We start from the raw sequence: 144,179 nt of genomic DNA, 5'->3' as shown, positions 1-144,179 counted from the left end.
TCAGCCAGTTTGCAATCCACAAAAGGACATCGCCACCTATCCCATGACTTTTTACTTTTCCTAGAAGCCTCTCATGAGGAACTTTGTCAAATGCCTTCTGAAAATCCAAGTATACTATATCTACCGGTTCACCTTTATCCACATGTTTATTAACTCCTTCAAAAAAGTGAAGCAGATTTGTGAGGCAAGACTTGCCCTGGGTAAAGCCATGCTGACTTTGTTCCATTAAACCATGTCTTTCTATATGTTCTGTGATTTTGATGTTTAGAACACTTTCCACTATTTTTCCTGGCACTGAAGTCAGGCTAACCGGTCTGTAGTTTCATTTACTATCCTCCAGTCTTCAGGTACAATGGATGATTTTAATGATAAGTTACAAATTTTTACTAATAGGTCTGAAATTTCATTTTTTAGTTCCTTCAGAACTCTGGGGTATATACCATCCGGTCCAGGTGATTTACTACTCTTCAGTTTGTCAATCAGGCCTACCACATCTTCTAGGTTCACCGTGATTTGATTCAGTCCATCTGAATTATTACCCATGAAAACCTTCTCCATTAGGGGTACCTCCCCAACATCCTCTTCAGTAAACACCGAAGCAAAGAAATCATGTAATCTTTCCGCGATGGCCTTATCTTCTCTAAGTGCCCCTTTAACCCCTCGATCATCTAACGGTCCAACTGACTCCCTCACAGGCTTTCTGCTTCGGATATATTTTAAAAAGTTTTTACTGTGAGTTTTTGCCTCTACAGCCAACTTCTTTTCAAATTCTCTCTTAGCCTGTCTTATCAATGTCTTACATTTAACTTGCCAATGTTTATGCTTTATCCTATTTTCTTCTGTTGGATCCTTCTTCCAATTTTTGAATGAAGATCTTTTGGCTAAAATAGCTTCTTTCACCTCCCCTTTTAACCATGCCGGTAATCGTTTTGCCTTCTTTCCACCTTTCTTAATGTGTGGAATACATCTGGACTGTGCTTCTAGAATGGTATTTTTTAACAATGACCACGCCTCTTGTACATTTTTTACTTTTGTAGCTGCTCCTTTCAGTTTTTTTCTAACAATTTTTCTCATTTTATCAAAGTTTCCCTTTTGAAAGTTTAGCACGAGAGCCTTGGATTTGCACACTGTTCCTTTTCCAGTCATTAAATCAAATTTGATCATATTATGATCACTATTGCCAAGCGGCCCCACCACCGTTACCTCTCTCACCAAGTCCTGTGCTCCACTGAGAATTAGATCTAAAATTGCTCCCTCTCTCGTCGGTTCCTGAACCAATTGCTCCATAAAGCTATCATTTATTCCATCCAGAAACGTTATCTCTCTAGCGTGACCCGATGATACATTTACCCAGTCTATATTGGGGTAATTGAAGTCTCCCATTATTACTGCACTACCAATTTGGTTAGCTTCCCTAATTTCTCTTAGCATTTCACTGTCCATCTCACCATCTTGACCAGGTGGACGGTAGTATACCCCTATCACTGTAGTCTTCCCTGACACACAAGGGATTTCTACCCATAAAGATTCGATTTTGTATTTAGTCTCATGCAGGATGTTTATCCTGTTGGACTCTATGCCATCCCGGACATAAAGCGCCACACCTCCTCCCGAGTGCTCCTCTCTGTCATTGCGATATAATTTGTACCCCGGTATAGCACTGTCCCATTGGTTATCCTCTTTCCACCATGTCTCTGAGATGCCAATTAAGTCTATGTCATCATTTACTGCTATACATTCTAATTCTCCCATCTTACTTCTTAGACTTCTGGCATTAGCATACAAACATTTCAAAGTTTGTTTTTTGTTTGTATTTTTATTCTGCTTTTTAATTGAAAGGGATAAGTTAGAATTTTTTAGGTCAGGTGAGTTTTTAGTTACAGGCACTTGGACTACTTTTCTAATTATTGGAACCTCACTGTTGGGATGCCCTAATTCTAATGCATCATTAGTATCCTTTAAAGATACCTCTCTCCAAACCATGCGCTGCTGAGTTATTGATATTTTATCTGCAATTCAAAATCTCTAAAAAAAACAGCCCCAAAAACCCAAAACAAAACCTGTATATTCCATTGAGAGTTTGAAGCCACTACTTTGGGGTAAATGATGGAGACTTATAGTATAACATTATGAATAATTGCTTGAAGCTCTGATACCCTGACATTAGACATTTATCAATGTCCAACTGATGAAAGCTTGCCCTATTTGTTTCTCTTAAGTTGAGTAACTATGTTATTACTAAAAACATCTGTTTTCCTTTCAACTCATCCAAGGAAGTTGTAGGAGTTAAGTGGTGTGTTTTGCTTAAATACAATGAATTCCCAAACATGACCTTCTTGTTGCCTTTTTCTTTTTGTATATCAATAACCAAGGCATTTTCTGACAGTCTGCTCTTACTTATCACTGGTACATGAATAAGTGAAAAATTAGTGTACAGTGGACCTCATCAGTAATGAGATCCAAGTGCAAGTGAACTATGCCCCTTCTCCTGCAGTGAATTATCTGCATCTATAATAAGGAACAAAGTAATTTTGGACATGGTATGACCAGTAAAGGATTATTTCTTCAAGAGGAAAGGCAAGAGATAAAGTTTGAAAGTTAAGTTTTATTCTATGACTACTTTTATAAAACTTCATAAAATAGGCCTAGTTTAGTTTATTTAGTCTTGATTTACTGCAAAACCATTTAGCACATCAATTCAGTTTACAATATAAATTCATAATGTACACTATTATAAATAACATTATTCTAAACTAAGTGAAAGCTGTTTACAGCATATAATCATATGGTACATAAACAATAAAGATTCTAAATTAAATAATACCTCCCTACTAAGACAATTAAATAATACTTCCCTACTAAGACAAATTAAATAATACTTCCCTACAAATTAAATAATACTTCCCTACTAAGACAAAAAAGGAATCAAGACATGGCTCTTTAAACAGGCATACCCCAATTCCTCCCGATCCTAGTCATTTTCCTCCTTGAACCTCCTCAGCTCCCGCTCAGCCTATCTACCTTCTCCCTGACCTCCCCTATACCTTCCCTGTACCCCCTTCCTCCCTCCCCCTAGCGCCCCTCATCCTCCTCCTACCCCGCCCTTCACCCCCTAGCAATCTCTCCCTGAAAGTACCCTTGCTCAATTGTACCCCTGTTCCCTCCACCCCCCCTGCTCCCTTTCCCTTCTCCTTTCCCTTCCCGCTCCCTCCCTCATTTCCTCCCCCCTGCACCAGCATTTATCTGTACATACGTGCACTTGCCTCCTTTATACTGTAAATAAGTTCCATATGCTAAGTTCTTAAGTGCACATGCTTCCTTAACATTGTTTATAGTTCACTTGCATATCTAACCCTAGCATGAATGCAAAAGTGGTAACTCTGCTCGTTGACTCTCTTCATCTGTACTTTTGTATATTATCCAGTTAGCCCTCTTTACTCGTTCATTGTAATTTCCTTTCTCAGTTACTTGTAAACCGACATGATGTGTCCTACGAATGCCGGTATAAAAAAAGGTGTTAAATAAATAAATAAATAAATAAATAAATAAATAAATAAAGACTAAACTAATAAATCAATGTTGAGACCAATATTCGAAAGCCATTTGGATGGATAACTGAAAAATTACCCGTCTAAGGGGGTTGTTTTTTAAATCCTTATCGCGTGCGTTAGGGCCCTAACGCACGCGATAAAGCCATATTGCATGCAATATGATGCAAATTAGGGGGAGGGGAGGAGTTGGGGCAGGGAGGGGCAGAGTCGGCGGTGTTTTCGCTGCCGGCGATAATGTTACTAACATTATCGCTGGCAGTAGCGCGCCGAATAACTATGCCTTTTATGGTATCGCTATTCGTTGCGAAAGCCTGCAGCTGGCGCACCGCAGTGGTGTGAAGGCTGCGGGCTTTTGCAGGCCCACCCCCCCTTCACCCCCCGTCCCCCGTTTTCGTAGGATTCACCATTCTGCGAAAGAATGGTAAATCCAGGCCTAATTGTCTTAGCCATGTTATTAAAAGACTTACTGGGCTATATTCTAGCCGGATAACTAAAAGTCTGATTGCTATAACAGATTGAGAAGAAAAGAGAATCCATAAACAGAGAAGTGTATTAAACAGAGGGAATATGTTAGAATAACTTCTCCCTTATTCCCTGATCGGTCTCCCAAATGAAAATTATATAGTAGGGAGATGAATTATCTTATTGTTTTGGGTCAATCTAGGAAAAGTTCACTAATTCTTCTTGGACACGCACTAGGATGTAAGTGGGAGAATGGGGCTGACGAGCAAAATGCTGGGATTACATTTTTAAATTCCTGCATGTGCTTTATGGTGTTGACTTTGTATTTGCTACTGGTAGGTGCCCCGGTCGCCAGAGGTCGTGACCAGTTCCCCTCACCTTGATGGGCAGGAGGCCCATTCCGGCTTCCTCCTTCTCTGCTTCCTGCTGTCGGTGCTGCCCGCTGCCACTGCAGCCTGATGCACTCAATGGCCCTCCCTAGGTGCGCACGTGCGCCGCTCACCCGGATTTAGACGGCCAGCGGTGAGAAAGTTCCTGTGGCCCAGGAAGATGATGTCAGGCAAGGCAGGTATAAATACCCTGCCTCACCACTTCCTCCTCACCTCAGAAATGGTCCTGCACATCTTGAGTGTGAGTTGTCTGCATCCTGGCTCCTGCCTTAGCTCCTGCATTCCTAATTCCTGCTCCTGCTCCAGTTCCTGACTCCTGACCCTGGTTCGTCTGATCCCCTCTCCAGCTCCTCCCCTGCTTCTCAGCTTCCTTGGATTGCTCTGCTGGCGCTGACACTGCTTGTTCCTGGATTCCACCTGACCTCTATCTGCCCTGATCTTCTGCCTGGTTCATTGATTCTGCTTGTCCGCTGCCTGCCCTGACCTTCCACCTGTTTCCAAACTCCTCTTGACTGCCACCTGCCTCGATGCTTGGTACATCCAATGTGTCTTCAGCCTGCTGTCTTCTGGTTTGTCACCTTGAGAGACCCGCGCCTAAGTTCTGCCGGCCCTCGTACTTAAGGGCTCAACCTGCAGGGAACATGGGCTGGTATAGGTGAAGGTCCTGTGGGGTCTTCTCTCTCTGAACCACCTCCCGATGATGAGGACCGACAGGGGCCTCCCTTTGGCGATAGCAACAACCTCGTCTCGGCTCATGGGTCCACCTCCTTAACACACAGTACACTGAGCCAGTATTTCACACTGAACCATACCAGGAAGTCAGTGGTTGAGAGGCTGTCACCATGCTCGAAAAGATAGTTCCTCCCTGGGTTTTGACTGCAACCCAATCTGGTAAAAGCGCCTGTCTGGTAAACAGGAAATCCTGGGTTTGAGAAAGTTCTTTTTCACTCAACACACAATTGGACTCTGAAGTTTGTTGCCGGGGGATGTGGTTGGTGCAGTTAGTGTAGGGGAGGTTTCGATAAGTTCTTGGAGGGGTTCATTGCCTGCTATTAATTAAGTTGTCTTAGAAAATAGCCACTGCTATTACTAGCAACGGTAACATGGAATAGACTTAGTTGTTGGGTTCTTGCCAGGTGCTTGTAGCCTGGATTGGCCACTGATGGAAACAGGATGCTGGGCCTGATGGACCCTTGGTCTGACCCAGTATGGCAATTTCTTATGTTGTTAGACTTTGTTTATCTACTTTTGTTGCAACGTTTCGAATAAGAAAATTTATACCATAAAGACCTGTTGTCAGGACGTGTTTAGTATAACTTTTGAAGAGAATCTTTATTCTTCTGATTCTGATTCATCTGATTTCCCTTTCCTTTTATCCCTGCTCTTCCTCCCTACCTCTGTGAGATTAGACTGGGCCCCAACATGCTAAACCCAGTAGGACAGGAGGATTCTAGGAGTGTCCTCTGCAACCTCCATTGAGACCCTCTATTTCTTTTCCCATTCCACCAGCCTTGGACACCACAGTGGGAGAAGCTCCCCTTACAGGGCAATTTATACCCACAATTCAGTCTGAGTAGGAGATGGATTGTTGCAAAAAAAAAAAAAAGGGGCTCAGTATACTGGAGCTGAAACTTGGATATGAAGCTGGAAGTTAAAGCTGGAGCTAGAGTTAGAAGCTAGAGCTGGAACCAGAACTTGGAGTTGAAGCTGAAGCTGAAGCATGAAGCTGAAGTTGGTTGGAAGTGGAAACTAAAACTGGAGCTGGAACTGGATCTTGCAGCTGATGCTGGAACTTGAAGTTGGAGCTGAAGCCATGAATAAGAACAGAGCTTTGCCACTGTAAGAGAGCATTCACCTCACTAGAGAGCTTGGGTAGCTTTCTGGTTGCTGTCTACAACGTCATAATTGCCAACAGCTCCTTTAAAGATGGTTTTGGTCAAGCTGGTTGACAGAGGGGAGAGAGGTGACCATTTTCCTTCTTGGTGTCCTATGGTTCCTCGGCCCTGCTTGCCTCCAGCTCGCTGATTAAGCCCTGATGCTAAAGCTTTGGCCTTTCTTCTCTCACCTGTTGATGGGTCCAACCCTGCCAGTGCCTTCCCTGATGGTTCTAGATTCCTGATTTAGCATGCCAGACTAGAGAATTAAGGGCAGGAATAAGCTTGAATTTAGGCATACTCAACTGCCATGAGCACCAAATTTTGAAGGCACCAAATAGCTGGGTTGAAAAAGATCTTTCTCCCACTTACTTTAGGGCAGTGCTCCAATGTCACTTCAAAGAGGCACCCACTATGGACTTTGGCTTAATGCTCCCTTCTCCCACTTTCCAGTCCCCAGGGATGAACCTCCCATTCTCTGAACTCTGAGGGGGAACCCCTTGCCCCTATTCTCTGGTCTTGCCTATGGTCACCAAAATCTTGAATCTGGTCCTGGACAGAGATCTTACATTTGCGGGTTTGTCAGCCTTTTCCAGAGCAGCCAGTGGCATCTGCATTTGGTCCAGCTAGTCTGGTTCTTCCATCTTTCCCGGTAAGAACGAAGACTCAGAAAGCTTCATGTGTTTTTGCATTGTGAGAGATTTGTAGGGTTCCCGGCCGTATTTCGTGCCATGACCATGTTCTCCTTTTGATTCTGAGAAAGTACAAAAGTGTAAGCCATCAAACAAATTGGAACAAAAAAGAAAGAGGATTCTGCGCCAGATCAAACACCGAAGCAGAAGCAACAGAAGCAAGAAGAAGGCAAGTGAATATTGCGGAGAACCTTTTGCTAATGCTGCTGTTTTATTTAACTTTCAGTCACTTACACTGTTTCAACTGACTCAAAATCCTAACATTACATGAGGAGGAGGTACTGTTGCTCAAACAACTGCAAGCTTGAGATGTTTTCATGTTTCCCTCCAAAAAAAAAGCACCATGTGGTTGTTCCTTCCAGCCAGGTGGCTGGATGAAATGGACAAGCCTCATGCAGAGATAGGATCTGATGCTGGCTGGCACATTTTATTTTGGTAAACTTAAAGGACGGCCACACTAGCCCTTTAGTAAAACAACATAGCCCTCAAGCCCTGTATTAGGGTCCATGGTTCTGAGCCCTAACTCTATGCCTACCTGGAGTAAGTGCGCTGTACAGCTGGGACCAGGGAATTATGCTGGCTGCCCTCTCCTTTCTTACTGACTAATCCTTCCATCCTCAACCTCAGGCCATGGCAGCAGGTAAATGAAACCCCAAAGACCAAGCTTTTTCATTTGTATCTGAAAATTGGAGGAACAAGCTCTGTCTTCACCAAGAAATAATTCTCTCTCTATTTTGGGGCCTGGAGAAGGCTTGACCTCCAGTTAGATGTCCATCTCTCGACAGTCTTGTCTCTCTTTCCCATTCCCCCTTTTCCCTGAGACCTCTTGGCTTTGATCTGTTCCTCCAAACCCAGCCAGGGCCGGGGCTGCCAAACCAGGCAGTCTCCTAGAGTGCCAAGGTTTTTTTTTTTGGGGGGGGGGGGGGGCACCAAAATCCTGCAGCAGAAGGCCTAGAGGGGTGCAGTGCCAAAGCTAATACCACCAAAAAAGGGAGAACCATTCTGGAGCCACTGCTGTCAGTAAGAGGGAGCACTGTGCTAGAAGTAAGTTGGGGGCGGGCAGGACCGGTGCTAGCTTTTTTGCTGCCCTGTGTGAACAATTACTGTGTGCCCCCCCCCCCCCCCCCACCGATTCATTCTGTCCTGGGACCACCCAAAAAACACCCAGCTCCCTTCAGTGATACAAACTTTAAAAACTGATGTGTCCCCCCCCCCCCCCCCCCCCCCATACACACACACACACACCCCGAACCATTGCTGATGCAAGGGCAAACCTTATAGATTTGCACAACACCTCCCGCTCCATTCCACACACACAGTTAAGAGTTATGCATTTATATTTTACATGAAAGATATCAAAGGACAGTATTCTGAGGTAAAACTATCACTTACATTATATTTACATGCACTGCTGTGATGCCAACCAGAAATCCCTACAAAAAAAGACACTTGGAACCCATATGGTATTAGGTCTATTGTGATGTGTGTTGGGTATGGGCTTGACCTTCCAAAAGCCCTAAAGCACTAATACACTTCCTATTAGGAAAATGTCTCACCTCAGTCACACATGCAGAACATAAACAGACCCTCATAAAATACAGAATAGAGCAATCATAAAGTAGAAATACAAACAGGCAGACAAAAACTGAACTAGAAACCACAAGAAGCCAAGAAGCCAGACATTCTATGCAGTGCAACAATGAAAAAAAGAACCATTACCATTCCTCAAACATAAAACAATAAAATCAAGAAATAAAATAAATACATAATCATAATACCAAAAACATACTAATAATATTATTTCAAAAAAAGCTGCGGAATAAAAGATCAAATAATTAAAAACTCATCCACAAGTTTTTTTTAAATGACCCAAACACCAATAAAATATTTCAAAACAGCAGACACATAAAATAACACTTAAAAAATAAAACTAAAAAGGATTTAAAAAATGTATGCTCTCCATACCTGGGAACTTTTGATTTCTAGTCACCCTGAGATTGTCATGGATTAGTGGGCGTGGGATGTGCAAACTTTCTCCTCTTTTTCTTATATGTACACACACACACACAAGTTCATACATAGGTATGTTCCCTCTCAGATAAACCCGCAGGCATCTCCAGCTCTTCTTTGGTTGGGATCTACCAGTAGCCTTAGGCCTTCACCTTCATTTCAGCTGCTGGCAGGTTGGAATCCATCTGCAGTACCCATTCTCTCTTTCTCTCTCTCTCTCTCTCTCTCTCTCACACACACACACACACACACAACCTAGGCAGCTCCCATTCTTTCTCTCTCTCACACACACACACACACACCCACATACACATACACAACCCAGACAGGTTCCCATTCTCTCTCTCACACACACACACACCCAGACAAACTCCCATTTACACTCACACCCCCCAGGCAGGCTCCCATTCACATCCACTCAAATCCCAGTCAGGCTCCCATTCTCACAAAAACACTCCCTGCACATCCCAGGCAGGCTCCCATTCAAACTCTCACCCATCCCAGGCAGGCTCCCATTCACACACCCATCCCAGGTAGCCTCCCATTCACACAACCCACACCCATCCCAGACAGCCTCCCATTCACACACACACACACACACACCCATCACAGGCAGGCTCCCATTCACACACTCATCTCAGGCAGCCTCCCATTCATACACACACATCCATCACAGGCAGCCTCCCATTCACACACACACACACACATATGCAACCAGACAGGCTTCCATTCTCACACTCACCTATCCCAGGCAGGTTCCCATTCACACACACCCACACATCCATCACAGGCAGGCTCCCATTCACACACTCATCCCAGGCAGCCTCCCATTCATACACACACATCCATCACAGGCAGCCTCCCATTCACACACACACACACACACATATGCAACCAGACAGGCTTCCATTCTCACACACACCTATCCCAGGCAGGCTCCCATTCACACACCCATCCCAGGCTGCCTCCCATTCAAAAACACACACCCATCCCAGGCACCTTCCCACTCACAAACACCCATCCCAGGCAGCTTCCCACTCACACACCCACTCATCCCAGGCAGCCTTCCATTCACACACATACACCCCCCCTCCCCCAATCACAGGCAGCCTCCCATTCACTCACACACACATGCAACCCAGGCAGTCAGGGTGCATGGGTCATTCCTCCTCTGCTGCTGCTGCTGCCAGCCTGTACATTCTTCTTTGTGGAGAGCAGCTGTTCTCAGATTTCCTCTTCATGTGCTGACCCCTAGGTAATTCAACACTCCCAGTACTAGTACTTCCTGTATCCTATCTCATGCATCATGAGATGAGAATACAGGAAGTGCTAGCACTGCACGTGTTTTGAATAACGTGGGGCCATCACATGAGGAGAAGTTGCTAGATGGGCTTCCTCTTCACCTGTGGCCTCCTACTTTTTCTGCCGCCAGTGGAATCAAGTCTATCGCAGCACCAATGGCCTCCTGTTTTTCCATCACCAGTGGAATCAGGTCCACCGGCGGAACCACAAGCCTCCTGCTTCTTCTACCACTGGTGGGATCAAGTCCACCAGTGGCACCACAGGTCTCCTGCTTCTTCTGCTGCTGCTGGTCCCGAGATCCCACCGGCAGCACCAAGGACCTCCACATCTTCCGCCGCCGGTAGGATCAAGTCCACTGGTGGCAACACTGGCCTCTCCCTGCTCCGAATGCCACCCCACTGGGTGTGCCGCCCTGTGCAATTGCACAGTTTGCACACCTGGTGGTGCCAGGCCTGGGGGAGGGGGAGTGCATGACCGAACGTTTGCCTAAGATGAGAGCTTGGGTGAAGCTCTGTTCCTCCCTCTCCCCATAACCCTATCTCTGGGGACCTGTTGCTGTGGGTTTTCTCCCTCCCCCCCCCCCCCCCCCAATTGTTTTTGCTTTTTCTCCAACAACTTTTTTTCCCCTGGGGCTTATTTGCAATGTTTTGTGTATTCCTGTCTTGTGATTTGAAATCAGTAGAAGTTTAAGGAACGATAAACACAAACTCCAGAGCAATGGGATTTTAAAATAAATTTACTGACCACCTAATGCAACTTCAATTGGTTTCCTTCTGCAGAGTGGAAAGGATAAAATGATGCCTGCTCAGGCTGAAAGAAGCATATCAGGTACTGGAGGATTTAATGATCCCCATTTTCTTGCTTCATAAAATTCTAATTCAACTAAAACTAGCTAAAGCCACTGAAGAGTACACAGGCTTGTTCCTCATCCTAGTCTCTCACTGACAGCTTAATGTTCCCCTACCGAGTCCAATCTCAGGACATCTTGGAAATAAAGCAAAGGGCATCTGCTCTGATAGGTGCTTTTTGCACTATCACGGAAAGAAAATCCCAAAGGACAAAGATATTCTAGGCTGGCAAGCAGGAGATACAGACTATAATGGTTTTTCCCATATCTCCATGCACAAGGATCCAAAAGCTTTTCTTTTATGATCACATAAGATAAAACTGTATTGTTTTAAAAAGGAGCAACAGAGTGGAAACATAAACAGCACCAAGCTTTAAGGTGAATATTAAAACAGCTTGTTGCAGGATATCATTAATCAGTGTTGGTGGATTACCCCAGAATTCCTGATTTCTGTACATGCATACATACATACATACAAACCCAGCTATGCTCGGGGTGGGGTTCTCTTCCTCCTTTCCCCATAATAAAAAAGTGCATGAAACTCTTTGGCTCATCATCCTGACTAGGAAAGATGGAGCTACAAGCCTGACCAAACCCAACACACGCTCTGTCAAACCAGCACAAATAAGAAAGAACTCTCCAGCAACTCCTGCCCTTAATTGTCCAGTCAACATTTGCAGAGTGCTAGGTTAATAACTAGGTCTAAGGTTAGCGAACATATCACTCTTGTTTTTAAAGGAGCTCCACTGGCTACCAGTGAAGTCTCGATTACAATTCCAGATCTTATCATTCACCTTTAGATGCCTACATTTGGTTACTCCAATATATCTGGCAAATCAGGCACATTATGTTGCTGGGATTAGTTTTATGTCATCAGAGCAGGCATTCTTGCTACTTCCTTTCTATTTCCAGACTGACTGTTACAAGATAGAGGGCCCTATGAAATTAGGCTAGAAACAAATTATTTGATATTCCGCAAAAAGGTCACAGCATGGCAAAATAATCAACTGTTTGATTAGCAAATATGTGGAGATATATATATATATATATATTTTCTAAATAGAGTTTACATTGAAGGCATCCATGCCTCCTGGCAGAGTGGCAGAGCCCCCCCCCCCCCCCCCCTTGATTGGCTGGCACTCAAGCAGGAGAAATGAAGGAATGGCTGACAGCCTTGGGGAGACCTTCCCTTTGCATCCCGTGGCCCCTGGGGGGAGGGCCAAGAATGAGCGCTGACGCAGCTCACCCAGCAGCTGCAATAGAGAGGAGGAGGTGCTGGCAGCCACGGAGTGGCTTTCTCCCTTCCACAGTCCCTCATTGCTGCTGGGGGGAGGGGGGGTGTCATCTGGAGCAAAATCATGCTGCCGCCATGGCTCCTATCCCAGCCACAGCAGATAGGAGGCCCCCAGCTGCTGCTCAGAAAAAGTGCAGGGCCAAGCAGGAGAAACAGCACTAGCAGCAAGCAGTAGTGGGGAAGCTCCCACCAAGAAGATTAGGCTACAGCTGGGCCTGTAGGCCCATCAGTTTGATGTCCTCACCCAGCACCCTCTTAAATGGGTCAGGTGTCAAAGGCACCCTAGGGGAAAGGAAATAAAAGAAAGAAATGGAAAGGGCATAAAATAAATGAGAGACATAATCAAGTGGTGGGGGCCCTTGGCAAGCCCTCCCATCACAGTGATAAGACCCCCCAGCTATAATGTCATGCATTGGGGCACAGCACAGTGACATGGGGAACAGCAAGGGGCCTGAGAGAAAGAAAACCCAGGATGCAAGTTTATGCAGCCCCCAGGGAAAATGGTTTAAAATTGAGTGGGCCAGGATTGTTGGTGGGGTGCCCTGTATTAGCTCTCATCACCTGGGCAAGGATGCTTTAGCAGGTTTTTGTAGTCAGAAAAAGCTCTTATGCTGGTGGGACTCTATTTTAAGCAGGAATCCAGTCCAGGTTTTGCCTGCAGCTCACTGAATGCCTCACTCAGAAGCACGAGGGCTAGCCTTGTGATTTTGGTCAGTGAGAGGCCCAGCATAGGGACACTAAAAGTAAGGTGACCAGCTCTGAGAACCATGGTATGGATAGCACAACTATTTAAAATACTATGGAAATTAAATGAAGGCTGCTGGCTCCTGTGTCCTGTTATTAGGAAGGCACTACTTCAGATGACATCAGCGGAACAAGGATCTGCTCTCTGAAGAAAAAGGTTCTGCATGTGGGGAATAGAGCAGAAGGCAGGAGATTTTTGGAGGAGGTAGAACTGTTGGTCACTAGCTCAGCCAGACTCTAAAGAATTTATGGTGGAGCTGGCCTGCACTGGAGGGGAACAGCCACAGGAACCAGTAACACTTCTGTTACTTTGTCCCTGAGTAGACTGAAAGAGAAAAAGAAGAGAAAATTGTGAAGGTTAATTCCAAAGTAACTTCTGTGCCCTGGAAGGTAAAAGAAAGGACAGGTTAGTTAATAATAGAAGTGAATAGGAGTAATTTTGCCTGTTTTAATTAGAGGGGAGGGTGAAGTTTAAGAATATTGTGAAAAGAAAATGCTTTGAAAAAAAAAAAAGACGGAATTATTGCTTATCCTTTGTTTTTCTTTAGTTTCATCAATCTGCTGGACACCCTCACTCAAAAGACTCTTAGCTAGAGAAAGATACTAAGGAGGCAGTCTTTGTTGTTGATTTGACATAGCCAGGTAGTAGGCACCACCCTGGAGGCAGACGCTGAAGAAGGAAGGCTTGACGCCAGAGACCTCAGGGTCCATCTCCAGAGGAAACATGACTGCACCCAAGACCATGACATCAGAGCTTGCATCACAATGGACTAGGCTTGGACAAAGAGCCAGGGACCACAGGTGTGCAAACCTATACCAACTCACACCCTAGGACTGGCCAGATTAGCAGTCAAGCACAAATACTGAGTTCAGTACGAAAGAAACGCCTAAGACATATGAGACCAAACAATACAGGAAAAGTAAACTCATACAGTGAAGAGGAAAAAAAACGATACCTCTCATAAAAGGAGCTCTCTATTTTAGAGCAGCCTGAAAAAAGAGGAAATATTACAAAGACTCAATTTCTTCAGGTGTAGATTTGAAAGGTTGGACACAGACAGAGTAAAATAAAGACAAAGTTCTGGAAAAAAGAAAAAAAATGTTAAAATTGTTTGCAAAGTATTTCTATGCTGAGAAAAACTGAATACAGACAAATTTCAAATTGTTGTCTTATATATATATATATATATATATATATATATATATATATATATATATATATATATATATATATATATATATAATACTTGTCGTATTGTCTATTGCAATTCTTAATTTTTTTCTTTTTAATAAAAATAAAATGTTTAAAACTGTTACTAAGGAATTGGTTATTTCACAGGTTCTCCAGATAATATCCTCACTCAGGATAATATCCTCACTCATATTTATCCCGGCTTCCCCTGCCTACACCTGGGAGATATTGCTGGCTGGGTTCTGGACCTCATTACTGTAAAGGAGATGCAGTTGGGAAGAAGACACCAAACAGCACGCCCTGTGAGGTTCCATCTAGAGGCCTTGCAATATAGAAACAGCAGGAGATCTATGCCACAAGGAGGCATTGCTAGAAATGCCAGGCTTGACTGCAACTGCCCTAGGTCCCAGGGACTGGTTTTTAGCCATGGGCGAGTTTTCACCCAGTAGTTTGTTGGGGTGTCTTAAGATATTTGGTGGTTCAAAAGTTGTACTGTTTTATAGGGATGTGCAGACCAAAAGTTTATGTTCATAAGTCCATAAGTCGAAAGGGGGGGGGGGGTCAATTTCGGTCAATATGGACATATGGAGAATTCCATAAGTTGAGTCTATGTCCATACGCCGCGTCACTTCGACGTGACGCCGACGTCACGTGCTCCTCGCAAAGGAGTTCAGAAATGGCGTCCTGACTCCCTGCTGGACCACCAGGGAGTTTTGGTAAGTCTTAGGGGGGGGGGGGGATTAAGGAGGGTGAGGGGTTTAAATTTTTATTTAGGATCAACAATCGCGATTTCCAACTTATTCAACATAGCTATGTTGAATAAGTTGGAAATCCGATCGTTTTCGCCTCATCACTTTTTTAAGTTAAAGAAAAAAAAGAGTTGCGTTTTACATTTAAGTTCAAAACGAATGCACACCCCTACTGTTTTATGCTAGTAACTATTTGTATTTACATTTTACAATGTATGTACTGTATTTAAGTGGAACTCTCTTTGATGCCTTGGTGAAAAGGCAAGATATCAAATACCAATAAATAAACAAACCCACACTCCAGAAACAATCTTCCTTAGCCATGCATGATCTCTTTATTGTTTCTACTGCACTGCTTCCTGGATCATTGTAATGTGATTGTATATTGTAAGTGGCAAGTGCCAAACCATCTTCCACAGGACAGATTTTTTTTTAACAGGATTTGTGATCTACAATTGTGATTTTATATCCCATCTCTAAATTGTAAATAGTGTTTCTTGATGCCATTCTAGCAATATATGGCTTTCATAGTTATCCTAGAGCATGGATGAAAACCTTGAACATCTGTCAGCAGCGTTCAGCCTTCTTCAAACTCTTCATATGCAGACACTCGGACAGTCATTTGTTTGCAATTATCAGGGGAAGGATACAGAAACCTGCAGAATGTCAACCATTTTCATTTACCGTTTAAGAAAATATGAAAGCTGCTATACCGCCAAATCGAAGTAGTAGAGCCCAAAAAAGGGCAAACAAAGGAATGCTTCTATGTTTTTGTCTGCATTCTGGAAAAAAGATATTTGGAGTCCTGTGGGATGAAATTATTCCTGCTGACTGTAGAGGTACCTGCTATGCAAAGAAACGAAGGAATTGTGTCCCATGTTTGGTAAAGTTAAAGCTATTTCCTATTCCCACCTCACAATGTAAACATTTCTGCAGACCTAAAATATGTTAATGCATTTATTTTAAAATATGCTTTTAGTGCTAAGAGAGATCTGATAAGGAGAAAGAGTTGCTTTATATCCATAAACATTGTTTTTTGTTTTGTTTTGTTTAGTTTAATGAGATGATTTCAAATGTTCTTATTCTTTTAGGCAATACATCAGCGAAAGCTTTCTATTCCCAAGACTGCTGTACTACTAAACATTCTTATAAGTAAACCTGTCTGGATTAAAAGTTAGTGCTATTATTCTCAGATCATCATTTTCTTACCTGGCAAATCGCCAACTTACTCCATTAGGATGCTTCTAGTGGACTTCTATTACTTTATCATTTCACAACTAGGCAACCAAACTGTGCATCCTCAAAAGGAAAACGGTTTTGTCTTTACTCAGCAGGAAACAGACATTTTAAATGGGCACATGCAATACAAAAGAAAATGCAATCCTACTTTTACCTTCAGCCTTCTTAAGTGTAGCCAGCTTAACCTGCCATCATACTTGGGGAATGTTTGATTTCCAGTCACCCTGAGATTGCCCTGGAGAGGAGCATTGCACACATACTTTTTCCTTTCTCAAACACACTCTTTCTTAACATACTTCCATGTTATCTAGTAACATAGTAAAATGATGGCAGAAAAAGACCCAAATGGTCCATCCAGTCTGCCCAGCAAGCTTTTTTTTTTTCTCTTTTAGCTTAGTAATTGCCACTTCATACAGGTTATTGATTGATTGATTAAAAAAGATTTATTTCCCATACTCTCCAACGTTTGAGGCAGGGTACAGCTGAACAATCATAAAATATGTGACATAAATAACTAAAAAAATAAACCATAACAACACCAAGGTATTATCCAAGAACAACGATCACTTTTTTAAGTTAAATGCTTCCTTAAAAAAGAAAGGTCTTAAGGCTCTTTTTAAACATGTGCGATAGAGTGGATCACTGCAAGCGGGCATAAGAGGCCAGGGCCAGAGGGATCAGGGAGAGAGACAAAAGCCTCAAGAATATAAACTGTAAGTCACAATTATTTTGTTGAAGTGCACAAATCAGCTAACTTGTTTTTGTTTATTATTGCGTAACAATAAAGAAGCTTATAAAGGTTGTTGCCAGAGTCTAGCCTGGACCCTGTTTTCTGGCTAGTCCTAACTGCTCGGCATCACATATGGTAGCAGCAGGCAAAGCCCACAACTGCAGTAGAAAAAAGAAGCCTACAAAGTGGGGTTTTTTTTTTCTCCTGGCATCTCCAAGTTTCATTCTCTCAACCGAAGATACAACAGGCTACAGGAGGTAGTCAAAAGAACATAAGAAATTGCCATACTGGGTCAGACCAAGGGTCCATCAAGCCCAGCATCCTGTTTCCAACAGTGGCCAATCCAGGCCATAAGAACCTGGCAAGTACCCAAAAACTAAGTAGATCCCATGCTACTGATGCTTGTAGTAGCAGAGGCCATTCCCTAAGGGATAGATTTTAAAAGACCTATGCACCTAAAAATCAGCACATATGTGCATAGGTAGGTCATGCATGCAGAAAGTGAATTTTGCATATCGGTATTTGTGCACGTAAATGTGCCTTCGTGCACAAAGTCGCACGCATAAAAAAGGGGCATGTCAAGGGCGTATACATGACTAATGCACACATGGCGTATTTTATAACGGGCACGCGCACATCACCTGGCACATTCAGTTAATCTCACGCACGTATATTTACTACTACTTGCCTGTGTGCACAAGTGACTGCTTACTTTCAAGTTTCCTCAGTTGTTTGCGGTTTCTTGGCCTCATCGCTCTGAGACACTCGATTCCGGAGGAAGGCAGAAGGTGGGAGGAAGAGCTAGTGGGACTTACTGGTGGTAACTGGGAAACGGTAAACTATTTACCTATGCATTGTTGATTTGTGTCTAACAATAAGGGACTGCATCATGAGGAGATAAATACAAGGAACAGATATTGTGTGGCAGTTTGGCCATTCCTGTTTCTCCACATGATTATAATAGCTGCATGGGTCCTCCAATCTATACGGCTCAGAAGAGAAAGAGAGAGGAGAAGAAGAATGCTTAGAATGAGGAGTTACTCTTTACATAGCGTTTACAGGACTTGGACACATTTTCTGAATCTGAGGAGGAAGTAATGCACAGGTTCAGATTTAATAAGGAAACCATACTGTACCTCTGCCAAATGTTAGAGGCTGAACTGCAACCCACCACCCAAAGGGGCAATGCTTTGCCAGTACACATCAAGGTGACTACCGCCCTGGCCATTTTTGCTATTGGCACCTTCCAAACACCGCTAGGAATTACATCTGGAATCACTCAGTCTGCCACCTCAAGGTGTCTTGAGCAGCTCCTGGCTGCCTTCCTCTGGAAAACACAACACTTTGGGGTAGATTTTCAAAAAACGCGAATAGGCGTACTTTTGCTGGCGCATCAGGCGCCAGCAAAAGTACGCTGGATTTTAGTAGATACGCGCGGAGTCATGCGTATCCGCTAAAATCCTGGATCGGCGCGCGCAAGGCTATGAATTCTGTATAGCCGGTGCGCGCCGAGCCGCGCAGCCTACCCCCGTTCCCTCCGAGGCCGCTCTGAAATCGGAGCGGCCTCGGAGGGAACTTCCTTTTGCCCTCCCCTCACCTTCCCCTCCCTTCCCCTACCTAACCCACCCACTCGGCCCTGTCTAAGCCCCCCCCCTTACCTTTGTCGGGGGATTTACGCCTCCCTCTGGGAGGCGTAAATCCCCGTGCGCCAGCGGGCCTCCTGCGTGCCGGGACGCGACCTGGGGGCGGGTCCGGAGGGCACGGCCATGCCCCCGGGCCCACCCCCCGAAACGCTCCCGGCACGCCCCCTAAACGCCGTGACGACCGGGCCCGCCCCCCGACACGCTCCCGACACGCCCCCCTCGGAGAACCCCGGGACTTACGCGAGTCCTGGGGTCTGCGCGCGCCGGTGAGCCTATGTAAAATAGGCTCACCGGCACGCAGGGCCCTGCTCGCCTAAATCCACCCGGTTTTGGGCGGATTTAGGCGAGCAGGGCTCTTAAAATCCGCCCCTTTAACTCCTTCCACTTCAGAAGACAGGATCAGACACATTATCTTTGAGATTTTTCTTTGGTATAATCTGCTCAAATTTCTGTCCACCAATTTCTGCAATTACTAGTGAATTATTTTTTCTAGAATGCACAGAATGTAAACTATGTTTTTGTTTAAATTTAAATGCAAGTTTCTATATACAAGTTAAGTATACAAAACTGTGTATTTCTTTTGTAAAATGGAAAGATTAATAAAAATTATATATAAAAAAAAAAAAAAAGCACTTTATATTTGGGTTGATATGTTGTTGTTGTTTTTTTTCTTTTTGCTACAACTTGCCCTTTATGTATAAAATTTTGGTTTATGCCCTTTAATGAATAGAATCTTTTGTGTCCAATAATCAGGTCTCCTATCTTAATGTGAGTTTCATAATATGCTAGCTTCTCCAAATTATTTTCCTCAAAGTACATATTAGTATTTTAGTAATGAAAGAAAATTAATTACTTTAATAATGTAAGGGCTCTCCCTGTTGTAATGGAAAAACCATCAAATTGTGTACAATGGTTTTCAATATCTTGTAGCATTATGTGAAATAAGAATTTACAAATATTTACACACACATATACATATACAAAAAATCCCAAGCAAGGGAGGGAAAAGCACTAATGATAAATATGAAAACATATTGAAAAAATATTGTATTTATTAATGCATCATTTAAAAAAAACAAACTTCAGATAATACATAACATCATTATTTAATGTACATCCATATATGAGACAAAACTTGTGCAAACAAAATTAAAAATCAAAAGCAATCTAAGGCTGAGCAGAAACATTTCTACTCACTGAAATACACTCATTATTTATGCCAGTAATGGTCCCAGCTCTATTCAATAGATTCGATGTATTGGTAAGAGCATATAACTTAAGTGAGTACAAAGAGATACAATGTTGCTTTTCAAAGAATGGCACAAATGCTTTGAACTGACAACAAAGTGTGCAAGTACCCTGACCAGACAAAACACAAAGCTAATTAAACATGGATACCAAAGTGCTCAATTAGTCAACTAACTCAAGTGCACAAGAACACATATATTACAACATATATGCAAAAAAATATTTTTTGTGTGTGTTTGCAATCTTGAAGGTATTATATTAAAGCATTCACTGAGAACAATCAGGCCTATCCAGTACCGAGCGGTAGGAAGAGCTGCGTTAGTGCCTGCGGCACCCGCGGTTACCGCCCACACAGTGCAGCTCACCTACCACTCGATCCTGAACTCTAATTGCATGCAAATGCATGCCGCGGCTAATAAGTGCCCGTGAAGCGTTAGGCCCGCGCAACCCATTTTACTGGATAGAGCGCCTATACAGTATCCTGGGTGCGCGGGCCTAAGGCTTCACGCCACGCTGGTATCTGTCATTTCAAATGTCATTTGAAATGACAGATACCAGGAAGTCGGGACTGCCAGTTAAAAGTAAGTTGCTTCGCCGCTCAGTGTCTCTTCTCCCCCCTCCCGGAGCAGGGCGCGAAAAGCAGCCTTGCTCCGGGAGGGGGGAGAATAGACACTGAGTGGTGAAGCGAAAAAAAACCCCCAAAAGCGACTTACTTTTTTGCAGACATCAACAGGAACACCATCGTGGCTGCCCGTAGCTCCTCCCGTCAAAGATGGCCGCCTGCACGGGGAAAGCGTGCAATTGGCCGCTGAAGACGTGGCGTCACGGAGACTGCAACGGCAAAGCAAAAAAAACGGCGAAGCAAAAAAAAACCAAAATTGCTTTTGGGGTTTTTTTTTGCTTCGCCGCTATGTCCCTCCTTCTCCCGGAGCAAGGCTGCTTTTCGTGCCCTGCTCCGAGAGGAGGGGGGACACAGCGGCGAAGCAAAAAAAAAAAACAAAATTGCTTTTGGTTTTTTTTTGCTTCGCCGTTTTTTTTTTTGCTTTGCCGTTGCAGTCTCCGTGGCAGCCCCAGTCCGGACATCGGAGGGGGGCTGCAACGTTTTTTTCGCTTTTTTCGCTTTTTTTTTTTGGGCTTCGGGAGCAGGGGAGAGGACTGGGGCTGCCACGGAGACCAGCACCCATGATCGCGGCGGGGGCAGGTGAGCGGGGGCTGGGGGAAAGCTTTCCACCTACCCTTACCCCTGCCTCTACCGCCTGGGTCAGGGTAGGCGGTAAGTTTGCAGGTTAAACGCGCGACAAAACAGCGCAGAAAGATAGCGATAGTCAGGGCGCGGGTTACGGGATGCTAGGGAATAGCTAATTCGCTCGTTTGCATGCAATATACATGCCGCGGGCGGAAGGGGTTGCCCGGGGAATTTAGGACGCGGTAGGAGTAGGTTAAAGGGGATTCGGGATCACAGGAAGGGCTAACGCGGCCAAAAACGGAGTAAAAAGCGGCTTAGGAGCAGGGTAAACGCGGCCGCACTTTACAGGATAGACCTGAATATAAGTTACCCAATAATGAGTAGAAACTGACAGGGCAGCTCATATACTAACACAACCAAACAATGGTGTGGCAATGCCTGAAGGTGGTCAAACAACTTTTAGGTTCATTCTTTAGTGTGCGATGACAAGCGGTAGGGCCTTATTGTACGCAATAAAGTGCAATAAGGCCTGCGTTTCAATTGAAGGGATCCAGCAAGGTGCATTACACCTCCCCCTCAAGTTAATATGGAGCAGGCAGGCACCTGATAGTTCTAAGTGGAATCAGCTCTTCCCCTCTGCTGATGCTGGGCACAGCCTAGACCAAATAGATTCCTCCATTCACTCGTATCAAGGGTCTGCCCTGAGGAAGCCACTTTGGTGAAACAAGGTCCTTGTTGGGGTTTTTTTCATCTGACTCTGGATCTCAAAACACCAACATTTGGTGGAGCTGTCATTGAGATTATTTTGTCAACTTTAGGATCCAGGTTTTTTGACCACCTTCTGGCTTTGCCACACCATTGTTTGGTAGTATTATTATAGGAGCTGCCCTGTCACTTTGTACTTATTATTGAGTGACTTACACTGTTCTCAGTGAATGCTTTAATATAATACCTTCAAGATTGCAAACACTATATATATATATATATATATATATATAAAATTTTATTTTTTTTTGCATATATATTGTAATATATGTGTTCATGTGCACTTGAGTTAGTTGACTGTTTGAGCATTTTGGCATGCATGTGTTTTGTCTGGTCAGGGTACTTGCACACATTGTTGTCAGTTCAAAGCATTTGTGCCATTCTTTGAAAAGCAACATTGTATCTCTTTGTACTCACTTAAGTTAAATGTTCTTACCAATACATTGTATCTACTGAATAGAGCTGGGACCATTACTGACACAAATTCTGAATGCATTTCAGTGAGTAGAAATTTTGTGTTCAGCCATAGGTTGCTTTTGTATTTTAATTTTGTTTGCACAAGTTTTGTTTTATATATGCATGTACTTAAATAATTATGTTATGTATTATCTGAAGTTTGCTTTTTAAAAATAATGTATTAATAAATAAAAGATTTTTTCAATATTTATTCCTATTTATCATTAGTGCTTCCTTCCTGGTTGGGATTTTTTGGTGTGTTTCTCAGACACTTTATTTTGTATACATTTAGCCCGTATTTTGTTCTATGCATGCATATATATATGTATATATAACCACAAGCTGCTTGTAAACAGTGCTGAAATTGGCTCCATTCACCCCTAGCTCAGCGACAGCCTTCCACAGCAATGAGTGCAATAAAGGTGTTCCTTTTTTCCCCCCACTATATTCAGTTTAAAACTATACCTCTACCACTGCTTTGATGAGCAAGGGAAAGCATTGCTGTAAATTGATGAGCAATGCCTAACAGTTGTACAAGATATTTTCCACACAGTTCATATCGCTGTTAAAAACAGGGTTGGGACTATATCGACATGCTTTTGTTTGCATAATGCTTCATAACATTCGTTACCTTTCAGAGGAAACAGCACCCAAAATAAGATTTTTTTTTTGCAAGCAGAAAGTTCTTGTAACATGGATTCTTGCACAAAGTGGAATCCCCTGTGACACCATGAATGAGAACAGGAAACCAGAATTGATGGGGGTCACAGTCTTCTGAGCCAGGAGTCAAAATGGATTAATATGCACTGTTGTGTTCACCTGTCACAACTGTGTTATCTGCTGTCAGCTTACAGATATTAACAACAGGCATAGGTGAAGGCAAGAGATATCATGTAGGACCATACACCTTCCTTTTCAGAAAGTTGGCAAAAGAAATAAAAATCTTTTCTGAATTAATAGCATAAAGTCATCTACTGCATGGTCTCTTACTTGCCTATAACAGTAATGGGCATTGCTGAGGCAGTGATTCTCACGTACATGGCACCCTACAGGAGATTTCAGACTTCTCTTCTTCTGAGTATCTGGAGTGACGTGCAAGAAAAGAATTGAGGAAACAAAGAAAATGATCTGAATCCTCAACTACTCTTCCTAACTGCCACAATCTCTCATATATTGCTTATATTCTATTAATACAAAGTTATATACTATATTGTATTCTTTCAGTTACCATGTTATATTGTAAAGCGCAATGCTGAATTACAGTTTGAATGTAAACCGAGGTGATGTTATTTACGTACCCCGGTATAGAAAAATCTATAAATAAATAAATAAATAAAAATGGGTATATATTACGTAGAGTACAGAGAAATCATGGTTGCTTTACAGTTCAAGGGATGGGATCAGATTTAAAAAAAATAATTTTATAAAAAGGAAAGAAGCATTTTGGTCTGTGTTTTGAAGGAAAGAATAAGTAAAAATATGGCCATTCTTGCAAATGACAAAACATTTTCATAAGTCTCACAGATCTTATAGAAAGGTATTCATATTTCTTGCTTTCTCTTGCTTTCTCTCTCACTCTCTCTCTTTCTCTCTCTCTATCTATATCTATCTATCTATCTATATAGATATAGATAGGTAGATAGATAGATAGGTAGATAGATAGATACCCTAAACTAGACGTCCCTAAACTATGGTCTGTGGACTGCAAATTTCTCATCCCACTATCCTTTACTTTCCTGTTGCAGAGATCCATCCTGCAGAGGAAGGAGTATTTTTTTCCAGTGTGGCATTGGTAGCAGCAGAAAGGCTAGCAGGGTTTCCCAGGCCCCTCCAGCAATAGCGGAAGATGATGCAACAGTGACAACAAAGGCTGATGGGATTTCCTGGGCCCATCAGCAGAAATAGTCTGAGGACAGTTGAGAGAGTGAAGAGAATGGGGTGACAGGGAAGAGGAGAGAAAGGAGATAAACAGGAGGGATGAAAGGGGGAGAGCAGGTGAGAGAGAGAGGCAAGGGAATGGGACAGGATAAAAGGAAGGGTGAGAGGGAAGGGAGTGAGAAGGAAGGGAGATGGGTGATGAGAGAAGGAAGGAGTGGGAAGAGGTGAGAAAGGAGGGATATGGGGTGGAAGGGGAAAGGGGAAAGGGCAGATAAATAAAGGGGTGAGAGGAAAAGTTAATGGTGAGAGAGGGGAAGGAGTGAGAGGAAAGGGAGATGGTAAGAGAGGGGAGGGGTTGATAGAAGTGGATAAGAGGGAGAGTGAGAGTGAGAGGGAAGGGGTGAGAGGAAGAAAAGAGGGTGGGGGAAGTAAGTTGAGGGTGGAAGGAAAGGGTGAGAGAGAAGTGGGTGAGAGGGATGGGATATAAGAAGTTGAGAGGTTGGGAGAGGGGATTGAGAAATGAGTGTGACAGAGAAAGGGAGAGAAGGGAGGTGAGAGAGAAGGATAAGAGAAGGATGAGAGATGAGTAGTGAAGAGAGGTGTTGAGAGGGTTAAGTGGGAGAGGGGAGGAGGTAAGAGTAGAGGGCGATAAGGGTGTGTGAGAGAGGGAGAGTTAGAGAGAAGAGGGAAATGAGGGGGTAAAAAGGGAAGTGAGGGGAGAGAAGAGTGGGTGACAGGGGAGAGGAGAAAGGAAGAGGTGAGAGGGAAGGTGATTAGGAGTTGAGAGGGGACGGTGAGAGAAGTAAGGGGTGACAATGGAGGGAGATGGGGTGAGGATGAGTAAGAAGATGATGAAGGTGTGAAAATGGGGAGAGAGATGAAGGGTGAGAGTGGATGTAAGAGAGGGGAGGATGTGAGAAGGAGTGAGAAGAAAGGGAGGGCAAGAGGGAAGGGGTGAGATGAGTGGGGAGGTTGAGGGAGGGGGTAAGAGGGGAGGGTGATAGGATGGATGGGAGATGTGTGTTGAGAGGGGAGGGTGAGGAATGGGGTGAGAAGGAAGGGAGTGAATTATATAGGTGAGTGAAGGGAAGGGATTAAGTAATAGGGAAAGGTGGGGATTGGGGTGAGAGGGAAGGAAATTAAAGGGAATGAATGAGAGGGCTCTGTGAAGAGAGGGGAGAAGGGAGAGTGGAAGGGAGGAGAGGGAATCAGAGGGAAAGAAGGGAGGGATTGTGAGTGGTGAGTGGAGGGGTGAGAGAGAGAAGGGTGTGCATCATACACATAAACATCAGGGGACAGATGCAGGGAAAAGGAAGAGAGGAAGCAGAGAAATCAAGGAATATTACTGGCACTCCCTGGAAACCCCCATCCCCTTTCCCATCATTTCAAATCATCTAATGGACCCCACCCCTCCAGCAAACTCTTCCCAACCCTGTTGGTGGCTTGAAATGTCCTGTGGACCTTTGGAGAGCCCCCTGCTCTACACGATCCTTATGTCACCACTGGGCTAAAGTATAAAAACCTGTGACATGAAGAGAACTCCTTTCAGTCAATGGATTTGCAAGCGTTGTCTAGAGGTTACTATTGTTTCTGGATGGGCTGCAATGTTTTCCCGCCGTCGATCAAGATGTGTCAGTTTGTATCTGCTTTCTGACACCATTCTGAAAATGTAATAGGAAGTTCTGATGACATCATCAGCTGGAACGACTGCATGGCACATTTATTTATTTAATTTGTTTCTTTATTTTGAACTTTTACATACCCATGTTCATGTGCAAAATTACATATCACATCGGTTTACAATGAACCGTATATAGCAATAAAGCTTCACAGAGAACAAGGGTTACATAGAACTGGGATACATTAAAAATAAGTAGAGGAAGTATAAATATAGGGTGCCAGTAGGTGTATGCAACATAAAACTATCAGCATATAACGGGAACTACAGATCATATAACTAGTTCACATGTGAACTAACGAATGGCTCGTACCACAGACTTGCCAATAACTTATTTTATCTTGGGTCATGCGATCTTGTGTGAACCACTAGAAAGTGCTGCAGTTTCAGATATAAAGTAATATGGATATAGGTGTTATAAATCTAGTTAAAACAAAAAATTGCTTTAAAAAATATTCTGTCCAGTAAATGTAATTACAACGGTAACCCTAACAATTTGTATCCTACAACATATGCAAAATAATTTGAATGTTTTCTATAAAGTCACTTTAACATCAATACATGCATCCTTATGGTTCTTTTTTTTTCTTTCTTATTTTGCGTTTATACTAGGGGACTTTGTTTAAGATAAAGCTCATAGTCTCCCACTCTACTTGGGGAGGATGATGTCAAATGTAAGAAGGGCCACCTGCTTTACCAGGGTATCTCTCCAACTAATTGCTAGCAAGGAGAGAGATGAAAAAGGTAAGAGAAAGTACAGAGGGGGAAAAAAGCAAATAACGTTTGTTTAAAGTACATCCATAACTCTTTTGAAGTATTCAACTGTTTAAATAGCTGACAAGCTTGTTACAACACTTGACCTTATTACTGTCCCTTCACTCTCGCCAACTCCCACTTTCAGAGAACATAGTTTAGGAGAATTTTGCCATCCTGTGTATATTTTTGTTTCTACTTCAGAAAGCGGCATGCAACCCGTACCTATCTTTTATCTACAATCATCTTTCAAAAACATTTTGCACTCAGCTCAAAACAAATTGCCATCTTGAGAGGCCTGGAGCAAAGGTGTCCAGAGCTAAAATGGATTCTTGTTCTCCCGAGTGTTCACACAGGAAATATTACCTTTAAAAACCAAACCACAGGAAAATCCATCATAATATGGGGGGTGCTCCAGGCAGGCTAGAAAAAAGAAGAAAGCATACTATAGGGGAAAGGCAGCTTTGTAAGAATGATTTCAAGTACTCTCTGGCAGCCACAATATGATTCACTATCTGTGCACTCTTAAGCTCAGAAAACTGGATGTTTTGCAGTATTTCAGATGTTTTATTGGATGCATGAAGATTTTCACAATGCATGTAACCGGGAGTTTGCATACAGAAAACATGCGTATAATCACAACATGCACATGTTTTTATCTGCGTTGAGGGGAGGCGTTCCCCAGAGGAGGATCAGGAAAATCATGCTGGAGAGAGAGAGAGAGAGAGAGAGAGAGAGAGAGAGAGAGAGAGAGAGAGACTTGCTATAGTGCCTCTTCCCTAGACAGGTATTTGTATGCCTATGAGAGGCCCACCTAGTAACTCGAGGTGGGGATTAGGTATTAGTGTAGGGGGTTGGGGGCCACTTTCACATTCAACATGAGACGTACGAACAGAACAGTGGTCTCTAGTGAAGATTTGATGGCCTTCGGAGTGAGGAAACTCACTCCAAGATGAGATTTGGACAATGTTCTCTCCATCTAGCTTGTTGTTGCCCAGGTAGAGAGTCCATCAAGCTAGGTGGAGAGAACATTGCCCAAATCTCATCTTGGAGTGAGTTTCCTCACTCCGAAGGCCATCAAATCTTCACAAGAGACCACTGTTCTGTTCGTACGTCTCATGTTGAATGTGAAAGTGGCCCCCAACCCCCTACACTAATACCTAATCCCCACCTCGAGTTACTAGGTGGGACTCTCATAGGGATACAAATACCTGTCTATGGAAGTGACACCATAGCAACTCACTCTCTCTCTCTCTCTCTCTCAGGCTGTCTGGAAACACCGTGATACATACTTGCAATGTAGCCCAAATTGGGTTAATAGTGTGATTATGTTGCATAGCTGTTATTGCAATTTGTGATACAAATGCTTATTAGCAGGTAACACCCCTTTTTGATATTGGAAAATGAGGCCCTAATCCAGCTACTGCAAGAAGTCAGTGCTGCATAAATTCAAGATAGGAAAATTATAGAGCTCTGGCCGATGCAAATAAAAGCACGGAAAGGGGGCGCTGAAAAGTCAGCACCAGCTTTCTTAATGTGCACATGGCGCCCACATGGCACGACCTTAGCACCTCCTTGCTAACGCAACCCCGTGGATACCGGCAGTCTGCTGGTTATGAAAACCGACGCCAAGTTTATCAGCGTTGGTTGTAATAATGCAGCCGGCTGGTTATGAAAACCGACGCCGAAATGCGGCCGGCTGAGTTTTTTGGGGTTTTTTTTACATTTTAAAAGAAGTACAGAAAAGCAGGTTTTTTCTGCTTTTCTGTACTTCTTTTCAATGTACTTCTGAGATGCACATTTATTTTTTTGCATTGGAGTGAAGGAGTAATAGCCTCATTCACATGCATTTGCATGTGATGAGCGCTATCCCATTCACTCCGCGTCGGACGCGCGTTAAATAGGCGCTAATCCCCCTATTGCATTAGGGGTGGATTAGCACCTGTTTAACCCGCGTCCAACTGCGGGTTATATAGTTCGCTCGGCTGAGTGCACTGTATTGCATCGGCCACTTTGAGTTTTTGTCCATTGATACTGCAACACCGCTGAGATCATGATAGCGTTGAACTGATACACAGTCTTCAGGCACACACCTCAATAGACTCGGTGTTTATTATAGCAAGAGTTATGATCCCTGAGGCAGGTGGTGGTGGCCACCAAAACATGAGCTCATGTCGGGTTTTTGGTTCCTGTGAAGCTGACCACGGCATTTTTGTATAAGATGAGTGTATTTTTTTAAGAAAAATTTAAAAACATGGCTCTTTAAAAAAGCCTTCAATAAAGAGTATGGAGGGTAGAGAATGAAAGTACAGGGTAATGCAGATGAGAATGAATTTACTCAATCCTACATTTAAGAAGTAATATCTCACAGAGATAGTAACTCAATAATATACCTGGACTTGACCAACATTACTCAAATAATGATTTTATTTATGAAATTGTAACCAAACTTTATTGGCACCTGTTAGAACTGTGGTTCTCAACCCTGTTTGGGGACCCCCCCAACCAGTCGGGTTTTCAGGATATCCACAATGAATATGCATGAGAGAAAATTTGCATGTTAAGGAGGCAGTGCATGCAAATTTTCTCTCATGCATATTCATTGTGAATATCCTGAAAACCCGACTGGCTGGGGAGGTCCCCAGGACAGGGTTGAGAACCACTGTGTTAGAATGTACAATATCCTACATTTACTTACCTTAGTCTATGTGCCTATTTGTAAACCGCTGCGATGGTATATAACTTAGCGATGGTATAGAAAAGTTTTTAAATAAATAAATAAAAATACATTTTTCTTATACTTTTTTCTCTTTTTCTTTTTGTTTGTCTAGCATTGTTAGTATGCATATATATTAGTTAGTGGGACACTGAAGTGATTAAGGGTAGCCTATAACCCATATTTATAATAAAGTATTTTAGTAGGTTAAAAGAGTTAAAAAGAACCAGCAGATGAATTAAAACAAAAGTGTACACTGCTGACACCGGCTGAGTCCTATTGTGTAGCGAGAGGCGGTGGATGCAAATTACAATATACGATCTTTTTCTGATGCTGTGTTCGATATATTTAAGGTCATTTTTTTTTATAGAGTCTTTAAACTCTGCAATGTTTCCCCCTTTTTTTTTATATTCTTGCAGCTGCTTTACTTTTCTTACAGCAATCCAAATCTCTTCTGTTACAGAATCTATCAGTTGATTCTGGTCCATTTTGAGATCCAGCTTCTGAATCCAAGGTCCCCAAAAACTGATAATTATGACACTTTTTTTTTTCCACAGCGATATCAACGGTTCTCTGACTTTGCCCCAGGAATGAAAAAATTGGGCAGACATGATGGGCTTAATGAGCCTTATCTGCTGACTTATTATGTTTCTATGAATGGTTACAGTACCTTTGTTAATCAGAAGTCAAAATTTAAGGAAAACTAACATGCAAAAGGAGCAGTTTCTGCCCGAGAGGCTCAGAACTGACTCACCAGTGGTTGTGCAAGTAAAGAAATTGAAAGTCCTGTGACAAATGTCACAGGACAGCCCAAAGGAGATGCATCAGTCACAGATTACAAGTGGTGGTTTTTCCCTGAATGAATTTCCCTCCAGGATTTTGTGTTATCTCATTAATCAGCAGTGCTTGTAACCTGTGTCAGGCAGCTTGAAAACAGCTCAGTCTCAGACCAAAAATGGCAGAGTGTGTGGAAGAGTGGCTGGAGCGGAAGCTCCTGCCAGAGGCTGTTTTTAAAAGGCTGGGCCAGGAGCTTGTAGATGTGGGCCCGGAAGGAGAGAGGAACAACCTCTATCAGGGGTCTGAATTCATCAACATCCCCAACCTTTCTAACTGTCCTTGCGGGATCCCACTTACTAGGAGACTGAACCTGGCCAATGGCACAGCTCCTCGGATACCAATTAGGTGCATATTCTCTGACAAAGCTGTGCAGGAAAGGCGCATGTTGACACGTTTCCCCTCAAAGCTGTCAAAGACTTCACATACTCTATAACTTGCAGATGCAACAACTCACAATCAGAACGCATCTCAGAAATACAGGGAACTTTCCTATTCTGTTGCACCGTCATAAAAGCAAGTAATGATTCAGCTCACTGATTCTGGTAAGCCTGGACATATTCCTCGCAAGACCTAGTACCTTCTGAAACGTACACTGAAAATGCTGACTCGCTCACATGGACAGATTCAGGAAATGCAGTAAGAAAAGAATGAGATCTGGGCAAACAGAGGACTTTTCTCTCATGTGACATCTGGGATGGATCCAATGCTTCCTCCTTCTGCAGCAGCTCTTGATGGGAGTAGTGGCAAACTAAGAAGGGTGTGGATACAGCCTCAGACAAGAGGGGAGCCCATTTAGGGTCTGATTAAATTTAAATGCAAAGTATGATGGGGTTGGAGAGGGGGGATGCCATGGCACCTTTAAGCCTTCTTAATGCTTAGTCCTTATAAGTATCTAACCCAAAAAATCACCACATGAGTGACATTAGAAATGTTCTCCTCCTGGGATCCTTCCAGGGCAATGGATTCTTTCAGACTCTTCATTGCAATCAAACTGTCCTTGGTCCCTTCTATCTCCTTCACTCTAGGTCTGAAGGTGGGTGGAGAATAAACTCTAGGAGTGAGTGGCACTGCCTCAGGTGGAATTTTCAAAGCTCCAGATATGTATTTTCTAAATAGATATGCAGTATACTGTATTTAGGAGATATCAATAGGGATCAAGCAAAATTAACAAAACAGAGATTCTGCTTCCGGGTGGCATTTTCTAGATTTTCCATGGTATCACAGAGGACCCAATTGTCCTTAATTAGAGCAGCATCTGTTAGTTGCAGGACATTTATTTTACCCTCACATCCCTGAAAATGTACAGAGTGCTCTTCACGAACTATATCCTGCTTCCATAATTTGGACTCAGTAACTTTAGAGAAGGCACAAAACTGATTCATACAACCTACAATAGGCATTTCCACACAAGGAATAGCCATTCAGCTCTCTTCCAGTGAAAAAGCTTTGGGAGCCATGGCCTTCTGTCTTGCTGCAGCCTGTGGCAGACAGGGGACTAGTGCAGTGCTTCCCCAAGTAGGTAAGCCTTCAGACTTGATCAGGTGTGCCATGGGGGAAAAGGTCACCACCGCCTGCTTCTCAGATCCAGACCAGCACCTGGGCTCTGCTGAAAGCACCTTGAAGCACCAGCAGTGACTCTTACGCATGCAGCAGCTCCTTTTTGAGAACATGCCCACCTCTTCTTCTTAGCTACAGCCCAAGCACGTACAGGGCATGAATAGCTGGGCCCTGCTTCATGCAGAACACACATTGCACACAGCGCCTCCCTCGTCTTCCCCTTTTCTGAGCCCTGAACTCCTCTCGAATCCTTCCCGCCTGTATCCTGCCTCCAAGCTGAATGAGATGGGGAGAGTGCGCACAGAGGAAGGATGGGACTCACTCCGAGTGTTGGGAGCAGCCCAGTGGAAGAGCTCTGTTGCCTTGACTGCCACATGTGGCAGTCAAGGCAACTAACCGAGCCGGCTGCCCACAGCATACGGACGTATCCCTTCTACTGAACTTTTATATACAGTAGAGGGCGCTGGTTCATTGTGATGAGTTTATGAGTGTCTCTCCATCCTCTCTCTCTCTAGCCCTTTGTTTTAAAAATTTGAAGAGACTGGTGGGGCTTTCAGTGCTTCACGAGCTCCTCATTTGGCCAAACGAGTCCTTTCCATGTCCACACTGCCCGCCCCGTGGAGGCCGATGTGCCACACATTATTTTTGTTAGTGTAGGAGTGCTTGAAAAGGTTGGAAAACCCTGGGTTAACATACCTGTAGAGAAACCCCTGAACTAAAGGTCGACTCTCTGTTGGAACAGCATTACTCTTACACCCTGCCATAACCACGGGTAACTTGGCTACTGTGTCCACCTGCAACTGAAGATTTCAATCCATTCTGAGCTTATTACCCTTCGGGGTCGCCGTTAGCGACCCCAAAGGGTAATAAGAGTTACAGGTAGAGCTGGAGTGGCAGAGTAGCTTAGGAACGGAGACCGATTCCCATCCGTACGAATCCTGTTGCTAACTCAACAAGCTAGCAAATACTGTAGGCAGATATACCCTGGAGTCATGATGTCAGAACAGGGGAACGCCTCTGAGGTTCGCGCCAACATGAAGATAAAGATGAGGGTGGCGTGCGTGCGCGCGCCCTAGAGGTATCTTGAAGGAGAATGGCGGGAGGCAGCACCAAAACTGCTCCGGGGATGCAGGGGAGAATGGCAAGCAGATGCCGCCGCGGCCATCAGTCCAAGGTGAGCGGGAGGAGCCGCAAGTAGAGAGAGGTAGGCGGGGCGAAGCCGTCGAAGACCGACGGACGCAACATACGGTCCAGAGGAAAAGTATTACTACAGGTACCATCTGTTAAGGAGGCCCAATTAATGGAAACTCAGAAATGAGCTTTTTATGTTATCAGAACATTATTGTGGAATGCTCTTCTAGAAAGTCTGAGAAACACTGATGATATTTTAAAATTTTGCAGACAGTTGAAATTATTTTTATTTTACACATTTTATTATCATTTGATGTTGCAGCGTTAGCTCAGTTCTTTAGCAGTATGGATTGTCTAGATTCATTTTATCTTTATTTTTTTTATTATTATTATTGATAATATGATTTTATTGTATTTTAGATTGTTGTAATCCACCTTGTATTTATTTTATTTCTTATTTTTATATACCGACATTCGATCTTAATTGAGACATCACACCGGTTTACATTCAGGTACTGTAGGTATTTTTCTATCCCCAGAGGGCTTACAATCTAAGTTTTTGTACCTGAGGCAATGGAGGGTAAAGTGACTTGCCCAAGGTCACAAGGAGCGACAGCTGGACTCAAACCCTGGTCTCCTGGTTCATGGGTATCTTTTATATGTTCAAGGCAATCTTTCCTGACTGGAATGCAAGTTAGGTCTATTTTAGTGATCAAAATGAGAACAAAAATAGAGGGGGTGGTCTTTGAGTTGTGGATCGGAGCCAGAAAGCAGAGACTGCTTGGCAAAGCATTTCTGAATGCAAAAACAGCCCAAAGAAAACATTCCTCTGCACTCATTTTTTATTTAATTGTATTTCTTCACCTTCACCTGCTCACTTTGGCCTGGAATTTCTAAGGTCGGCGATAACGGGCGGGCCTGCAAAAGCTGGCAGCGATCGACCTCCTTGGTGCGATCGCTGCCGGCTTTCGCACCCAATAGCGCCATCGTAAAAGGTGGCGCTATTGGGCGCGAAACTGGTGGCGAAAAGGGCCCTTACCTTTTTGCAGTCAGTGACGTCTTTGCGGCGTCTGCCCCGACTCCTCCCCTTCCGGTGTGGACGCCGCCCAGAACTCACCCCGATCTAGGTATCGCACGCGAAAAGTCCCCTTTCGGGTGCGATTCCCTTTTGAAAATGACCCCCTTTATTTGCTGTTGTTTCTCCAGAGATGCCTTGACATTGACAGAATCTGTCTGACACCATTTTGAAGGCAAATTTCAAAGGGGATTTCCGAAGGTTAAAAAGCATTTTACCGGTGAAGATGCTGAGAAGGACTCGGCCTGGGTGAGGGTAAAGGTGCACGCATAGTTCCATAGGGCACACACTTTTCCCACCATCGAAGTGGAGACGTTCCAGGAGCAGGGCTCAGCCTGGGGGAAGGAAAAAAAACTACGTGCCCAGCTGGGGATTTTCAAAACGAGATGCCTTATTTGGTTAGAACAACGAATCCCACAGGGAAAGGGAGGTGTAAATCTCAGCAGCTACTTATTCCTTTGGTGATTTTTAAAGTAAAAATGTATACAAACTTTTCCGCTGAGAAATGGTGCAAAGCCTGTGGGTAATTTTTGTCTCCGGCCTTTGCAACAATGCAGACAGGGTGAAAACTGTTCTCTCAAAGAATAGTATTTTAAAAGCATGGTTTTGGCAATTTTTTTTAAACAACTAAAAATGATAGTGATACATGTTTGTGAATCATTCATATAGTGATACTGCTATTCATATCGGGCCAGATTTTATAACATGCGTGCGGGCGTAGATTTGTTCGAGCAAACCGGCGTGAACAAATCTAAGCCCGATTTTATAACATGCGTGCGCTACTGCGCGCATGTTATAAAATCCAGGGTCGCCGTGAGCAGGGGAGTGCACAATTATGCAACCTGCGCGTGCCAAGCCGAGCAGCCTTCCTCAGTTCCCTCCAAGGCCGAAATCGGAGCGGCCTTGGAGGGAACGGAGGAAGGCCTCGGAGTGGCCTCGGAGGGAACTTTCCTTCCGCCCCCCCCACCCCCGCACCTTCCCCTCCCTTACCCTATCTAACACGCCCCCCAGCCCTAACTAAACCCCCTCCCTGACCTTTATTGAAGAAGTTACACCTGCCTCCGGGCAGGCGTAATTTGCGCACGCTGGCTCTCCATCCCCCGGCCCAGTGGCTGTTCCGGAGGCCTCGGTCCTGCCCCCAGAACGCCCATTTTTTACAAGCACCAGGACTTACGCATGTCCCGGGGCTTGTGCGCGCCACCAAGCCTATGCAAGATAGGCTCGGCGCGCGCAGGGGGAGGTTTTTGGGGGTTGCGCATGTATCTTACGCGCGCAACCATTTGAAAATCTACCCATAATGCCCACATTTTTAACTATTATTTGCGGCCATTGGACCAGTTGGTACGCTCTCTTGGTTTTACAGGGTACCTGTACGCCAATTAAGTTCAGCTCATTACACCTTTAGGGAAGCAGGGTGCTATGGTGCAGGTGGTAAATGAAAATCAGGTGGCAGATGATTGGCTGGTGCAGAGTAAGCTTATGTTAAATTCATCTAAAACAGAAATATTGAAGATCCGTCACTTAGGTCCTTTGTCAATGCCTCTACTGAAACAGAAACTGAGCAAGCCATTGCTATAAATGAGGTTAGAGATTTGAGAGAAATTAGAGGCACAGATAGCTTAGACGATCCATATTACCTTGATAAAACTGTGAGTGGTGAAGAAGGTACACCCATTATTATTACATTCAAAGCAGTAATTCATTCACTGGAGGTTTTCCATTTGGACTACCTCACTAGCCTATGCACGAGCCTTCCTCAGTGGCTGCAAGAAAATCCAATCAAATTTGATAAGATCAGAAAAGGTCTGTGTGGATAGACTTGAATCCTTGGAAAACCAAATCAGAAATTAAAATCTTAGAATTTTAAATTTTCCAAGGATTCACTTGATTTCACGGAATGATATGTTTTGGAGTTATTTAATGAATATCCTGAAGTATTCAGAATCAGCTCTACCAGCTATATCTAGAATTTATTATATTCCTCAGAAGTTAGTTGAAACAAATAAACAAAATATGGAGGCAGAACAAGTAGAGAATTTCAATTTAACTGATATTTTAGAGAAATCCTTTGAAGTAAATGTTACATCTAGGGCCACCTTGATTGTTCATTTTGCTTTTTTGATGGAAAGGGATTCGGTGTTGAAACTATTTTTTAGAATCAAAAACAAAATTTCTACGGTCAAACTATAAAGATTTTTCCGGATATTGCCCGTTCCACACAATTACGAAGGAGGAAATTCATTTCCATGAGAACTGAAGTTGTGGAAAGAGGAGCACAGTTTATACTCATATATCCCTGTCGCTGCCTTATCTTCTATCAGAATTCTAGATATATTTTTAATTATCTGGAACAACTGAGAGCATACCTGGATTCCCATTCCTAAAGGCCATTATAGTTGTAGTGGGAAATTTAAGAATGATGAAGCTTGACAAACTTTTTCCTGTTATCTTTATTGTATTTTGACTGCTCCATAATGTAAGAATTGCAATGTCTCTAATTTCCTAGCAATATGAATAGAGGATATGTAAGAGAAGTACAATATTTTTTTCTTTGTTTTGTAACCTTGTTTAAGGTTAAACGTGTTTCTTTGTACATCCTATCCTATACAAGTATTGAAAAGTTCTATAAAAATTAAATTAAAAAAAAAAAGACAGGAGTAGAATTAAACGGAAAATTTTCTCAGTGGGAGGGAGTGGGCAGTGGAGTGCCTCAGGGATCTGTATTGGGACCCGTACTTTTCAATATATTTATAACTGATCTGGAAAGAAATACGACGAGTGAGGTAATCAAATTTGCAGATGATACAAAATTATTCAGAGTAGTTAAATCACAAGCGGATTGTGATAAATTGAAGGAAGACCTTATGAGACTGGAAAATTGGGCATCCAAATGACAGATGAAATTTAATGTGGATAAGTGCAAGGTGATGCATATAGGGAAAAATAACCCATGCTATATTTACACAATGTTACATTCCATATTAGGAGCTACCACCCAAGAAAGAGATCTAGGCGTCATAGTGGATAACAGATTGAAATTGTCGGTTCAGTGTGCTGCAGCAGTCAAAAAAGCAAACAGAATGTTGGGAATTATCAGAAAGGGAATGGTGAATAAAACGGAAAATGTCATAATGCCTCTGTATCGCTCCATGGTGAGACCGCACCTTGAATTCTGTGTACAATTCTGGTCGCCGCATCTCAAAAAAGATATAGTGGTGATGGAGAAGGTACAGAGAAGGGCAACCAAAATGATAACGGGGATGGAACAGCTCCCCTATGAGGAAAGACTAAAGAGTTTAGGGCTTTTCAGTTTGGAGAAGAGAGGGCTGAGGGGGGATATGATAGAGGTGTTTAAAATCATGAGAGGGTAAATGTGAATCAGTTATTTACTCTTTTGGATAATAAAAGGACTGAAGTTAGCATGTGGCATATTTTAAACTAATCAGAGAAAGTTCTTTTTCACTCAACACACAATTAAACTTTGGAATTTGTTGCCAGAGGATGTGGTTGGTGCAGTTATTGTAGCTGTGTTTAAAAAAGGATTGGATAAGTTCTTGGAGGCGAAGTCCATTACCTGCTATTAATTAAGTTGACTTAGAAAATAGCCACTGCTATTACTAGCAACAGTAACATGGAATAGATTTAGATTTTGGGCACTTGTCAGGTTCTTATGGCCTGGATTGGCCATTGTTGGAAACAGGATGCTGGGCTTGATGGACCCTTGGTCTGACCCAGTATGGCACATTCTTATGTTCTTATGTTCTTAATAGTTATCCATCTAAATGGCTTACCCAGCTATATTTAGCTGGAGAAGAAGGTGGCATTCCGTGGACGGGCAAGAATGTTCCAAGGAAGAGCGGAGTTAGCTGCATAGGTTAAGCGGCTAACTCTGATATTCGGAGTTAGCCGCTTAACCTTTAAGATAGCTGGGTATATTCAGTGGTGCGACCATGCTGAATATACCCTGCTAGTGAGCCAGATATGTTTATCCGGCTAACTTGTCGAAATGCACATCAGCTGAAAATGGACCCCTATGTGTTTAGATGGGTAGGCTGTTCAGTTTTTACTCCGGTCAGAATATTTTGCTGAATTAAGAATAAGGTCATGGTTGGATTGATTACAGATTGTATCTTATGTTTACATTTGTATTATTATATCAATGTATTTTGTGTTTGATGCTGTTCACTGTTTTGAATGCTTCATTTTTTATTGAGAAGGTGGACAGAAGTATTTTAGTAAATAAAGTGCAGCCTCATTTGGCTTGGGGCACATGGTGCAATACTTTCAGACAATTTTACTATTATAAAAACCCAATGTCATTGTTACAATCTCACTGGTTACTCAAGTTTGCCAGTTTCTCATTAGGCACAGATGTAATTCAGGGTGTTACAGAAAGGGGGGCCTTAGGAGGCCTTGCCTTCTGTTATGTGCATGCAGACTTTGGCTAGATGGAGCAAGAGATTCCATGAGCGGCTGCTGCTCGAGAATAGGAGATGTGTGCCCTTGGACCTCGGTGAACCCAGAGAGGAGCTCCGGGGAACACCGAGGCTGGTGAGACAAATCCGTGTCTGGGTTGAGACCAAGCCCAGGCCCCTGCTGACCTACATACCTCAGTGACACCAACCACTCTTGGTTGGTCTCTGAGTGGTCCTTTGACTACTCCAAGCCCTTTCGGACCTGCCACTGGGAACGGCAATGGCAGCAGGCCGGGCAGGAGACAAGGGCAGATGAAGACTCTGAAACATGAAGGCTGAGACAGGAGACTTGGGGCGTGAAGACTCAGACGAGAAGCTTGAGATGTGAATACTCAGACAAGAAGCTTGAGCATGAAGACTCAGGATCAAGGTTTTAGGAACAAGTACTGGTTTGAGGCTGCAGCACCCTACACAGCCCACAGCCCATGGATTGGTCGCGGACCATGCCTGAATGCGGAGCAGACTCCAGATGAATACATGGTAGTTGAAGCCAGAACATGGAAAAGATTCAGTAGAAGCCTGTTCCAAGGTGCGCCCTACACAGCCGCCCGTGGCTGGTCGCGGACCTCGCTGAAATGGCACAGGTTCAATCAGAGTCTTAGGCATGGATGGTGCAGCCACCGGAACATCCGAGGGCCGAGACAAATTCCAGGGTAAGAGACCAAGACAAGACTTGGCTTCGAGCAAAGGGAAGGGGGCCAAGGCATGAAACATGGGACCAAGACAAGACTTGGCTTCGAAGTGAAGATGACCCTCCGGAGACTAGTACTGCAAGACAAGAAGTCTGGCCCATGCCATGAGGTGATGAGACATGGCATGACATGCCAGAGAAGGTAGCCATGGGGAACCAAGGGTCCAGGAAGCAGAAGCAGAGATGAGGCATCAGGAAGGAACCCAACTGGCCGAGGCTCCAATGACCGAGAACAGGAACCGGACGAAACAGATTTACCCTTGGGATGGACATCTGGAGGACTCGAGGAGCTGGAACAACACAGGAAGACCACAAGACATCAGGAAAACCATGAAACATCAGGAAGAGACCAGGAACATGAAGAACGATGAGGGATCCCACAAAGAACAGGAAATACTAGGAGTGAAGACGAGAAGTCCTTGAGATGAACTAACTCCTTGCAAAGGCAGCTGGGGGCTGGAAGTTAGGCCCTTGCATGGGGCTGAAGATCAGGAAACGCCCTAGGAGGAGTCCAGGTGGGGCCAGGAGGCAAATCTCTGAAGGAGGCGTGGCCTGTGCCCTAGAAGACAGGAAGCAGGAAGTATGCAGAACCATGGCCAGCAGCCATGCTGCATGAGCAGTGCAGGGAGAAGTCGGGCCTCTACACAGGCCCCAATGTCAGCAGCGGCTCCTACCGCTGCTGGAAGCACCGAGGGCGGCTCCAGCCGCCAGGAAAGCCTGAGGACTGCGGCCTCTAGGCCATGAAGCTGAAGAGAGCGTCGGCGGCACTCCCTGCCGCAAGAGGGTTCTGATAGGCATGGCTCCAAGCCGCGCTGAAGATTAAAGTCCACTGCTCCTGCACTGCAGAGGTAAGTGCAGAATCATAACACAGGGAAAGCAGCAGAAAGAATGAGGACCGAGTGGTAATGTAAATAAAGAACACCACAAGCATAAAGTGTATGAGTAAAAGGAGTGCATATACCATGCACTAGTGGCAAGGAAAAAAAAAAAGGCAGCTCAACAGCTCTCATCAGAGTTTTATTGCTGAAGGGCAAAATTCTTTGGGGGTGGGGGAGGGGGAGAAGGAAAGCAAAGAGCTAGAACATCTAATGGGGACGGCTGAAAGGATGGGTAGAAATGAAGTCATTACATGTAGTAATAAGGTCTAAAGGTGCTATGAGTTAGTATCCTTCAAGAACAGTGCGCTTTCCTTTTTCTTACTCTGTAGTGCAGGTATATTAACATTAATGCTGTAATTCAGCAGCTGCTGTCAGTGCCTGGAAATCATTGTAAGTAGCATTTGGAAACATTTAGATGATTTTTACAATACCATGATACCCATTTCACTGGCTATTAAACCCATATTTGCAGTAGCCTGAAAGAAAAGAGGACAGAAGGAAGATTATGATGGCTCCAGTTTATTCATTTAAAAGTGTCTCCATGCCCATTTAGGTATCAAACAAATTGGTTGGCATGAAGTCTGGACTCTGTGGAGATTTAGCCCTAGGACAGATTATGATCATTAGCTACCCTTTCCTGTAAAGGTTTTTGTTCATAAAATATACTCCTTTACAAGACTCACAGCCTACTCAAATGCTAGCTAAAATGTAAAACTTTTCCTTTAAATAAAGTATATTCAAATACAAGGTCAGTATTATACTCAGACAGTAACATATACTTAATTGAAAAAAAAAATCTTAAAAAAAATAATCTGCTTCCTATAGAGGGCCTTATTGCAGTTCTTCCTCTCTATAGTTCCTAGCATTTATGCGTAATGTTCATATATGAGGGCCAGGACTTTTAGTAGTATATATAAATATATATATATATATTTTTAAATGCCAGGCAAGAAGTTGTATTCCGTAGCACACACTTTAATTGGCAAATTAATCTATAGGATGGGCTGTATAGATTTGATTTCTTATCTAATCCTTGATTCAGTATGCCATTCATGTATTCTTTCTTGGCTTTGAATTCTGAGCACAGAACCTGTTCTCCAGTGCCTATGGTATGTGCTTTGCTTCTATATGATTTTTAAGACAGGCTCAGAAACAGGAGAAGCACTATAGAAAAAAAATATATACAGCATAGAAAAAATATAGCCAACCTGCTGTAACTCTGTGTTATTATGAAATGCTAGTTCAGTCCCGGCTTTCTAGCTTTCATCATAAATCTGTCAGACCCTTATTGTCCTACAAAATTCATTGGGTTGGGCATTAGAAAATCAGGACTGGTAGAAGGAGGAAAAGGAACGTGATGTGATACTGCATCCCCCAGCAGACATATCTCATTGCTATTCCACTCCCAAGTCTTCACTATTGTCATCCTAATTAGGCCGTTAAATTTCAAACATAAGGAGTGCATTCTACTGCTACCGCCGTAGATGACAAAAGTGCAGACTAAGCACCTGATATATAAGCACCTGAAAGTCATCTTCTTTCCTAATGCCCTGAGCTGGATAAGCTCAGACGGCAATAAAAGGAAGTACTGAATGTGCATGAGATTCCTTGCTGATCAACCAATGAAAAGAAAAGCCCCCCCTCCCCTGACCTAACTCTGTCTCTTCCTCGCCCTATTCTTGCAGTGAATAAAACCACCCATCGTGTTCACAGTACTGTTTTGTTTTTATTTTTAATGTATTCATTTTACAGATTTTATCAAGTAATAACCTGAAGGGAAATACAATCGTTTTGCAACACTTTTCAAGGGGTATAGACAAAATCTTACACATCAGTGCGGTAACATAAAGAAAGGAAACATATGTTACAATATATGCCAAACAAGCCCAATATATGAGATCCAAGATGCACCCAACCCTAGAAAATATAATAACTTAGAAGAAAAGTTGGCTTTAATAGATACAGCTTAATTCTATGAAAGGTCTAGTTACAGCTTAAGGAGCTTCCAGTCCAGTAGTTGGAGAAGAGCTGAACCGAACTCTCAATTTATCTGAAAGAAATGATATTAATTGGGAAGGTTGGTAGAACAGGTAGGAACCCCCCTGATGTTTAATCAGACATTTATTGGCATGAGAATTTTAACAAAAATAATGAACCTAGTTCAATTACTTTAGGCTTTAACAAAAGAAACTGTCGTCTTCTTCTCTGAGTTTGTCTAGATAAATCAGGAAAAATTTGTAACAACTCTGACGATGTGCGAAGTACCTTTTGAACTCCTATTCCCTGTCAGTCTCTATTAAAAAAGTAACAACCAAAGTTGAAGATATCGCTGAGTTCTCATCAGGCTATTCCAAGACTGCAGAAATATCCAATTTAGACAATTTACTTGGTATTAGTACTTGGAAATTGCAGGTATCCACTGGGCTATTCTTCATTGGAGGTATATAATATTCCTTAGATATTATTGGGAGCATGGCCTCTGTAATTTTTAACATTTCAATAATGTACCTTCTCCAAATGTCTTTAGGTGAAACATAAGGAAGTTTCAGAAAGTTAATGCGCCGTAAATGTTTTTGCTCGCATTTGATTCTCCATGTGCTCTATTTTAGATTGAAGTGTTTGATTTTCTTTTATCAGTGCTTGTTGAATATTAGTTGAACTCTCCACTTTGGTTTTAAAAGTTTGAAGTTGCACTTTACATTCACCTGCTTCCTGTTCAATTACTTTTAAATGTATATTCAAGTCTTTAACTGTATTTGTTATAATGGTTACTTGACTGGTAATATTTGAATTTAACACTCGCCTTCCAAATCGATTCAAGGATAAACGAATGGGGTCTTACCAGTTCTAAATACTGAGAAGGTAACTGCTCAGCTAAGCTCTTCTCCGTTTGCTGCAGGGCAACTCCAGCTGAAACTTCTCCTGCTCCCCCATAGGCCTGTTGAAGGGCTGAGACTCCTTCCTCCAGCAACACGGGCTCCAGCTGAGGCTCCAGCTGAGACTCCTCTGAGGTGCTAATCTCTAGCACCTCCGGTTCTCCTCGCGGCTGGCTGGTACGTCTCTCAGCTGGATTAACAGGAGGAAACCTCTCCTCAGGCGACAATGATGTTGATAGCTCAAAGCCTTGTTCGGGCTCTTCTTGCCCCAGAAACGCGGCCAGCGAGCTCATTGCCGGAGTTCCTGCATCCCGGCGGACATAACCATCCAGAGAACCCACCACAGGAAGGGCTGAGAGAGCTTCCAAGGCCAAATGCTCTCTAACCCTTCGTTTACAGGCTGAATGTGGCATTGCAAAGAATTAGAACAAGCAGTAAGAAAAGATGCTCACAGCCGTCGCACCAAAACACCATCTTGGATTGCTAGTACTGGGTTGTTTTTTTTTTAAATCTACAGTAAGGGGGGAAACAGATGTTTACCTGCATAAAAAAGGTTTGGAAACGATCCTCATTGAACTACAATTACTCCAGAGACAGTTTCAGGAGTTACTACAGAAAATATAGGTTACCTGTGAGGATTCAGTTCAAAGACAATATGACACTTAACATGCAGTTTGAATTTAAATGATACAATAAACAAAATGCACAATTTAGCAGCTGCAGTTTTCCAACTAGTATCCTCTGAAAGTACAGAGACCATTCTGAAATCTTGCAAGGAGAAAGGAGCAACAGCCGTAGCTAACAGGGGCATGCACATATCAGATCTGACACAAATACAACACTTTTTTCTTTTCTTGCCTAACACAAACTAAATCTAAGGAATGTTGCAGTATACCATTCCTGGCAAGGATTACGGAACTGCATACAGTCTGACAGTAATAACTGAATTCAATTTGCAGGAATGAAATGGGCTGCATCAGAATTTCTACCAGCTTCTGCTGTCCAATGCACAATTCTTTCTCTTCCCTGCTCTCAGTTATCTGCACTAAGCTTGTGTTTCTGGATACTGTTCTTCTTTCCTTTAGTTATTTATTTATTTATTTTATTCTAAACTATTTTTTAAACACCTATCTACAAGCTTAGCCATGTTATATGACAACAAACAGTTACAACTTACAGACATAATGCCCTATTAAAATTCAGATTGACAAACGTGAACTAAATGTTGTGATCCTGCTTGTGGGATAGGCCTGCAAGCAGTCCCTTACCTCTCCACTGCCTTCTGACACCGTTTCTCTCGGCCCAGAGGCCACCGCCATTTCCCTGCTGGTGCTGCCGTCTGCAGCAGGCAACGTCAGTCTTGCGGCCTGGAGGCTGCCGCTGCTCTCTGCCTCTTGTGGCCCAGAGGCCGTTGCCGAAGTCTCCACATTCCATGGCTCAGAGCCACCGCCACCGGAGCTGCCGCTGACTTCAAGGCCTCTTCGCAGCTAGGCCGCCGCCGACTCACTTCTCTCATGCGGCCTGGAGGCCACCGCCAACTCTGCTGGTTCTTCACGGCCTGGGGCTGCCTTTGATGTCCTTCTTCCCATGGCCTGGAGGCTGCCATCAACGCCATCCTTCCACAGCCATGAGGTCGCTCTGGAGCTCCTCTTCATGCGGCCTGGAAGCCGCCATCTTCTTACTTCGCGGCAGGGAGCTGCTGTCCAAGGTCCTGCCTTCTTCCTTAGGCGCGGGGCCGTGCCTCTCCATTGGATTTAAAGGGCCAGTCCTCCTGACTCCTCCTTGTGATGTCATCCTGGGCGTTTCTCTTCAGCCCTACAAAAGGGCTCAGCCTTCGGTTCCTCTTCGCCTTCGCAAGGAGTTGGTCATGGAGTCAGACCTCTCCTGGATCTTCGGTTCCAGCTCTTCATTCCAGGAGTCCTCCATGATCCCACTTCACTTCTTCAAGGCACTCTGTTCCTCATTGGTGTTCTTTGTCTTCATCCATGGTTCCTGAACCTTCGTCTTGATCTTCGTTCCATGTCCTGGTCTCTTGACAGATCCCTTCCTCTTGTCTCCAGATGTCCTGATGTCTCCGAGTCTCCAGATGTCCTGATGTCTCTGTGTTTCCTGATGTCCAGCTCTCCTTGTCCCCAGATGTCCAGATGTCTCCTTGATTCCAGATGTCCAGATGTCCCCTTGTCTTCGGATGTCCAGACGTCTCCATCCTTTGATGTCTTCATCCATCATGTTCCAGATGTCCCTGTGGTCCTCCTCTCTCAAGGTCCCTGATGTCCAGTTGTCCTGATGTCCTTTCGTATCCGATGTCTTACATTCCAGTCTTGATGTTCCAAGTCTCCAAGTTCCAGGTCCTGATTTTAATGTTCCAAGTTCCAAATCTTGATCCTGATGTCCTTCGACCAATCCTGATCTTGAAGTACCGCCAGTCCCTAGCTCCGGGTTCAGCTTTGCTCACCCCGGACCTCGTCTCCAGCTGACCCTCCCTAGGAGTAAATCTGAATCAATCCAGTGTTTGTTTCCGGTGGCTGGAGTCCTCTTCCAGCAGGACTTGTCTTCAAGCACTGCCCAGATTCCTCCTTCATCCTGAGCCTCAGTCTTGTGCTTGTTCCACTCTCTGCGTGGTCCGCGACCAGCCTCTTCAGGTTGTGTAGGGTGCGCCATGGGACAGGATGGTCCATGACCAGCCCATGTTGGCTGTGTAGGGTGCCCTGAGGGACAGTGCCTGTCTAAGTCTCTCCACTGCCTTCCGACGCTTTTCTTGTGCTCCTTCCTTCCAAGTTCCAACTGGTCTCATCCAAGTTCCAAGTTCCAAGAATCCTTGTCTCGTTCCATCCGAGTTCCGAGTTCCTAGTCCTTGTCTGAAATCCTTCCAAGTTCCAAGTCTTTGGGTGAGCCTTTCCAAGTTCCAAGTTTGAGTCTGAGTCCTTCCAAGACTCCTCGTCTGAGTAACCAGAATCCTCTCCTCAGTCTATGTCTGATTTCCTTCCACATCTGAGCATCTTGTGTGTGAGTTCCAAGTTCCCAGCGTCCTCGTCTCATCTGAGTTCCAAATTCCTAGTTCCAAGCGTCCTCGTCTCATCTGAGTTCCAAGTTCCAAGTATCCTTGCCTTGTTCGAATCTTCAAGCCTAGTCCAAGTCCGAGGTCCTGTATTGTTCCTAGTTCCAGTACCATCACCTGTCCTTGACCTCTGTCCAACCTACCGCATCTGCCACTCCCTAGTGGCAGGTCTGAAAGGGCTATTGAGTGGCCGGAGGGCTACCCCAGAGACCAGCATTGCATTGATGGGTCTCTACCAGTGTGTGCAGATTCAGCAGAGGTTAGGGTGGTGGTCAGTCTGCTCCTTCCATGCTTGGACACGTCTTGTCTGCCGTGGTGCTTCCACAGAGATCCTCTCTGCACACATCCTCCCCAGAATCGCGAGAACTCCCTAGCGCTCCCTCCCACAGGTCCCAACACTAAAATTGTAAAAATTTCATGCAGCAGCCTGGTAACAACAGCCTACAGACCAGAAACTATATCTGAGATTCTCAGAGGAGAAGCCACAGGCTTTTATTTACTCCCAACAGAAAACGGGCATGCCTCAAAAGGGAATGCACTAATTTTAGAAACCTGGGCTACACTAAGATCTGAAGAACATCTCATCTCCTTGCATGTTTCCTCCTGGGAGATCCTAAGTTAGGAGTTCCTGCTGTGAAAGGCTGCTCTCAAGTCTGGGGCATAATGTACCATCAGCTCTGACCCAGCAGAGTAACAGTTTCTTGCCATTACTGGAGCCCTTTCTGTCTTGTCAGTAGCAAGCCCTCAGCATGAGATTCAGAACAGGCCCACAGTGGGTTTTTTTTAGTATTAGTAGACTTTATTATACAGTAGTTAAACTGTCAGGATTACTGTTGTGCTGTTACTATTTTTACTTTTAAATCAACAGCAAGAGTCAAAAAATAGAGTGCACTTAATGTACAACATGGAGCCAACACAGCACTCAAAAACGTAAACAAATTGCTTATAAAAACTGTGTGATGTGACTCGTCATACCACCCAGGGAGCACGGAGAAAATATTTTTACTCCTCAGCTTCCATCGTTCAGGTCATGCATAATCATAGATTCACACTTGTGCAATAACTGCAATACTCCCACCAATATCATATATTTTTTGAAAATGTTATATTAGTCTCAATTACTTATGGCAAATTGCTTCCCTTAGTTGTTCAGGCAATCGTGATGGAACTGCAATCTGCAAACCTGAAGTAGTGCTATGTTTCCAGTGGCTCAAACAGCACATATTCGAGTTCTTTATCAGCATAGATACTGTAACGTAAAGAGCCAAAAACCTGTGAGGAGAAGCAAGCAAATATAACCTTTCCATGTAATTTTCACAAGGCAGTTAGTGACTATACATTATTCAAACAGAGAATCCAAATATCCAGCTGTCAATGGTCTTTTTTTTAATTGTTTATTTTAAGTCACCATTAAAACAATACACAGAATGATAGTTGGAAAAACACATTACAGTCACCAAAAAAAAAAAAAAGACAAATCATAAATATCATTGACAGTACCTTATACAGTAATATTTCCCTACTATATTTCACCTCCATTTCCCCCCCCCCACCACATCCCTCCCAATATCCTATCTTCTTTCAGTTCCTAATCAGGTCCCCGTATGAAATTGTATATTAATGTTGTCTTTTAGCAGTGCTGAAAGCCCACAAGCAAATTTTCGTTTCAAAAGAGACAAGGGAAACATCACTCTGACACAGTCTGCATAGGCATATGTCCAAATAGGATGACACTCAGCTGAAACACATAATTTCAACAATCCACTGTTGGAGTTCAGGTTTATGCACACAAAGGTTATAAGAAATTATATTTATTCAAAACAATACGCTCCATTCTGTTTCAGATTGAGTCCCAAGAGGGTAACAGATTGTAAATGATAAATCCACTGTTGTTCATGCTGAAGCAGGATTTTTCCCTGTTCAGCCCCCTCCAATTACAGAAGAACATAAGAATATAAGAAATTGCCATGCTGGGTCAGACCAAGGGGCCATCAAGTCCAGCATCCTGTTTCCAACAAACCAGGCCACAAGAACCTGGCAATTACCCAAACACCAAGAAGATCCCATGCTACTGATGCAATTAATAGCAGTGGCTATTCCCTAAGTATAAATGATTAATAGCCATTAATGGACTTCTCCTCCAAGAACTTATCCAAACCTTTTTTGAACCCAGCTACACTATCCGCACTAACCACATCCTCTGGCAACAAATTCCAGAGCTTTATTGTGCGTTGAGTGAAAAAGAATTTTCTGCGATTAGTCGTAAATGTGCTACTTGCTAACTTCATGGAATGCCCCCTAGTCCTTCTATTATTTGAAAGTGTAAATAACCGAGTCATATCTACTTATTCAAGACCTTTCATGATCTTAAAGACCTCTATCATATCCCCCCTCAGCCTCTCTTCTCCAAGCTGAACAGCCCTAACCTCTTCAGCCTTTCCTCATAGGGAAGCTGTTTCATCCCCTTTATCATTTTGGTTGCCCTTCTCTGTACATTCTCCATCGCAACTATAACTTTTTTGAGATGTGGCGTCCAGAACTTATGCTGATTCTGAAGAAAGTGTGCAACAATTGGTGCATGCATTTTGGCTGTTTTTTAGCAGATTGTGTAATACAGGAATCTCACTCTGAAAGATACTTATACTACGGCCCCAGCCTCAGAGAATTCCCACTGAGTTCATTCTAGAATTGACGCACATTGCTCTGAGCCAAAATTACTTTGCCTTTCAAGGAAATCATTGTTTCTAGATTCGAGCCATTGCAATGGGCACAGCTATGGCCACCAATGTGGTTAACATCTATATGGCTGCCTTTGAGGTGCAGCATATCTATGGGAGCATATGAGAGAACCAAATTTCCTGCTGGAAACGCTGTATCAATGACCTGTGTAGTGTTGCACCTGAGGTGAACCCTTGGGCCGAGGTGGGGTTGACACAACCTGTAGGTAGGAAACTATGGGTCCCCACCGTCGGCAGGCAGAGTGGGCTGATGAACAGAGGCCAGCTGGAGCTTCACCACTACCAGCCCTCGTTCCCCGTGGGCTGAGCCTTTGGGTGCCGGGGCCAGCTGGACTTAGATGGGCCTCTGTGTAGCGTCAATGAGGAGATCGGTTCAGCCCAGAGACTGGGCTGGACGAGGTAGAGTACTGGGATCTTGGGCGCCAATGGAACAGAAGTAGACAGGGGATGCTTGAGCAAGAGCAGGCAGGAGCTCTCCCAAGATTTGCTTTTTCTCGAGGATGCAAGAGCAGGCCGGAGCCTGAATGAACCAAGTCCAAGTGATAAGCTTAAGAGGCATCAAGGCGTGCGCCTAAGGAGGGGCACGGCACCGAGAGGGAACTTCTCTCCGCAGGCCACATGGAGAGGCCCAACAATCAGCAATGGACGTGGTGGCTGGACCGAGGAACTGCAGCGGGGCCAGGGGCACTAGGGAAGGCCCAAGGATGAAGATGTCAGCCCACTGCTGCCAGCAAGGAGGAACCAGGAGCTGAAGATACTGTAGCAAGGTGAGGGGGTCATGCCGTGGGTCTGCAGCGGACGGCACACGTAACATGTAGTCCCTTTTGCAATTTCATCATTGGCTCAATAAGTGAAGTGCTTGAAGTTTATGCTTGAATTTTCATCCAAATCGGATATCATTATTGGACATTCTTATAATCAAGGAGGTTACTCATCTATGTACCACTCTTTATTGGAAGGCAAATGAAAGGAGCTTCTTATTATACGAGAGCTTCCATCCACACAACTTCAAGAAGAACCTAGCAGTGGGACAGTTTCTCCACGCTCAGAAGGATTGTTCTGACGTGGCTGAATTTAAGGCACAGGTGAAAATTATGGCATCCCACTTTGGAGAGGGGATACCCAGTGAACATCATCAAAAGTGCCTACCATCGGGTCCTATTTAATAACAGAAAGTTCCTACTGTTGCTGGCTAATCGGGAACAAGACAATAGTCAGACTTGTGTTCTAAGGAATTCTACTCTATCTCCAAAGATTTGTATGATCATTCACCAGCACTGGGCTCTCCTGAGAGCATTTCCCTCACTTCATGCTCTCCCAAGATTTGCTTTTTCTCGAGGATGCAATATTAAGGACCATATCATTCGAGCATGCCTGCTATCCAGGCCTCAATTGATGTTCCCGGTACAAATTGTGAAATTTACTCTTTACAGAATGGTGATGCGTCTGTGCTTTCATCCACTGGCAAAAGTTGTTTGTATCTACCTGCCGTGTTAAGTACATCGTCTACAGGTTGCAGTGTCCCTGCAGACTGCAATATGTCAGGCAGATGTCCAGATCTTTCAGAGTGCGGTTCTTAGAATACAAAAGATTCTTAAAAACTGTCAAAATGCACTCACCAATTGTTGTACATTTTCTTCAGACTCAGCATAAATTCACTGACATAAAATGGTCAATACTCAAAAGAATCAAGAAGAATTATAGGGGGGTGATTGAGCAAAATTCCTCCTTCAGCATGAACAACAATGGATTTATCATTTACAGCTTGTCATCCCCTTGGGACTCAATCTTGAAATTGAAAGGGGTGCATTCTTTTGAATAAATATAATTCCTAAGACCTGATTCCTTTGAACTGTGTATGAACCTGAATTCCAATAGCTGATTGTCAAAATGATCTGTTTCAGCTGAGTGTCTTCCTATTTAGACATATGCCTAGGCAGACTATGTCAGAGTGACATTTCCCTTGTCTCTTTTAAAATGAGGATTCACTGTGGGCTTTCAGTGCTGCTAAAAGATACCATTGACAGCTGGATATTGGGATTCTCTGAATAACATATAGTCACTAACTGCCTTGTGAAAGTTAAGAACATAAGACTTGCCATACTAGGTCAAATCAAAGGACCATCAAACCCAGTATCCTGTTTCCAACAGTGGCCAGTCCAGGTCACAAGTACCTGGCAGGATCCCAAGAGGTAGATACTGTAGATTCCAAGCTGCTTATCCCAAGATTAAGCAGTGGATTTCAGCAACTCTACCTTAATAATGGTTAATGAACTTTTCTTCCAGGAACTTGTCCAAACCTTTTTTAAACACAGCTACACTAATAGCTTTCACCACATCCTCTGGCAATAAATTCCAGTATTATGCATAGATATATTTGCTTGTTTCTCTTCAAAGGTGTTTGTCTCTTGAAAATTTGCAGTTATGTTCGCTGAAAAAGAAATTGAAAATGTGCTGTTCAAGCCCCCAATTAAGTTTCTTGAAACATACAGTAGTACTGTGTCAGGTTTGCAGATTGCAGTTGCATCTTGATTGCCTGAACAACTACAGGGAAGTCATTTGCCACAAGCAAGGGAGACTAGAGATGTGCATTCATCATGGTTTGGGGAGCCTGAAACCCGAAGGAATTTTTCGTATTCTGGTTTAGTGTGCACTAACGAAAAAATGTTAGTGCGCACTGACTGAATTAGTACGCACTGACGGGAGTTAGTGTGCAGTAACCCCATTAGTGCGCACTAAAACAAGATTCGGGTGTCCCCGAATTTTAAAGGCCTGGACCGTGGGAAATACGAAAATTCCTGCGGCAGGCCAAAAACGAAGCCTGAACCAATAGGTTCGGGCTTTGCACATCCCTAATGGAGGCTAATATTTTATCTGTAATATAAAATTTTCAATAAATATATGATATTAATTGGACAATTATAGTGTGAATATATGACATTAGTTGGACTATTTCAGTATTGCACAAGTGTGAATCTATGATAATACATGACCCAAATGGTGGAAGCTGAGTAGTAAAAATATTTTATTCATGCTTGCTGGGTGGTATGACGATTCACATGGTACAATTTTTATAAGCAATTTGTTTATGGTTTTCAGTGCAGTGTTGGCTCCATTATTTTTCCTTTTACAGATTCAGAGGAGACTGTAGGAGACACCAGAAGTTTCACTATCATGTAGCAAAGTATGAATCCTGACTTCAAGATGGACACTTGACCTGTATTCAGCAGAAATATAGAGATGATGAACTTTGGCCAGAAAACAGAGACATGACTGAATTATCCGATCTCCCTGTTTAACTGGGCCTTTCTGAAGAATAGCAACTTCTCTCCAAAAACACTGACCTAAGACAATGCAGGCTAGGTGTGATGTGTAAAGATAGTTCCAAGACCAGCAGCAGAGCTCAGATCTGCCTGGAGAAAAGATACACCAATCCTGAAAGACAGAATTATTATTAGACAGTTCAGCTCACAGATGAACTCTGTCAAATAGCCAGGTCAGTTATCTGGTCGAGATGTCATGACTGTAGATCACACAACCTGGGCAGGAGCCATCATGTGCCAGTTAGGGGGGTGAGGGGGGGGGGGGGTCCAATACTCTGATTATGTATGAGCTCTTGCATGTACATATGCTATCTTTTAAAAGCAGCAAGCGAGAGGAACTTAGAAGGATGAGTAAATCAAAATAATAAGAGGACACCAAAAATAGCCCCTGAAGCAGAAGTTCAGGCTTTGAAACTTGATATCATGTTGAGCACAACAAGCATGGTATTTTAAAAGGCAATTATTTTCTTATGTTCTTATTTCATAATGAAAAACAAAGTGCATATTTTAATGCACTTGGAAAAATGATTTGAAAAAATCTCTTCTTGGGACCTTTGCATATACATGCCAGCTTGTGAAAGGTAAACTTTTATTCCTGGTGCTTTTATATGATGGGCCTTTTATATAAAGACATGTCAGGTTTTTTTTAGTTATAGAACATGCTTGTCGAATGCTTGTGTTGCTGCATTGTGGTTGGTGCATTCACCCTGGTCTTTTTGTGACTGAAGTATACTAATACACGTGAAATTATTGGGATATCATAAAGGTCTTTGTGAAGCAGTGCCCCTAGTGTTCCCTTATTTACTGGTTTAGGACCAGGCTAGATGCTGGTCCACCTTAAATTCCCTAAGGAGAATATGCACTATGCGCGGGATCTTGCGAGGCAGGTAGGGTTCAGAGGGCATAACTAGAGACTGGGGAATAAGAGCTGGAATCCAGGTGGTGATAACCAGACCAGGCCTGAGATCTTCAGGAGGAAGGCAGCTGCTGTGTGTAACACTGTCCAAACCTTGAGCTAAGATAAAGCAGCACACTGTAAGTAAAGAATGTACATTTCTGAGAAGAATATAGTCCATGGTTGTGCATGTGCGAACTTATAATAAAGAATTACTATTATAAGAAGGCTGGAGTCAGTTTAGTTTGTCTCCAGGCCTGTGGGAATCACTGCTCATTCCCACATATAGTGTCAGCAGTGGGGAGTTTTCTAAGCTTTGCACAGAAAAACACCAACCTCCAAGAAAGTGTCTGTTTGGAGTGCAGAAAGTTGTGAAGAAGACCTGTGGTTCTAAATGCTATACAGAACCCATGATATACAGAACCCAAAAATTGGAAGACGGATCCAACAGAAGAAAATAGGATAAAGCATAAACATTGGCAAGTTAAATGTAAGACATTGATAAGACAGGCTAAGAGAGAATTTGAAAAGAAGTTGGCTGTACAGGCAAAAACTCACAGTAAAAACTTTTTAAAATATATCCAAAGCAGAAAGCCTGTGAGGGAGTCAGTTGGACCGTTAGATGATCGAGTGGTTAAAGGGGCACTTAGAGAAGATAAGGCCATCGCGGAAAGATTAAATGATTTCTTTGCTTCGGTGTTTACTGAAGAGGATGTTGGGGAGGTACCCGTAATGGAGAGGGTTTTCATGGGTAACGATTCAGATGGACTGAATCAAATCACGGTGAACCTAGAAGATGTGGTAGGCCTGATTGACAAACTGAAGAGTAATAAATCACCCGGACCGGATGGTAAACACCCCAGAGTTCAGAAGCAACTAAAAAATGAAATTTCAGACCTATTAGTAAAAATTTGTAACTTATCATTAAAATCATCCATTGTACCTGAAGACTGGAAGATAGCAAATGTAACCCCAATATTTAAAAAGAGCTCCAGGGGCGATCCGGAAAACTACAGACCGGTTAGCCTGACTTCAGTGTCAGGAAACATAGTGGAAAGTGTTCTAAACATCAAAATCACAAAACATATAGAAAGACATGGTTTAATGGAACAAAGTCAGCATGGCTTTACCCAGGGCAAGTCTTGCCTCACAAATCTGCTTCACTTTTTTGAAGGAGTTAATAAACATGTGGATAAATGTGAACCGGTAGATATAGTATACTTGGATTTTCAGAAGGCGTTTGACAAAGTTCCTCATGAGAGGCTTCTAGGAAAAGTAAAAAGTCATGGGATAGGTGGCGATGTCCTTTCGTGGATTGCAAACTGGCTAAAAGACAGGAAACAGAGTAGGATTAAATGGACAATTTTCTCAGTGGAAGGGAGTGGACAGTGGAGTGCCTCAGGGATCTGTATTGGGACCCTTACTTTTCAATATATTTATAAATGATCTGGAAAGAAATACGACGAGTGAGATAATCAAATTTGCAGATGACACAAAATTGTTCAGAGTAGTTAAATCACAAGCAGATTGTGATGAATTGCAGGAAAACCTTGTGAGACTGGAAAATTGGGCATCCAAATGGCAGATGAAATTTAATGTAGATAAGTGCAAGGTGATGCATATAGGGAAAAATAACCCATGCTATAATTACACAATGTTAGGTTCCATATTAGGTGCTACAACCCAAGAAAGAGATCTAGGTGTCATAGTGGATAACACTTTGAAATCGTCGGTTCAGTGTGCTGTGGCAGTCAAAAAAGCAAACAGAATGTTGGGAATTATTAGAAAGGGAATGGTGAATAAAACAGAAAAAGTCATAATGCCTCTGTATCGCTCCATGGTGAGACCGCAGCTTGAATACTGTGTACAATTCTGGTCGCCGCATCTCAAAAAAGATATAATTGTGATGGAGAAGGTACAGAGAAGGGCTACCAAAATGATAAGGGGAATGAAACAACTCCCCTATGAGGAAAGACTAAAGAGGTTAGGACTTTTCAGCTTGGAGAAGAGACAACTGAGGGGGGATATGATAGAGGTGTTTAAAATTATGAGAGGTCTAGAACGGGTAGATGTGAATTGGTTATTTACTCTTTCGGATAGTAGAAAGACTAGGGGGCACTCCATGAAGTTAGCATGGGGCACATTTAAAACTAATCGGAGAAAGTTCTTTTTTACTCAACGCACAATTAAACTCTGGAATTTGTTGCCAGAAGATGTGGTTAGTGCAGTTAGTATAGCTATGTTTAAAAAAGGATTGGATAAGTTCTTGGAGGAGAAGTCCATTACCTGCTGTTAAGTTCACTTAGAGAATAGCCACTGCCATTAGCAATGGTAACATGGAATAGACTTAGTTTTTGGGTACTTGCCAGGTTCTTATGGCCTGGATTGGCCACTGTTGGAAACAGGATGCTGGGCTTGATGGACCCTTGGTCTGACCCAGTATGGCATTTTCTTATGTTCTTATGTTCTTAACCCAGGGGGCCTGTGGCTCTAAAACTAAGTACAGAGCACAGGGAGTGCAGGAGAGCACCATGGTTTGCGAAAGGGTGTGGCAGAAGCTGCACTGAATAAAAATACCCAAAGTTAAAAGTTTCAGGTAGAGAGAAAACAGTGTGTGGGCCTGGTTGCAGGGACAGCCAGGAAAGTTTTGGGTTGAACTGGCTAAAGGGAGAGGTTCTGCTGGAGTTAGTTCAGGGAATTAACAGTGAGAAAGTTATTGCTGGTCAAGCAAGCTTTTTTTAAGTGAAAGAAACACCAGTGCAGCAGGGCTGTGCTAAGCAGGGCATAGCCATGGAAAAGCTATCAGAGATGCCTGAAAGGGTTATGTGTGGGTGCAGGGTGTGTCCCTATAGAAGTAAGCAAGCTACTCTGCAGTGATAGGTATGCAGCCAGAACGAAAATCTGCAGCACCAGAATGCTGCAGTTAAAGAGCATGACGGAAGCCTTGATCCAGACTCCAGGAGGGAGATAAAAGATTACAAGAAAGCCTGGCAAGGAATCAGCAGACCTGGGCCATCATCAACTTCTATGTGGAATGGGGCCTCACAGCCTTGTCAACAAGTGGTGATGCAGAGGATCCAGAAGGGAACACTACAGAATGGCAGCAGCTGATCGCTCAACTACAAGAAATTTCAGCATTGTGGGAGGAGGACCAGAAACAAGTTGCCAGAAAGAATGCTAGGCTAGTGACTGAACTGAAACAAAATCCTAGCCTGCCAGAAGCAAGGCTGGAGAGTGGCGCTACAGAGAATCCTGGTGAAGACCCTGCTCACATGAGAAGCACAGAGAAAGGGGGCTGTGAAGAACCCTGAGAGAAGACTACCCAGTGTCTTATAACGTGTGTTTTGTGGATCCTTGGGTGCTGTGGAGATGACCATGCCCACGGGGAGGAGCCCCGTGAGGAGCCACAGCACTGGGCTAGACTCGTACACACAAAACACAGGAAAGTTCTTTATTGTACAGCTTGAAGATCTCCACCAGAGGTGGCAGAAGTGAGGCAGTCTGTGGTTGTATTCTCAGGGACCTCGGCAGAGGGAGCCCTTCTCTCCTTGATGACATGAGGTTCCGCAGCAGGTCTCCCAGCGAGGAGATACTATGGATGAGATAGACTGAGAGTTAGAGTACTCACTAGATGTAGCTGTTGGTATGCGATTCCACCAGGTATGTTGTAGAATGTACAGGCACCGAGGCAGGGAGAGCAGGCCCTCAGGAGTGAGTACCTGTTCCCTGTAAGGCACCTGAAATAAAGCAGAGGGCCCCCGAGGAGCGGGTACCCAAGTTAGCGATTACCCCGAGGGGCAGAGAAAGAGCTTCCTGCGGCAGCATGGAAGCGGCAGAGTAGCGTAGACTGGAACTGATTCAAGTCCTTGCTAACTCAGGGAGCTAGCAAATGAATGAAGGTAAAATACCCGGATGGTGTGACGTCAGCATGAGGGAACGCCCTTGAGGTTCACGCCAAGGGTGGTACAAAAATGTGGGTTGCGCGCGCGCGCGCACCCTAGTAGGTACCTGGGAGGAGCAATGGCAGGAGGCTGCACCATAGCCATTCTTGGGACGCCAGAGAGGTTGGCCTGACGACGCTGCGGTAGCCATCTTTCCCAGGTTAGCGGGAGGAGCCTAGAATAAGGTGAGGCAAACGGGGCGAAGCCGTCGAGGACCGACAGATGCAACAGTACCCCCCTTCAAAGGGTGTCCACGCTGTTTCCTACCAGGTCTTGGTTTTTGAGGATGCAAGTGATGAAAGTCCTGTAGCATCTCTTTATCCAGGATATTAGACATTGGTGTCCAAGAGTTTTCTTCAGGGCCATACCCTTCCCATGACAGGAGGTATTCCCATAGTCTGCCTCGTTTCTCACATCGAGAACTGCATCTACTTCACATTCAATGTCTTCTTCTGCATCAATAGGTGTAACATCTGGTACCTTGTTGGAGAATTCACTAAGGATCAATGGCTTCAATAGTGAGACGTGGAATGCATTGTGGATCTTTAAAGTAGATGGTAGCTTCAGACTGTAAGTGAGATTGCCCAGTCGTCGGAGAATGGGAAATGGTCCAATGAAGCACGGAGCGAAGCAAGCTGAAGGAAGCTTAAGCCTTAAGTGCTTCGTGGAAAGTCAGACTTTATCACCAGGCTTGAAGTCTGGAGCCTTGCAGTGATGAGCATTGTATCCTTTCTTTGCTCAAAGTCCTGCTTTAGTAAGCATCTCTTTTGTCTGAGTCCAAAGTTGTTGGATATCTTTGGCAGTAGATTGAGCTGCCGGGGATGACACTGATAATGGAAGTGGCAGTGGTGGTTGTGGTAGTCATCTGTAGACCACTTCGAATGGTGTTGATCCAGTGGATGTTGCTGGATGAGAATTAATGGCAAATTCTGCCCAGGGCAACAGTTCACTCCAATCATTCTGGCCAGTGTTCATGTAGGCACGAATTAACTGCTTGAGAGTCCTGTTCATCCTCTCTGTTTGTCCATTGGATTGTGGATGGTATGCGGAGGTGAAGTCGAGAGAAATATCAAACTTCTTACATAGTGCCTTCCAGAAGTTAGCTGTGAATTGGGCTCCTTGATCGGATACTATGTGCTTAGGCAAGCCATGCAGGTGGAAGATGTGCGTAATGAATAGCTTGGCGAGGTCCATGGTGGTGGGTAAGCCTGGCAGAGCCACAAAATGAGCCATATTTGAGAACCGATCTTCGGTTACCCAAATGGTGTTATTTCCTCCAGATGATGGCAAATCTACCATGAAGTCTGTGCCAATATGTGTCCATGGTTCTTCTGGCACTGGCAAGGGTTGGAGTAGATCCCATGAATGACCCAGTGGTGTCTTCTGTTTAGCACAGTTAGCACAAGAATCGACGTAGGAGAATGTGTCTTCCTTCATGGTGGGCCACCAGTAATTGGTTTGAAGTTTAGACAGGGTTCTACATTGACCAGGATGCCCTGAAAGTTTAGAGTTGTGGGCCCAAGCCAATAACTTCTGTCTTAGGTTCTTGGGTACGATAGTATTTCCTGCAGGTACTGAGTGGGTTGCCAATATGACCTTTTCTGGGTCAATGATGTGTTGCAGTTCTTCAGTTATGTCCTCGGAGAGGAATGAGCAAGATAGAGTGCCATCTCTGATATTCTTATCTCCAGGGCGGTACTTGAGCACAAAGTTGAATCTGTTGAAAAACAGACCATCTCGCTTGTCTATGATTCAGGCACTGTGTGTGGCGGAGGTACTCCAGATTCTTATGGTCTGTGAAAAACTTGATGTTGCGCTCCTTCGAGCCAAGGTCGCCATTCTTCAAATGCCATCTTAATAGCCAGAAGCTCCTTATCTCCTATTCAGTAGATTTTCTCTGCAAGAAGGAAGCGGCGGAAGAAGAATGAGCATGGTGGTGGAACTTTCGAATCACTAGCCTGGCTTAATACAGCCCCTACGCCAACGTCTGAGGCATCAACCTTAACGATGAAAGGCTTGGAGGAGTCTGGGTGTCAAAGACACGGTTTGTGGAAAAGGCATCTTTTAGTTTCTGGAATGTGGCTATAGCCTCTGGAGACCAATTAGCAACATTGACACCTTTCTTTGTCCTAGCTGTAAGCAGTACTGTAAGTGAAGAGTAATTATTGATGAAGGTCCTGTAATAGTTGGTGAAACCTAAGAAGCGTCTGAGAGCTTTTAACCCAGTGGGTTGCGCCCATTTCTTGATACCCTCCAGCTTCTTTGGGTCCATTTGGAAGCCTTGATTGGAAACTATGTAGCCTAAGAAAGGCACTGACTCCATGTGAAATTCACATTTGGATAGCTTGGTGTAGAGATGGTTCTCCTGGAGTCTCTGAAGTACTCTCTTAACATCCTCCTGATAAGTGGTCATGTCTTGCAAGAATATCAGTATGTCGTCCAAGTAAAGAACAACACACTTATAGAGGAGATCCCGGAAAATGTCATTCATTAAATTTTGAAAGACAGCCGGGGCGTTGCACAGGCCGAAGGGCATCACTAGATACTCAAAGTGACTGTCCCGAGTGTTGAAGGCCGACTTCCACTCATCGCCATCTCGAATGTGAAGTAAATTGTAGGCTCCTTTCAGATCCAGTTTGGAAAAGATTTGAGCTCCTTGTGGTCTGTCGAATAGCTCTGAAATCAGAGGCAGACGGTAACAATCCATTATTGTTATTTCATTGAGGCCCCTGTAGTCTATACATGGATGTAATGTACCGTCCTTTTTTCCCACAAAGAAAAAGCCTGCACCAGCAGGGGACTTGGATGGTCTTATAAAGCCTTTTTGGAGATTCTCCTGAATATATTCGGACATGGCTTTATTTTCTGCCACGGATAGGGGGTACACCCTACCCTTGGGTGGCTCCGTATTAGGTTTTAGATTAATAGCGCAGTCATAGGGTCTGTGAGGTGGAAGCACATCTGCAGCTTCTTTTGAAAAGACATGTTGGAAAAGATGCATATTGAGGCGGCAACTCCGGCATCACTGGGGTAGTAGGCATACAGGGTAACGGAGCTACCTCCATCAGGCATTTATCATGGCAGTCTGGACCCCATCTAGACAGTTCCAGTGTAGCCCAATTGAATTGAGGCATATGCTGCTGCAGCCAAGGTAATCCCAGTACTATAGGGTGCATGGAGAAGGAGATGGTCTCAGAATGGAGGGCACCAGTTCGTAGCCACACTGGTTCAGTAAGTAGTGTTATTTCACCCGGTAAGGGTTCTCCGAGGATGGACAAAAGAAGTAGTGGAGGCTTCATAGTGGAAGTGGGGATCTGTAGGTGCTCCACTAATCGTTGTAGAATGAAATTGCCTCCTGCCCCGGGGTCCACTAGGGCAAGAGTCTGGTACTCTAAAGGTCCGCAGATCAAGGATACAGGAAGAGAGAGCAGAGGAGACCTAAGAAGAGTCCTCCCGCAGGATTTAGGTCTGCCAGTTTCCTGGACATATAGGGCAATTTTGGACAGCATGAGTGTCTTGTCCACAGTACATACACAGCCCCAATTTCCTCCGCGTTCTTCTCTCTTTTGAAGTCAGATGGCTGCGGCCTAACTGCATAGGTTCTTCTTCGTCGGCTGCTGGGACTGGAGGAGTAGGCCTGGGTGTGGACTTAACTTGAGCTTCACTCAGGAAGGGTCTTCTGGGAGTCTTGGTCTCTTGAACCTTATCGCAAAGTCATCGATCGATCCTTGTTGCCAATTTCACTAGTTCAGCCAAGGTCTCAGGCATCTCATGAGCGGCGAGTTTGTCTTTCAGATGAGGGTTTAGTCCTTCAAAGAAGAGGGTCTTCAGGCATCTCGGGTCCCAGGATAATTCAGACGCCAGTGTCTTGAATTAGATAGCGAAGTCAACAAGTGGTTCATTCCCTTGCTTCAGGTGAACGAAGATCCTGCAATGGTATACTGGGCAGGATCATCGAAAACTGACTTAAACAGTTCAAGAAATCCTTCAAGGTCATGAAGGATTGGATCCTCGCGCTCCCACAGCGAAGAGGCCAAAGACAATGCTCGTCAGTCTAGATATGACAGAATGTAGGTAGTCTTGGCATAGGCTGTGGGAAAGTGTCCAGGTTGTAATGCAAAGTGCATGCAGCACTGGATAATGAAGTTTCTGCATCTCCATACTTCTCCCGAGAAGTGGGTGGGAGCTGCTAGAGGCACGGTAGTCTTGATCATCACCTCAGATGGTTTAGCTTCTTTACCTGAGGTGGAAGGCAAGTTCATCTGTGTGTGCAGGAGATTAAATGCAGCGGTCAGTCCTTCCAGCGCAGTTTGATGTTTGGTGATCCGCTGAGCCAGGCCTGGAATGGCCTGCAACACAGTGAGCTGAGCCGGATCCATGGAGTTAGCAATCTGTTATGATACCGTGTGTTTTGTGGATCTTTGGGTGCTGTGGAGATGACCACGCCCACAGGGAGGAGCCCCGTGAGGAGCCACAGCACTGGGCTAGACTCGTACACACAAAGTACAGGACAGTTCTTTATTGTACAGCTTGAAGATCTCCACCAGAGGTGGCAGTAGTGAGGCAATCTGTGGTTGTGTTCTTAGGGACCTCAGCAGAGAGAGCCTTTCTCTCCTTGATGACATCAGGAGGTTCCGCAGCAGGTCTCCCAGTGAGGAGATACTGTGGATGAGATGAACATTTCGACGACAATAGGAAATGGAAGATATGGACCTCTTCATAAAAAATGGTACACACCGCAACAATGTCAATTAATACCTATACCAACATCCTGTTGTAGCGGGGGCACTACGGAGCGATCCCTGCCAGGGTTTAGTGTGCCCTTGGGCCTCAGTCCGACCCCAGATGCGTCCAGGACCGACCCGAGGGTTGACAGTGTGTTACAGCATGGCTGATGGTCTTATCCTCTGCCAGGCCTGCAAGCTCCCAAGGCCAACAACAGGATGATGTTGGAATGTGAATGGTCCTCTGACCATTCCAAGCCCTTTCGGACCTGCTGCGTAGAACAGCATGGAGCAGCAGGCCTGGCCTGAGGTTGAGGGCAGACGGGCCTTGACACAGAGATATGACAGCAGGATTGATGCAACGGCATCACAGACGAGGACTTGACACCAAGGCTGATGCAGACGGCATCAGAGATGAGGGTTGGCACAAGACAAGACACCAAGGTAGCTGAAGACATGACACCAGGATCGATGCAACGGCATCGCGGTTGAAGACATGACACCAAGGCTGATGCAAAGACATCATGGACCAATGGTCAATGCGATGGCATCCCAGACCAGGGTCGATGCGACAACATCAGGAACAAGACATAACACCAAGAGTGATGCAACGGCATCCAGGACAAGACGAGGAACTGATGAAGTCCAGACGAGAAGAGAAGCTGGGTGAAAGGACATTGGCACTGTCTCTCAGGGTGCCCTACTCAGCCCACCCGCGGGACTGAGTCGCGGACCACCCTGTCCCACTGCGCGCCCTACACAGCCCGAGGAGGCTGGTCGCGGACCATGCTGAGAACGGGACGAGCGCAGGGAAGGATCCAGTCGAAGCAGAACTCCAACAACGGAGCCGGTGTCATCCGAAGCTCCACCCACGGCTGGCAGGACATGACGGCTCAAGAGCACAGGACAACAGTCCACCTGCAGGCTAGTCCAAACTCGGGCACAATATCATCCGAGGGACCCCCGGCCAACAGGACCAGAAGGCTCAAGAGCGCTGAAGACGAAGACACAGGTGCAGGACATCATGGAACCTGGAACATCAGGAAACAGAAGATCTATGATGAGACACCAGGACACCTGGACGAGGACCTCAGGCACGAAGACTTAACTTGACATGACGAGACGTGACAACAATAACTCCATGGAGAAGACGAAGAAGACCTGATGGAGCTCTGGCAGGCAGGAGCCTCCAGAGTGAAGCAACTCCAATGCAAGGCAAAGACTGAATGACGGAGCAGCCCTTTATAGGGCTGAAGCAGGAAGTTAGTCCAAAGGTGGGGCCAGCAGCACTACCTGGGGCTGGCCCTTTAAATCCTGTAGCGAGGCGCGTGCCAGCGCCTAAGAGAAGCAGCAGGAGAGGACAGGACCGCAGACAGTGGTAGTCTCCTGCACCTCAGTGCGGAGACGAGGAAACGGGCAGGCAGGCTTCGGGGCAGCCTCCAGGCTGTCCCACGAGGATCCCCTTGATGGTGTTGCATCTCCCTGCAGCGAAGGCTGACCCGGGGCGGCTCCAGGCCATGAAGAGGAGCAGGAAGGACCACAGCTCTGGCCGCGGCGAAGATAAGGAGCATGGGCAGCCTCCAGGCCGCAGAGAAGAAATCAAGTCCGTGGCTCCAGCAGCGCGGGAAGGCCTGAATTCAGCAGCATCTCCGGACACGCAGAGAAGGCCCGAAGACGGCGTCTGGCCGCATCGGGTGTGGAAGCAGCATGGGTAAGTGAGCCTGCTCGTGGGAGGACCCGCGGGCAGCGCAGTTCATAACACATCCAATACCTTATCAAATCATCTCACTATACTCTTTGCATCACTAACCATAGTATTAATGCTCAATCCATCAGAAAGAAAACTCCAATAATATACGACTTAATTACCACTACTTCAGCTGATATAATCATAATAACAGAAACTTGGTTATACGAACACGACACAGTTATCTTAAATAGCATGTGCCCAGAAGGTTACATTCCAATATCCCAACCAAGATCCAACAGAAGAGGAGGAGGCTTATTAGCAATAATAAAATCCTCCCTATCTCCTCGTAAAAAAATCATTACTCAAAATAAATCCATAATAGAAATTCTACTAATCACGACAAACATTCTGAACATTTGTCTAATCTACAGTCCTCCTGGAATCCTCAACAACAACCTCACTACATTTCTCGAAACAATCATTACATTACCCTGTGATCTAGAACATACTATTCTTGCTGGTGACTTCAATTTATACTTCAACAATCAACAAAGTTACCCCTCTGTTGCAAATTTAACGGAAGCTCTATCTGGCTTAAATTTCACAACTATTATAAAAGCCCGAACACACAAAAAGGAAATACATTGGATCAATTTTGCATTAACCAATTTTCCCATAATTTCTTAACAGAAATCTCTCCAGTCCCATGGTCAGACCACTTTTTGATAAAAGCTGTAGGAAAAATTAAACTCCCAAAAACAAATAATAACAACATAAAAGATGACAAAGAACACATGAAACTTCGACGTAAGAAAATAAACACTGAAACTTTCACAAACACTTTACTGCCAAAAATTAATCAAAATCCATATACACAAGTATCTGACATGCTGACATTTTGGAATAACAGTATAACAGAAAGCTTAGATATTGAGCACCATTAAATCTGATGAAAAACATCAATAAAAATACATCTTCATGGTATTCAGAATCACTCAAAACAACTGAACGTAAACTACACAATCTAGAACAAAGATGGAGGAAAAATCCTCGCCCAGAAAGAAAACATGAATACTATACCCTCCTGCAAAAATACAAAAAGATATAATAAAAGCTAAAAAATCATTTTATACATCCAAGATAAAGAGCGCATATGGAAACCCAAAAATTCTTTTTTCAATTGTAAAAGATCTCACAACTATACAAGATGCTCCCTCACCACCCACATCAGATGATCTATGTAACAGCATAGCAAAATATTTCATAGAAAAAACAGAAAATATTTCTGCTGAATTTGACACACTTCCCATTCCAAAACCAACAATTCCTCAACTTGACTGTTCTTTTTCAGATTTTACGAATACAAATGATACTACAATTATGAATATTCTCACAAAATCAAAACCTTCAAAAAGTCCATTTAACTCCTGTTCTGGATATTTACTTAAACACATTAAAGAACACATTGCTCCATCAATTACTGAAATAGTAAATGCTTCACTATCACAAGGTACATTCCCTGATCTCATCAAAAAGAGATCTGTTATACCCATACCCAAAAAGAAAAATCAAAACCCCCTCGATCTAACCAATTACCGTCCAATTACCACAATTACATCGTGCCCACCTGCCTCTGAATACAACTAAGGCTCTTTTTCACTGATTTCTCCATTTCTTTTTGTTTCCCAGGATTTTTTTCCTTGTTTCTTTTTCTCTCTCTCTCTCTCACTACAGGTTCCCACTGCGAGCTGAGACTTTTGGGTTTAAGGTTTATTATTATTTATATACCGTTGTCTCAGCGAGCCTTCACAGTGGTTTACAATACAAATAAATATACAGTGAAGAAATTACATTCAGTCATAAAAGATAAAAACAGCTAAATTTAAAAGAAAAGAAATTACAAAAATCATAGCTGTGCTCCTCCCCCCTCGGTGACGCAGTCAGCGTCATCGGGGGATGCTGGAGATAAAAGAACAACAGGGACCCAGAAGGCGGCATGCCCACCTGCCTCTGAATACAACTGAGGCTCTTTTTTACTGATTTCTCCATTTCTTTTTGCTTCCCAGGTTTTTTTTCTTGTTTCTTTTTCTCTCTCTCTCTCCCTATAGGTTCCCACTGTGAGCTGAGACTTCCGGGTTGTGCTCCTCCCCCCTCGGTGAGGGGGGAGGAGCACAACCCGGAAGGCACTGTATGCTGGCGGTGCTCTCTGAAGGGGCACAACAAAGGGGCATGCCCCTTTGTATGCCCCTTCGTACAGCCCCTCGTACAACTGGAAAGAATGCAAATGGAAAAAGACCACCACCTACCCAACAACAGGATGACACACAGAGACACCACAAGCTCAACATTCACCATCCAAGTAAACACAGGAAAGGGTAAGTATGCAAACAACACAAAGAAACTACAACACAAATACAATCGCAGCCATAAAATAAAAAACAATATGATTACAAACAACCTAATTCCAGTAAAACGCAGCAACAGTACCAATCTAAACAAACTACTAATGATCTCCTTTCTTCTAGTAAATGCACAATCAGTGACTAAAAAATTTCCCATAATCACGGATCTGATATATGACACAAAACCTAATTTTATAGCAATAACTGAATCATGGCTAAAAAAATCAGACATAGTTCTAAAGAACCAATTCACAAACAAAAACTATGAAGTATTCTCGATCCCGAGAATAAACAAAAGAGGGGGCAGATTAATATTAATTACTGAAAAAATATTTAAAACTAAATTAATCTCAATCTCAGCGCCAATGAATCATGAAATAGCCCTTTTTGACACGAACCATTTTCAAATTTGCCTAGTCTACTGCCCACCCAGTCTTCTCGAACTTAACATCTCCCCACTTATAGAATTTTTCACAACTCACCTAAATCCCTCTAAACCCACCATAATACTAGGTGACTTTAATCTTCACATGGACGTTCACCCCCTATTTAATACCTGCCCAACACTAATTGACTTAATGACGGCATTAGGTTTCAAACTGATCACAGATAAACCAACACACAAAGCTGGCCACTCGTTAGATTTTACATTCATTAACAGTAGCTTCCTAGAAAACATAAAAACCGAATACACACAAATCCCTTGGTCAGACCACTTCCTCATTAAATCTCAGATCAAGCTGACAAGACCAATAGAAAAACAAAACTCAGAACCAGCTGAATTCTCATACTGTCCCCCTTTCAACAACGATAAACTTAAAGACAGACTAATTGAAGAACTAACACACATCAACTACGCCAACAGTCACAACGCAACAACCGACTGGTTAAACAAAACCAATACTTTGGCTAATGAATTAAACCCTCTGCAAATAGCCCGCATAAAAAAAAGCAAAGTTAAATAATCCATGGTATATTGAACAAATCAAAGAAATAAAATGAAGCCTTAGAAAGAAAGAAAAAGAATGGAAAAATAACAAAACTTCTGAGAATTTAACAAAGTACAGAAAATAACTAGCATACTACAAAAAAAACAATTTTAGACACCAAAAAAAAAAAATACTACAGCTCAAAAATAGAAAAATTTTCAAATAACGCTAGAACACTATTTAACATAGTAAAAAACCTAACAAGTGACAATACAAACAACCACTTAACCCTACAAGAGAACCAATGCAATGAGGTAGCTCAATTCTTTAAGGAAAAAATTGAGACCCTGAGAAAAAAAATCCCTAACTGTTATGAACCAGCACTGCCCACGGGTTTCCCCGCGAGCAGGCCTCTTACCCCATGCTGCTTGTCTTCTGCCGACGTGGCAGGCCGCCGCCGTCGGCCCTCCCACGCGGCCAGAGCCGCGGCCTGAAGTCTCACCACGGCCCGGAGGCCGTCCTGCATCCTCTTCAGCTCCGCGGTCGGAGCTGCGGCCTTCCACGGGGCTGGGACCGCCCCTGACGTCATCCGCTTCTTCGCGCGCTAAGGCCGCAGCCCCGGGCTCGAGTAGCGGCTGGAGCCACCCCTGGGGCCTCCCGCAGCGGCTGGAGCCGCTGCCGTTGTTGGAGCCTGCTCTCAGGCTCAGCCCTGCCTCTGCTAGCGTCTGACGCACAGACGCTGTGCAGGCCGCTGGCCATGGTCCTGCACAGCCTCTGCTTTCTCTCCCTAGGTGCGCGGCTGCGTCTTTCTACTATATTTAAAGGGCCAGACACAGGAAGTGTCTGGGCCCCACCTTGGGACTATTTCCTGCCTCCAGCCCTATAAAGGGCTGCCCCGTTCATTGTTCCAGGGCCTTGCATCATCGTTGAGTCTTCGCTCTGGAGGCTCCTGCCTGCCAGAGCCCATTGTAAGGTCTTCTCATCTTGTGGAGCTCCTCACCATGATGTCGTCTTGTCTCGTCATGCTTGTCATGCCATGTTCCATGTCTTCATGCCTGAGGTCCATGTCCAGGTGTCTTCGTTCTCTACGTCCTGGTGTTCCTGCCTTCCCGGATGTGCTTCCCGATGCCACGCCTCGTCTTTGCTCTCGAGCCTTCTGGTACCAGTAGGCCGGGGGTCCCTCAGATGCTGTATTCCTGGGTGGACTGCCTGCTGGTGGACGGTTGTCCTGTGCTCCTGAGCCGTCATGTCCCGGATGTGTCTTCCTGTGCTGTCCCGCTCCCGTCGTGGTCCGTGACCAGCCTTGGGGCTGTGTAGGGTGCGTAACGGACAGGGTGGTCCGTGACTCAGTCCCGATGGTGGCCTGAGTAGGGCCTGAGGTTGAGGGCAGACGGGCCCTGACATGAAGACATGAAGGTTGATGCAACGGCATCACATAGCACGAAGACTTGGGTTGATGCGACGGCATCCATGGCACGAAGACTAGGGGTGATGCGACGGCATCCATGGCATAGCCGCGCGTATCCGCTAAAATCCTGGATCGGCGCGCGCAAGGCTGCCGATTTCGTGTAGCCGGCGCGCGCCGAGCCGCGCAGCCTGCCGCCGTTCCCTCCGAGGCCGCTCCGAAATCGGAGCGGCCTCGGAGGGAACTCGCTTTCGCCCTCCCCTCACCTTCCTCTCCCTTCCTCTATCTAACCCACCCCCCCCCCGGTCCTTTCTAGACCCCCCCTACCTTTGTCGGGAGATTTATGCCTCCCGGAGGGAGAAGTAAATCCCCGCGCGCCAGCAGGCCGCTAGCGCGCCGAGACGCGACCTGGAGGCGGTTCCGGAGGGCGCGGGCATGCCCCCGGACCGCCCCAGGCCGAAACCACGCCCCCGGGCCCGCCCCCGAAACGCCGCGTCCCGCCCCCATAATGCTGCGCCGATCTGACACGCCCCCCGACATGCCCCCGACACGCCCCCCTCGAAAAACCCCGGGACTTACGCGAGTCCGGGGGCTCTGCGCGCACCGGTAGGCCTATGGAACATAGGCGCGCAAGGCCCTGCTCGCGTAAATCCGGGCGGATTTACACGAGCAGGGCTTTTAAAATCCGCCCCTAGATGTTTTCAAGTACAAATCAAAAATACACTCTCAGCAAAGTCACACTGCTCACCGGTGTCCCACAGGGATCAGCCCTGTCGGCAACACTCTTTAACATTTATCTCCTCCCGATATGTCACCTACTAGCGGGACTTGGAATAATACATTACATATACGCAGATGATATACAGCTAATGCTACCCATTGTAAACACCATTGAAGAAACAATGAAACTTGCCAATATGTATCTTGAAGTAATCAAACAGCTCTTAAATCAGATGGAACTAGTAATAAACATCGACAAAACAGAATTCCTACACCTGGAATGTAAAAACATACACCACATACAACCAACAACCACATTCAAAAATACTCAAGCTGATGTGCTAGCAACAAAAGTACGGAATCTAGGAGTAATAATTGACCCGGAACTAAACATGAAACAACACATATCACTGAAAATAAAAGAAGGATACGCGAAACTAATGATCCTGAGAAGACTAAAACCTCTACTAACACTAAACAATTTCCGCACAGTCCTACAGGCAATGATATTTGCTAGCACTGATTACTGTAACTCCCTACTATTAGGACTACCACAATCTACAATGCGGCTTCTGCAAATATTACAAAACTCAGCTACTAGAATTTTGACTGGCAAAAAAAAGAATGACCATATTACTAGAATACTCGCCGAATTACACTGGCTTCCAATCAAACAAAGAATTCAATATAAGGCTTTATGTATAATTCATAATGTATATGAATATAAGGCTTTATGTATAATTCATTCAGATGAAAAATCTGAATGGCTTAACACTGCACTTCGCGTACATGTCCCTCAAAGAAACCTGAGATCTGCAAATAAGGCTCTACTAACTGTCCCCTCTGTTAAAACAGCACGCCTCATGCAAGTAAGGGAAAGAGCATTATCTCTGGCTGGCCCCTTGCTATGGAACACTATGTCACTTGAAATTAGGCTGCAGAGAAATTTGAAAATATTCAAAACAAAGCTGAAAACCTGGCTCTTTAAACAAGCTTTTTATAAAGATAAAGAGAAGGAGAAAAACAGTTGATTGATAAGGACGCACCAAACTATAAGTTGTTACTTATAATAGACAAATGCATATTAATGTTAAATACAAACCGCCTAATATGTTCCAAATATACAAGCTTAACTTACCCACATAGTTTATTGTATTAAATTGTTACCGTACTAAGATGGCACATGATTAATTTGTAATCTATACCACTCTTTTTTCATTATCGTGCCTTACTGTAAACCGTTGTGATGGTTATCTAACTCAATGACAGTATAGAAGATGTTTTAAATAAATAAATAAATAAATAAATAAAGATAGCTAAGATAATTGAGTCAGTTGCATTACATCAAATTTCAAATAACATAGAAGAAAACAATATATTACATCGGAACCAACATGGCTTCAGAAAAGCGCACAGTACAGAATCATTACTTATATCAGCATTCGATACAATTATAAGGGGATTTGACTCTAACACAAACTACATACTTGTTCTAATTGATATATCTGCTGCTTTTGATACTCTAAATCATACCATATTACTTTCTAACCTACAACAGATTGGCCTCACGGAGACAGCATTGCAATGGTTCACCACCTTCCTCTCAAACAGACCACAAAGAATAACACTGGGAAAATCCAATTCCCATTACTCCAAATTTACTTAACGACAATAAAAATCTGGTTATCTCACAACAGATTAAAATTAAATATAGCAAAAACTGAATTCATTTACTTATCCACAGTACCACATTCCGCTCATCAACCTCCCAAAACGTTCACATTCAATGGACAATGTATACCCATAAAACCTCATGCAAGAAATCTAGATATAACTATTGATTCAAAACTATCACTGTCTAAACACATTTCAGAAATTGTCAAGAAATCTTTCTTTAAACTACATATGCTTAAAAAACTCAAACCGTTATTACTATCATCTGATTTTTGAACAGTCACATAAGCTTTAATACTATCGAACTTGGATTACTGTAACGCACTATATTTAGGACTACCTTTATCCACATTACACCCATTACAACTTGCCCAAAACGCAACTGCAAGAACGATTTTTAACTTACCACGAAAAGAACATATCACCCCCATACTGAAACACCTTCATTGGCTTCCCATAACTCATCGCATTAGATACAAAATCTTGTCTACTATTCACAACCTACTCTACAATCCTAACTTTGTATGGCTTTGCTCCATGTTGCATATATACAAACCCTCAAGACAACTCTGATCCATGGACAAATGTTTACTAGAAATCCCATTAGTCAGAATTGCCAGTCTAGCTTTAACAAGAAAAAGAACCTTTTCTATAGCAGGTCCGACATTATGGAACTCCCTCCCTGAACATATCCAAATAATATCTAACCGTAAAGAATTCAAAAAAATGTTAAAAACTCACTTGTTCAATGACGCCTACAGAATACAATAATCAGTATTACTATTCAGGTCATATCACTCTGAAGCTAAACCCTTTACAAATTTGTATTACTTGTCTTACTAGTTTGTTTTTAAATTATGCTTGTATGATTGTAAACCGCCTAGACAGACATGTAAATGCCTTAATGCGCGGTATATAAAAACTTTTAAATAAAATAAATAAATACAATAAATAGACACTTGAGTAGTAATATTTAAATTCAATACTTGAATCGCCTCCCAGATCGACTCAAGGGAAAAAACTTGAGGTCTTACCAACTCTTGGTAGAAAACAGGTAAATGCTCGACCGAGCTCTCCTTTTTCTGCTGCCGTTCCTCTCCTGCTGAAACTTCTCCTGTTACCCAACAAGTTATGTGCTGAGGTTCCTTCCCCTACCAGCGCGAGCTCCGGCAGAGATTCCTGCAAGGCACAGATCTCTGGTGCCTCCGTCTCTCCTCGCGATTGGCAGGCTCGTCTCAGTGCGGGATTTGCAGAAGGAGACCTCTCCTCCAGTCATAAAGATATTGATAGTTCAAGGCTGTGCTCGGGTTTGTCTTTCCCCCGAGCCATGACCAGCGAATTCGCTACTGGAGTGCCTGCTTCCCGGCAGATGTGGGCATCCATGGGGCCCACTATAGGTTGGGTCGAGGGAGGCTCCGAAGCTATGTGCTCCCTAGCCCTTCTCTTGTGGGCTGAATGCAGCATCTAAAAATTTACACCAGCAGGTAAGAGAGACTCTCACACCTGTCTCACCAAGTCGCCATCTTGGATCCAGCTGTGTGCACATTTTTCTCTTGTGAGCAACAATTTTTTTAAAACAACAATTTTTGAGCCCCATTTATTAGTGCTGTATTTCTGTATATAGGACAAAGAAATATTTATGTGAACTACCATGTAAAACCTGTGAGTGATGCTCCAAAACAAATGAGTGATCACTTACCTACTCAGCTTAGAGGGAATTACAGATAGAACCCATGAGGGAAGAAGCGATACTGGATCTGGTTTGAACAAATGGAAATTACATAAAGAGAGAACACAGATCCCCTAATCCTTTACCAGACACACAAATGTATAGGGAATATATATAATAGTTATGAATGCTTTAGTATATATATTAATTCCAGTATAAACAATATTTTCTTCAATAACAAACTTACATGGTAAATAGTATATTGTTTTATTCACAAATACAGTATCATAAATAAATTTATTAATCAATGATACAACATCAGTACAAACATGTGCAAAATAGCATAATCCAAGCAGAAATATTTTATCATCAATAATACCCCAAAGTAGCACCAGAAATTTTTTCTATTCAGAATCAAAATACTAAAATAACCCTTCTACAGACATACTCATTCATACCTCACACACTCCCCACCCAACATAAAATCTAAACATATCAACCTTCTGAACAATTCTAAAGGCTACACCCCATCATATTAATATTAAATGGCTATCTTTTTAATTCATCTCAGGATGATCCTACTTAATCCCACACTAATTACATGCCACCACCCCTTTTCTTTAAAACTTTATCCAAATATCCTATATTGTCTTCTCATATATTTGCACAGAAACACTCCACTGCACCCCACTATGTTCTATCATACAGAATCTTCTCATGTACCTGCACAGGAACACTCCACTACGCCCCAAACATCTTCTCCTATATCTGCACAGGAACACTCCAATACGCCCCAACAAGGATCCTTGTTTCACCTCAGCTTCTTCAGAGGACGACTCAATACCAAACCAAAAAGTGAATCAGCGTCTCATTCCTCCTACTTCTTCAAGGGATGGCTCAAAAAATAAGCCAACGACTCATTTCTTCCCAAGAACCTCAATTGCAGAGACAAAATTAAAAATCAATTAGCAGACAATCCCTCCTAAATTATCATAATAGTCTTATTCAATTCATAACTCACTTCCTCCAAAATTCTTATAACAGCAGCGATTATTCACCCATTTAACTGTGACTCGACCTAAAATAGATACAAATTATTAAAGTTATTTGTGCAAATACCACAACACACAATTGTTTGTATATAATAAATTCTAACCTTCCATAAGCTTTTAACATGCTGAAGCAATCTTGAAATAACCACTCCACATCTTCCGTTTCCTTATCCAACTGACATGTACCTATTCAAAAATAAAGTACACAAGATAACACCCGCTCTAGGGATGTGCAGAGGGACACCATACATTGCATTCGGGATTTGGATTAGTCAGGGGGCAGATACATTGCATTCAGCAAGGGGGGCCCCCAATACATACATGCGTTAATTCTTATTCATTTCCTGGATAAAATTGAATTAAGTACAACCCCCCCACCCTCCTGACCCCCCCCCCCCCCAAGACTTACCAAAAATCCCTGGTGGTCCAGCGGGAGGTCCGGGAGCCATCTCCTGCACTCACACCCTCGGCTGCTGGTATTCAAAATGGCGCCGATAACCTTTGACCTTCTATATCAGAGGGGCTACCAGTGCCATTGGTCAGCCCCGTCACATGGTAGGAGCAATGGATGGCCGGCGCCATCTTGTACTCCTACCATGTGACAGGGGCTGACCAATGGCACTGGTAGCCCCTGTGACATTGTGAGGACAAAGGCTATCGGCACCATTTTGATTACTGGCAGCCGACGGCCCGAGTGCAGGAGATCGTTCCCGGACCCCCACTGGACCACCAGGGACTTTTGGCAAGTCTTGGGGGACCCTCCTGACCCCCACAAGACTTGCCAAAAGTCCCTGGTGGTGGAACTTCGCAGTGGAACTTCTTGTTCCTCTGCGAAGTTCCTGGACTATCTCTGGCACCTGTCCGAGTCAGGCCTGAAAACCTCCTCTATAAGAGCGCATGTCAGTGCGGTAGCCGCTTTCCACAACGGCGTGGTAGATGTCTCTATTTCGACACAGCCCTTAGTCACATGCTTCATGAGGTTTGCGCCACCTGAAACCTCCATTGCGCTCTCCGGCCCCTGCTTGGGACCTTAACATAGTCTTAGGACGGCTCATGAAACTTCCGTTTGAGCCTCTTCACTCCTGCGATCTCCGCTACCTCACTTGGAAAGTGATTTTTCTTCTCGCTATCACATCTGCATCAAACCATTACAGATGCTCCAAAATGCTGTAGCTAGAATCCTAACCAACACCAACAGAGGATCACACATCACTCCCATACTACGGAACCTTCACTGGCTGCCAATAAAATACAGAATATTGCACAAGGCTCTTACCACAATTCACAAAACCATTCACAATCAGCAACAACTTGACCTCCAGATTCCACTCAAATTATACTCATCCTCAAGACCTATCAGAGAAGCGTATAAAGGTACCCTGCAAGTCCTCCCAACGAAATCCACTCGCCTATCAACCACCAAAGAACGAGCATTCTCTACAGCGGGTCCAGCCATTTGGAACAATATGCCTACAGACCTCAGACTAGAACCTTGCCCTCGAACCTTCCAAAAAAAACTTAAGACCTGGCTTTTCCTCCAGGCCTTCCCTTAACTTTCAAAACCATTAATTGTCAACCGGACAGGACTCCGCTTACCGGACTAATTTTCCCCGCCACGTTAAACGTCATATTTATGCCTCTGTTTCTTGGTCTCATTGTCTCATCTAGTTTCAGTTATTCTGTCCTTTACCTCTGGCTAACTTAGCCCCCAAGTTATTAATTCCTTGTTAAATGTAACTTTCGCCTCTGGTTAATAGATGTTTAAGTTCTACCCCTTGTTTACATGTAAACCGATCTGATATGAAATCTTTTCATGAAGGTCGGTATATAAAAGTGTTAAATAAATAAATAAATAAATAAATAAAAATTAATGTTCGGGGATGTGTGGGCGGTCCAGGGGCGTGGCCGATGCCCCGACACAGCGGCCTGTGTCGGGGCCTGCCGCGTCGGCACGCGTAAGTTACTACTGCCCGGAGGCAGTAGTAACTTTTCTGATAAAGGTAGGGGGAGTCTAGATAGGGCCGGGAGGGTGGGGAAGGGAGGGGAAGGTGTGGGGGGGGTGAATGGAAAGTTCCCTCCGAGGTCGCTCCAATTTCAGAGCGGCCTCAGAGGGAACTGGCATCGCGCGCAGGGCTCGGCACGCTCAAGGTGCACAAATGTGCACCCCCTTGCGCGTGACGACCCCGGATTTTATAAGATACGCGCAGCTATGCGCGTATCTTATAAAATCCCGCGTAATTTTGTTCGCGCCTGGTGCGCGAACAAAAGTACACGCACGCGTAGATTTGTAAAATCTACCCCATTATTTGCCTAATCACTAAAAAAAAGTGCTCAAAGAAATGGTCAATTCAAGTTCCATAATAAAACCTCTCTCTAGAAACAATCAGAATAATAAATAATAAATATAACAAAATATCTAACACATGTAATATAGCAATTAACCTTAAAATATACACAAATAACGGTCAATAGAAATATCACAAAGTCAAAACATCATCTCTATAATAAAATTCAAAATAACAGACAATGCCCTCAGTATAAATATCCAGAGCAGTAAGACAATCTATAGCCTTGGAAGAATATCACCATGCATCAAAATATCTTTTGTAACTCTAGCCTCCTTAAACAGAGCATTAAATACATAGATAGAAATTTTTAAAAAGGCCAGATTGCAAGTCTAATCAGACTAGCCTCTTTGTTATTAAGCACTGAGGTAGGCCTCCAAAGAGCATAAGGAAACATAAAACCCACTTGCTCCTGAGGTAGGAGGGACCAAGTCTATACAGGGCCTTAAAAGCTAAACAGAGTTCCTTGAATTGGGCTCGATAGAGAACTGGGAGCCAATGAAACTCTTTCATTACTGGGGTTATATGCACCCTGACAGGACTTGGGTGCCAGCATTTCATACCAACTGCAGACACCTTAAGTGCTTCAAAGGTAAAGGGCATTGCAGGAACTGATGCTCGACATAATGCAAGGCAGTATTAGGGCAGCCGGTTCTCATCTGCCAGTCTTATGTTTTAGCTATCGTGATAAGTGAAGCTGGTAAAAGCATTTCCGGATATTCCATATTCAATGCTGAATTTTAAAACACCCTCAAATTTCAAACTTCAGCGTTAACATTTATTTGCAACATTAAACTTTCATGCAATGGTAACCTTGAACCAATATGGAGAATTTCAGATTTTCTGGCTCTCAAAAGCCAGCCATAAGTATACTAGGTTAGTTAAATAAAAATGTATCACTTACAACTTGTCTGCTGGTCTTTTTTTTTTTTTGTGCTACATGTTTAATTGGACTAATATGGTGACCAAATTACAGCAGCAAAAAAGGAGAGCAATTAAAAAGTCACTGGTTAATTTTTAACTACATAAACTAGTAATCACAGTAAATAGAGTGCGTATTTCTGGGGTAACAGACAGTAGGACAACTGCTGCCTTGGCTTGCATTAATAAACCTGTCGCTTAACATCGGAACTTCAGAAATATTTGTTCATGTTGGTTGTGCGAAGGGGGGCGTTCCAGAAAAAAAAAGCAATGTTAGATCTGCTTTTGCCATGAAATCTCCCTGGCATAACTTTTTCAAGCCTCTTTTGAGCTTTCCATCTCTAAGGATTTAATCAAAAGAAAAGATTTTTCAAGGTTCTACAGTTAACATAGCATGTGTCTTTCTTTAGACATCTGACAATAAGCTTGACCAGCTTCCTGGGGAGTCTGCCTCCCTGCAATTCCCTAAGCAGCCAAAGCTAAAGTTTCTTTATGTTGCCTTTTTTTTTCTTTTTTAATCCTCCATGGAATTCCTCTCGAGATACTGTACATGCGACAATGTCTGCACTCTTAAACGGGATGTTTCTATCCATGAACATGGCTCGCTCAGGAGCAAGACAAGAAAGAAAAGATTCAGATTTATCCAGGATGTTTTCAGAAGTCTCAAGAACTACCACGAGAAAGTTTTTTCATGAGATATATGTAGCTAAATATTGAGTCCTTTACTTGACCTCATGACCAGCAAGGACATAGCTTAAGGAACTTACCTTCTGAACAGAAATTCCAGACATCATCTTGACTTATTTCATGGGAAATTCAGATAGTACTACCTCTGACATCTTTTGGTTAATGTCTGTGACAGATCCACCACATAATAAATTAATTGGATAGTGACTATTTATACTGATTTATTCTGTAAATACTGATCTCATTTATGCTGTCATCCAGAGGCAGGAAATCTGACATTGTTATATGAGTGACAGATGTTGTAGTTGATCTCAGAGAAAAAGAGTAAAGTGCATCCTTGTCTGGGAAAAAAAAAATAATATCCCAATCCTGTTAGAATTTTGTGAAAAGACAAACTTTTGTCATTTTGGCATTCCCAACTTGATTGCTTTAATTCACAAATCTCAAAATAGAATTGAAGATTACTTTCTACTGTTTGTGTATTCCAAATGGTAGCACTAATAAATATATATTAAAAATATAAAGTTCTGCTCCATTACTTGTAGTAAAATCAGATTCATCACTGATAAAGGTAAACTCAAGGCTACTAGCAGTGAAGATGTTCAGGAACTTCTTGAAAACTGGGCTCAAACCCCTGACTTATTCCCTTAACAATCCCTTTTAACTTTAAGGGATTTTTGGTTTATATCCTGATTTCTGTCAGGTATTTGTTACTTCAAAATGTATAAGGTCCTGAAGATCTCTTACTCATTTCCTGTCCAATTCCCAGCTCAGAGGCCTCTCCTTGGGCGTGGGAGCCAGGGATAATTCTGGGCCTGTCATAGTCTTGACATTATCCGCCCTCCCACCCACAGACATCTTAGGGCACTAATAGGTACCATCCCTTGGGGGGAAGGGTATCACAAAGGGCACATGTTGAAGATTACAGCTCCATATTTCTTTTCAGGGGATATGCATAATAGGCAAATAGATCATATTATATAAAAACACCAGACAAACTAGGGCAGGAGTTCATCTGCATGGAGAAGAACATCAAAATTTCAGAGGTTAAGGTCTGAGTCTACATATTTGAGGTCAGACCCATATGGTCTAGAAAGGGGTCCAGACTGGGAGTGACCAACTATTGTATTCCATACATGGTAAAGCCCAGTATTATGGACTCCGGGACTTGACCTGTAAGAACACTCCCTATGCAGGTCCTTTTTAAGATGGTTCTGCTTTTAGAAGATCCTGAAGTTCAGATTCTGGGGTCAAGCCTTCTCTTTCCAGTTTGGTCAGGCATCATCAAGTGACTGCTAGAAAATAATCTTAATGTTTGGCATAGGTTTTCTCTTACCTTTCTTTTTTATGTGGGGTATCCCCAACTTGTCATTGGGAACAGTCAAGTTGATATTGTATTCCTATCCAGTTACTCACATACTTAACTCAGTACAGAAGCATTGCTAAGTACTTCAAAGATTCGGGGCAGGAGCCCATGAGATGCAGGCTCATATGGACTCCCCTGAAATTTTGATAATTAAATTCAACAACCCCAAGAACAATCCAGTAAAAACATAGGATACTCCTGGCTTTATGGGGACAATTTAAGAAATCAGCATTGTTACGGGTTCAGACCATGCACACTGATATCCTGCACAGGGGCTCTGACCTGGGGGGCTAATCTCATATAAATTAAACACACATAATTACTGGGATTATATCTGGGAGCTTGAACCCAGGGACATATCCCCTACACAAAGAGCCACACACAAACTTGGATTCAGTACATCATGGTTCTAGGTAAGAAAGTAAGTTTATTTGAGCAATAGGAGGATAGAACAAATAAAATCAGATCCTATATAAGAAGTAATGATAGATCATAACAATTGCTACATAGATACAAAAAGTTTACATTTCCAAAGGATCAGCTGTACCATCACGTCCAGGGCTCTCTCTTGCTCTTTCTTTCTCGCTGTCTCTCCTTATACACCACAAACACTTGTGAAAGCAACGGCATTCTCTCCCTCTGAGTTCTTATCAGGTTTCAGACACAGGTGTGTGGCCTTCATTCTCTCTCTCAGGCTTTAGTATAAGTTAATTGCTTGCTTTCTCATCATAGACTTAGAGGAATAACTAAATAAACAGACTCTTGCCTGTTCGTAAACATTTCACAGTGCAAAACAGTAAACAGGAGTTCACTCAGAGGTTGACCTGTGGCCTTCAAACTAGTCTGTGTCTGGGTGAAAACTCTGAATCCATACGGCTTAACCTCTATATACATCCTCAGCAAAAGTAACAAAAAATGATTCCAAGAAGCATCAACCACAGTGGAACAGCCATACACTGTAATTGCTGTTTCTTACCCAATCAGTGATGTGGTGGTCTTCACGGCTCATTTACAACACTTTTGGATGGGGAGAGCTGGAGCAGGGAGCTGACTGGGTTCTTCTTTGCAATCTTGTCAGCTTCAGCTCCAGCAATACAAGAGGTAAATACACTTTCACACATTCAAAAAGCTAAATATACAATATATAAATGCACTTTATTATTTATAGCATTACAAAACATGGAAATTATTATTATAATTGTAATTAACAACCACTTTACCAAAATATAAATATTACAATATATGTCGGCTATTTTGTTATTCAGCATTTGAATCATTTACAGGGTGGTCATTTTGCCCAATGGCTGTGGCAGATTGAACAACGATATATACATTTTTGGAAAACATTGATTCCCGATGGATTAAATCAGCAGATTGAATGGGAAACGTTTTAGCAATGTAGTGTTATCCTAGTGGGTATAAACAGTGTATTAGTATTTGTATGTTTAAAGATGAATAGTGTTTCCAATGTGGTCAGTTGTATCAGTGTTGAGATATAGGGTATGAAGATTCCGGCGGTGGTCACTTCGGTGGGGGGAGGAGCTTGATCATGATTGGAGTGTTTTTATATTTAAAGGCCCGCTGTTTTATCAAGAGTTTGTGAAATGTTTGGGCCGGTGCGGCGGGAATTATTCAGGAAGAATATGGTTTGTGGTAAATGCTTTATACTGGATTATTTATGGAACTCTTTGGAGAAATTTAGTTAACGATTGAGTCATTTATGCGTGTTATCTGTACATTTCAGATGCTTATGAATTGAATGAATTTACTAAACATTCTTTCGTGGCTTGGTGAGAATTTATATTGGTGGTGAAGTGATGTTTTGAAGATAAAAATATATGTTTGATGTCTCAATGTGCAGGTAAAATATCCTGTATACAATATTTATTGTGGATAGATTTTGAGCAATGGCCATAGTATAATGATAATTTGTATTATTGTTTTTGTTATATATATACAAGCCATTAAGCCCGTCGCAACGGGCTACATTACATTTTTGTTTTCGGTCCATTTTCGAACACAGCACCCTCCTACACTTTTTCTCCCTCATTCCCCCTTCCCCTCAGTCACTCACCCCCTTTCCACCCCTCAGTCTTACTCACCCTCTGTCTCCCACTGCCTCCTTCCCCTCACTCTCACCTCCCTCCCCTTCCCTCAGTCACTCCCACCTCTCTCCCCTTCCCTCAGTCACTCCCCACCTTCTCTCAATCCCATCCCCTCTCCCTCAGCCCTCCTCCACTCCCTTTTACTCTGCTCCACAACTTCTTACCCTTCCACTTACTCACATCCCTGTCTCTCACCTCTCCCTCATTCTCCCTCTCCCCTCACTCTTCCCCACCCCTACCTCCCTCCCTCTCAGTCCCTCCCCCTCCCTCACTCTCACTCAGTCCCTCCCTCCCCCTCAGTCCCTCCCCCTCCCTCACTCTCACTCAGTCCCTCCCTCCCCCTCCCTCTCAGTCCCTCCCCCTCCCTCACTCTCACTCAGTCCCTCCCTCCCCCTCCCTCCCTCCGTCCCTCCCACTCCCTCCCTCCCTCTCACTCAGTCCGTCCCTCCCTCTCACTCAGTCCCTCCCTCTCACTCAGTCCCTCCCTCCCTCTCTCTCTCTCCTCCCTCCCTCTCTCTCTCTCTCCTCCCTCCCTCGCTACTGGCCGCCGCTGCCGCCGCTCCTCGTCATCATTCGCCGCCGCTCCTCGTCATCATTCGCCGCCGCCGCCGCCACTCGACGCCACCGCTGCTGCTGCCACCCGACACCGACGCCGCCGCTGCCACTCAACGCCGCCATGTTTTTTTTTTTCTGACGCTGGCTGAGACCGACGTCCTTGCCCGCACATGCGCAGTAGAGCTGTGCTCTACTGCGCATTTGCGGGCCGTCGGTCATGGCCCATTTATAAGGTAGAAGATATTATATATATATATATATATATATATATATATATGAGTCAATTTGAACAGTTCCCCTGAGGAGTCCATCAGGGTGAAACAAGGTTCCTTATTGGGACAGTTATGTACACATAGGCGTCCTGAAGGTAGTACATCAAGATAAGCTGCACTTATACTGTGGTGTTTAGAAGGTGAACATCAGGAAAACCACACAGGGTCAGTTATATACATGGTGGCATTTTGAAGACAGGATATCAAGGATATCAAAAGGTATCAAGCAATTACAATATATAATGGAAGATAAGGATTAGATTATTATATTTCAGGGGTTACAAAATCAGTATGCTCTGACTGATAATTATTTTTCCTATGAAAAATTGAGGCACTATACAGCCTCTCTTCCTTTAGAGGACTTAAGACTCTTCTTTTTTAGAGAAGATTGGAAGATTTTTTCAGATCTGAAGAAATTAAGATGCTTTCTTTATCAAAACTATACAAAGGTTTACGAAAGTTTGACCTGGGGGTATGTCTGGAGATATCACTGGCCTACTGGATATGTGAGAGTGGTTTTGCTTTTTTGGAACATACCCTGAAATCCTGCTTTAAAAATGTAAAGGAACTCTCCTCCAACATGTCCACATGGGAGCTACAATATAAATTCCTGAAAAAAAGGCTTTTGTTTCCCAAGCTCGAGCATTCAAGCTTGGAATTTCCACCACAGAGATCTGTGCCAAATACAAAACTGAAGTAGGCATGCTGTCACATATTCTTTGGAAGTGTTCCCAGATCCATCCTTTTTGGTCTAAAGGTGACAAGCTATATCCAGGTTATGCTATTGTGGCAACTCCTGAAGCGATGTTATTTGAACAGTTCCCCTCCACTGATATTTAAAAACAAGGAAGATGGATTATTCCTTGAGAAAGCTTGTGTTTTAGGGAAGAAGTCTATTCTTCTAAACTGGAGGAGGGATGAGGTACCTTCCTTTTGGCAATGGCAAAATGTGCTACAGAATCTGATGTAAATGGACAATAAGGCCTCAAATGTTACCTTCAAGAAAGGGCGAATATTTTTAGCTGTCTGGGAGAAGTATATTCAGACTTTGTCTCCTAAAATGAGAAGTTTAATTTTAAGCAGTGGATCTTGATTCCTTTCTAAGACTTACCTATATATTTTCTTGAACCTACTGATGCAGGAAGGTAGACGATGTGCTAGGAAGATGGGAAAATGGTGATAAGTAGAATTAGGACATGGGGAGGGAAGGGGGTCAGACTCTTAGGTAACTCTAACCTGTGTTTAGCTTAAACAATGCTTTTAACATGTTTATCGTTACTGGAATGGGATATGAGTTCTGGGTTCAGATATGTTGTGAGGGTTTCTTTGCTCTAAAGGGGGTGGCGAGGAGGATAGGAGGGAGGGAAATTAGAACTGGAAAATATTGTTTGTACATTCTACAACTATCTTTGAGGTGCATAAGAAACACTGTACCTTGAAGTTCCACTTATAATGTTATCTTTTGTTAATAAAAAAAAGTTCAAACATAAAAGAGAAAGCCTTCAATTGTTTCCTAAATTTTAGCAAAGATGTTTTCTGCATAAACTTCCTGGGCAAAGAATTCCATAGCTCCAGTTCTGCGACACAAAAAAGTCACTCTCTAGATTCAACCAATTTCACAAGTTTCACTGAAGGAACATCCAACAACAACCTAGAAGATGATCTAAAAAAATCTAACAAGATTATATAGCTGGAGAACCAAACTGACACACTTAGGAGTAAGGCCATGAATAGCCTTAAAAACCAATAACAGAATTTTAAACTTGATCCTCCAAACAATAGGCAGCCAATGGAGGCTGAACAACACTGGGGAAATGTGTTCACAGAGAGGATTATTTGAAATAATTCGAGCAGCTTGATTTTGAATTATTTGTAACACATGGAGGATCAATTGGGGAAGTCCATTATACAATGCATAACAATAGTCCAGTGCAGAAATTACTAATGCATGCAAAACCATCTGTAGATCGTCACTGGATAAAAAAGGTTTTAATAGACACAACATGTGTAGTTTATAAAAGGAGTTCTTCACTACGTTTCTAACCAGAGCTACGGATGACAGAGAGGAATCCATAATCACATCCAGATTCTTTACTTGTTTAGAAATAGAAATGTATATGTCATCCACCAATAAAAACATTGGAACATCAGCTGCAGGAAACAAAGCAACATAAAGAATTTCAATTTTATGTAAGTTTAGAACCAAACCATTCTCAGTCATCCAAGATCGGACAGCATGCAAAAAAGCATATACTTTAGCTAATGAAAGGTCGAAGGACTCAGAAATAGGCACATAGAACTGTATATCATCTGCGTACAGATGGTACCCTACAACAAAACTAGCTAAGACCTGGCAGATGAAGGACATTTGTTGAATTTTAAGTCTCCCCGTTTTGAAATTATTTGAAGATTTTTTTACAATTTGTATACTTACTTTGGTTTTTTTTGTATTTACAGCTTTAACTGGTTTATTTATCCTAACAGCAATTTAAACTTAGTTATATTTTCAGCTTCCCCTGTGGTGACATGGAGGAAGCTTGATAAGGTAATTTTTCTTATAAGTAATCATTCTATTACAAAATTTTTTTAGTAGATTATCATGAAAGTTGCTTTTTAGAGGGTTATTTTAATAAAGATTAGTTTGTTTTGTATTATATTAATAAGATTAGATTGAAGATTTTAGGGTCATTAGTGATAATTTTATATAATAACTTTGGCCACACGGGATATATTTAAGTATTGTTATATTACATGTTGATTTGTTATTTGTGCTTTTCATTTGCAATTTCCTGTTAAACAATTCCTGGGTGTCCACATTGTCAGGGTTTACTTCCCCTGAGGAAGCCAGATTGGTGAAACAAGGGTCTTGTCGGGACATTTCAACATCATACCCACAGGAACCCTGTTCTTCAGAATTGTTTTTGTTATATAATGATTTCAAGTGAAATCTTGCAAATATGTTATTGTCATGATTGATGCTATATTTTGTATTTAAAAGGTTTTAATGCCAAGTTAATATCTGTGTATACTGTTTTTTTCAGTTTGTGATTAGCAGCAGTTTAGATTAGCTATCCCATGTTGTTAGGCTGATTAAATAAAGTGTATATTTAATAGGTTCATGTGTGTGATATAGTGTATTTAATGCACTATAAGTGATAGTTTGAATGCTTTTATGTGAGGATTAAGTGATTTATGGTTATGTATGTTTATATATGTAGTTACATTTGAATAAAGATTTATACAACAATTTTTGGTGATTAGGTTTTGCATAATTCTATAGGTGTTTTTTCTCACTCTTCGGAGTGTTTTTTTGCATATAAACAAATATATATATTTATATATCTATATAGACATATATGTTAAAAAGAGTGGCAGGAAGTGCTGACCCATGTGGAACCCCAGTTTCCAAAAGAAAGATGAAGACAGTTCACCTCTAAAATTAACTTGTTGGTATCTACAGGAAGACTCAAACCAAATAAGTACTGTAGAAGAGCAACCACACTGCCTCAAATGATAAATCAACAATCAACTATATCAAACGCAGAGGACAAATCTAGTAAAACTAGAAAGAAACCTTTGCACTGATCCAAACCATGGTGAAAAATGTCCATCACTGAAAGAAGTAAAGTTTCTGTATTTTGAGTCTCTCTAAAACCAAACTGAAAATAATCTAAAAAAGACTGTTCAATAACAAAGGACACTAACTGCTTTAAAACTGTTTCTCTAAAACAGTTGCCATGGGACAAGAGCACAAGAGGCACATTTTGCACATGAGAGAGCCACATGTTAGCCACCCCTGTGCTAAGTAATGATCACAGGAGCTGCTAAGCTTGATCTATAAATAGTAGATGCAATGTAATCAGTGGATCATTAGCGTCATTAGGGTAAAAGCTAAATTCATTGCGCCATGGAGTTATTAAGAGTACTCGATGGATTCAGTGCCAGACAAAATAGAAGAGGTGACAGGAAATATCCCCGAAATAGTCCTCACTGAATCTATATGTTAGGAATGACATATTATTCATGTTCATAATTCAGATGGAGTGAAATCTGCCACATTTCCATGGTAAACTCAATACTGATCAATCTATAGTACAATCTATAGTATATAGTTCAAAGCAATTTATTATCCAAAAGAGTGGGATGCTGTCAAAAACTTTCTTAAAGTCAAATCATGCGATATTGGAGGACTATGAATAGAAACATAGAAATGATGGCAGAAGAAGATCAAGTGGCCCATCCAGTCTGCCCAGCAAGCTTTCACACTTATTTTTCTCATACTTATCTGTTACTCTGACCACTGAGGTCAGGGCCCTTATTGGTAACATTTTGGTTCTAATTTCCTTCCACCCCCACCATTGATGTAGAGAGCAGTGCTGGAGCTGCATCAAAGTGAAGTATCAAGCCTAATTGGTTAGGGGTAGTAACCACCGCAATAAGCAAGCTACTCCCATGCTTATTTGTTTATCTAGCCTGTGCAATTTAGTCCTTGTTGGTTGTTGTCTGAATATAAATCATCTTTTCTTAATCCCCCCCTTGCCATTGATGCAGAGCGCTACTTGGATATGCATTGAAAGTGAAGTATCAGGCTAATTTGGTTTGGGGTAGTAACCGCCACAACAAGCAAGCTACTCCCATGCTTATTTGTGAATGCAAATCCTTTTTCCTACATTTCCTCTTGCCGTTGAAGCATGGAGCAATGTTAGAGTCGCATTAACCGTGTGTATGTTTATTGAATAAAGTTATTAATTATCTGGTAGTAGCCATCATTCCCGCAAGCCATCCCCATGCCTCTACTCTTCATTCACATCCTCAAGACTTTATGGATCCACAGTGTTTATCCCATGCCCCTTTGAAATCCTTCACAGTTTTGGCCCTCACCACTTCCCCCAAAAGGGCGTTCCAGGCATCCACAACCCTCTCCATGAAGAAATACTTCATGACATTGGTTCTGAGACTTCCTCCCTGGAGTTTTAAATTGTGACCCCTGGTTCTGTTGATTTTTTTCCAACGGAAAAGATTTGTCATTGACTTTGGATCATTAAAACCTTTCAAGTATCTGAAAGTCTGAATCATATCACCCCTGTTCCTCCTTTCCTCCAGGATATACATATTTAGATTATTCAATCTTTCCTCATAAGTCATTCGATGAAGACCCTCCACCTTTTTGGTCGCCCTTCTCTGGACCGCTTCCATCCTGTCTCTGTACCTTCAGAGATATGGTCTCCAGAACTGAGCACAGTACTCCAGCTGAGGCCTCACCAAGGACAAGTACAAGAGGATAATCACTTCCCTTTTCTTACTCGATATTCCTCTCTCTGTGCAGCCCAGCATTCTTCTGGCTTTAGCTATCACCTTGTCACATTGTTTTGCAGACTTCAGATCATTAGACACTATGACCCCAAGGTCTCTCTCCTGTTTTGTGCACATCAGCCCTTTACCCCCCCATCGAATACATTTCTTTCAGATTTCCACACCCCATATGCATGACTCTGCACTTCTTGGCATTGAATCTCAGCTGCCATATCTTCGACCAGTCTTCCAGCTTCCTTAAATCCCATCTCATTCTCTCCACTCCTTCTGGTGTGTCCACTCTGCAAATAGACAAACCATACCTTCTATCCTGTCCGCGATGAAACTCATGAAGATATTGAACAGGACCTGTCCCAACACCGACTCTTGTGGCACTCCGCTCATCACCGCTCTCTCTTCCGAGTAAATTCCATTGACCATCACACATTGTCTTCTGTCCTTCAACCAGTTTGCTATCCATGCCACCACCTTGGCACTCACTCCCAAGCTTCTCGTTTTTTTCACAAGCCTCCTGTGCGGAACCGTATCAAAAGCTTTGCTAAAATCCAAGTAGATGACATCAAGCGCTCTTCCTTGATCCAATTCACCCAATCAAAAAAGTCACCCAGTAACTTCAAAACGGATACTTCTTAATAACTTGGGGATTCCAGGCGAAGTTACTGTGATATTGCTCAAATGGTTAACCAACCAGTCTCTTTTGCTTTATAACAGGGTTATTTCTTTGCTATATAATAAGTTTTCTTATTTGTAAAAATTCTTGCACCTTTTGTTAAAGACAAGCGGACATTGCTGTCAATATTGTTTATAAGTTTAATAAAATATAATTATAAAAAAAAAAGTCACCCAATCAAAAAAGTCTATCAGATTCGTCTGACAGGACCTTCCCTTGGTGAAACCATGCTGCCTCTGGTCCAGCAATTCTGCTGCTTGTAGATAGTTCATTATTCTTTCCTTCAGCAGCAACTCCAATACTTTTCCCACAACCGAGGTGAGGCTAACCGGCCTGTAGCTACCAGCCTTCTCTCTGCTCCTACTCTTTTGAAGCAGGACCACCGTCGCTCTTCTCCAATCACTCAGCACCACTCCCGTTTCCAGGGATCTATTGAACAGGTCACGCAGCAGAGCCGCCAGCACATCTCTGAGCTCCCTCAGTATCCTGGGATGAACCTCATCAGGCCCCATGGCTTTGTCCACTTTCAGTTTTTCTAGATCTTCCCATACATTCTCTTCCGTAAATGGAGTTTCATCCATTCCACTCCCCTCCAGTTTCTTGTTAACTAGCGACAGTCCTTCTCCAGGGTCTTCTTTAGTGAACACCGAACTGAAGTATTCGTTTAATATTTCTGCCATTTCTTCATCTCTCTCCACCCATTGATCCTTTTCACCTTTCACTGATGTATCTGAAAAAAGTTTTGTCACCTCGCTTTACCTCTTTGTCAATCCTTTCTTCTGCTTGACTTTTCGCTTTCTTGATTACTTTCTTCGTCAACCTCAGTTTTATCAGATATTCTTCCTTGTGATCCTCCCTTTGGAATCTTTTATATTTCTTAAATGCTGTTCTTTTATCTTTTATTATATCAGCCACCTCTTTTGAGAAACAGATAGGTTTCATTCTTTTCTTGCTTTTCTTTACTTTTCTGACATGTATATTAGTCACTTCAGTAATTGCTTCTTTTAGTTTGGCCCACTTTGTTCCACATCTCTCGTTTTCTCCCATCCTTCTAGTTCTTTCTCCAGATACTTCCCCATTTCAACAAAGTCTGTGTTTTTGAAACACAAAACCCTGGTCTATGTGCGACTTCTCCATAACATATTATTGATATGAAACCATACCGTTTGATGATCACTAGTGCTGAGGTGGGCACCCACCCAGACATTAGAGACATTATCTCTATTAGTGAGCACTAAATCAAGTATAGCAAACAGAGAGTTCCCACACCAAAGATGACAGAATCCAGGAATGGAACTGTGAGCATTAATGGAAACCTTCCATAGTGCAACTTACAATTCACAAGGATCCAGTGAGGAGAGGCCTTGAAAGGAGAGATCATAAGAGCATAAGAAATGCCAAGCTGGATCAGATCAAGGTCTGTCTCTGACAGTGGCCATTCCAGGTCACAAGTGCCTGGAAGATCCCAGAAGATAGATCTAATTCCTCTCACTCACACTCAGGGATAGCAGTAGCTTCTTTTAGTCTACCTGTTTAATAATACGTTATGGACTTTTCCTCCCTATCAGGCTGATACAGTACAGTGCACTCCGACAGAGCGCACTGTTAACCTGCCCTTGGACGCGCGTTTTCCCTTACCCCTTATTCAGTAAGAGGCGGAAAACGCGCGTTCAACCCGCGGCACCTAATAGCACCCTCAACATGCAAATGCATGTTGAGGGCCCTATTAGGTATGCCCGCGCGATACAGAAAGTAAAATGTGCAGCCAAGCTGCACATTTTACTTTAAGAAATTAGTGCCTACCCAAAGGTAGGCGCTAGTTTCTGCCGGCACCGGGAAAGTGCACAGAAAAACTTTTCTTGCACCCTCCGACTTAATATCATGGCGATATTAAGTCGGAGGTCCCGAAGAGTAAAAAAAGTAAAGAAAAAAAAATGTAAAATGGGCCGGCGGCTGTCGGGCCAAAAACCGGATGCTCAATTTTGCCGGCGTCCAGTTTCCGAGCCCGTGGCTGTCAGCAGGCTTGAGAACCGACGCCGGCAAAATTGAGCATTGGCTGTCAAACCCGCTGACAGCCGCCGCTCCAGGTCAAAAGGAGGTGCTAGGGACACGCTAGTGTCCTTAGCGCCTCCTTTTGCCCGTTTCTACCGCACCACCTAATTTAAATACAGAATTGCGCGCACAGGCGAGTGACCTGTGCGTGTGCCGGGAAAGCGGGCGTTCGTCCACTCTCCCACGGACTTTACTGATTCGGCCCGTATGTTAGTTGCCTTGATCACATCCTTGTGCACTGAGTGAAAAAGCACCTGCTGCGGTTTATTTTGAATCTGCTCGCTGTTTGTTTCATGGAGTGTCTCCTTGTTTTATTTTTATTTGAAAAGATAAATAACCATCTTTTGTGCACCCATTCCACCTCACTTAAGATTTTATAAACTTCTATCATGTCTCCTCTCAGCCATCTCTTTTCTAAGCTAAAGAGCCCTAACCTGTGTAGCCTCTTATCACAGGAGAGATGTCCCATCCTGCACCTTTTCTAGTTTTGCTATGTCTTTCTTGTGATTGGGCAACTAAAACTATACACAGTACTTGATGCAGAGGCAATATGATATTTTCAAATCATTCCTAATATTCTAATTGCTTTTTTTGGCCGCCACCACCACAGACTCCACCATAAGGACTCCAAGGTCCTTTTCCTGGGTACTGTCTCCCAATACAGAACTCAGCATCGTGTACCTATAATTGGGATTATTTTTCCCTATGTCATGATTTTGCTCTTTTCCATATTAAATTTCATCTGCTATTCAGTTGCCCAGTCTCCTAGTCTCACAAGGTCTCACAAGGTCCTTCTGCAGTTTCTTGCAATCTGAAAATGTGATCACCTCACTCATCATTCCCTTTTCCAGATCATTTATGCACACAACCCCTGAATTTTGTCATAACTCTTGGTAGCTGGCTCCGAGCCAGACGAGAACACTAGAAGGTCTCATTCTTAATGGTTGCCCACATTCGAATCCTCCTGACAACACTGCACATACTTTCAGCCCATTTGAGGAAGGGACATTTTTGGGAAAGCTAATTTACCCTGATAAATTGCTATTTACCCAGGTAAATGGCTTTAAATTTTTCTTTCCCATATTAATTTTACTTTTTTTATAAGAGTGCTGCAGTTGCTAACTTAATACCATTTATTTATTTTTTTTGGAATTTAAAGCAAGGTTGTTTTGCAAACTCATCACTGTAAATGTTGCTGTGTGATTTTTTTTTTTTTTTTGCCTAATAATCACTGTTTTCTTGGAGTCAGGTGAGCACTCTGTTTCCATGCTGTCCTGATATCTGAACCTAAGCTATCCTTGAAAATTTTGCAAGATTACAGCTTCCTTAAGAAGCTTAAAAAAAGGCATTGAAAACAGATTCCGTTCTTCTGGCCCATTAGCATTATACAATGCACTTCTCCTTTTTTGCCATCTGGCTGACTTCCTGATTCCTTGATTGATTTACAAAGGGATGCCATTTCCTTTAATGATTACTGCTTTATTGGTTGCATTTATAGAATTGTTTGTGGTAGAGAGAGATTATCTGCCTACGTATTGTTTATTGAAATTGCAGCAGTACTACTCAATGATCCACATTCAGTAAGGTCCTGGGATTAGAGGGTTGCTAACTTGCTATAGCTGTTTTATTACAATGATTTTCATTTCTTTTTACCTGTACAATGCTCAGAGCAGGTTAGAGAAGCAAGGTACTTCATAAGCACTATAAACACCTACTGGGTCAATTCAAACACAGTTAATAATAATATACACATTTGAACATACGATATGTCTTGTTTTTAGCTTATTTTCTGAAAGAAGAAAAGTAGGCTTAAGAGATCACTGTGCATGTGAGTTTCCCCCTAATAACTTTTGTTTGGTGGCCTAGCCACACCAAATATTCAGAACTTGTCAGGGTGTCCAAAGGGATTGGACAGGGGTAGAATGCAAGCTCCATTATTTCAGCGTGGAACTTGTTTATTTGGTTTTTGTTTTTTTTTTAGAAACAGCCCTCTTTCAGATCCCAGGCACCAAGTTAGTGCCAGATGGAGGCCAGGACACGAAATGATCATCCAGAAGAAGGCAGCTGAGCTTGATGAAATCATCAGCAAACTTTCAGGATGAAGAGAGTTTGACGGGAAAAAGAAATCATGTCATTCTTTTTAAGTCACAAAGTAAGCTTCAGGATTTTGGCAAGGATTGCTGTGACTTTATTTCTGTGTGGGCGGCTGGCTGGCTGCCTGCCTGCCAGCCAGAGACAGCTGCACATGGGATCATTTGCGCTGCCTGCAGAATCTGTAGTTCAGGGAGAAGCTCTTCCTTTGCTCAGATCATCTGCTTCTTTGCCGTCACAGCCATTTCTTCACGCGCATTGTGCAGTTCCTTTAATCTTCCCCCCCAACTCTATACGGTCTCGCAAACATCCAAAATTCAGTTTCGACAAGAGCATGATATATGTTGAAAAGCTAGCCAGTTTATCAGAGAAGTATAACTGTATATTTTGGGTGGGGCACAAGATGATGATGGAGAAACATATACATATATATATATGTGTGTATATATATATATATATATATATATATATATATACACACACACACATACACACACTCGTGTCTGGCTTTGCACTTCGCCTGGAATCCCCAAGTTATTAAGAAGCATCCGTTTGTGAAAGGTCTGCATTTTTTATTTTTTTTTTTTACTTTGTGTCCTTCTGCTTACATTGTACCTCCAGTTAAATAATCTTTCGTGGAAAGACAAAAAGAGCTAGGGGCCTTGGTCTGGCGTTCAGACTGTAGTTAAATCCGTTCGAAAAACAGGTGGGAGCTTCGGTTTCTCCAAAGTGTGTGAACACTCACTCTTACACCTGACACATCAAGACGGCCAGCTGTCTCGCTCAGACAGAAAGAGGAGAGGAACGAGGAGGACAAAAGAGCAGGCGGGGGAAAAGGGGCCTCTGGGAATCCTGCAGTACTTCCACAAGTCTTGAAACAGTACACTTTCGGGAGTTCCTCTCTCTTTGTCTCTGTAATCTCCGATGCAACGAGGTGATTTTTATTCGCCTGCACCCTTTTACTCCAGGACAGAATGTGAGAGGAAGAACCACAGTCAGGTGGGGCAGGGCCAGTTTCTTTTGTGCCCATCCGCTTCGGTTCGGTTCCACCAAATTAGATCATTCGGATGCGAACAGCGATGCCTGCAAATTATTTCATTTGTACACAAAGGCATCTGCCAACAGTTCATACGCTTTTCCATCTCACAACCAGAGGAGGAGTACTGCATTTCTTTACTGCAAAATACTTTTTAAATTACTTTTTAAATGTAGACCGTTCTTTCTTTTCCTGTTGAGTCCAGCTAGGTTCTGGGACACCACACTTCTTTGCCTCGTCTCTACTCTGTGCATTTGCAAAATCCATAAACCTGTAAACCTCGTTCTTGCTGTTTAGTCAGTAGGGACGTGCACTCCATAATACAGCAGGAAAGGTGTAGATGTGAAATGGTAACAACGGTCTCCTTAGCAGGGAAGATATAATTAATTCCTCTCTGCAACCACCGGTCAAACGATAGAAACATGGAATATGACAGCAGATAAGGATCGGATCTGCTAATTTCCTATTCTAGTTGTTTTACTGTAGATCTCACTCACACTCCGGCCTTACCTTCACTTTCTAGAAATAAAGGATCCTCTGCTCATATCCCTTATTGTCTTCGGTGCTGAGCTTGTGCTTGCCTCCACCACCTCTCCTGGGAAGTGGATCCATGCATCCCTAATTCTTTCTGTAATAAAATGTTTTCTAATGTCACTCTGGAGTTTACTCCTTTGGAGCCTCATGATCTTTTATACTCACTTGTTGTAAATCATAAATATTTTTTATACATTTAAAAAAGCAGTTTTCAAAAGCTATTTATGTGGGTAAATATTTATTTAGCTGAGTAAACTGAAAATTGCCCTTCCTTAGCTGGCTAACAGTGTGTATGTGTGTGAGGATTAACAACACATGCACTTTTTGGCCAGGTAAGAATTAGGCGTTTATTTGTAAATGAAAAAAAGCAACCACAGATAAAGCAGTTGAAAATATCTGAAAGTTCTTTTCCCCAGAGGCAATTTTCAAAGGGAAAGTATACTCATACCATTCATACAGTTCTAACAATTGCTCACTAAATTTCTCTGTCATATCCCTCCCTGCCCCCCACCAAGGTTTATATACTGAGATCTCAGGATATGAAACTCCCAGTGGGACGACTCAAAACCAACATCAGAAAATAGTTCTTCACAGATAGGTTGGCGGATGCCATAATTAAGACAAGAACAGTGATGGAATTCAAAAGGGCATGGGATAAACATTGCAGATCCCTAGAAACTAAATGATGGAAATGAAGAAATGGGATAACCTATATTTTGCTTTAGGTGTAACATTTCAACATGAGGATAACATGAATGGAGCGGAAGTTGCTATTCTTAACAGAAGGCATGAAAATAACCTGCAGGGGACAGCAAGTACTACAGTTAGTAAACTTGCTGAGCAGACTGGATGGACTATTTGGTCTTTATCTGCCATCATTTACTATGTTGCCATGCAATTCTAGTGAAACTTGTGAGTAAACAACATCAGAAAGGAGAATATAACTACAAGGCGCCAAGTCTGTGAAAAAGTGGCACCAAAAGTATGAATAGCCATAAAGGGGAAAAAGAGTACCAGCAGTGGTAGGAATTCTGCAAGGCACCATCAGAGGAGAAAAGCACCATCAAGAATATCAAGAACATCCCATGTCTTCATAAGAGGGCACAAATAACAGTGGCATGAACCTCCCAAGGCAGCACAAGAGGGACAAAGTGGCACCAAGATTGGCAGGAACATCCTAAGGACCCATGAAGGGGGAACAAAGCAGCAACGATGGCATTAAAAATACCCCCAAAAACCATGCACTGATAGAGGCTCAAAGCAGCACTAAAAGTGTCATGAAGATTCCAAGTGACCATGAAAGGTGCAAAAACACCCACCCACAGTGGCAAGAAGACACCAAGGTGAAGAATCTGGGATATGACAGCAAGGCAGGGAAACAGAAATTCTCCCAAGGTTTAGAATCTAGGGTATGGCAGCCAGGATGAGTGGTAGCAAGACTCCCAAGGTGTACAGTCTAAAGTATGGCAGTAAGGCTGAGTGGCAGCAAGACGCCCAAAATGGTAAATCAGGAGCATGGCAGCTAGGCAGAGTTCTGCAAGACCACAACATATATGATGCAGAGAATCGCAAACAGAACAACTGTATGAAACCCCCCATGTGTACAGTATAGGGATTCACAAACGGCATAAGGTGTCATAACAACAAGATGTATAGTGTGGTTAATTGTGAATAGTACAAAGGTGTCATAACCCCTAAGGCATTGAGTGTAAACAGCCGCAAACAGCACAAAGGCCTAGATAGATCCGCACAGCAAGATAGAGAACCAGAAATGAGGTGGGGTGGGAGAAGAAACTTGTAATTTTTTCTTGTTCCACATTTCTTTTTTTTTTTATTCTGGTGACAAAATATCCCTGTATAATAATAAGCAAGTAGGAGGAAGAATTAGGCTGGGATTGTAGAGGGGTAGAATAAAGAACCAGAAAAGAGGTGGGATGGGAGGATACATTTGTATCTTTTTTTCTTTTTTCAAAACTTTTTTGGGAACAAAACACCCCAGTATTTCCAACAGTGAAGCAGAACTGGGTCAAGATCCAAACAGCAAACAACACAGATGAACCAGCATGGGAGTTTTGGTGCATCATAGGCATGACATGTAGGTATAAATGTAGTACATCAGGGGCATGGCAAGTATGCATATGGCAGTAAGACCCCTAAGGTGATATATCTGATGCATGGCAGATAGGCAGATTGGCAGCAAGATCCCTAAAGTGGTACATATTGGCATGCTAGATAAGCATGTAGCAGCAATACCTCTAAGGTAGAATATCTGGAACATGACAGGTAGGTAGAGGAGCATCAATACCTCACATGTGCTTTCAATTGCCACTCACAAGGAAATGCTGGAAAGCCCAGCAAAGGCAGATTGATTTTTTAAAATACCAACTTTTCCATCAAGTCTGGCAGAAACCTGGAATGATGAGGGCTCAGAAAGTCATCTGCTTTTGAGAAGACACATACACTTGTCACGCTGGTTGACAGGACAGAAAAGATAATGCTGTCACATAAGTTGGCTAGGTCTGACCAGACTGCCAACTTGTGTGCCGAATATATTTATTTATTTATTTATTATTTAAATTCTTTTACTATACCGATACTCAAGATGAGGTCTTATCGTACCCATCTGTGTTTATCTCTTTGATGGACATTGCAAGATAGCATTTCATAGAAATTTCTGCTATGGGCTCCTTTGCTAGGGTGGGCCAAAGCTCTCTCTTGCCAGCTGCTTTAGTTATGGCCTCTGTCAGAAGAGATCATTCTTTGTAGACAATGCAGTTTTGGCATATTGAGGTGGAGGAGAAAATGGTAGCTGACAAGGTACTGCTCCTGCTTACACTATTCTCTGGGGTGGCCATTCTTTCTTGTGTTACATCTCTACTGTACCTTTGCTGCTCCTGTTACGGTTCTGGCCACGAGCGCTGCGACCAGACCCTTACCTCCGTGCTCCTGAACCTGTTCCCGCTTCTGGAGGCCTGGTTTGCGGCCTGTTTGGCGGCATCCCCGTGGGGGCTGCGCCACCAGAAGCCTCCCATGGACGCCCTGCTTCTAGGTGCGCGCGCCACTCGGGCGCTTTTCTAGGCCGTTTCCCGCCAGAGGTGACTCCGCCCAGTTCCTGACATCGGACGCCGCGGCCTTGATAAGCTGGCTGCGGACACTCAGTCTTTGCCTTGCAACGGGTTTCCCTCCTGGTTCCCTGTTGCTTCGTGCCCCGGAGTGAGCTGCCTTGGTACTCGCTCCGTTCCTGCTTGCCTGCTACAGTACCTGCTAGGTTCCTGCCTGGTTCCAGTACCCGAATCTTGCTGCAGTTCCTGCCTGGTTCCAGTACCCGAGTCCTGCTACAGTTCCTGCCTGCTTCCAGTACCCAAGTCTTGCTGCAGTTCCTATCTACTGTTCTAGTCTGGTTCCAGTTCTCAGTCCTGATCATCAACCCGCCTAAGTCCCAGCAGCTGGGCCCCTACGGGCTCCTCCCGGTGGGGGGGCTTCGGCTTCCAAGGGTGAAGCCACCTAAGTCCCAGCGGTTGGGCTCCTACAGGCTTCTCCCAGGGGAGCACCAGCTTCCAGGGTGAAGAGCACCCCTACGTCCTGCCTGAACATCTGCCTCCCGGCCTGCCACATACAAGAGACATTGAACACCCATCCCAGTCTCCTGCAGGTCGGCCCAAGGGTCCACTAAATTGAGACTCCATAACACCTGTTCACACACCCTAGCTACCAGCATCTCCTTCATGGATGTGATATGCTGGGACTGGAGAGCGAGACCCCCTTTCACGCATGGATCACAAAATGTGGGTATCATATCTGTATTGTTTTCTATCAGAGATTTTGGGCTCGTTGCGAAATGTCCCCGTTATTTCACAATATAGAACAATATTGTACTTAGCTCTTTGATTGGTGTTTCCCTTTGTCTTTTCGCAATGAAAAGGTAAAGGGAAAACATCAATTAAAGAGCTAGGAACAATATTGTGAAAAAACGGAGGAGCATTCATTCATAATATAAAGATCATAAAATTATTGCGGGCGGTGTGAGAAATTTAGAGGCAGTTATGCACAAAAGAAAAAAATTTTTTCAATAAAAAAAATATTTATAGGAAATTAAACAAATGTTATTGTCATTTGCTGTATTAAAACATTATAAGAACAGATTTAAAAATAATTTCATAATTAAACATAGGATGGAGGTGGTGAGTTGATGATTAAAAAACAGATTGATAGCGACCCCACAGGTGGGACGCAGAGTATTAATATGAAACCATCACCCCTTCCTACACAAAATTTAACAGAATTTTAATAATCCCTAGTTTTTGGGACATGGTGATTGGCAAATTTGACAATATCAAATGTGGTTTAGGCAATTTTCACTAGGATGAATTTTACACAGAAGGTATATTGGAACCTGGTGGGTGATCTTTTTAAAAAGAAGTATTTGCCACTAACCTCTGCAGCGTTAGATATTTGGAGTTCTAGCAGGTGCAAACATCTTGAATCAGATGCTTATGAGGCATCCCAAATTCTGCCTCCTTGTCACGGAGAAGCTGCCTACACGTCAATGAAAATGCCCTGCTGTTTTATTGCACCTCTTTATTAGTTCCTTCAGAATTGGATTCCTGTGGTTATTGGGCCCCCAGTCCCAGGTAGAGCAACTGTGCAAAGCAACAGATACCCTGAAAGCCCCCATCATCTAGTGCCTTTATCATATTTTTCCCCACTGTCTGTCACAAAGAAACCTAATTGAAGATCTGCCTGAAGACTTCGGTCTAGCTGCCAGCCCTCCAGCATCTTTCTTAAGGCTGATAGAATATTGCACGCAGTATGGGTGCTTTCCACCACAGACCACTTGCACCCCCATTGCTTGGTCCCCTCTAGAGCTGCTGTCTGCCCCTGCCGTGGCCAGGTCCCATCAATATGCCATCAGAGAGAAGTAAGTGTGTGCAGAGTTTGCGCTAGTCCTAATGTTAATTGTGAAATGCACACTGCTCCCTTCTGCCTAAGCCAGCTGCATCTGCATGAAACTATGGCACTGGTTGAACAGGGTGGGGAAAACCTGCTTACTAAAAGTAGTCCTGAAGGGGATTTTATAATTGAGGGTCAACACGTGCAGCAGACATTTAAAGCCCACCTTCTCCTCTACCTGCAGGGGCTGGTCATCCATGGTGATCATTTTCCTAATGCACCTTGTTACTCCTTTAGAGTCTGCCTGCCTCTTGCCCTGGGACTGTGATACAGAACACCACCCCGTTCCTCTATGGTGGATTGCTGCTGTGGATGCATGGCTGGGGCCTGGTGGTCTGCCACCTGACTGGTGGAAGGGGCAACGGGATTAGCTTGGGGAAACGTATTTCCATTTTCAACCCCTTTCCTCTGGCTTTTACTTGGAATGAATACTGCCACCCTCTCCTGATGCCAATGCTAATGGATGCTGCTTCAGCAGGTGATGCTGCAAACCAGATGCTGCCTTCAACTGAAATCCTTCCTGCATTTGAATACACTGAGCAAAACATGGGTCTTCCCTCACTTTAAAGTATCTCTTCTCTACATACTTGGGGGCTGATATTGGTACTGGAGCTGAGGTCAAGGGTGGAACCTGAGAAAAAATGCCAAAGGCATCATTCACACTCTCACTCTTCCTGGGAGTTGTTTTCAACAATGTCAATATCAACTTCCCCATTACTCCACTGAATGCTAAGACACTACTGACTAATCCACCCAAATTTTCTTCAGCTACTAGCTCTTCAATTTCTGATTCAGGGAATCCCAGACAAGATTTTCTTCAGAAACAATTGTTGAAAATATTGCCTCCATTGCCTCAGAAGTAGTAACCAATCCAGAGGCACATGCTACTGGTTTGGGCTGTTGCATTTCTGCTATCTCAGTCCTTCCCCCTGCCCTGCTACTGTCAGCCTAGAAGGCTCTCCTGTCTTTTCCCTTTGCTCCTAATCAAGAAGGAGAAGAACATGCGGTGGTATCACATGCTCTCCAATTTTCAATTGCTTCTGCCTTGAGCTGGTTCCTTTCAACCTATTCTGCAGCTAAAGAAGTCTCTTCAGTTTTGGGATGGGATTGCCTTTTTTAAATTATTATTTCTGCTCCTATGCTGGGCTATTTCTACAGGACATTCTCTACCCTGCCAGGCCCTCCTTTCCCTTTTCTTCTCAATGATATGATTGAATTTGAAGTGTACTGCCTACTGGGGGGGTTTGAAATCCACAAAGGAAACTAATATTTATTGATACTGTACCCTCACTCGCACTACCACTCTGCTATGTGGAGAACTACACATATACAAAAATACAGTACTTTATATGTGTGCTGTGTTGGGTGTACACTCGGCACTGACTGATCCATTTCCATATAGAAATCTGTTAGTTAAACAGAACCAAAAATACCAGCAGCCTGGTAAAACTCTTATTTTCTTTAGTCTCTATTGGTGTGCTACCCTCACTGCTCTCCTATCTCAGATACTCAGACAAAACTGAGACAAAAATATTACTAGCACTGCTACTATTTCCACACTCCTACCCTGTCCCTTTCCCAGTGAAGAAAAAAGCAGCTGTGGCATTTCCCCACCCTGTGTCTTTCTGGTAAAGTGAGTGAGACCACTGCAACATGCCTGTGTTTTTGTGTTGAAGGAAAGATGGAAGAGTAGAGGAGAATCAGAGAGATGCATAGAAGTTGGAGAAACATACTGGATTTCAGTAGAGAATGGCACACTGGGATGGAAAAAGAAAAATGAAGTCAAAAAAAGGAGAGGCTGACAAAATGAAAGGAAGCTGGACAATGAGAACAGATGAAAAAGAGAAGAAGAAATTAAGAAACAGAGACAGAAATGTAAAAAAAGCAAGAAAAGAAGGAATAAACATTCTGCAGCTTTCTGACAGTCTTCATTATAGGGCTGATGCAATAGGATGCGAGTTAAAACAGGAACTCATATTGAGCACCCATTTTTCTAATGTGCACACAGCCACATCCCCTGAGCATTGGATGCAGTACGTAAATGAGAGATTGCGTAAAAATGGATGCGCTAGGGAAGACTTGTGCATTCCTAGCACTCAAATGCATCAGGTGCCCACAATTGCAACGGGCGCTGAATATGAGCCTCCATTTTTATCCCACTTCTGGCTGATTTTGCTGAGGTTGCTGGATGCCCATAGCTAAACGCTCCTTGCTATTGTGTGAGTGCATTGTGGACCCAGAATTTTTTTTGTTTTTTAAATCAAGCCCCTATGCTTTATTTTTAAATACTACAAGCAGTAAATTTCACAATGGTACTAACTAGGAGGAAACACAGAGGACTATATTTTTTTAATTTATCATGAGCCCTTGACTCGCAGATTAACTTAACACCACCTCCAGGGCTGGAGTTAATTTTGCCGTGTTAAAAAGTGCACATTGGGCTCCCAGCGATTTTCTGCATGGGGTAATAGCTAATAGCCTCATCTACATGGAATTTACATGTGATAAGCGCTATTGACTATGCATTTGTTTGGGCACACATTTTGAAGGTGCCAATCTCCTTATTGATCAGGTGCTTGTCTAGTGCGTCCAAAATGTGCATCCAGCCACATGTAAATGTGCACTTTATTGCATCGGCCCCTATGAGGCTCTGATGACAGCATATCATCCAGCATCTGATGTCACTGGCCACATTCCTAAAGACAGCCACTGTCATCTGACCTCATGACATTAGATGTCAGCAAAGCAAAGCACATGACTGAGCTTTCCTCCTAAGTTGAAAGTCTGCCTCTGTGGAGATGACTAAATCATCCAGAACTTTTTTAACATGAATAAAGTGTCAAATTTCCCAATGGACAGCAATGAATAGTGAATTGCCTCAGGGATCTATACTAGGACCAGTGTTATTTAACATATTTATTAGCAATCTGGAAAAGATAGTAAAGATCAAATTTGCAGATAACATAAGGTGACCTATAAAAAGGCATTAACACTTTAAAGCATGCTGCCTTTAATGCGTATTGTCAGCATTAATACTCTTGTATTAATATTAATACAACATTTCCTGGCATAATGTGAGGAATATTTACCATACATCACAGCTCATTTAAACAGCTCATTAATATTCATATTCAGTAGAGCAAATTGCATTCACAAAAGTGATTTTTGTTAAGCTGCTGGTACAGACAAAATTTAACTATACATATGGATGTATATTCCAGTGTTGGGACACAGTTCTTAATGGAGATACTAAAAAAAAATTATATCCCAATATAGTAAGCAAATGGTATGCAAATGTATCAGGTGTTAAAAACGTGTACAAATACAAAAATGTGTGCACAAACCCAAGTTAAAATGTGCACAAGCTGATTGCACATTTTAACTCAGGTGTTAGATGGAGTTTCTTGGACAGGATTTATGCGCACAAATGTCTTGTCTTATGCACATAAAATATGATTTATGTGCACAAAACATGATCTATGCTTGGAGAAGGACCATTACTGGTTGACAAGACCTGAGTGTTGTCCAGCTAGTTAATGTAGGATGGCTTTGAGGGGAGATTCCATTCAAATACAGCCCCTCCCCCTCTGTGGAGTCTGGAATGGAGGTCTCCCTGGAGAGCCTTTATAGCCATGATCTGGTTAGATCTTGGGGGGGGGGGGCAGTCCCTTTTGGTTTGCACAAGTGTAGGAGGTAGTTAGGAGCTTAGCTTTTGTTGTTTTGCAGGCGCGGTCAGAAGAGCCAAGCAAGCCCTGTTTGGTTCCCCTAGCTCTGGTATTAGACCTTCCTGCACAGACTGAGGAGGAGACTGTAAAAGGAAAGATTCTGTTGTGCTGTGGACAGTGTATTTTGTCATCTTTCATGCAATTTCAACAGTAAAGATTTATTTTGGACAGTTACACATTGACCACGGTGACTTTGTTTGGCACCTACAGCACATACTGAGACATACAAATATCCCTTTCCCCAGGGACAAGGACACTTGGGAGCCACCCTTAGCACTAGGGGCCTTGGGAGAATCTCCTCCCACCCCCAACTCAACAAAGGATCCAGGCCCTGAAAGGACGAGTTGGTGTTCAATCTAGCCTGGGAAGGTTCCAGCCCCGCAAAATAAAAACAAATATGTTTATGGCCCCGTCGGGTAGCAATCCGCACCCAGGGATGGAAATGGGGTAGGCACAACCCCGTTTAGAGAAGAGAATTTATGGGACGTGCTAGGAAAAATGAAAGTGGACAAGGCCATGGAGCTGTATCAGATGTTTCCCAAGATATTAAAAGAGCTCAGAAATGTTGCTGGCAGATCCACTGAAAGATCCCTGGAAAAAGACATAATGCCGCAAGACTGGAGAGTGGTTGTGGCTCTGCTTTGCAAGGGTGTAGCAGAGAGAAGGTTGGAAACTACAGGCCAGGTAGCCTCACCTCGGTGGTGGGAAAGTTAATGGAGATTCTGCTGAAGGAAAGGATAGTGAACTGTCTAAAATCTAGAGGGTTGCTGGACCTGGGGCAGCAAGGATTCACCAGGGGAAGGTCCTGTCAGGCAAATCTGATTGACTTTTTTTTTGATTGGGTGACTAGAGAACTGGATCGAGGAAGAGTGCTTGATGTGATTTACTTGGATTTCAGCAAAGCTTTTGATACGGTCCCACATAGAAAGCTCGTGAATAAAATGAGAAGCTTGGGAGTGGACGGCAAGGTGGTAGAGTGGATTACAAATTGGTTGACTGATGGGAGACAGAATGTAATGATAAATGGAAGCTATTCTGAGAGAGAACAGTATTAAATGGAATGCTGCAAGAATCAGTTTTGGGATTGGTTTTGTTCAATATCTTTGTGAGCAACATCGCAGAATGTATAGAAAGTAAAATTTATTTGCAGATGATACTAAGATCTGCAATAGAGTGGATACGCCTGGAGGAGTAGAATGAAAAGTAATTTAAGAAAGCTTAAAGAGTAGTCGAAGATTTGGCAACTGGGATTCAATGCCAAGAAGTACAGAGTCATGTATCTGGGGTGCAGTAATACAGAAAAGTTGTATGTGATGGGGTTGGTGATAGAAAGCATGGACTGGGAGAGGGATCTTAGGGTGAGTAATGTCTGGCAATCTGAAGACAATGCAGAAATAGTGAGCTGCATAGAGAGAGGAAGAACCAGTAAGAAAAAGGTACGAGTCTTTGGTGAGGCCTCACCTGGAGTATTGTGTTCAGTTTTGGAGCCTGTTTTATCAAAAAGAATGGAGGCAGTCCAGAGAAGGGCCACCAAAATGGTGTGGGTTCTGTATCGGAAGACTTATGAGGAGAGGCTGAAGGATCTAAACGTGTATACCTTGGAAGAGAAGCGGTGCAGGGGAGATAGGATACAGATCTTCAGATACCTAAAAGGTTTTAATGATGCACAAACTTCAAACCTTTTCCATTGGAAAGGAAACTGTAGAACTAGGGGACACAAAATGAAACTCCAGGGTGGATGATGCAGAACCAATATCAGGAAATATTTCTTCATGGAGAGCATAGTGGATGCCTGGAATGCCCTTCCATAAGAGGTGGTGAGGACAAAAACAGAAAACTAATTCAAAAGTGCATGGAATAAACACTGCTGATTCCTAAAGGCCAGAGGTTGGAAATGAAGAAAAGGTTGCATTGGGATAACCTGCATGGAACAGCAGTTACTATCCTTAACTGAAAGCATGGGGATTATTACTCTTAATCAATAAGCCTTGATGCTTTTGACATAACTGCAACATTTCTCTCTGCTTTGATGGCAGGGGGAAAAGGGGAATTGGATTCAGATGTTAGTCAATGCTGGGCCCCAGCTGGGTCCTGGGTTACTGATATGGAGACATTAGGGAAAAAGCACAGGACTTTTTCTATGGCCAAGTCCAAATGCAAAGCACATTCAAGCAACATTGTCTGAATTATCAAGAAGACTGCTCACCCCGAAAAAATGTTGTTAGCAGATTTTTTTGTATGGGTTTGATAGTTGCTTGGTTTTGATTATAAATATTACTACCCTTAACATAAGGCTTGGAGGTAACCAGCACAGAGCAGCAGTTATTACCTTTAACAGAAATATGGAGGTAACCTGCATGGAGCAGCAGTTGGCTACCATAAGAAATCCGCTGGGCAAACTGGATGGACCATTTGGTCTTTTTTGCCATCATTACTATATTACTATGTTTGTGTGCATAAAATTTGATTTATGCATACAAAAATAATTTCAGCACAGAACACAATGTTTGCGTAAATAAATCTTATTTTATGGGCAGAAACCATGCCCTGTGTGTGCAAAATATGTTTTCTGCACATAAATCCCAACTACAGTTTCCTGCACCAGAAATCCTCCTTCTTCCTATAGACCAAAGCTAGCCCTAGAATCTTTACTCCACCTCTGACCAGGAATAAAATTCCCAGCATTAAGAAACCATGAGGTAATCCAGAACACTTTTCTGCAAGTGGGGGGTACTAGCTAATGTCTTCATTAGCGTGGAATTTCTATGAGAGGCTGCTAAGCAGTACCCAGTTTAGTGTACATTTTTTGTGCACTAAACTCCTTGCTGCTTCGGAAGTACAGATTGTGCTCACAAAATGTGTGCACGACTGTGGGTTAAACTGTGTGCTCTACTGAGAACACATTATTACATGGGGCCCTTTGTTTGGTTATCACAGTAGATTAATATGCCTGCTGAGATGGCCAGCACCCCTCCCCCAAGTCTGCAATGATGGCACCCCCGTATGCCCGAAAATTCTTCCAAGCCCCCAATTCAGCACAAAAGACGTCCCATAGGAGTGCTTGCACGACCTTATTAGGCACCATTATGACAGGATGGAAACACACTCTTCTGCTTCCTATATTCATTTGGAAGGCCTCCAAAAGGATAGTCGGGATGGGAAATGGATTGAGAATTGACCCCCATAGAGGACATCTTCATGCTATTCAGAAGTATCTTTGATATGACTTGGGAGATAAGGGAGGAATCATAAGCCTCATGGATGCTCTCTTATTGCTCACTCAGGGGTGAGTCTACCAGTAGCAGCAATGAATCCACATTAAATCCAGTTTTAACACCAGATTTACTAAAGGCTTAATATGTGTAAAGGGATAAACAGAATAAAATAAATAAATACATAAAATGAAATAATAGAAGACTTACCTGTCCTGTAGTTCCACAAGTAGAGTCCAGAAGGTTCAGATTTTCTAGTGGCCAGAGTTGTGCCAGAGGCAGTGACAATAGCAGGACAGAGACTGAAGACAGCATCCACTCTTGTTATGAGGGACTGCCAGAGGCAAAGGCCAGGCGGAACTGAAGAAAGAAAAAGAACCGGTGAAAGAAGATGAGGACTGCAGCTACCCAGAAGCAGTGTTGTGTTACCAGTGATGAATGATCAGCTACTGTTAGTGCTTCTGGCAATGAGCAGGACTTGCACTCAGAATGCAAAGGCCTCCGGACCAAGGTGGGTCGCAGCTAATGATGGAAAACATTTCAGGAAGTGACAACAAGCACTGGAGAGAACAAGGCAGAGGAGGAATAAACAGATGAAGAAATAAACCGGGAGGATTGAGCTACTATCAATGGTCAGCTTAAATGATTGAGAAAGAGAGAGACTGACACTGCTGACAGAGATCTCCTCCTGAGATGAGGGCTGTATATAAAAATAAAAAGAGAAGAAGTTGCTGACCTCCTGCTGCTATCATTGCTGAGGGTGTCTTAAGGCTGATTTTGGTATTTTTTTATCTCTTAGTTTGTTCTGGAAACTGGCCTGGAGCTGCTGGATAGGGGAAGGCAGGTTAGAAAGGAGAGTGCAGGAACTTCAGTGACGTCATCGCTGAGACAAGGATTGCAAGTACTGTGAGGGGGGGGGGGGGGGGGGAGGTTAGCAAGTTTAAGTAAAAGTGAGGAAAATTGAAGCTAATAAGAATAAACAGGAAATAATATTCAGGATAAAAAAAAGGATACCTATATAATTAAATACAATGAAACTTCTCAGGAAGGAATTTTAGGTTCCTCATTAAACTACACTATTTTAAAGCATAAGAAAGTTGATTGGAATCACCCAGCGCATCATCAACAAGGTTGCATGGGCACTGGATGATCAGGTTAGGCAGAGATAGCGCATCCTAGGAGACGCATCACTGGCTTCCCTGGTTACCAGTGAGCAGGCTGGCGAAAGTGTACAGACGTTAGACAAAGCACAGTGTAGGAATTTAAATTTCACAGAGATTTAAAAGACATTCAGATTACACAAAAATCAACTGAAGTCAGATACTGCAGGGAAAAATAAAAAGAGAAAGAATAAGCATAGCATAAGGACAAAAACAATCAGCTCTGAGGACTATTTGGTGCTATGATGTCATCAAGTATTGAGACCAAGCAGACAGAAAGGAAAAAGACAGTTACAGAATCAGAGCAGTTAGTGCCTGAGCATTGATGGAGAAGGACCTGTTAAGCCAGTCCTCTCAAATCAAGGCCTAACTAATGTACTTAAGTGCAGTTAAAGTGCAGTTATAGTGAATGTATGATTGATAGTAAGTGTAAAGGTGTGTATGATATACACTGTCTGTTCTGAAACAGTAGTGCTAGGGTTATGAATTATATATATTTTTTATTATTAGTTAGAATATAAAGTTGAAATAAAACAACAAGTAACATACTCATTGTAGTATACAGAAGATCCTGGAACAGTGAAGGGAGTCAGTTTTACTTCCTTTTAAGTTGTTTAAGATTAAGTTTAGGAGGAAGATTTCAAGATAAAAGAAAAGAAAGAAGAACTGGCCAGCAACAAAAAAAAAAGCAACAATAAAGATAAAAGAAAAGAAAGAAGAACTGGCCAGCAACAAAAAAAAAAGCAACAATAAAGATAAAAGAAAAGAAAGAAGAACTGGCCAGCAACAAAAAAAAAAAGCAACAATAAAGATAAAAGAAAAGAAGGAAGAAAAACAGATAAGTGACTGTTGCATTGATGAACTCTGATGAACTCTCACATTTAATAGTAATTTCATACTTGGGTTAATTAAAAGAAATATATAAGTAAAGTGATAAATATATATAAGGAGAGTAATAATAATAAATTCAGGCGCCGGCGAGCGGGGAGGCCACCCTCCATCCTGGGCCCCCGCAAGAAAGAAACACCAAGAGAAATAAAAAAAATAAACATACGGAACCAACTTCAGGAGGTGAGGGAAATGAATGACTGCGATGTGTGACCCCCTCCCCCACCCCGACGTCACTGTGAGCTCCGGCGACGGTTGAAAAGCGCCTCACCATCAGGCGCCGCGCGTCGCGCACCGAAGAGGCACCACAAAGGGGCTCTCCCCTTTGTGCACCCCTTCGTGCAACTCTTTGTGCTTCATTAATAAATTTTTCTTTTTCTTCCTAGTTCTTACCCTATTCCTTGTTAATAATTTTATTATAAATGTTCACTGTATTTTGACTATGGAAATATTTTTTCCTGCTTTTCTGTTGTATGTAAACCGGTATGATTTGCATTTTAATGTAAGAATGTCGGTATATAAAAATTAGAAATAAATAAAATAAAATAAAACAATTCTTATTTGTGATTGTATTTTAATAGTTCATGAAATTTAATCTTATAAGGAAATAATATATATTAATTGTATATAAAACTAATAATTTTTTAATGAGAAATATAAATAAAATTGAGAGTTTGAATTGTTTTGAATTGGTTATTCCAATTATTTTTAAGTGGTAAATAGTATTTCTGTATTTAACATCTGACTACCTTGTTGACACACGACTACACTACTCGGCCACAGGAGTCTTATAACAGAAGTACATTTACCCAGCTTACATATGCTTTGGTAAACTGAGCATTAAAATCATGGCTAATGCTGTTTTAAAATTGAGTGTTTACATCCAGTTTTAATACAGGTTATTAAATAGGCCCCAAAGTTATAGTTATATAGTTAAAGTTAGAGCAAATTGACAAACTAAATAGTAGCCAATCATTTGGACCTGATATTGATGCCAGAGTTTTTAAGGAACTCAGATAGGAGCTTGCAGACCTGCTTCTGGTAATCTGTAACCTATCATTAAAATGTGCCACAATATGTAAGGGCTGGAGGGTGAGAAATGTAACACCAATTTTTAAAAAGGGCTCCAGGGTGACCCAGGAAACCTTAGACCGGTGAACTTGATAATGGTGACAGGCAAAATGATGTAAGCTAATGTTAAGAACAGAATTACTGAGCATTATAGGTAAGAGACACCATAAATTTAAGCAAAGTCATACCTTACTAATCTGTTAGAATTATTTGAAGGTGTAAACATGTGGATAGGGCAAAGTTAGCCAATACAGTGTATTTGTGAAACTAGGGGTTAAAATATAAAAATAAGGGAGTAAAGAAACATTTTTATTGACCTGAGACTCTGAAGCTGTGTGACAAGTTTCTTTAAGTGCAGTGACAGGCTGCATAGAAAAAAACCAACAGCACTGGAGAATGAGCTGCCATAAGGGAAGAGCAGGCCCGCAGGTGTTTACTTTCATTTTACAATGGCAGCCCTATAAATGCTATTGCTGCTGAGAGGAAGCCATGCTGAGATGTGTGCAGATTAGCAGTCCTCATCTTTGTGTGAGTTGAGCATGTGCAGAGCAATGGTGGATACAGAGAGAGCAGGCTGATGACATATAGTTTCTTCATAGAGCCTGTTTTTATGTCCAATAGTGCGACATTTAGAGGGAATTGAGGCAAACACATTAAAGCTTTGAAAGTATAAGAGTGAATGAAGTTTGTTTTGAAAGTATTTAATCTCAGAACACCAGGTAAGGTACAGGACAGCCAGATACTTGTAAATACAATTGGGCTGCGTGGTTTTTCCCAGTTTAATTGAGATAGAACTATTGAAAAAAGATATATTATTAAAAAAAAAAAATTTAAAATCATACTTTGATTTAATTGTGTACCTTTTATGCATTATTTATCATTAACTCTAAGGGCTAATTCATGTGACTGTTTTTAAGTGCCTGTTTAACCCTGAGTTTAGACAGAGAGATAACTAAACTGGGAGAGAGAAAGAAATTGCAGCCAAGCAGTTGGTGTTAATGTTCATTTTATCAGAGAGATTGCTAGAGGGGATCCTGTGAATCGCTTTAAGGAAAACCTGCCTAGATTGTGAAAATACCTGAGGAAAAGTCAGTCAAGAACATAGGACATCAAAGAATGTTGTCTTGGAGAAAGACAAACTGCTATCTCCTTATTCCTAGCCGAGATAGCTACTATTAAGAATAATTAAAATTGAATCAGCACTGAACATCTGAATAAGAGAAACAAAAATTGAAAAGCATGAGAGAAGAAAGAAAGAGAAGGACAGTGGGTTATTCCATCTTCTATTGGTGAATGAAAATATGTCTATCCTGGAACTCACTTCTATTCTGAACCACAGAAAATAAGAGCAGAAAGAGTGCGAAAGGACAAAAGAGTGTAATAGCGTATGTAAGGAAATTCAGAAGTGGAGAAGACATTACTCATTCCCTCTATTAGTCAGGACAGGGTACCCTGCTTATCATTTTATTTCTTCACTAAGCTAGAACAAGTTCAATTAGAGAGCAAAGACACCACATGTAGCAACACCTGAGAAGAGAGAGACACAATAGAGCAATTAGTACACACATTTGATGTTATTTAAATATAGGAAAGCTGCAAAACAAAAGGAGATGAGAGAACCAACTACAGAAAGCGTACTCAAAGATCCAAAGGCCGGCAAAAATGCATCAAGGCTGTATATCGTGAGGAGACAGAGCAATACTGCACACAGTTTGGAAGAGCTAACCTTATACATTCAAGACAAACACTCAATGGGGCGGATTTTAAAAGCCCTGCTCGCCGGCGCGCCTATTTTGCATAGGCTGCCGGCGCGCGCAGAGCCCCAGGACGCACGTAAGTCCCGGGGCTTTGTAAAAGGGGCTGGGAAGGGGCGTACCGGGGGCGTTCCCGAAACGACGTGTCGTTTCGGGAGCGTGCTGCGGCGTTTCGGGGGTAGGCCCGGGTTGGGTGACGGCGCGCCAGCAGCCTGCTGGCGCGCGCAGATTTACGTCTGCTTTTAGCAGGCGTAAATCTGCCAACAAAGGTAAGGGGGGGGGTAGATAGGGCCGGGGGGGGGTGGGTTAGGGAAGGGAAGGGAGGGGAAGGTGGGCGGAGGGCGAAGGAAAGTTCCCTCCGAGGCCGCTCCGAAATCGGAAGGATTACTCTTATACTGAGGCAATCTCAGCAATCAGTTGCCATAGCTTGGTCCTACCTTCTGGTGCTCATACTCCGACTCCACTCCTGTTTCCAGAAGACTTCATTATTTTCATTTTCTACATTCAGTGTGCCTATTTGTTCTCCTTCTTGGGCTCCTGTATTTCTGGTTTGTTCCTGCTCCTTTCCCTGTTTCAGGTTTCTTGCTCCTTATCTATGTCAGGGGCTTCCCCCATTTCTCACGCCATTTTGAAACCTCCGGCACCGGCACCGAGGGTATGATTGAAGGGATGGCTCCCGGACCCCCCGCTAGACCACCAGGTAAATGTAAAAGGTTTTTGGGGGGGGTCGGGAGGGTGGGAGAAGCAAAGGGGTAATTTGTAAAGGGTCGGGCTGGGCTCGGCGCACGCATGTTGCACAAATGTGCACCCCCTTGCGCGCGCCGATCCCGGATTTTATAAGATACGTGCGGCTACGCGCGTATCTTATAAAATCCAGCGTACTTTTGTTCGCGCCTGGTGCACGAACAAAAGTAGGCGATCGCACAATTTTTAAAAATCTACCCCAATATGTGTACGGGCAAGCTTTCTCTTCCTCCAATGCATATTTACTATCACCCACTTAAAATAATGCATAAGAACATAAGAATATGCCATACTGGGTCAGACCAAGGGTACATCAAGCCCAGCATCCTGTTTCCAACAGTGGCCAATCCAGGCCTTAAGAACCTGGCAAGTACCCCAAAACTAAGTCTATTCCATGTTACCGTTGCTAATGGCAGTGGCTATTCTCTAAGTGAACTTAATAGCAGGTAATGGACTTCTCCTCCAAGAACTTATCCAATCCTTTTTTAAACACAGCTATACTAACTGCACTAACCACATCCTCTTGCAACAAATTCCAGAGTTTAATTGTGCGTTGAGTAAAAAAGAACTTTCTCAGATTAGTTTTAAATGTGCCCATGCTAACTTCATGGAGTGCCCCCTATTCTTTCTATTATCCGAAAGAGTAAATAACCTATTCACATCTACCCGTTCTAGACCTCTCATGATTTTAAACACCTCTATCATATCCCCCCTCAGCCATCTCTTCTCCAAGCTGAAAAGTCCTAACCTCTTTAGTCTTTCCTCATAGGGGAGCTGTTCCATTCCCCTTATCATTTTGGTAGCCCTTCTCTGTACCTTCTCCATCGCAATTATATCTTTTTTGAGATGCAGCAACCAGAATTGTACACAGTATTCAAGTTGCGGTCTCACCATGGAGCGATACAGAGGCATTATGACATTTTCCGTTTTGTTCACCATTCCCTTTCTAATAATTCCCAACATTCTGTTTGCTTTTTTGACTGCCGCAGCACACTGAACCGATGATTTCAATGTGTTATCCACTATTTATTTATTTATTTATTTAACCATTTTATATACCGAAGTTCTGGTAACAAAGTTACTAATCACTTCGGTTTACATTACAACAATAGATTGACAGTATAAAGAATAATGTCATACAATGAACAGGGTAAATAGAACTTGGAAAAAATAAATAATAATAACTTAATAGGAGTAATTATATACAAAGTAGTGGACCGTCCTGGAGATCAAACCTTAGATATTGAGTTTAAGATTAAGAGAATGCTTGGTTAAACAACCAGGTCTTTAGTCTTTTTTTAAAGGTGGGAGTCGATTGTTCAATTCTAAGGTCTGGTGGGAGTGAGTTCCAAAGATTAGGACCGGCAGTGGAAATAGCTCTTTTGCTAAGTGAAGTCTTGAGAGGATGGGCTCTTAGCGTGCCTTTCTGAGCTTGTCTAGTCGGACGAGAGGTGGAGTGAAGCTGTAAAGGGATGGTGAGGTCCATTGGAATGGAGTTATAGATGGCTTTGTGGATTATTGATAGGGATTTATAGAGGATTCTGTGTTTGATAGGGAGCCAGTGAAGGTTCTTTAAAATGGGAGTAATGTGGTCCCTTTTATTAGATTTAGTTAGGATCCTCGCAGTGGCATTTTGTAACATTTGCAGAGGTTTCAGAGTGTTTGCGGGTAAACCAAGCAACAAAGAATTACAATAGTCTATCTTCGAGAAAATGATTGCTTGTAATACATATCTGAAGTCTTGGAAGTATAAGAGTGGTCTTAACCTCTTTAATACTTGAAGTTTATGACTATGACGCCTAGATCTCTTTCTTGGGTTGTAGCACCTAATATGGAACCCAACATTGTGTAATTATAGCATGGGTTATTTTTCCCTATATGCATCACCTTGCACTTATCCACATTAAATTTCATCTGCCATTTGGATGCCCAATTCTCCAGTCTCACATAGGGATGTGAATCGTTTTTCAACGATTAAAATTATCGTCCGATAATGTTTATATCGTCTTAAATCGTTATAGAACACGATACAATAGAAATTCTAACGATTTATCGTTAAAAATCGTTAAATCGTGTTAGTGCGCACTAACTCGAGTTAGTGCGCACTAACTCCCCGTTAGTGTGCACTAACTCGATTTAGTGCGCACTAACTGAAAATGATACAAATAAACACTTTCCAGGTCACTGAAGGTCAGTTAGGAATGAATATGTGTTCCTATTGGCTGGCTGCCCTCTTATCTATTGATGTTACCAAGGTTACCACTGAGGTGATGGTTGGGGGGATGGGAAATGGAACTGGAAACTAACGAACACCAACAGAAAATGAAACAAAGTGTTCACACTTCCCAGGTCAGTAAAGGTCACTTAGGAATGAATATGTATGTATGTATTCCTATTGGCTGGCTGTGCTCTTATCTATTGATGTTACCAAGGCTAATACTGAGGTAATGGTTGGGGGGATGTGAAATGGAAACAGTTGGAAGCTTGACAAAAAAAGTAATGTAATGATCAGCACTCACGTGACTAGAACTTGTTTGTTTATTATTTTTGTTAGCAGGCACCTGAAATGCTAGTGCATGTTGAATTTGCCAATCACTGTGCATTTTAGAAAGGTGGTCCTGGCTGGAACTGTACACAGTTCAAATATATGTAATTGATTGTTGGTAAGTGTATTTTTTAAGTAGCCACACTGGCACAAGTATGTTTACTTTTCCTCCTACTTAACTCACTAGCTCAGCTTTGTAAGAAGGGCTTCTCTGCTTGTGTGTTGTTTTTGTTTGGTGTGAGGAGAGCAGAAACATCAGATCTTTATTCAATCTACTACAGTCATCTCTTACAGTGCCCTATCCCTATTAATACCAGGAGTGTTGTGATCTTCCTGCACACAGTGCCCTAACCCTGATACCAGTCTGAGACAGCTCCCTCCCTGCATTACTAGTGAGAGGCTGGCTTCACAGACAGGGGGGAGCTGCCTGACCCTCACTCCTGACTTCCCCCATGTCCCCAGCAAGTGAATGGTGTGTGGGTGAGGGGGGGGGAGGATGGTGAAGTCTGAGACAGCTCCCTCCCTGCATTACTAGTGAGAGGCTGGCTTCACAGACAGGGGGGAGCTGCCTGACCCTCACTCCTGACTTCCCCCATGTCCCAGCTAGTGAATGGTGTGTGGGTGAGGGGGGGGGGGAGGATGGTGAAGTCTGAGACAGCTCCCTCCCTGCATTACTAGTGAGAGGCTGGCTTCACAGACAGGGGGGAGCTGCCTGACCCTCACTCCTGACTTCCCCCATGTCCCAGCTAGTGAATGGTGTGTGGGTGAGGGGGGGGAGGATGGTGAAGTCTGAGACAGCTCCCTCCCTGCATTACTAGTGAGAGGCTGGCTTCACAGACAGGGGGGAGCTGCCTGACCCTCACTCCTCCGGGGTATTGTGATCTTCCTGCACACAGTGCCCTATCCCTGATACCAGGGGTGTTGTGATCTTCCTGCATGCAGTGCCCTATCCCTATTAATACCAGGAGTGTTGTGATCTTCCTGCATGCAGTGCCCTATCCCTATTAATACCAGGAGTGTTGTGATCTTCCTGCATGCAGTGCCCTATCCCTGATACCGGGATGTGTGCAAGAAGATCACAACACCCCCGGTATCAGGAATAGGGCACTGTGTGCAGGAAGATCACAACACCCCCAGTATCAGGAATAGGGCACTGTGTGCAGGAAGATCACAACACTCCTGGTATTAGGGATAGGGCACTGTGTGCAGGAAGATCACAACACTCCTGGTATTAATAGGGATAGGGCACTGTGTGCAGGAAGATCACAATACCCCTGGTATCAGGGTTAGGGCACAAGTTCTAGTCACATTGACTGATCACATTACTTGTTTTGTCAAGCTACCAACTGTTTCCATTTCCCATCCCCCATATACTGTCAGTAGGAAGCTTGGTAACATGAATAAATAAGAGGGCAGCCAATAGGAATACATATTCATTCCTAAACTGACCTTAACTGACCTGAAAAGTGTCAAATTGTATCATTTTCAGTTAGTGCGCACTAATCGGAAAAAACGATTTTTTAACGATTTTTTAACTAAAAAATCGTGCCTAAGACGATTTTCTTGCCCTGCCACACGATTTCTATCGTTAAGACGATATGGAAAACGATTCACATCCCTAGTCTCACATGGTCTTCCTGCAATTTATCACAATCTGCTTGTGCTTGTGATAAATACTCTGAACAATTTTGTGTCATTTGCAAATTTGATTATCTCACTCGTCATATTTCTTTCCAGATCATTTATAAATATATTAAAAAGTAAGGGTCCCAATACAGATCCCTGAGTCACTCCACTGACCACTCCCTTCCACTGAGAAAATTGTCCATTTAATCCTACTCTCTGTTTCCTGTCTTTTAGCCAGTTTGCAATCCACGAAAGGACATTGCCACCTATCCCATGACTTTTTACTTTTCCTAGAAGCGTCTCATGAGGAACTTTGTCAAACGCCTTCTGAAAATCCAAGTATACTACATCACACTCGCTTTTATTTTTCAACCAATAGATATTTTATGTGGGTATGTTTGGCCTCAGCACAAGCTTTATATAGTGCCAAATAATCCTATACAGGAAACAAGATGGCCGCTGAGGGGAAGTGAGGACCATAGGGCTGGGAGGTCTGGACAGACTGTTCAAGTAGCTCATAGCCCTACCTGCAGGCTGGAGGAGCACTCGGCAACAGATCCTTACAAAACAGTTTATAAAATCATGTGTGATGTGGACTAGGGATGTGCAGTCCAAAAATATTTTTTTTTTGGGGGGGGGGGGGGGAGTTTCTTTGTTGGTGTTTTCATGTTGTTGAAACCAAAAGTACAATCTTAGTGTGGAATAAATTAATAGAAAATAATACAATTTGAAAGGAAAAATACCTAAGTCTATGGGGCACTCAATGACTCTAAGTGGTAGCAGATTTAAAACATATTTTAAAAAGTATTTTATTCAGCCAATGCACAATTAAGCTGAGGAATTTATTGCCAGAGGATACAGACTAGGCCAGTAGTATAGCTTTGTTTTAAAAAAGTTTGGAGAAGTTTCTGGACACAGGTACATGAACAATTACTAGCCAGGCAAGCTTAAGAAAAGTCGCTTCTTATTGCCAGGTAGTGGGATTGATATATTCAAAACAGCATCATATTCGATTGATTAATAATATTAAATAGTTGTTCCCTTGTAGTCTTGTATCTTCCGTTCAGAGTTAGCCTCATAAAGCTTTGGCGGGCTTTGCTTCGTTAGCCCAAATTGCCAATCTTATAATCGTGCAGTCGCAAGGTAAGTCTTAGGACTGTCACCGATTAGTTATAATCATCGGTTACTCTGCAGAAGGACCAACTTTTTTTTTTTTTTTTTTAATGTTTTTCATTTTTGTAATCTTTTAGAAACCAGGTTGTATTACCAGTATCCAGGCAGTGCAATTATACTCTATGTAGCAGGATTGGAGCAGCTCAGATATCAAAATGGCCAGAGTCAAGACTACAAGGGAACAACTATTTAATATTATTAATCAATCGAATATGATGCTGTTTTGAATATATCATATAAGCTTACATCATAGATATATGATGACAGAGCTTTTTCGATAGCTGGCCCATCTATCTGGAATAGCATCCCTTCAAGTCTCAGAGTGGAGCCTTGCCTGTTAACTTTTAGAAAAAGACTTAAAACCTGGCTCTTTCTCCAAGCCTTCGCCGACCCACCAGACAATCACTAGTTGTCCTTCACGCTTACCCGTTATGGTGATTATACTCACGAATGGACTCTGACTCTCCCAGGTTAAAGCACCATTAAGCTTTAACCCTATGTACGCCCTATGGTATCACTTCATATTTATTTCCTGCCTTATCTTCTTTCCAGCTTGTTGCAAGCTTCCAAGTTCTCTTCCCTGTTGATTGTAACTTTGACTCATTCCTACCTACTGTTTATCTTTCGTTTACTTGAATAGTTACCCCAGTTTTACTCTTGTTAATTGTAAACCGATCCGATATGGTTATTTACTATGAAGGTCGGTATATAAAACTGTTAAATAAATAATAAATAAATATATACAGTTTGTGTGTGCATCAGGTAGTGGGCATGAACATGTAGTGTAGATATCCCCATTAGGACCTATAGGGCTTTTCCCCCAAGCAACCAGGATTAGTCACTGTCTGAGACAGGATGCTGGGCTTGATGGTCCATTAGTCTGACCCAGTACCACATTTTTTCATCTTCTTGTCGGTTTGTTACAGAAATCCTCAGGTTAGACACTTCAAAGCATTGATGCCATCTTTTGGCCTTCCTTCTATAGTGCCTCCACTTATCAGCGCAGCATGCATACTAATGACTCACTATCAAGTCCGTAGCACAAAATAAGCATACATTTTCAGGAAAGAATGGGGCAGGAAAAAAGTAATGGCAATATGACATTAACAACCAGCAAGTCAATGGAAACAAATTTCATGCATTTTCCTTTTAAGGGAATCCTGCCCATAAACCATGTTGCTGCAGACTGAAGTTCAAGTTTTCGGTGTGGCTGTGCACTATGGATGAAAGACCCCATTTCATAACTTAACTAAATCCACACCCCTCACCATGAGAAGAGAAGGGGAGCTGATATACTAAACAGCACGATGAATAGTATATCTATTAGGGCACATTTAGTGCATTTAAATACACGCTATTTTACTTTCAATTTACTATGTGTTACGCCCGGTCACAGACGGCTACGACCTCTCATGCTCACCTCTTTTTTTTCCCTGCACCATCAATCATTGGGAGAATGGCGGCCTCCGCCAACCAACGCCAACTTCCCCGGTGTCCCCGGGACAGTGTGGGTGCTGCCGACCATCTTACTTCCGGCATCACCTAGGCGTGCATGCGCACGCGTGCAGGGCCTCCTGATGTATACGTCATGGCGGGAACCTCGGGGGCGTCCCCTCCCGATGACGTCAGCACTGCTAGTGTACTTATGCTGACTGGCCCATTGCTAAGACGAGTTAGCAAGGAGTTCTCTCGCTTGTTAAATCTGCTCTAACTTGGATCTTCTGTTCCAGACTCTCCTCCTGGCACTCAGACGCTCCGAGTACCCGCTCCTCGGGGGGCTCTTCCGCGTCTTGGCTATCCGCTCCTCGGAGGGCCCTCCTGCCTAGGACGTCCTGACCTGCTCCACGGGTATCTCTGCTGGGACTTCCATGTGTGAGTACACTCTCCAACTTCTATCAACCTTCTATCAACCTTACTGAAGATTCCACAGCGTACCCCGTTTCTTGGGCCACTACCGTTCTTCAGTCTGTCTTCGCTACTCATCCTGTGCCTCAGGATATTGCTCCAGGTCTATGGCCTGGTTCCTGTATCACAGACCTCTGCTTCCTTGGCATCTATAGTACAGTTTCCTCAACATACCCCGCGCTGAGGGTCACTACCGGATCTTCATATCTACATTATCATCTTGACTACTGTACGTGCTCAAAGACTGTATTTATTATATTTCTCACTCCTCGGGTTTTGTACTATCTTTTCTCCCTATTAAAGTCTCTCTCACAGCTGTGTCCTATGTCGCTGAGACCATGCTCACCAACGGTGAGGCCCATGGGGCTCCTCCCTGTGGGCGGAGACATCTCTCACCTTGGCCCGAGGTTCACAACTTCATCAAAACCATAACACTATGCTGTTGGTGCACCAATAAATGTGCTAATAGCTGAAAAGCAAAGTATGCTAAAATTGAATGCACCCATGTTTAATGACCATGCAAATGATTTGCCATGGGGTAAATACATAGACATTTACTTCCTATTTAGGAAACTGTGCTCAAAAGTGCTTTTCTTAGTGCTATTTTTTTAACTCGCAATTTTTAGCTTCATCTTTAAGATAAAATAAAGCTTAAAGCATATTTTAGTCCTAGTGGAAGTCTATGGGTAGAAGGATGTACATGTGCCAAGTGAAACAGACGTACACCATGGATCAAGACCCACTGACCTGCCACCCTAGAACCCAGGACTCCCACATCCAAATCTCCTGGATGCTGTCCTACCCCACCCCTATCATCATGCTGCCAACCTCACCTGGAACACCAGAATAGCTTTCTGCTACTGCTGTGCCTTGAACTTCACTGCACCTGGAAGGGGAAGCTAGAGGACAAATTTCAAAGCAAGTTACATGGGTAAAATACTGATTTACATGCACAGGTTAGCTCTCTAAAAATATATATCCCTCAATATGACCAAAAGTATGTGCATTGTTTCACAATTTACAGCGGCATTTAGGGAAGGCATTCCCAGAGGTGGTATAGATTGCATTTTAACTGTGTGTTATTCTGCGTGATAAATAAAACAAACAACCTGCACAATATACAGCTGTAAATGTCCGCTGTACCTACCTCAAGTTTCAAAATGAAAGCGTGCACATACTCTCTCTTTGAAAACCGGCGCAAAGACGCAATTTAGCCTGCCAAGTCTGAAAAGCACTACTTGTTCATCTAAATAGCACTTTTCGGACTTATCCAGCTATCAGGCCGATACAGTACAGTACAGTGCGCTCCAGCGCTCGCCCGCAACTTGTACTGTATTAGCCCGTATGTAAGATAGCCGGATAAATCTAAAAGGTGGTACAAATCCAGCTAAATCAAATTGTCGGATAAGTAGAACTTTCAGATCTATCCAGCTATCTCTTACAGGGTCATTTATCAACTCGCATTATGGCATTTTCGCATCCGTTAAGGCGTTTTTGCATGCAAAAATGCCTTAATGCATGCAAAAAGTACCATAACGTATGGTGCGATGCAAATTATTAAAAGAGGAGGGATTGGGGAGGAGTCAGGGGCAGGAAATTTGTAAAAGTGGGCTCCCTTTGCGAAGCCATAACGCATGTTATCGCACAGTTTTAACACTGAAAATAACTACACCTTTTTCAATAACGTTAAGCTGTGCAATGTGCCCATAACACAATTTGCTCATTTTTAGCAAATTCCATTTTAGGCATTTTTAGGCTGGGGAAGGGCCTGAGATGAGAGGTGGGGGGGGGGGGGGGCAGGGCGAGAGAGAGAGAGCCTCTGGGGGGGGGGGGCACCATAGTAAGCAGTTATTTATGCTACTTTAGGAAGCCCACCTAGTAACTTGAGGTGAGGTTTAGGTAGAAGTGTAGGGGTTAGGGGCCACTTTTACATGCAGAGTGAGACGTACGAACAGAACAGTGCACTCTTGTGAAGATTTGATGTTCTTCGGAGTGAGGAAACTCACACAAAGATGAGATTTGTACAATGTCCTCTCAACCTAGCTTGATGTTACCCAGGTAGAGAGTCCATCAAGCTAGGTTAAGAGAACATTATTCAAATCCCATCATTGTGTGAGTTTCCTCACTCTGAAAGACATCAAATCTTCACAAGAGTGCACCGTTCTGTTCGTACATCTCATTCCGCATGTAAATGTGGCCCCTAACCCCTACAGTACTACTTAAACCTTTCCTCAAGTTACTAGGTAGACCTCCTATAGTAGCATAAATAGCTATTAGAAGGGCTTTGCAGATGGTCTCTCTCACTCTCACAGTAGTGAAATGAGCACTTTGCAGGTAAGAAAAAGCAATTATATAGATATTAGTGCAAAATGTTAATGCACTTTGTGGTAATACCTATGCAAAGCACTAAGATAACGCACATGGCAATAAAGAGGCTATTACCATCAAACACATTCCTTTTCATATCGCATTCAATATTTACTGTATTTTGATAAATCTAGGCCTTAGGTGGCTAAGTAGCACTTTTTTAGGCTTATACAGCTTTATTACATAAACAGATAAGTCTGAAAAGCACTACTTAGACGGACAAGTAGAAATTTTCAGGTATTCAGCTGTTAAGCCCCTCGCCTTTGATCCAAAGTGACTTCAGCATAACTTTTGGCAGCATGCTGTTCCAAGGACCTGGGCTAGAACTTCCTATAAATTTGAACTTCCTTTATAGGTTCCCTAGCTGGGACTTCCTATGGCTCTGGCTGTTGACATCACATCCTCTATGAGCACATAAGGAACTCCTTTGCAACCAGGCAGCACCTCAGCAACAGGTCTCCTGGTGCCCTTGTGTTCCATTGCGTGTTGCTATGCTTGTCTCGTTTGTGCCTTATTCTGTGTTCCTTGTCTTGGATCCTTGTCTTATCCTAGCCTCCGCCGTGCTCTTTTCCTTGTCCAGTTCCTTGCCTTGTTCCCATCCTTGCTTGTCCTGTTGGCCTTGTCTGTCCTTTCTGTCCCATTTGTCTTGGACTGACTACCTGGATCCTGAACCTGCCCTGGCCCCTGACCTTCCATTGTGTGCTGCCTGCTCTGATCTCTGGCTTATTACCCATTCTGCTGGCTGTTGCCTTCCACGACCCTTGCTCAGATTGGACTCTTGCTCAAGATAGCCCTAGGGACTGTCATAAGTCCTGCCAGCCTCCAAAACCCAAGGGCTCAATCTGCGGGGGAGGTAGCTGGTAGAGGTAAAGCTCCAGCCAGTCCCACCTATGGGCTTCTCCACCAGCATGAACTTGGTAAGCTCACTCACTAGGTGGCAACAACCAAACTGCAGCCACAAGGGTCCACTTGGTTCGACAGTGTTACACCAGCTAAGTAGCGCCTGCTACTATTTAGCCAGGTAAGTCAGAATTTAGCCTGAGTGTGCACCAATGATATACCTGTATATTTTTATTTCAAATTTTTAAAGGATTTGCGAATAGATTTTCCATGCATTATTTAAACACATTTACCCTCCGAAAGACAGCTTTTACATGCATAAGCTGGGAGATTTTCTAACATGTGCATAGCAATGAACTAATCGGTGACCAATTAATCTACCAGTTTCCCAGTTCATTTGCAGTTTATGAAAACACTCCTGGTTCTTCAGCCTGAAGTCCCCCCCATTTCACCCCGACCCTTCACCCTGCCATTTTTCCACTTTCAAGATGTTAATGATCACTTACTCCAGATATTGAGTAGTAGTAAATATACACAAGTTGCCAAATTTACATGAGTACATTGCCTATAAAATAGCACCTTATGTAAATGTTTGCCCCTCCCCGCTACACCCTCTGCCCACCCCTTTTTTACACATGCAAATTTACTCGCGGATCCTGATTTATGTGTGTATGTTGAGGTTTCTAAAATAGCATATATGCTGTTTTACACACATAAGTGCTAATTTTCACACACACACACATTTTTAAATTCACCTATAAGGGTTTTAGTGCATTCCATAAAGTCCTTTCTTTGCTGCAAATGGCATTATAGAATGAAAGAGCAATTTGCAAAATTATTTGTGTGGATAAATAGTGATTTGCATGCATAAATTGGTTCCCTGAAAATTGCCCTTCCTCAGTGTGGGCTAAAAGGATTCACATTGTTCTATCATCCCACTCTGATTTCTCATCTGTTTAGTGCAGGGTTACCAACTCATCCCTCCTTGTGCACTGCTAGTTTCTTCTCCTGCAAATTGTAGCTACACCACAAAGGAGGAAGAGCATGCACAGCGCAGTTTTCACTGTCGAGTTATGTTTTACAAGTTCTCATATGCTCTCCTTTACAGTACCCTACTATTTTTCCTATACCAGACTGACAGGAATGCCCCCCCCCCCCCCACTGTGGAATACATATGTTGATGTAATTGTGGCAGGGAAATGGGCGGGGAGAAGGGCCAGGGAATCTGGACCATCTCTAGTGCACAGTGGACTATGCTTCACAGCTACTTAGTGCACAAGCAGGGCTCTCTCGTCAGCTGCAGAGCTCAGCAAAAATCACCTCAAAGGTACTGCCCTCCAAGATGATCTGCTCCTAGCAATAAGACCTCTCCTCTCCTTTTCTACCAATTCTGTCTGCTCGCCTTATACCGGGCTTTCAAAATGAACAGCTCACTAAGCAATGGAATAGTGAAGGTTTGCACCAGGGATGAAAGGAAGGAAGAGCACATACTGGCTAGGGAGGATGGAGGGAGTGGAAGGCAGGCGGGATGGGCCATGCAGTCCTGCAGCCCTAGCATGCGGCATGTGCCAGGATCCTGAACACCTGAGGAGAGTGAAAAGAGAGATGGCAAGGTGGAAGAGAGGGGACGAAATCTCCCCTTCCTTGCATCTTACCTGCTTTCACATACAGTGCATCTCCTCTCTGATCGCCTGCCGTCATCTCTAAGGGAAAACGGGATATGCAAAAAGGTCTCTTCCCCAATAAACAAACCTGCTTAAAAGAGGGTCACACAAAATGTAAAGGGGTCAGATACCTGAGGAAGCTGAGTGCCAGTCTCTCAGGATAGGGTTCAAAAGGAGTTTGGGTTAAGTAGATGCCATAGTGGTACAGAGGCTAGGAGGGTGTGCAGGTGTCCTTATTTGGATAGCGTTCTCACCCGCTGGGAACCCTTCTATGACCCTCTCTGACTGCTACATTCTTTCTGCTTCACCCCCCACCAATTACTAAGGAACGGGCTCACGCCAAACTATGTTCCAACAAACAAACAATTTGGGGGGGGGGGGGGTCTTTCTGATAATACCAGCAGTTGGAGTATGGACTATAGTGATAGAGATTCACTGAATTGATCAGGGTACACAGGCTTACACAGCTAAGCTGAAACATTTGCAAAAGATACAAGGAGAGTTAAAGGTAGGTGACTTCCACACCTAGGTACATTTATCCCTTTAGTTAAGAGAACCATTTACAAACATTTTTCCCCATTGCTCTATTCAGCAGCTCAGAATACTATCGATAAGATACATTTTTCATAATTCTCATCATTTCTCAGTTTCCGCTATTCTCCTCCATCTCTGAGATGCCATGGATATTCCAGGCCCTACATCCATCACCAGTCATTTCAGTACTCACTACTTATTACACTGTATCGCTTCTTCAAGTATCAGGGAAGTCTGTTCTTTCAGAATCTCTTTCTCCCAGCTTTTATCCAGGCAATCATCATGGTGTCCAGGCTCTCACCCTTCCAAATTCTAAAACATCTCCCCCCAGAACTCCACCTCCATTTTTGGGACTCAGAACGTCTTCTTGAAAAGACACTTACTCCTTTGCTGATCCCCATGAAGAGAACTGCCTAATACCTCAGGCCTTTCCCCTTGAGAGGAAGAACCCCTGCAGAGCTCTCTCAAAGAAAGGGTACTCCAGGCAGTACTCAGTCCCCAGAAGGATCCCCTCCTTGACTCTCCTAATTCATATTGGCAACAACCTGCCAAAATCTGCTGCATTCCTTTTTAAAATGGATGACACCCACTCCCTCTACAGAATGTGGTGTCCAACCTTCTTAGAGTGCCAAGTACCCTTATAGCTAAAACACAGTCACCATGGCACAGTGTAAATGCTTCAACCTAGATGCACCATAAAGATCGCCATCTAGTTGTCATTATGAATATCGCACTTTTATGAACCATTTTTCTTTTAGATAAAGAACAACTCCAATGAGAGTCAATCATTCCCACTGAAAATTCTTCTAGTGGCCATTTTTTTTTAGTGACGAAGGAGGCTCCCTGATTGGAAACCCATCACATACTCATTAATTACAAACACAAGATATATTCTGAAAATGCAATTTTTATTGACAACATATATACAGTAGCAAAACAGTGGAAAAGAAGATATATATATATATTTGTGGAAAATTATATATATATATATATATATATATATATATTTATACACAACATTAAAACATTACAGTAAACTAGGTGACATAGAGCATGTGGAAGGCAAAATGAAATCACTATCATTCTATTAAACAGCAGAAGACATCAGGCAAGAAAACCATGGGTAGAGCAAGATATCAGATGGAAGTAGCAAATGTGACCAGTCAGTCTCAGATAACAGGAGCATCCAAAGTAAGAGTCAATCAGCAGGCAAGCCAAAGTGAGCAAAGATAAAGTGGAAGACACAGCAAAGTCATCATCTATCAGCAGCTAATCCAGAGTGAGCAAAGCCCATAGTGGAAACACTAAATTCATCAGGTCTTAGCAGGCACTGATGTGGAATTCTAGTCTGTTGTAATGATTTTCTTTGCTAATGCCAAAAAGCCTATCTAAATCGGACTCATAAAACAAATCACACAGTAATAATAGTCCATCGTACTGGTATCATCTTTGTGCATCTTTAATCAGTTACTAGACTTTTGGAGATATAACAATGTAGTCTTAAGAACTGCTCACAAGGACTTTAGAGCAGCTAGTGAGGTTTTAATTGCAAAAAGAAAAAAATAATTCACAGAGCAAAAGTCTGGTAAATGATTAAAACATTGTGCATTTGCTGAATTCAAATGCTGCCTTGCACCAAGTGTGATTTTCTCTGCAACAACTGGAACAATGACAGCTGATATAGTGTTATGGTTATTGATGTTTGGGTGGATCCTTGGATACTGTGGCAGCTGACCATGCCCACGGAGGGCAGTCCAGTGAGGGACCATGGTGTCAGGCTAGACTCTGGACACACAAACACAGATTTGAATCTTTTATTAAACAGTCTTGGAAACCACCAGAGGTGGCAGCAGTGAATAGTAGATATTGAGCCCAGCTGGGCAGGTCTCCCACAGAACGCTGGAACAGTGGATCCTCTTCTAGGCTGTGCTGTAGTGGAAAGAGACTGAGAGATATGAGTACACAATATGATTAGCATTCAGAGTCCCAGATAGAATTAGGAGAAGCTCTGAGACAGGGAGAGCAGGTCCTCGAGGAGCGAGTACCTGATCCCTTAGAGCAGAGAGACTCAGTTGTATTGTACTCACGTAGCAGTAACAGAGATTCCACTAGACGAGAGGTCTGGCACCGGAACAGAGGGCAGGCCCTCGAGGAGCGAGTACCTGGTTCCAGGGAAGCAGTACTGTGGAATAGATGGTAGTTGTACTCACAGATGGAAACTGTTAGTGAAGTCTTCCAAGTAGAAAGGTTTGAAGAGGCAGGCAGCGACTCAGGGAACATGGGCCCTCGAGGAGCGAGTACTGGTTTCCTGATAGCACCTGAAAGAAGCCTGAAAGGCCCCCGAGGAGCGGGTACCCCGTTAGCAACCCCGAAGGGTGTAAGAGTTCCAGATAGTGCAGGAGTGGCAGAGCAGCTTCGGTACGGAGAGCGAATCCCATCCGTAGAGTTACCATTGCTAACTCGATGAGTTCGCAAATACTGTAGGCTTAAATATCCGGGCAGCGTGACGTCATATCAGGGGGACGCCCCTGAGGTTCGCGCCAACGTGGAAATAAAGATGAGAGTGGCGTGCGTGCCTAAGGTACCTTGGAGGAGCATGACGGGAAGCAGCACCAAAGCCAGTCCGGGGATGCCGGAGAGGACGGCAAACAGACGCCGCAGCAGCCAGTAGTCCGAGGTGAGCGGGAGGAGCCGCAGGTAGTGAGAGGTAGGCGGGGGCGAAGCGGTCAAAGACCGACGGTCGCAACATTTAGCAGGGCTCATCAACTATGTGGGGCCATGTGGGGCAGGGTGTAGTTCCAGCCAGCAATTACTGCCAGGCTAGCATGGTCGGATGGAACTTACAGAGCACCCGCACACAGCCCAATCAGCACCACACTCCATTGAATACAACACCGGTACATAGGAATCCTGTGGAAGTCTGTACCTTATAGGGAAATCGTCACTCTCCTTCAGCATCCCTTCTCTCGATAGCATGGTCTGGACTCGTCTCATAGTCAGGCCAAAGTGTTATCTCCATGCCTGCCTGATAGGGCCTGACAGGATCTTCAGACAGGGGAACAGCAGGGGAATATCACTCCATGAGATATCGTTGTCAACCAGGGCATCAGCAGATAAAGCAATGGATCAGTTATCTTTATGCTCCTTTGGCTCTTTGCCTTTGAGAGTGCAGTGGGTGGCCTCCTGTTCCCAATAGGGTGGGTGTCCATCCAGCTCCAACCCTTCCACCTCTTGTCCACGGTCCTCTGAAGCTTGGGCTCCCATGGGCTGTTTGATGCTGCAGACTCAGTGGTGGGCAACAAAATTGTTTTAAGAGGGGAGAAGAGTGGGGGAAGTGAATGCACGAAGAGAATTGATTGGCAAATCCCTGGTGGGTACTTTTCCAGCAGAGCCAACCCAACAAATAGCTGGTACTTTTGTACCCACAGGCTTTGCAGGTCCAAGTTTCAGAGGGATACCCTGAGGAAAGTTTCCCTTTGAAAATGACATTTTAGGCCCCTGGATACAAAGCAGTCAGGAGTCTGCAAGCTCCACGGTCTGGATATTGAAAATTCCCCCCTCAAATACCAGATGTGAGCACAGGAACCTTTTTTCCCCCCTACAATTTTTTTTTTTTCAGAAAAATCATTATATTTGAAGAAGAAACAACTTGCTCGGTATTTTAACGTTGAATAGGTTTCTAATTGTCCCTGGCTGCAATATCATGGAGCGGGAGGTACAGGGAAAGTAAAAGCAATGGAAAAAAAAATCTTGTTAACCTTTACTTTATACACCCCATCCCCTGTTGTTTTAAGTGCCAAACAGAGGAAGCATGAAAAATATGCCTGGCCGTGTCTTGGCTCACGGTTTCTTCACTGGAAGATGCGCACACATCAGTGATCAACTAGAAAGGGTAAAAGAGAAATGAAATGAGAGGAAACACGGCGCGCCCTCTAATCTTTAGGAAACTGCAGAACAGAATTCATTTATACCAAGCCAATACAGATTTGCAGGCTGTGAATGTTTTTTTTTTTTTGTCTGTAAGCCGGTCCAGACGTGGTGGGCAGGGACCCTCACGCCTCAGTTGAGCCGCTGAGAAATATCAAGAAGAACAAAGTGCTGCTAGCAGCAGTTAGAGTCCAAACGACAATCAAAGAGCGACTTTTTTTGATCATGATTTGCTCGAAAAGCTACTCCTGTGTGCTGGAGGGGGCCCGGTAACTGCTTGCATTGTAGTCTTTTTTACCCAGGCCTGTTAAAACTCTCTTGTGTGGACTAACCGTAGATTCAACTCGCTGCAGTTCTTTTGAAGTTAGTTTGCTTTTGTTCTTTACCTAACTTGATGCCATTTTCCACCAGCTCATTTGTATGCAGCCCGAGTGAGAGACTGCCACCCAGGATTCCTTGTGTAGAGAGTGTACCAGCAGGGAGAATAAACTGACTGTAGAGATGTAAGGTGTGGGAATAGGGCTGGGAGGGAGGGAACAAATTGTGTGCTTCTTTGACAGAGAGAGAGAGAGAAAGAGAGTGCCTGAGTGTGTGTGTGATGGCAAGATGGAGATGGGAGAAAGCTGGAACCATGGTTCCCAATAGATACATAACAACATAAGAGACGGCATACTGGGTCAGACCAAAGGTCCATCAATGCCAGCATCCTGTCTCAGACAGCATCCCGGCAGGATGAGTCTAAAAAAATAGGGCCAATTCTTCTTGCTTCTAACCAAGGATAAGCTGTGGCTTTCCCCAGTCTACATGGCTAATCATGGTATATGGACTTTTCCTCCAGTAACTTTTCCAAATGCCTTTTTAAACCCAGCTAGGGTAACTGCTTTCACCACATTCTCCGGTAACAAATTCCACAGTTTAATTGTAAGCTGAGTGACAAAATTTTCAATAGAGCGCCTAACACAAGGGTGCCACTTGCATTTACTTTGGAAGATGCACTTGTATGTGGCCAAAAGTTGCCTTGTGTATATTTACATGTTGTTAAGCACGGAGGAATGGCCTGCCTACCACATGCATAGTTTGCAACCCTTTCCCCAGAAACGCCCTTTGAATGTCCTCTCTATTGTTATTTTTTTCTAGTTCATACTTTCTGAGAGCAGACTTTCAAACTGCGCGCAACAGTGCAAAGTCAGCAGCTCACTTTTTACCCACAGACCTTTTGCCAGTTTTCAAGAGGAAAAAAGTTCCCTTTGAAAACCGACTCAGAAAAAGATCTGTGCCTGCTATTTCGGGGGGGAGGGGGGTACCCCTTCCAGGAAAAATATTCACGTGCGCTGCTTAAGCGTCAAAAGTACGTGTGGAACTGCCAACTCCTCCTCAACCCTGTCCCAGGGAGCACCGCTCCGAACCACCCACAGGCAACGTAGATTCAGAAAATTCACCGGCCTTGCTGCCTAATTATTCTACACTTTCAGGGGCTCATTTTATAGCAGGCCACACAAACTTGCAGGCTGTTATGCGCCCCAGTTTCACCAATTCTCAAAGCAAACTTACAAGTAAAATTCGCCTCGGAAAAAAATTCTGGCTTAACTTTGAGCTAGAGCGAAAGCGGAGAGCTCAAGTGTTCTTGAGCCTGTACTCAAGAATAGTGTTTTGACTAGAAGATGATCACCAGCTTTATATATATATATTACAAAATTAATTTGTTTGAAACATTTCCTAGGACCGCAAATGATTAAAAGTCCGGACGGCCTCATTTTGAAAACCCATGAGGTACGTGGTCAGGCTTGCTGATGCGGCAAAAGAAAGAAAAATAAAAACAAATATTGAAAAAATTGATAATTTAGAAAAAGTTAAGATACTTGTGAGTGGCTATATGTTGAAAAATAAGTGTACATGATTTCCTTTTTTCCTTGCATTAACTTTGAGCTCGCCATTACCCTTTCTATGGGGTTCACGTAGTTTTGCAGAGAGAATTTAAGTGCATGCTTTTTAAAATTTTTAAAAAGCAGGCACATAAGTCTCCACCTTGCCCAGACTCTACTCCCAGAACACCTCTCCCCTTTGTGCATAAAATTGCACACATTCAGTAGTGTGCGCATAATTTTACACACATACTGGCTGCACACTTTTCTAAAATGCCACATCTGCCACTAAAGTGCCACTTTGCCTGCAGAAGTCCCTTTAAAAATTACCCTTCCTGATTCCAACTAAACATTTCTAATCTTATCCTGTATATGTCATATACAGAATATATCCATACATCTGGATCTGTGTGTGCGTGTGTAAAATCATAGAAAAAGAGAAAGAGATGAGACAAACTTCACTGCAAAAGGCTACAAAACTCCTTTCATTTCTGGCAGCACACTGTATCTCCAGTACACAACGCCCGTTTTTCAGAGTAATAACAAATGCCAAGAAGTCATTTACAGCTGATAAGGAGAGCAACTAAGACCTAAGAGTTGAGAATAAAACTAATCTTTCAACAGGAAATGTGCTTACAAAATGTGGTCATGTATGAAGTGAATTTCTCATGTTAATCACTAATGACCACTAGTTCACATCACAAAATAGATCCAGTCCATGCCACGGCTTACCTGCAGGTTCAGTCAGCGGATGCTGCTAGCGTTTTGGTCATTTTCTGAGCTATTTAGAGTTTGTCTTGGTTAAAATTGCAAACTTCCACAGCTGTTTCTTATTTGCTCATCTGAAAAGCTCTCATGAGATCCGGACAGCACCCTGCTTCCTGCTTGCTTTTCCTTGGGCTGAAGTGCTGTAACAGACAACATGTTTTTGGCTACTAATGCTTGAATTTAGTGGTTTGTGGAGAACTCTATGATAGCTGAGTACTGTTTAGTGGTGGAAGAGGAACTTGTTTTTTAAACGTTCACATCTTTTCCAATTCTGTTTTCTTCCCTTCTTTTCCATTATCCCTTGTATCTGCCCCCCTTTTGTGTCTTTGTCACTAACCATGCCACGTGTCACAGATACTGTTGTGGTGGCCCCAGGAAAAGGTCTCTGACCATCGGCTACGGAAGACTTCCAGGCAGCGCTTCAGGAATTTGGATGGAAGGAGTTTTATCTATTTATTTATTCATTCATTTATTTATACCAATTCATAGCCCACCTTTCCACAGAAGAACTCAAGGAAGGGGCATACCCAGAACTGAATTTATGGGGGGAGTCCAAGGTTAGCATGGGGTGGGCACTATGGCCAGCCCCCATCTTGCCCCACCCCCATCCCTTACGCCATCTTTTGTGGGTCTTCAAGGCAGTGGCTACAAAACCCTTTTAGTTTCTGGCATTAGATTGTATCTCCTGTCTCTTCACACTCTCCATGCCTTGTCTCTGCTGTTGCTCACTCTCTGTGGTTAAGGCAGCTACTTTATATTAGAGTTAACATTGCAGGGTGCTCAAGAGCAATTATGTAAATAAATAGGCTTCCAGCCTTCCACTCAGCCCAGGCATTCCTGAACTTTTAAGAATGCTGAGAGGAGGGGGGGAAAGGATAAATAATTCCTGCCAAAAGTAAACAGGATGACTTTGTCTAACCCAAGGCTAGTGGTATTTTCCTGCTCAAGTTAGCCCCCTCAAAGATGAAGGAGATCACGGACTAATCGTGATACTGCTGCACCTTTGAGGGGGATCCCTCAGATGCCACATGACCCTGTTGCTAGGGGTGAGGGCCTGAGCCAAATGTGAGGGGGCCATAGGCCCCCCAAGGCCCACCTGTAGCTTCATCCCCGTTCAGAGCGGAGCGATAAACAACTGACAATTCAATAGAACATAAATCACAGATTCTTAAGTAAGCAACCTAAAAAACATAACTGAAATATACAATTATGCTGTATAAAAATTGAAAACTGGCAGAATATAATAAGTAAAAAAGGCAATAAAAACCCAATCTAAACTGATAGGATTGGTAAAAAAAAAAACAAAAAACACAAAACAGACCAATCAGAGATAACTTTCTTGCAGTTTTCATTTGTTTTAAGATCAGAAGCATAAAAGAAATAATTATAGGATAAGATTTATTCAAACTTCACTCCTATTTTGCTTCAAAACATAAATAATTCCAAGATTTCACTGGCGTTCTCTCCATTGAAAGTAGTGGAAAATGTGCACTGATAAATCTAGAGCAATGTTTTCACTGAACCAAACGTTTGATAAATTGACCTCATAGATTATTACAAAAATATATTTTTGAGGGGGAGGGGAGGTGCTAGAAAGCCAGCTGAGCACTCTATCAGTTCCAGCCCCTGAAACCTGACTGAAAAACTAAAGTAAGCACAAGATGAGAATTTTGACAGCATGGCAGCAGAAAAAAACTGCTGGTTACAGCCATTAAAAAAATCTATGGAATTACAACATTTAAAAAAAAAAATCTTACAGGAAAACAGACACAAAACCAAGACCAGGCTGCATTGGGGACGGATGGTGTCCAGTCAAATGCAAGCCTCTCAGAAACGAATGGAAGACTTTGAACTCAGAACTGGAAAATGCAACGGAGATGAGGAAAGTAAATCCATAACTCAGATGCACAAAGATATTGAAGATACGAATAACAAGAGTTGCAGAAATAATTTGAAGGAAAGCAACTGTTCCAGGAAACATTGTTGCTGCCAGACTTGCTAAAGTTTTCAAAAGATCTTGAAACCGAACAGGTACCGTGGCATAGAATAAATAATGATAACTTAAGTATCCAAGTCGTATTGTTTTGAGGTATTTGTAAGCATTGGATTGCAGAAGAATCTTCTCTGGTGAGAAGGGAAAAAAATCTTATTAGTATCAGATTTGAAAAAATCTATAGCATTTAAAAGGAAAATATTCTTCTCAATGAGCAGGTAGCTGAAGGGAAATGGTAGGGAGATCCACTGGTGATAGAGCTGTGCAGGCTCCTTGCTATTGTACCCGACACAGTATTAAATGCAACTGTTTGGCTGGGTAGGTGAGATCATATCAACAGGCTGGATGTTCTCTGGGTTCTAAAAGTGTGGGGAACATAAAAAGTGAAAAAAAAAAAACGGAATTCTTGAATCCATTCTTCAACCAAGTGAATGGGAATGGGCAATCAGTGAATCCCTGTCATTCACCAGAGACTGACTGCATTCCACAGAGCCTGCAACATCAAGAATTGATTTCTTTAATGAGTTTTCTTGTTTTATTTTTCTATTCCCATTCCCATTGTGGCAATACCAACGGTCTTCCACTAAGGACAGTTGCGGAGCATTATAAGAAAAGGAACTCACCATTTATTTTTCTTGTTTAGCATGTGCAACTTTCTTTTCAGTATTAGGAAAGGTTCTTTTTTGACAGGACACTCTTATATGGAACAGAGACTTACCGGCTTTGAAATTGTGGGGTTGGTGTCTGAGGTCACTCTGTAAGACTGATCTCTGAGGGATTCAAAGCCCTCAGGCAAGTTTATTTATAATCAAGACTTGCTGACTGGGCCAACCCTGTGGCTTACAAGGCAATTGCATTTTTACTCATTTTCAATTTTATAGATCACTCCTCCCCACTGCAGTGAATAACAATATGAGAACAATCAACATAGCAATTAAACAATTCATATCACAACAAAAAAATATTAACTATAAAAAAACAAAAATAACCAATCAACCATCAATATAAGTAATAGAATAAACTGTATTTCAAACTGAAATAAAAATCAATACAAACGTAAAATCTATGCAAACAATAAACAAGACATATAACTTCTGGCTAATATAGGTTAAAGACACAATAACCTCAATGTAAAAACATACCAGCACGGTTAAAATAACATATTAAAAGTAAAACCAGGAACATAAGCACATAAGAACATGCCATACTGGGTCAGACCAAGGGTCCATCAAGCCCAGCATCCTGTTTCCAACAGTGGCCAATCCAGGCCATAAGAACCTGGCAAGTACCCAAAAACTAAGTCTATTCCATGTTACTGTTGCTAGTAATAGCAGTGGCAATTTTCTAAGTCAACTTAATTAATAGCAGGTAATGGACTTCTCCTCCAAGAACTTATCCAATCCTTTTTTAAACACAGCTATTCTAACTGCACTAACCACATCCTCTGGCAACAAAATCCAGAGTTTAATTGTGCATTGAGTGAAAAAGAACTTTCTCCGATTAGTTTTAAATGTGCTACATGCTAACTTCATGGAGTGCCCCCTAGTCTTTCCATTATCTGAAAGAGTAAATAACCGATTCACATCTACCCGTTCTACACCTCTCATGATTTTAAACACCTCTATCATATCCCCCCTCAGCCATCTCTTCTCCAAACTGAAAAGTCCTTACCTCTTTAGTCTTTCCTCATAGGGGAGCTGTTCCATTCCCCTTATCATTTTGGTCGCCCTTCTCTGTACCTTCTCCATCGCAATTATATCTTTTTTGAGATGCGGCGACCAGAATTGTACACAGTATTCAAGGTGCGGTCTCACCATGGAGCAATACAGAGGCATTATGACATTTTCCGTTTTATTCACCATTCTCTTTCTAATAATTTCCAACATTCTGTTTGCTTTTTTGACTGCTGCAGCACACTGAGCCGACGATTTTAAAGTATTATCCACTATGATGCCTAGTTCTTTTTCCTGGGTGGTAGCTCCTAATATGGAACCTAACATCGTGTAACTACAGCAAGGGTTATTTTTCCCTATATGCAGCACTTTGTACTTGTCCACATTAAATTTCATCTGCCATTTGGATGCCCAATCTTCCAGTCTTGCAAGGTCCTCCTGTAATGTATCACAGTCTGCTTGTGATTTAACTACTCTGAATAATTTTCCTCACTCGTCGTATTCCTTTCCAGATCATTTATATATATATATATATATATATATATATATATATATATATATATATATAGAAAAGCACCGGTCCAAGTACAGATCCCTGAGGCACTCCACTGTTTACCCTTTTCCACTGAGAAAATTGACCATTTAATCCTACTCTCTGTTTCCTGTCTTTCAACCAGTTTGTAATCCACGAAAGGACATCGCCTCCTATCCCATGACTTTTTCGTAGAAGTCTCTCATGAGGGACTTTCTCAAACACCTTCTGAAAATCCAAATACACTACATCTACTGGTTCACCTTTATCCACATGTTTAACTCCTTCAAAAAAAATGAAGCAGATTTGTTAGGCAAGACTTCCCTTGGGTAAATCCATGTTGACTGTGTTCCATTAAATCATGTCTTTCTATATGCTCTACGATTTTGATCTTGAGAATAGTTTCCACTATTTTTCCTGGCACTGAAGTCAGGCTCACTGGTCTATAGTTACCCGGATTGCCCCTGGAGCCATTTTCAAATATTGGGGTTACATTTTCCACCCTCCAGTCTTCAGCTACAATAGATGATTTTAATGATAGGTTACAAATTTTAACTAATAGATCAGAAATTTCATTTTTTAGTTCCTTCAGTACCCTAGGATGCATACCATCTGGTCCAGTTGATTTGCTACTCTTTAGTTTGTCAAACTGGCCTACTACACCTTCCAGGTTTACAGTGATTTTGTTCAGTTTATCTGACTCATCATCCCTGAAAACTATCTCTGGAACTGGTATCTCCTCAACATCCTCATTAGTAAACACGGAAGCAAAGAAGTAATTTAGTCTTTCTGCAATGGCCTTATCTTCCCTAAGAGCCCCTTTAACCCCTCAGTCATCTAATGGTCCAACCGACTCCCTCACAGGTTTCTTGCTTCAGATATATTTAAAAAAGGTTTTATTATGAGTTTTTACCTCTATGGTCAACTTCATTTCAAATTCTCTCTTGGCCAGTCTTATCAATGTTTTACACTTAACTTGACAATGCTTATGTTTTATCCTATTTTCTTCAAATGAATCCTTCTTCCAATTTTTGAAGGATTTTTTTTGGCTAAAATAGCCTCTTTCACCTCACCTTTTAACCATGACGGTAATCGTTTTGCCTTCCTTCCACCTTTCTTAATGTGTGAATACATCTGGACTGCGCCTCTAGGTTTGTATTTTTAAACAATGTCCATGCCTGTTGAACACTTTTAACCTTTGCAGCTGTACCTTTCAGTTCTTTTCTAACTATTTTCCTCATTTTATCAAAGTTTCCCTTTTGAAAGTTTAGTGTTAGTTCTGTAGGTTTACTTATTGTCCCTCTTCCAGTTATTAGTTTAAATTTGATCATGTTATGATCACTATTGCCAAGTGGCCCCACCACCATTACCTCTCTCACCAAATCCTGCGTTCCAGTAAGAATTAAATCTAAAATAGCTCCCTCTCTTGTTGTTTCATGAACCAATTGCTCCATGAAGCAATCATTTATTACATCCAGGAACTTTATTTCTCTAGCAAGTCCTGATATTACATTTACCCAGTCAATATTGGGGTAATTGAAATCTCCCATTATTATTGCATTGCCAAATTGGTTAGCTTCCCTGATTTCTCTTAGCATTTCATCATCTGTCTCACCATTTTGTCTAGGTGGATGGTAGTATACTCCTATCACTATACTCTTACTCAACACACATGGGATTTCTACCCATATAGATTCTACTGAGCATTTAGTCTCTTTTATGATCTTTATCCTGTTGGACTCTATACCCTCCCGGACATAAAGTGCCACACCCCCACCAAGTTGGTCCTCCCTATCATTGTGATATAATTTGTACCCTGATATAGCACTGTCCCATTGGTTATCCTCCTTCCACCAAGTCTCTGTGATGCCAGTTATGTCAATCTTATCATTTGCTGCTATACACTCTAACTCTCCCATCTTACTTCTTAGACTTCTGGCATTGGCATACAGACATTTCAAAGTGTGATTTTTGTTTGTATTAACAACCTGCTTTTCAGTTATTGGTGATAATTTGGAAATCATTAGCTTCAGTGATTTTTTACATATAGGCACATGGACTACTTTTGCTTTTATTGGAATCTCTCTGTTGGGATGCTCTATCTCTCCTGTTTCATTAGTATCCTTCAAGGATATATTTATCCAAACCATGCACTGCTAAGTGACTGTTGGCTTTCCCCATTGTTCTAGTTTAAAAGCTGTTCTATCTCCTTTTTGAAAGTTAGTGCCAGCAGCTTGGTTCCACTCTGGTTAAGGTGGAGCCCATCCTTTCGGAAAAGTCTTCCCCTTCCCCAAAAGTTTCCCCAGTTCCTTACAAAACTGAATCCCTCTTCCCATAATCATTGTCTCATCCACGCATTGAAACTCTGGAGCTCTGCCTGCCTCTGGGGACCTGCACATGGAACAGGAAGCATTTCAGAGAATGCCAACCTGGAGGTTCTGTATTTCAGCTTCCTACCTAAAATCCTAAATTTGGCTTCCAGAACCTCTCTCCCACATTTTCCTATGTCATTGGTGCCCACATGTACCACGACAGCCGGCTTCTCCCCAGCACTGCCTATAATCCTATCTAGTTGACACGTGAGGTCTGCCACTTCCGCACCAGGCAGGCAAGTTATCAGGTAGTCCTCACGTCCACCAGCCACCCTGCTATCTACATTTCTAATAATCAAATCACCAACTATGATGGCCGGCCTAACCCATCCCTCCTGGGCAGTAGCCCTGGGAGACTTGTCCTCTGTGTGAGAGGATAATACATCACCTGGAGAGCATGTCCTTGCTACAGGATCACTTCCTGCTACACCAGGGTGATGTTCTCCTACTAGGAGACCTTTCTGATCCAAGGCAGCACTTGGGCTGCCAGACTGGATTTCGGACTTGGCTACTATGTCCCTGAAGGTCTCATCAATGTACCTCTCTGACTACCTCAGCTCATCCAAATCTGCTACTCTAGTCTCTAGAGATTGGATTCTTTCTCTGAGAGCCAGGAGCTCTTTGCACTGAGTGCACACATACAATCTCTCAGCAGCGGGTAAAAAATCATAAATGAGACACTCAATGCAAAAGACTGGAAAGCCCCCCTCTTGCTGCTGGACTGCCACCTTCATCTTAGTTTTATTGAGTTCCTAGTTAAGTTTAGGATACTAAGGGATTTGGAATTAGAGTACTTTAAATTTAAAGGTGATTTTACTAATTAATCAGCTAGTGTCCTACAAGGGAATGATTAAACTTTCAATAAGGGCTGGTACAATAGTATGATTTAGATAAGACCCTGATTGATTTTTAATGAGAAAGTGTCTCTTGCCTAAAAATCAAGGATTGAGTGGGTGGGAAAGACAGACACTAGAATTAACTATCTCTGGCTTGCTTATTACCTCAGACACACACAAAATCTAAAGAATATATCTCTCTATTTCACCTTTCACCAAACATTTATAGCTATTGGTATAAAAAGTATAGCTTTTCCCAAAGCTATACTTACCAGTCCTCTTTATGTGTGTATATTGAGAAAGAAGTCAGCGGTGAGAGCACAGACCACACATACACACATTGTATGTGTCTATGTCTCTGTTTGTATGTATGTATGATAGTTCTCCACACTGTGGGTGGGGTTACAGTAACAGTATCAATAAATACATTCTTTTGAAATATATAGGGCAGTGCACTTCAACAAATTCCATCATTTCAGGAAAAGAGAGAGGAAGGAATGGTAGGCTTAACAGTTTTGGCAGGGGCAGAGGAAATGGTGGAGACAACCTAGCCTAGCCTAGTAGCAGGTATAAAAAAGAAAGTATTGCCCCTAAACTGAAGAGAGACTTTTAAGGTGTAGATTGGCAGGAGAGGAAGGCAGATCAAGGCATAAGCAATTGGAATTGAAGAGCATGTGCCATTGCTACCTGTTCTTCCCCCTCTTGTTTTGGTGCAGGAATGTCCTGCCTTTGGTCTGGACTATGAATTACCCCTATGCTTGAGGAGTACTGCATGAGAAATTATATTTACTAATATGATTTTTCTTTTGGTTTGTAGCCTGTGTGAGGGATGAGACAGGGTCCCAGTCACCCCACTACCACAATTCTGTGCCCTTCCCAAACAACCTCTCACTTGTGGTATCACAGACCAGATAAAATCATCATACCAAAATAAAACAGTAATTAATATTTTTACTAGTATTATGTGAGTAGACAGTAAGTCCAACCAGAAGCTTAAATAGGAAAATGTAAGTAGTGAAGTATTAAAAACTTACAGTATTCTTATTTTAAATCAAGCAATGCAAAAATACACTGGGAATGACCTGTTAACCAGGGCAACCAACATACTCATATGGCTAGTAAAAAAAAAAAATAAGGAAAGCTAATAGAGAAAAATTGTGGAGGGAAGCAATGAGATATACAGCTTTCAAATTAGTCCTTATACCTGAGTACACAAAAAGAGGGGAAAAAAGATTAACCCCAAGGTCACCAGTTTGTAAAGGTGCACCCTATCTCAAACACAAAATTGTGTGGAAAGAAAATCAAGAAAATTGAGAGGTTCCTGTTGATGGTAGAGCTGGCTAGATGATAAACCAAATAGATGAACACTGCAGTATGTTGAAGGTCTCTCCTGGGGAACTTCCCTAGGACCTCCAAAAGTGTCCAGAAGGCAGAAGACCCTTACCTCTGGTAAAGCATAGGGCAATGCAAACAGGTACCTCTCACCTGGGCTATAATTTAAATCCTAAAAACACACAAATGTCCCATCAAGAGATACAAAGGATCCTTACAGACAATCTCATGCTTGACACAATTGTGCATTTCCCAAGAGCTTATCTAAATTCAGGGAGAAGGATTGGCAGGCAGCCCAGATTTGGCAGTCATCCCAGCATAGAAAAAGCCCAGTTTAGATACTTTGTCAACGAGTAAGAATTTAGGAAAAATAGAGAAACCAGCTTTTCTAATAAAAGTGAATTAATTTATAGCTTATAAGCCAGGCTAATACTACTAATATAAGATTTTATTCTAAATAAAATATAAACAGTATAACTGCAATATAGAAATAAACTTTTCTTTTTAGTACATTATAATATACCTGTAGTCATATATCTGAATAGCAAGGCTAAGCTAGGCATTCAGCCAGCTAACTATGAATAGATGATGTAAGCCATTCAGGGTATTGGGAGTAATGAATCTCTAGATAATGATTGTCATGAATTACAATAGTATTGGGGTTATGAATTTCTTGGAAAATGGCATTCTGAGTTACTGGAAATTCAGTACCTAAGATTTCTGAGAAATGACTTTCTCATTTTCAGAGTACTGAGTGCCTAAATCTCCAGAGTAATAATACTATAAATTGTCAACAAATGAAAAGTATAAATACTGTATGAAATCAAGGCTCTGGATAGCAATCCTGGACCAGACTGGCAATTAAATTGTTTTTGGTAAGAATAACCATCTTTAAATCTTTTTTCTGTATCTAACATAAGACTTGATCTTAAAGATGTTTTCCTCATATGTAATAAATATGTAATAAATAAAGAATATCTCTTGTCTGATTTATGAGTTGCTCTGTTCTTAAAAAATAAATTATTTTCACACTAATACATTATCTCTAAGGATCAATGATGTGTTAAACTTATATGATATGGGGTTCTAGAGAGAGAATGTGAAATATAGAGGAACTCTGTGTTAATGATTTACTCACCCAGTGCTCCCTAACAGAGTATGAGCCCAAGACAGAACCATCTCTGCTGACACAAGCCAAAAAATAAAGCAGCTGACAAGAAAGACCCTCAGACCATCCCAGCAAAGGTGACCCCAGGAGAAATTTCTATGATAAGCTATCTTGCAGAGCCCATTGAAAACATGAATACACATTTTTGCTACTTGTGATAAATTGTGCCCTATGCCTTGGGAGTTTAAACACCTTTGTGCTATTTGCTATTTCCTACACTTTACACGATGGGTGGTTTGATAACATTTTGCTATTTTCAATTCCCCATAGTGGGTCTTTGGGGGTCAGTGCTCATCGGTGTGTATTACCTCTAAAATCACCATAGTTATACAATAACAGATGGAACAATTACTGCTTTAATCAGCCATTCATAGTTTCACTGTACCAGCTGTGTGTACATAAAATGTGCATGGCTCAATCTTTCCAGTTTGACAGAAGCATATGTAACTGTTAGGATCAACTATATTCCTCCGAGTGAGACAGACATCCTTCACTCCAGCTGTATTCAAGGTTCTTTGCAAATCCTTTTCCCCTATGGTACTTGCAGACTCTTGTTCTTGGGCAATCCTGTTGCGTTCGGGCCTGCTTTCACCCTCGCTCCACCCTCTCTACCTCGTTGGTGACTCCCTCCGGGTCTGATGGATGGCTTGCTGCCGCGGCATCTCCATGCCATTTTTCCCCGGCGTCCCCGGACCGGCTCGACGCTGCGGATCCACCATGTTCCTGATGACGTAGGGCGCGCGTGCATGCATGTGCTCCAAAGTATGTACCAGCAAGGGCGTGAACCTCAGGGGCGTCCCCCTGTATTAATGTCATCCACTTCCAACATAAAAGGTCTTCATTTGTACTTACTATTCGAGTTAGCAAGGACGGACAGATGGATGGACGTACGGACAACGAATCAAATTCGGTCTAGGACCACAGATTCGTCCAAGCTACTCTGCCTCCTCAGACTTACCAGGGGTACCCGCTCCTCGGGGGCCTCACTCTCTTTTCTCTATTTCAGATTGCAGATAGGAACCGGTACTCGCTCCTCGAGGGCCCATGTTCCTGAAGACTCTGAAGATTCTCTACTGCCTAGAAGCTATTACTGATACAGACAATCGTGAGTTACCACCGCTCTCTCAGAGCTGTCCCTGGAACCAGGTACTCGCTCCTCGAGGGCCTAACTCTTTCCAGCTACTGAGCCTTCTTAAGATTCTATGTGAGATTGTCATCTACTACTGGCTATGTATACAGCATACCCTGTCTACTCACAATCTATAGTCTCCCTACAGCTCAGCAACCCTGGGATCGCAGTTACAGTATCTGAGGGACTTCAGCCTTGCCAGGCATACCAGCTCACTACTGTCACCTCTGGTGGTTCTACTAACCTGTTTAATAAAAGAACTATCTGTGTCTGTCTCCATACTCAAGCCTAGCTGGTGGTCCCTCTCAGGATATCCTCCTGGGGGTGCTGTCATCTGCCATCGGTCCAAGGAGTCACCTATTTACTACAGTGTACTCACTCCTCCTACTTCAGGAGCTGAGCATAACAGAGTGCTAGCTCTCATCTGAGGTCTCCGCCCATTAGACATCAGAACCATAACAGACTGCAGCTCAGCACGGAGGCAATACAGAGTGCAACTCCTCCCTTCTGGAGAGGCAAAACCATAACAGATTGCTAGCTCCTCCCACCAGGGGAGTTCACTCATATCAGATTGCTACTCCGCAGTTCACACTCTAACAGATTGCTAACTTCTCCTTCCACAGAAGTAGATTCATAACAGATTGCTAATTCCTCCCCTCTGGAGGAGCAGATTCTAACAGATTGCTAACTCCTCCCCTCTGGGGGAGCAGATCCTAACACACCCATTGTTTTGCATGCTTTCCTGCATCAGTTCTCAGGTCTGTCATGCCAATCTAGATATTGCTTTGCCCCTCCTTATGCCTCTGGCTTTTGATGCCATTCTTCATCCTCCTACCTCAGCCTTTGAGGTACACCTTATGGGTTTTTCAGCTGCATTGCTCTGCTCCTACTGTTTCAGTTTAAAATCATCAGCAGCGCTTCTGCTGCCACTGCTTCAAAGTCTGGTTTCTTGGTGTTTTCCAAATCTCCTTCCCCTTCCCCTATGGTACTTGCCAACTTTTGGTCTTGCCCTATCCATCCATTCTTCTGTACGCTTGCTGCATCACTCCTCCTTATGCCCTCCTATTACCTTGGGCTTTTGCTACCACTCTTCCTCCTACTTCAGTTCTTGAGCTACACCTTGGGGGCATTGCTATGCTCCTACCATTTCTGTTTTAATTGGCAGTGCTACTGCTAATGCCACCATTCCAAATCAGTCTTTATAACAGAGTGCTTCCTCCTCTGCTACGACAGTCTTCAATATTCTTTCCAAATCCCTTTCTCTTAAGTACTTGACAACTTTTGGTCTTGCTCTGGACAGTTGATGTTTTACATAGGCCTTATCCACTTACTTATCTTTAACAGTTTCATGCCATCTTGGTCATTTTCTTCAAACTCCATTCCCATATAGTTCTTACAATTATTGGTCTCATCTGGTATTTAGCATTAAATATATTACACCACAGCAAAAGATAAGGACTCCAGAACTGCAGCAGCCTGAACCAGGACCATGGTCCTCCATGATTACTTATTCTGAGGCAATGGAGCCAGTATTTGCAAAAACTGATTTAGAAGAAGAATCATGACTTGGATTCCCTGAATCACAAGATATTAAACAGCTAGTGGTTAAAGAGCATTGGTGATTCTAGTTAGTAGCATATTAGCCTCCAGTGAAGGCCAACTACAAGTTTAAACAGCTATCTCCTTCACCTAATGATACCATATGGAAATGACATTAGGCCTCTTCCATAGATTTCCTCTGGCTTCTCCTTACTTAGGGCTTTTTACCAATTTGATTGGTGTCATTTGCCCCTCATTTGGAGTTTTGGGGTATTATTGACATTCTGGAGACTACTTTGTGCCACTCATGATCTTTGGGGGTCTTCATGCCACTCAGTCCCTTTGACACTCTATCACTGCCTTGGGAAGTTTCTGCCTTTTTCTGCCTTTTTTGGTGCTTTGTTCCCCTTGTTGTCTTGAGCTCTTTATACCATACATGTTGCCACTTTCTCCTCTTGTTCAGCCTTGGGGGAGGGGGGTTCATGCCACAATTGTTGGTGCCCTTTGCCTCACTTTCAAAGCCTTGGGGTTTTCTGGCCATTCACGATGCTACTTTGCTTCTCTGATGGTGCCTTAGAGAACTTCTACCACTGCTGGTACTGTTTTGCCCCATTGCGGATCCTTGGGCTCTTTGTGTGACTTTTGGTACCACATTGTCAAATTCCTGATGCGTTGGCATGCCTTCACCCTTCTTATTAGGTCTATCAGTTTCATTACACGTGATTAGAAAATCCGAATTTGGATGCCCAGAATTAGCTGCATTATTTTTCCCATTGACTATAATAGAAAACAAATGCATGATTAAAACAAATGAAAACAATTTTTTTTTGTTTGAAATGAACTTAATGAATGACTGTGACCTACAAAACAAATGAATGAACTAAAATGTAATTTTTTAAATCTGCACATGCCTACAAGACATTCTATGGATTTGGTGTGCTCAGGCCTGGGGAGGGAGAAAGAATGGGTGCCACTAATATGTTAGCCTCTGCAGGTGAATGAGCAACGCATAAGGTACAGTAGGAAGGAGATACCCTTTAAGTCTAGGGAATGGTAAGGGTGCATATAGTCACCCAAGCACAACATTCAGAGGAGAGGGCAAGGGACAATAATGAAGAATGAAATGTGAGCAGAAACCCAACAAAAAAAGTATTAAAATGAATGCCATTGATATGGAAAGAAAAAGAGATTGCTAATGTTCTAGCACTTATATTTTTGAATGGAGAAATAAAAAATGCTGTTGAGGTTAGTAAACAAAAGAGAAAAATGGGAGTAATAATTTGCAAAATTATATGGAATAAATATTGGAGACAGAATTCTAGGTTATGAAATTATACAGGTGAATTTTCAACGGAATTATGCATGTAAATATAACAAACTATTGTAGCAATTTTAAAAAGCCACTTACGTGTGTAAAATGAATTTACACATATAAAATCCAATTTTAATCGTGTAAATGGTTTCTAAAACCAGGCCCTTTGTCTGACCCAGTTTGGCAAATTTTATGTTCATATGTTGTTCTACATTAACTTTCAGGTCCCCGTTTCAGATGTCTCTGCAACAGTTACCAGAAAGACTGATTGAATTCTAAATAAATATTCATATATCTCACATTTCTTCTGATGCTCTCACTTTTCACTTTTTTAGCATAAGTCCTAAGGACACTGATGTTTACTTACATATATACACAGATCAACCATATTTCTTTCTCATGCTAATTGTTTCCTCCTTTAACACCCTCCTTCACTACAAGTTACATTTGTCTATTGTCTACTGTCCCCAGTAACATAAAAAATGGTAAAGAT

This window comes from Rhinatrema bivittatum, chromosome 1 (assembly GCF_901001135.1).
Source record: "Rhinatrema bivittatum chromosome 1, aRhiBiv1.1, whole genome shotgun sequence".
Lineage (NCBI taxonomy): Eukaryota > Metazoa > Chordata > Amphibia > Gymnophiona > Rhinatrematidae > Rhinatrema > Rhinatrema bivittatum.
This window is presented reverse-complemented; position numbering follows the sequence as displayed.